Genomic DNA, 144,179 nt, shown 5'->3' with positions numbered 1-144,179 from the left:
CGCCTCCGACAATCGGCGAGGCGCCTGCCGCCCATAGTAATAGCGCCGGCAGCTTGAGACAAACAGGGCGAGAAGCTAACAAAGTACTCGTACTGTCTTAACGTCCACATATCACGCGATTTCCGCGAGGAGAGCGTGGATTATTCATATAGCGTGGCGTAGCAGCTACCGCAATCTTTCCGTTTATTCTTTGCATGTTTCGCTGTTACCACCAGGATAACACAGTTACCGAGCTTAGCTGTCTTCATTTTCTTTGGTGATATTTCCCTTTTTCCGCGGTCACACTAGTCGGACAATGGGTTTGGTGCACCAATATATATGATGTCAGAAGAACGCTACATTAAACTAAAGTTCATGTCACCTGTAGCAGGATCGTGTAATCACTTTGCTGTGTCTTCCTATCTCAGTTTTCCCGTTTCACTCTAAAGCAAATATACCGAAATTAAATATCTACCAAGACAAATTATTGTGAGTAACACGTACTGAAGCCCGCCCGTTTAGCCGTGTGGTCTAACGCACGGCTTTCCGAGCGGGAAGGAGCGGCTGGTCCCCGGCACGAATCCGCCCGGCGGATTTGTGTCGAGGTCCGGTGAGCCGGCCAGTCTGTGGATGGTTTTTAGGTGGTTTTCCATCTGCCTCGGCAAATGCGTGCTGGCTCCCCTTATTCCGCCTCAGCTACACTATGTCGGCGATTGCTGCGCAAACAAGTTCTCCACGTACGCGTACACCACCATTACTCTACCACGCAAACATAGGGGTTACACTCGTCTGGTATGAGACGTTCCGTGGGGGGTCCACCAGGGGCCGAACCGCACAATAACCCTGGGTTCGGTGTGGGGCGGCGGAGGTGTGAAGCTGACTGCGGTAGTCATCGTAGGGTTGCGGACCACTGAGGCTGCGGCGGGGATGGAGCCTCTCCGTCGTTTCTAGGTCCCCAATTAACATAATATAACATAACATGTACTGAAAATCCACTGAAACGGAGAATACTTATCAAAATTTCGCAGATCAGGTAACTAACTTGGTGAAATTTGTTGACAAAATAACCTTGACAAATGTTCAAATGTGTATGAATTCCTTAGGGACCAAACTGCTGAGGTCATCGGTCCCTAGATTTACACACTACTTAATCTGACTTAAAGTAACTTATGCTAAGAACAATACACACTCACCTATGCCCGAAGAAGGACTCGAAGATCCTGCGGAAAGGGCCGCGCAATCCGAGACACGCCGCCTCAAACCGTGCGACCACTCCGCGTGGCAAATATTTTACTTCGTATCCAGCTCAGAAACTTGTGGAATATTAACTATTGAAGATTACTTAGCACTGCTTCTGATCTAACCATAGACCAGGAAACGTGTTAGAACATTCTTGCTTACGAAATTAGGTAATGTCTTTTAGCTTTAATAACTCTATTATCTTGAATCAAGTATTGGCCTCTTATTTTTCTTGTACGTTTGTCACGCATTGTCGATGGGTAAGCATCGTTATTGACGGATGTGGCATGGTTCGTTTAAGGGACAGCCCGATACCCTTCCTCACAGCAAACCGTTGGCAGTGCAAGGAGTGCCAAGGGGTAGGTTCAGTTGCCTAGTGGGAAAGGGTTTTATTCCGCCGCGCGCACATTGGCCACTTTCCTTGTGGATTTGTCAGAACTGTGTCATATAACTATTTTTGGAGTGTAATGAAGGTGAATGTGTGTGTGTGTGTAGTGTGTTGTTCTCATTTTGTATTATGATGATGAGAGAAGGAGTAGGTTCAAACGCGGTGCCGGCACACAGCCTATCCTCTCGAACAGCACGAATGGGACAGCCAGGATTTGCGTCCGCACCTGACGGATGCACCACTGTCAACAGTGCCACATGCCTTCACGAGACACTCCAAACCGGTTTGAAATTTAACCCAGGAATTAGGCGAAAGGTGGGGTGATCTGAAACTTTACGCCACTACCTGTCCTCCCCTTGTCGTCCAAATGGATGAGTATTTCAGCCACCACCAGTATTCGAACTGGATTACCTCCGAGTCGAGGTCCAGCGCAAAGACCTACGTTACCGACCGCGCCTGCGGAGGTGAGCCGATAAAGTCTTCTTCTATCGTATCACCCAACTGCGCAACATCTTCGACAAGAGAAACGAAGTAGGGGACGAGTTACCAAACATACTGAATTGAGTTATTTATTGTTAAAAATTCATTATTTTGATCTTGAAGAAAACTGCGTTTTACTCCCCACTGTTATCAAGACGCGGGGCATGTCCTTCAGTAAACTACAGCCACAGGAACTGGTTGTACACGGGCGAATGCAGAGGTTTCTGAATTATTGTTGCGTAATTTCTAGTCATTTCACGACCTCCAAAGTAGCAGTGATATCACCATCAGTTCCTTTCGTGTGCCGTGTGATAAGAACCAATACACAGTTAAACGGTCGAGATATCAAACTTGTTTCCCTTTCTCTTTCGTCCTCATCAGCAACGCCGACATGATACTTTACTCAACACTCACCCATCACAGTCAGCTAGATCAAGAGCAGAAAGAATCGCAAGCTGCCCAACGGGAGCGAATATAGAAAGCCATTCCGTTTCATTGATATCCATCTGGCTGCACTGCCACGAGACAACACTCTGATGAAGACCGCTGCAATACGGTCGAAACTTCTATTTTAGTATCTTAATTATTTCATGAGACGCAATATCTCCAGAAAGGTTTTAAAATTCACGCCTGCTACGCAAGCCCATGCGTTTATAAAAATCTTATCAAATTAGGTGGCAGAATCCTGGGAGATATATTATGCAACATTTTTACACTACATCTATATTTAATACTTAAATATAGCGGTTTCATGCATTTACTTTCTTCAATGACTGTAGGCTTCAAATACATAATAGCATTAATAACCAGAGATGACTACGCCAGTGATTTGCTACCTGATGGCTTTAAATTTTTCCACGTCTATTATTCAAAACACATTATTCTTGTATTTTTTCGTCAGAATAGAAAAGGAAGTGGAAATAAGTATTTCCTCCCCTTATACGCTCTGATTACATTCATTCGGCTTTCAATGACCTCCATTTCACGTCAGTTTATTTACTTCCGCTAGATCCGCTGTTTAAATTTATCTATCTTCGACAGCGAAACAGACACACAAAGACACACACACACACACACAGCGAGAAGTGTTTCGTGACATCGGTTGGGCTTTACCTACGCCACAGAACAGATTTTACGAAAGTTACCGTCATAGTAGGTTTCGTTGGCTGCCTAAGAAATAGATGGCTGAAGATGGGACTTTCCGGAGAAAGAAGCTGTGTAACAGCCGGGAATTATACAGCTGCATTCGGCTTTCTGAGCATCTGGGTCACCGCAGCCTGTCACTGAGAGGGACTTATCTCGTATCGCATCTGGTGTTCCGGCCACGGCCGGCAGGCTGCGTCATCGGCTACGATACAATCGCCCGGCAACGACGTCACCCCAATCCTCCGGTTCTCGTTCATTTTCGTAACCGACACTTCCTGACTTTTTCTGTTAATTTGGACAGATTTATCGGCACGTTTACTTTATATCGCTTCCTGATTGTACTGTTTTGTCTACTGCTAGCTCTTCACTGTCCTTAATATTTCCACACTGCACGGCGGGGTCAGGGATTTTCTCTGCCTCGTGATGACTGGGTGTTGTGTGATGGCCTTAGGTTAGTTAGGTTTAAGTAGTTCTAAGTTCTAGGGGACTGATGACCATAGATGTTAAGTCCCATAGTGCTCAGAGCCATCCACACTGCACACGGAGTTAAAACGGTAAAACAATTTGTTTTCAGTTTTTGAGTCGCCTGTCTCAGTCACTTTTTGTGCAAACGAATGAATCATTCCTTTGGCAGGGTCACACAAAGTTGTTCGCTTCATCGGTGTCAAACATAAGCTGCTGCTCAGTCATCAGACGTCCATGATACCAGTATACTGTATCCTAAAAATACATATTTTTTCATAGGAAAACTTGTTAGCCGATATTGGTGTGTTTCCATCGTTATAATTCCCCCAAGTATATTACGACGCTTTTTCTTCAGTTAGATTGTTTCAGATTGATGTCGCCTTTTAGAGGCCATACTTTTATTACGATGTTACCGCATCGCTCGTGGAGAGATATTCGTCGCACTACACAGAGATATTTTTCCAGTGAGATGTCACTGAGTACAAAGTTGGAATTTGCTACAAAACATGTAATTCTTAGTGGATCCTCTTCAACTCGGGCCATTCTACAGAGGAGCGCCACGCGCTCGGTTTATCGGTTGTCTGTCTGCGGATCGCTCACGAAGGTATTCGAATTGCAAACCCCTTTTACGCCATTTTTTAAGGTAGCGTGTATCTTTTATGATTGGCTCTACGCGTCTGTCGGCTTCTTCAACTTGCCTGCTCTACTCGTTCGCGTATGTCATATACAGTGATCAAGCAAAACATTGTGTCTACTGCAGAGCGTGACGTTGGATGCCACCTGGTGGCGTTGCGGGCACGTGAAGAGGTAACAAAAGTATGTCAGAGGAGCAGACACGAACGGGGATAACCCGAGCGAAGATATGAGCTGTAAATGAGAAAATCCACTGAGATGAGCGACTTTAAAAGTTTATCATCATGCAGAGCCTGTGAACGAATATCTCGAAAGCGTCGAAGCTGGCCAAATGTTCACGTGCTACTGTCGTGAGCATCTACGGAAAGAGATAGAAGGATAGTGAAACTACCACCAGGCGCTAAGTGGTTGGACGTCGACGACTCTTCAGAGAACGTGGGGTTCGGAGGCTTGTCTGGTCTGTAAAGTAGGATACATGGTAATCTGTGGCATCTCTGCCGAAAGAGTACAATACTGGTGCACTCACAAGTATTTCGGAGTACAGAGTTCATTGTAAATTGTTCAAATTGAGCTCCGAGCTCCGCAGCAGTCTATGTGTTCACATGTTGACCCAACGATATCGTCAATTACGATTGCAGTGGGCACGGGATCATCGGGATTCGACCGTCGATCAATTGAAACGTGCCGGCTTTTCTGGTGAATCATGTTTTAGCTACAGTAGGTCGACTGTCGTCTCTATAAACGTCGTCATCGATGTGAATAGTAGCTCGAAATGTGCAGTGCGCCACGGACGCAGGCTGGTGGGTACGATATTATCCTATAGGATACAGCGTCTTGCTCTTGCATGGGGCCTGTTATAGTAATCGAAAACACGCAGACATTTGCGAACCACCGTCATCCCTTCACGCTTGATATCTTTTTCGCACTGATGTCATCTTTCAACAGTATAATAGTCCATGTCTCGGAGCCGGAACCGTGCGACAGTGGTTTGAGGAGCAGTTTAGTGAACTCACGTTGACGTATCGGCGACCAAATTCGCCTGATGTAGATCCTGTGGAACCCATCTGATTCGCTATCGGGTACCATCACCGCGTACTCAAATCAGCGGAGCTTTATTTACGCGAATTACATGACCTGTGCGTAGACATCTAATGTCACATAGCAGAATCAATCACATATTTCGTTCCAGAGACATACAGGTGGTCAAAATGTTTTGCTCATCAGTGAATAATATTTAAGAAACATACATGAAAGGGACATGCTTTTTAATTTTGGAAAAGGATTTACCTAGTTGGCAGCCTATTTGCTCGCCTTATTTCGCGTAGGATTCTCCAGCTTTTACTCTGACAAGAAATCCAATGTTGAATACTACTTTCGTCATTATATATGGCTGGTGTTGCGATCTGCGTCACCAAGATCTCTGGTACAACGATTTGTCTACGTAAACCGTTGCTTCAGTCTTGCTGCAGAGGCTGAGTTTATACCCTTCTTTTTGCGGGCACTTGATGATTAATAATAAGGAGCACATAAGGCCAGACTGAGTTGAATTCTGGCTGGGAATAAGACTAAGACAGTCAAACCACCACTGTTACTCAGATTTATAATACCAGTGACCCCCCCCCCCCATCCCTGTTGGTGAATCAAAACTCAACTGTTATCACCCCCAAATCCAGGTGAGCTTCACTGCTCAAATTAATCATCTTAAAGATTTCCCGTACTTCGACATTTCTCGTGATGACGTTTCCCTGTAATCTCTCACTCCTTTCACTTGTTCCATAGATTACGCCTTACATACCTCCTTCGTCTGAAAACATGCATTTTACTGATGGTTTCAATTGCATTATTTCATTTTATTTTTTGTGAAGTATTGCAGATTCAACAGGATGACAAGGAGAGGAAAACACGTTTTCAAAGCGATTTCTACGAAGTTATAAGTCATAGAAGAGGAAAAAGAAAAACGCCACAAACCAAGTCACAGACACTTGTCCATGTCAATGGGCGCTATATCAGCATGTGAGTGTTCGGACGTTGCGGAATGACTAGCTCTTGAGAAACAGGTTTGTCATACAGTGACATTTCGGCTAGCACCGAGCACACAGTCACGATAATAAAGCGAGCGTGACGTAGAAAAGGTTACACGAGCCACGGCCACGTGCTGCACCACAGCAGGGAAGGAGCCAGCATCTTGCCGGCATAACCCTGGAACGTTTAGCTTCGGCCATAGTGTTTGCTGCGTTCACGATTCGAGGCTGTCTGTGCGAGCTCTCCCGTTGACACACAAGCAGCGTCGTTGTCTTCCATTTGCTAGAAACCACAAACATGTCAGGTTGTAATAGCCCAGTGAATGCCGTCGCTGGCGTGATTAAGAAACGAAATTTAATTTTATTCATGTATTCTGTAATTCAAAACTGCTAAGGGCTGTTGATAAAATATCCCGCCTGAAAAAGTGAAGCTTCCAGAGGAGGAGGAAATGAAATCAAACTTCGTAGGCTGAGAGAATGGGTGATGCTACTTCAGTGATTACAAAATCGAGTCTAATGTACAAAGAACTTGGCAGAATGAGCCCAGTTATCTGAGACGTTGTACCACCTCTGGTCTGGATGCGTCTGCTGGTTCCGTTGGAAAGGTTGTCTTAAAGCCGCAGTATCCCCTCCTGAGGCAAGCTGGATAACAAGTGATATAAATGGTTCTTGTTAGGCTGGGGACGAAGTTGACGCCCCAGTTGGCCATACGTGTGTTCTACCGGGATCAGATCTGGGGATCTTCCTGGCCATGGAAGTACCTCTGTGTCACGGAAAAAATTTCACAGAGAAATTTGATAGAATTGGAAAATAACAGTCAACTTGTTGCACGATTAAAAGTTTCTTACCTGTTTACTATTTTTTCAACGAATATAAATTTGTCTTCTTCGTAAGGAAAACGGACACATAGAATCACATATTAGCATAAAGGAATGGTGAAGCCATAAGGGTCTTTCTTGTCTATCCTTATAGCTTCTACATCCAATATGTAATTTTGCGAGTCTATTGCCTTCTGAACAGAACAAAATTATACATTAAGCTCCAAAGAAACTGGTACAGGGATGCATATTCAAATACAGATATATTTAAACAGGCAGAACACAGCGCTGCGGTCGGCAACGCTTACAAAAGACGACAAGTGTCTGTCGCAGTTTTTAGATCGGTTACTGCTGCTGCAATGGCAGGTTGTCAAGATTTAAGTGAGTTTGAACGTGGTGCTACAGTCTGTGCACGAGCGACGGGACACAGCATCTCCGAGGTAGCGATGAAGTGGGGATTTTCCTATACGACCATTTCACGAGCGTACCGTGAATATCACGAATCCGGTAAAACATCAGATCTGTGACATTGCTGCGACTGAGAATAGTTCTTGCAAGAACGGGACCAACGACGACTGAAGAGAATCGTTCAACGTGACAGAGAACGGGACCAACGACGACTGAAGAGAATCGTTCAACGTGACAGAGAACGGGACCAACGACGACTGAAGAGAATCGTTCAACGTGACAGAGAACGGGACCAACGACGGCTGAAGAGAATCGTTCAACGTGACAGAGAACAGGACCAACGACGACTAAAGAGAATCGTTCAACGTGACAGAGAACGGGACCAACGACGACTGAAGAGAATCGTTCAACGTGACAGAGAACGGGACCAACGACGGCTGAAGAGAATCGTTCAACGTGACAGAGCGGGACCAACGACGACTGAAGAGAATCGTTCAACGTGACAGAAGTGCAACCCTTCCGTAAATTGCTACAGATTTCAATGCTGGGCCATCAACAAGTGTCAGCGTAAGGACCATTCAAGAAACATCATCGATATAGGCATTCGGAGCCGAAGGCCCACACGTGTACGCTTGACGACTGCACAACACAAAGCTTTACGCCTCACCTGGGCCCGTCAACACCGACATTGGACTGCTGATGACGGAAAACGTTGTTTCAAATTTTATCGAGCAGATGGACGTGTACGGGTATGGAGACATCCTCATGAATCCATTGATCCTGCATGTCAGCAGTTGACTGTTCAAGCAGGTGGAGGCTCTTTAATGGTGTAGGGTGTGTGTAGTTGGACTGATATGGGACCCTTGATACGTCTAGATATGACTCTGATAGACGACACATACGTAACCATCCTGTCTGATCACCTGCATCCATTCATGTCCATTGTGCCTTCCGACGAACTTGGGCAATTCCAGCAGGACAATGCGACACCCCATACGCCCAGAATTGCTACAGAGTGGCTCCAGGAAGGCTCTTGTGAATGAATCCCGCAAAAATCTGGGTATTGCGCTATTCGACCAGCCTGCTGAATGGAGATCCATAATGAGGCCCCTTCCAAGCTTTGTCGGATACTGTAAATGCTGGCTCACACGAATACGCGACATCCCTGTGTCCTTCACAGTGATCACCCAACATCTGTGCGGTTCACGCACCTTGTATACCTAAGCACTCCTGGCAACGATACTAAACCCGAACAATCTTGATGCACTGTGGTAACCATTCTGCGTGTCACAGAGAATTGCAACTCTAATCATTTGCATACACGTCGATCGTGTGTACGTGAACGAAGTTACATTGAAATACGATCAAGTCTTCTGCGTGCTTCAGTTGTTTTGTCTGGCTGTGTAATTTTTTATTTACGACCGGTTTTGATCTTCTGATCATCTTCAGGTATCGTTCTTACTGAGGCGTCACATAAAATAAAGGCCGTCCTGCTTCATTTTTTACTGTTACTTACCGGCAATAGTAAAATACATGTGGAATCAGTGCTGAAACGTACGAGCACAGTTAAAAAACCTTTGTATAATATCATAATCCGATTTAACCTTTTCATGTGGCGACACTCGACATACTAACGACTGCATAGCTCAACACTGTTTACTGGTTGATGCACGGATTCCAGAGGGTATGACCGAACACAATGACGCAGATTTGTTTCTACTATATTTGGTGCCACTGTGAGAACGCTGACACGTACGTTGTCATAACTGATTTTGAGATACCTGAAGATTATCAAGAGACCGTAACCGGTAGTAAATAAAGAATTATTTGAAATATGACTTTTTTTAAAAAAATCACGGGCTACAAGAAATATATTGCAATATTTTAGGATAATTCCTGCTTCGTTCTGTTCTGTAGTGATTACTGCATACGTAATCGACATGGCGGATAACCACCAACTGTATCGTTTCCGGATATAGTAGATAAAAAGACACTCTGGACTTGGGGAGTACTGAGAGAAATCTGAAGAACCGCTGCTACCCCTCCTTCAGGTAAATTACGCATGCCAACAGAACAATGTCCGGTATGGATCCTCATACTGGCGAGGTTGCACTGAGGCGCGGGCTTTGCGAGACTCCATGATCAACGACTGCTTGCGACCGCGTAATCCGTAAATAAGTCCAAATTCGTCGTGAGGAGAACGCGGAATGAAAGCCAATAACGAGAACAAGAAAGTCCAGACATTGTGCAAGGTCAAAAACCAATAAGCAGGACAGCGTGATTGATAGAGATGATGGGACGCACTGTACTAGGCCGAATCATGGCCGCCGTCTTGGTCTCGATGCAGTTAGGGTTCAGCCAATGTGACGTACCATGCACAACCATGGTGGCAGTCGTCATTAGCGATCTGTACCGCCTCAGAGGTGTGATTGATATTGGCCATTGCAACGGATATTAAAACTGAGGTTGGTTGGATAGTCAAAGCACCTATATCTACGTGTGTGAGGTCAGGTGGGAATGTAGGTAGGAATGTTCATTTTTAACGTTTTGTTGACGACTAGGTAATCTGAGGTCAAAATCAGGCAGAGGAAATAGGCAGACTCATTTTCAAAGGAAATTTCTCGAAATTCGCCTTAAGTGATTTTGAAAAACAATCGAAAGCAAAAAGAGGACGCGAGACCACCGTCTTCCCCATCGTATCCCCTCATTCGGTCCGAACAAACGGGTGCATAAGATGCGACAATAGGCTCTCCTGTCGTTCACCGTTGAGGTAAATATCAGGGATGCTACATTACTCCATGTGAACAGGTTCAACACAAGAATACTCCCACTAACTTCCTGTACGCTTAAGGCAAATGGGACGCGTCGCCTCGTGATGTTTCACTGTACTGGTAGCCTGGTATCGACATGTACACTATCTTGTAAGCTGCAAGAATATTCTTACCCAAGAAAAGGGTTGTCAGGAGACCTGCGAGTTCAGTTCGTGAAGGTCATGTAGGCCGTTGTTCAGGTGACTCGGTATTCTAACTCTGCCATCTGTACTGATGCATGGAATTTGTTTTGACGATAATGACTCATTCAGAATTAACTGTAACATTTATTCAGTGAACTCTAGAATGAATTACTCTTTGCATTTGGGTAATATATTCTTAAGCATTATACAGAAGAGTGTACACTATTCAGTAGGTTTCATTTTCTATAGGCATCCAACAAAATAGAAAAGAAAATAATGGCAAACCTCAAGTCGCAAATCTAGGTTGAAATCTGTCTTTATGGTACATTCGTTTTATTCTGTATGGGAGATCATCGCTGTAGTTGGGATCTTGTCTGTAATGTATCATTTATTCCAGTACTATCAGACAATTTTTTTATTCATTAGTTGTTCAGTTTGTTTTGTTTCTAATTTTTTTAATCAGTATTCTGTAAAGTGCGTAGCAATTTGTGCAAGGCTAAGTTGCTTTGTCTCCCGTAGTTCCACGAAACATGAAAAATAAACAAATAAAATGGCAGGTAACATAAAAATGAATGTGTAAAATCAATTATACTAGCATAAATTGTTGTACATGCGAAAACTGTTGTGCACTATTGTACGTGTTGCGCCCCTTATTCCGGAGCGTAGCGCTCGCGACTGACGCCAGGCCGTGTTTCTTTGGGCAGTTGTGGAGCCGGCGTCTTCGGCCCGCAGCATGCCGTCCTCCCCGGAGCTGCGCCTGGCAGGGTCGCCACCCGCGCCTGCGCGCTGCGCCACGTCGCCGCCGCCCCCGCCGCCCCTGCCGCTGCCTCTGCCGCCCCGCCGCCACAGCGCCTTCTCCCTCGTCTCGCCCAGAGACTTCCGGGGTGAGTGATTCAGCTTCTCACTTGTTCTTTCTTCTTGTCGTCTTCAGTGTGAAGACCAGCTCGATACAGTTTTCCACGCTAGTCACACCTGTCCATCTCCATTCTCTGTGTATGACTACAGCAACCCACACCCATTTAAACCAGGTTACTGTTCTGTACCTACGTACAATTTATACTTCCCATACTTCCCTCCACTCTCATCTTCAATGGCTCAGGTTGTGTCCTATCAGGCGAGTCCTTCCTTGTAACCGACTTTCATCAAAAAATTCAGAGAGGCTATCGTTTGTGACTGTTCGAAGCGTATATAATTGATAAAACTACACTGCTGACCATTAAATCGCAGCACCATAAAGGTGGCATATAAAAACGTCGTATTAGCAAGAAGTTTCTGCAACTTAGTTATGCAAATGAATTTCAGCGCAACCACTTTAAGTACAAATGAGTAAAGCCATCCACATTCAGTATCTGTATGAATGCGTGGTGTCTCTTCTTTTGGACATGTCCGAAGCGACAGACACCACACGGTATACGCAGCTGTGATACGTTTTATGTAAACTGAAGGTGAAGGGGGAGGACGGAAACGAAAGGAAAGGGAAGCGACTATTGATGTCAGCTGCATCGGGACACTACTCCGAATCAGCGGCGAGGAGCGAGAACCGGGATTCGTAGCCAGGATCTTCTGCTTACTGGGCAGTTGCGTTAACCTCTGCGCCACCCAGACACAAGGTTTATCACAACCGTGCGAACTACCTCTGCACGCCTCTCGGCAGACTCCCACTCCCACCTAGAGCTATTTACCTGCAGCCCCTGCCCATCTACTCCATGCTGGCTACTTTGAGATTCCTTCAGGATGTCAGAAGTGATTGTGCATCCGCACTGAAGAAGCTCTCCGTACAAAGACCTGAGCGCATCCAGAAAAGATAATATTATGCGTCTTATGGAACAGCGGCAGTGTGGTGTACTATGAATTGCTTCCCCAGCTGATACAATCCAAGAACAACGACCAGGAAGACTCCGTGAAGTAATGCTACACCCGCCCGCATTCTGCTAGACTGATAAAAAACACTATACAGGAGTTGAACTGGGAAGTCATACAGCACAACCCTTACACATCTTATCTTGAGCCTTCAGGTTACCGCTTTTATCGAACAACTTTCAAGAAACTTCCTTTCCGGATGAAAATGCGCTCCGAATATGCCTCGACTAGTTCTTCGCCTCAAAACCACGTGATTTTACAGTCGCAGAATGGAAAATTTACTCAAGTGCTGGCAGACTGTTGTAAATAGTGAAGGAGAATGTATTATTAATGACTATAGTCCCTGTTATATGTATCTATTTTGTGTATTAATCTTCTGGAAAAACGCTACGGACTTACGCACCAACCCAATAAAATTGCGTCATATTCTGTCGTTTCTGGTGCTGCAGCTCTAATTGCCAGCAGTGTATGACGATAATGAGTGAGAAGTTATTTGCTTTGTGAAATCGGATCGAGTAACTGACTGCAGAGTGCACGGTTGTGCAGAGTGAGTGCTGCGGCGTGGTGAGAGCTGGTGAGGTGAGCCCAGCTCGGTGTTGCAGGCGAGGGCGGCGCCATGTGCTGGCTGCCCGGGGGCGGCGCCGCTCACCCCGCGCTGCTGTGGGCGCAGCCGGCGCTGCTGCTGCAGTCCTTCTCGCCGCTGGTGGCGCCGCGGCACGCCGCCCAGCAGCCGCTGTCGCCGGAGAAGGCCAAGCTCGGTAAGCGCCACATCTCTACATCTGCATCTACAACTACACCCACTGGGTGATCAAAAAGTCAGTATAAATTTGAAAACTTAATAAACACATGCTTGGAATGACATGGGATTTTATTAGAACAAAAAAAAAAAGTTCACTAAATGTCCGACAGATGGCGCTGGACAGCAAAACGTCAGTGCTACCGTGAGGGTGAGAGGTACGCCGATATGTTACAGAATCGCATCATCCCCAGCCTGGCTGATAAACACCTGCTGGAACGCACGATGTTTATGCAGGACGGCGCTCCACCCCATATTGCTAGACGCGTGAAAGTTCTCTTGCGCGTGTCGTTTGGTGATGATCGTGTGCCCAACCGCCACTTTTGTCATGCTTGGCCTCCCAGATCCCCAGACCTCAGTCCGTGCGATTATTGGATTTGGGGTTACCTGAAGTCGCAAGTGTACCGTGATCGACCGACATCTCTAGGGATGCTGAAAGACAACATCCGACGCCAATGCCTCACCATAACTCCGGACATGCTTTACAGTGCTGTTCACAACATTATTCCTCGACTACAGCTGCTGTTGAGGAATGATGGTGGACATATTGAGCATTTCATGTAAAGAACATCATCTTTGCTTTGTCTTACTTTGTTATGCTAATCATTGCTATTCTGATCAGATGAAGCGCCATCTGTCGGACATTTTTGAACTTTTGTATTTTTTGGTTCTAGTAAAACCCCATGTCATTCCAAGCATGTGTGTCAATTTGTACCTCTCTATCTACATTATTCCGTGATTTATTCAGTTTTCAAATTTATACTGACTTTTTGATCACCCGGTACATAGATAATATGCAATCCGCTGTCCGGTGCCTCGCGGAGGTACCCTTTCGTGTTCCACTCTCAAATACGGCGAGAGGAAAATGACTGTCTGTATGCCTCCGTATGAAACTTAATTTCTCTTACCATCATCGTGGTCCTTCAGCGCAGTGCATGTTGGCGGCAGTTGAATCAATAGGCAGTCGGCTTCAAATCTTCTCAGTAGTGTTCTTCAAAAAGAACGTCGCCTCCCCTCCAGGGATTCCCATTTGAGTCCCCGAAGCATTTCCGTAACATTTACGCACTGTTCGAAACTACCAGTAACAAATCTAGCAGGCCGCATCTGAATTGCTTCGATGTCTTCCTTTAATCCGATTTAGTGGGGATCCCAAACACTCGAACAGTACTCAACAATTTCTCGCAGTAGAGTCCTACATGCTGTCTCCTATACAGATGAACCAACGTTCCTCAAATTCTCCCAATAAAGCGATGTCGACCATTCCCCTTGCTTGCCACAGTCCTCACATCCTCTTTCCATTTCATATCGCTTTTCTACGTTACGCGCAGATATTTGAACGAGTGGCTGTGTCAGGGATACACCACTAATGCTGTATTCGTACACTACAGATTTGTTTTTTCTACTCATCCGCATTAACATTATTTTCCCACATTTAGAGCTAGTTGTCATTCATCACTCCAACTAGAAATTTTGTGTAAATCATCTTGTACCTTCCTAAAGTCGCTCAACTTTGACACCTTACTGTAAACCGCAGCATCATCAGTAAACAACCGCCGACTGCTGCCCATCCTGTCCGCCAAATTGCGTATGTATGAATAGAACAACAGTCATCCTATCACATTTCCATGAGGCTCTCCTGACGATACCCTCGTCTCTGACAAACACTCGCGGTCTATTACTTCAGAAGTCCTCAAACCACTTATGTATCTGTGAACTTATCCCATATTCTCGTACTTTCGTTAACACCCTGCAGTGAGGCACCGTGTCAAATGCTTTCCGGAAATCTATAAATATGGCATCTGCCTGTTGTCCTTCATCCATAGTTCGCAGGATATTATGTGAGAAAAGGGCGAGCTTAGTTTCGCACGAGCGATGCCTTCTAAAAGCAAGGTGATTAGTCGACGTAAGCTTCGTAGTCACAAGAAAATTTACCATATTGGGACTGAGAATATGTTCATGAAGTCTGCGAGAAACCGAAGTTAGTGGTATTGATCTTTTTTATATGCCCTATACAGGAGTCACCTGCTGAGCGAGAGATTCCCGATAAATACAAGCTAGGTAAGGGGACGTAGAGCACTCTTTGTAAAACCGAACTGGGATTCCATCCGGACCTGGTGATTTATTTGCTTTCAAATCTTTCAGTTGTTTCGCTATGCCGGGATGCTTATTATTATGTCGTCCATACGGAGTCTGTTCGATGGTCAGATGACGGTATGTTTCTACGATCCTCCTGCGTGACGGATTTCTTGAACGCTAAATTAAAACTTCGGCTTCCGTTTTACTATCTTCAACTGCCGCACCAGACTGGTCAACAAGGGACTGAATGGAAGCCTTAGAGCCGCTTAGCAGCTTTACATATAACCAGAATTTTCTCTTGTTCTCTGGCAGATATTTTACTAACGTTTGATGCTAATAATATGCATAGATCTTTTCACAGACGCACGAATCTCTACTAGCGTTTACTTGTCGTCATTTGTGCGTTATCTTTTGAACCGATAGTGCTGACATACCAACAACCTAAACTCGTTACCGTTGTAACGTATAACACTATCGGCTTGCGCTTGGTACACCACTTATTGTGGACAGACCTCCACTAACTTTCGGTGTAACTACTAATAGGTCAGTCTAAAGTGTCCTTGGATTTTTTCAGCAACTCCACGGCTGACATTATCTCTTCATTGTACTCAAAACGTTTTTCAGACACAAACCTCTATTCTCGTCAATTAAGAGTGATCTGCCATATGCCAACGGCCTTGCCTCATTGAATACACTGGTTTCCGTCACATCACCGAAGTTAAGAAACTTTCGTTAATTCCATGCTGTATAAACGGAAGAATGGGACTGCAGCTGGTCGATGAATTTTCTTTCCCGGAGAGGCACCGCAAATTACCCAACAGCAGGTGGCGTACCCGGACGGTTAGCCATCCATGTACCAGCCACCCCTGACATTGCTCGACTTCCAGAAAACACATGGAATCATTTTATTACACTACACGTTTCGATGCGTCATCTAATGAAAAGATGTGTGAAGTGTCCACTTCTGTTGTGAAGATATCTACGGAAGCCAGTTTGATATTGTGGTTCCTTAGTAAGCACAAACGACGTTTCGATGCGTCATCTAATGAAAAGATGTGTGAAGTGTCCACATCTGTTGTGAAGATATCTACAGAAGCCAGTTTGATATTGTGGTTCATTAGTAAGCACAAACGACTGGATGCCCTACGTAGTTTCGAGTGTAGGGACCTGAAGATGGTGCCAATGAGACACCGAAACTGGTAGCGTAATAAAATTATTCCATAAATTTACAGTTGTTGGCTATCTGTTTTCCGGTGATTAAGCAACGTCGCACGTGACCGGTACTTCTGTGGCTACCCGTCCAGGTACGCCACCTGATGTTGGGTGCTTTCCTGTACCTTTCCGGTAAAGAACACGAGACCTGGTGGCGTAACGTTTGCCACCACAATCCATTGCGTCAAGGTCCTGGGTTCAATTCCAAACCTCTCCGCAGTTTCTCTTGGCTGGTACACCGGCAACGCTGACAGTGATTGCTAGCCTCCAGTCCGAATTCAGAAAATACGATGCACAAACAGCGAAAATACGATCGCGCATAGAACAAAGTTATCACGATTCTTTGCTTAGGTTAACACACGATAGTGGCGGCAGAAAGAGCGGTTGGCTACAAAGGTAAAATAAAATTGTGAAATCTTGAAGAGATCGGCCCGTGTCCGATGAAATGTGTACTAGGAAAGAAAAGAGAAAGTCTAGTGTGTTTGGGACCGGAGAACATGGAGATCTGTTGCTATCCATCTCTAATAGTTAACCAAAGGTAACCATGAATGTGTACTGAACATTTTCATTCGAGAACAGGGATCATGGGTTATACGGGTACATTCTGTTGCTGTAGAAATGAAACATTTATGTTTCCATGTCCGTGTTTTCTTCTATTATATATGAGAAATGTTCTCTGAAAGATATGTCAGAACCTGTTGTTACACAAATGTGTCAATACGTGGTAGTTAGAAGGTACAAAACCATGTGCCTACAGCGGATATTACTGAAGAAGGGTTTGTTGGAAATGACATTCCCTTCATGTAAGATTATTTGCTTTTCTCTTTATATGAAGTCAGCTTTTCCCATTTATTTTTCAACCAGTCAGGCAACAGACCTGCGTATTGATATCCAGGTTTTCTTTTCATCAGTAAGAGCAATTTCTTTAAATTCCCAGATATTGCTAACCACAGTATTCCCTACACATGAATAAGGCACCAGATTTTGTAATGAACGCATACCGACTTGATTTATACATTGCTTTGAATACTGATTAGTTTCAGGTACCGAGCGAGGTGGCGCAGTGGTTAGCACACTGGACGGTTCAATCCCGTCTCCAGCCATCCTGATTTAGGTTTTCCGTGATTTCCCTAAATCGTTTCAGGCAAATGCCGGGATGGTTCCTTTGAAAGGGCACGGCCGATTTCCTTCCCCATCCTTCCCTAACCCGAGCTTGTGCTCCGTCTCTAATGACCTCGTTGTCGACGTGACGTTAAAAAACACTAACCTAACCTAACCTAGTTTCAGGTCTAGAGTGGTGAATCACCGTCGCTTCCGCAGTACCCAATCAGTGCTTTTGCGCCGGTCTAAATAAACTTATTTTTCCATTTACTTTCGGTAAATATTCAATAAACCCCGCCCCCACATTCCACGAAGACACTTCAGCCACTTACTAGTGTAACATGTACCGTACACTTTCTGTTGACGGGCTTGTAGTCTGACATATCTGATACACCCATAATCGGCCGAGCTTGCAATACCATAATGTGCACTTCCCCTGTGTTTACGTGAGTAATTAAATGGTTTAAATGGCTCTGAGCACTATGGGACTTAACATTTGTGGTCATCAGTCCCCTAGAACTTAGAACTACTTAAACCTAACTAACCTAAGGACATCACACACATCCATGCCCGAGGCAGGATTCGAACCTGCGACCGTAGCAGTCGCGCGGTTCCGTTACGTGAGTAATTGAACTTTTTCGAACGTCCTTCACGGGGACTATAGTAAATAAAAGTGCGGCACTCTTGGGTCTGTCATCAACATTTCTGCACCGGAGCTGAGTCATTATAGACCATCAACTCTCGATGAATTTTCATGGCATTAACCAGTCCAGAACAAAGAACTTTATAACGACACACTATTCCCGTATATCAGTTAAAACAAAATACACATCACTGCTTTAAAAAGCCATAAACAATTCAGCAGATAAAGTAGGCACTTCCTTTGCGTTAAAAGTCAACATGAACCGACGAAAATTTTAATTATTATCAGGCCGAGTAACTTAACTTATCCCTCGTACGTCACCCCCCCCCCCTCCCAAAAAAACATTGGTTGTTCATGTTCCAGTAACGTACAGGCCGAAGAAAATGCTGCTACATGTTCTGAAAACATGTTAACTGGGCTTTTCTAAGGTTCAGACTTAAAATCGCAAACAACTTTGGGACGAACTCGAGAATTTGTTGATGGATAAATGCGCCCAAGGGAGTATTAATCATGTTTGCTTCAATATATCTAAACTGGAATGCCTTTTCTGGAGGTTACAAAATTTAATTGTTGCTAATGGTAACTTTTTTCCAAACATACTAGTTCCCCTTTACCGTCTACTCACTCGTATTGAAATACACGTGCTTCTCATTTTATCAAAGGGAAGATAGTTTCTCTCTGTCCTCTTTTCGTTTGTTGGTCTTGTGGTCTACAGTCCGAAGACTAGTCTGAAGCACCTGTCTACGCTAGGCTACTCCGAGCGAGCCTTTTGTCTCTGCATAACTACTGAAACGTACATCCATTTCAACATTCCTACTGCTTCGTCTCAATATACAAGTATGATTTCCCGCACTTCCCTCCAGTAACGAATTAAATATTCAAGGGCTGGACAAAAAACTGGTACTCTTGCGTTGGCGTGTGTGTGTGTGTGTGTGTGTGTGTGTGTGTGTGTGTGTGTGTGTGTGTGTGTGTGTGTGTACTACGTCCGAACTGAGTAGTCACAATAGTTTCCTGGTACTCGTGTGTGTGTGTGTGTGTGTGTGTGTGTGTGTACTACGTCGGAACTAAGTGAATTCGAACATAGCGAATTGTTGATACTCGTATGGTGAGTACTTCCGTAACCAATGGAGCCGAAGTGTTTGGTGTTTGAAAACGCACTACATCAAAGATTTATACCGGGTACGGGGTAAACGAAAAAAATAGCATCACCCACTAAGTCCCAAAGTAGGCGAAACTATGTGTTGAGTGATCGTGACAGGAGGTCATTAAAGAAAGTTATGATGAAAAATAAGAGGACAGCTGCCAAGTCACTGTACAGCTGCTACAACCAAAAAACACGAAGGGAGTTCCATAAGCTCAGAAAGGCAGGGTGAGCTGGAATTCCAAAACCACTTATCAATGACGCAAATTCCAGCAACAGGAAAACGTGGTGCCGAAGCCATAAAATCTAACGAAGACTCATCCAACCAAATGACATTGTTCCAATGTCATCTAGTTGGACGAGTCTTGTTGTACACGTTTTCAAATTTGTAATCGAGTTTGCGTCCCAAGAGTAAAACATGGCGGGAATTCGGTGATGATTTCATCAGTCATATCGCGGCATTCCATGAACTCTTTGGTTACTGTGTTAGGACGCAATTCTGCCAAGGATTATGTGTCCATTCTGGTTGATCGGGTCCTTTCTTTGGTACGTTTGCTCCCTGATGAAGATGCTGTGATCCAATACGATAGAATTCCTGTTCATACAGCCAGCGTGAACGCGGCGATGAATTACTAGCTAGTGGCTACCACAGTCATCAGATCCCAACATTACTGTGCCACTGTGCTCTACTTTGGAGAGAAGAGTGAGTGATCTCTATCCATCTTCATCAACATTACCTGTCCTTGCCAGAATTTTGCTAGAACAATAGTAGAAGATTCGTCTGAAAACCATACGGGACCAGTATTTACCCATGACGCGGGAGCTGTTCAGAATGCCTTCGGTTTTCCGACACCGTATTCGGCATGCTAATGTGTTGTGTTTTAGCTGTTCTCGTATTTCTGTCCAGCCTCTTTACCTTGATCCCTTCTTTTAGCCAAATTCTGGCGTATCTTCGATTTTGTTCAGTACTGCAGTCCGTCAGTCACCCCATTTAGCGATCTTCAAATTATACATTTTAAAATATTCTGTTCTGTTCATAGCGGCACTGTTTATCGCAAACCCCAGCCAAATATTCTCGTAGCCCTTAAATTTATAGTCACTGCCACAATACTTGTTTTTTTTATTTTTTATTTTTCAGGTAATATTTTCTTGGTGCAGTCAATCTACATTTGATATCACCTTTACTTCTGTCATCATTAGTTACCGAAATTCCCAAATACCGAAAATTATCTGCTTCTTCAAGAATGAACGTTTTCTAGTCTAATTGCACTGTTACATGACTTAATTCGACCACAGTAAACTACCATTTGCCCTTCAACTGAAAGAGAAATTGAGAAATCGGTTGCAATTTTATTTAAGAAACAGTTCCAGAACTCATCGATATAACTGCGGGGAAAATACATAATACAGTACATGAATCACTACGATTTAATTCTCCACGAACCAAGCTTGAAAAAATTTTCTCTGGAAGAGAGTGTTGGAATTGCACAAAATAAAGGATTACACTTTTAATGCTATTCAGCGCTCACCATGGCTTTCATATTTAAGTATCCTTTTATGAAGATCTAATTCACAAACTTCATTCCTTTGTAAATGAATGAGCATTTCTCTTCATTGAATCTACACTTATGTGTGATGAATGCATCATTTTGAAGTTGTACTTCGTAGGTTACATTCCTGCCGCTATAGCTATATTATAGATTTTTCTACTGAGCGTGGCTGCAAATCACAGTGAGGAGGAAGACATATCAATGCATTTATTTCTTTTCTGTTTTTTTTTTTTTTTTGCAATACATATCTGTTTTGGTTTGTTAGTAAGTCTCAGAATTTACATGTACAGAGTGGCCACATCTCAGTTCTTTTATTGGGGTTCCTTTGCCCCCGGCGCCTGCCATTCTCTGAGTGGACGGCATAGCTGTTAAGGATTCCGAAGGCGCAGATTTGCTGACTGCGCAGCACTGTTACGGCTTCGCCTCAGGCGGGTCTGTCGACGTTTCCAGGCTTCTGTCTCACGGCACCTCCCACCCCGAATCTGCATAACCAGCTAGAAGCGACGATCCCCTCACTCTACAAGCTTAAGGCCAAAATCTTACACGGGGGAACATCTAGTCGTCCTTTGCGCTATAAGGTTTTACCACCAAAGTAACTGAACATTAGTCTCTTTATGTGAAAGACAACAAGCTGCTCTTACGCAATAATAAAATACTCAAGTATTTTTATTTGGACTACCGTCTATTAGCCCACAAATGTCAGAAATGATTTCTCTGATACTACTTTTTCGGCAATTTTGGTAATTAAATTTGTTGCCAGAAGAAAACATGCTAGAGTTTCGCCAAGTTCCACAACAATATGTGCAGAAGCGGAGCAACAAGAACTACCGTCATCGTGCTCAAAATTTAGCAAAGTCTTTTGTACAATCTTCTCTGTACGTATGAAAGCAAACCAGGTACTATGCGTTTCGGTGGTTCACAGCATCATCTTCAGGTGAAGAATTGTTTATTTATACATCTTGTGACGCAGAAGAGTACGAATGTCTTTTCACGGTAACAGACCAACTGTAAGCAACTGCGTCTTCTGCCAGTGGTAAAAATTGTTGATTTAGGAAAGGCACTTTCGAAGTTAAAAACGTGAATTTTACTTAGAGGGGCAGTAGAGTAATAAAAAGTTTGCATGTTGCTGCCTGTTGTACACTGATCATCCAAAACATTATGGCGACTGACCACCGCAACGTTGTTGCCACCTGGTGGCGTTGAGGGCAAGTGACGTGGTAACAAAAGTACGTAAGCGGAGCAGACATGGACAGGGCACCACGCTAGCGAAAATATGGGTCGCAAATGGGGAAATCCATTGAGATAACCAATTTTAGAAAGGGCAGATTATTACTAAGCAGAGCCTGTGACCGAGAATTTTGAAAACGGGAAGTTGGTGGACTGTGCACCTGCTACTGTCGTCTCTCACTAGGCCGTTAATAATTGAACGTCCACGCCTCTTCACGGAACGTGGGGTTCGAAGGCTTGTCTGTACTTTAAAGTAGGATAGATGGTGATCTGTGGTCTCTCTGCCGAAAGGGTGCATTGCTGGTGCACGCATAGGTGTTTCAGAGCACACCGTTCGTCGTACACTGTTGAACATGGAGCTCCGCAGCAGACCACCCCTACATGATAACGTGTTGAACCTACGAAATCGTCAATTACGATTACAGTGGACACGTTACCATCGGGATTCGACAGTTGATCAATGGAAACGTTTCGGCTCTTCGGGTGAACCATATTTTTGCTACATTAGGTCGTCTCCATAAACGCCGTCATCAAACGAGCAGCGCGCTACGGACGCAGGCTGGTGGGAGCAGCATTCTGTAATGGAAGACATTTTTCTGCTTTTGCATGGGACCTGTGGTAATAACCGAAGACATGCTGATAGCTTCGAATCAACTGCATCCCTTCATCTTGATGTCTGTCCCGATGGCTATGTCGTCTTTCAGCATTATAACTGTATCTGTCTCGGAGCCAGAACCGTGCTACAGTGAGGAACATTATAGTGAGCTGACGTTGATGTCTTGGTCACCAAATGCGGCTGGTGTAAATCGTTTGGAACCCATCTGGGTCGCTATCGGGCGCCATCACCGCGTACGAAAACCAGCGGCCCGTTATTTACGCAAATTACACGACTTGTGCGTAGACATGTAATGCTACATGCCTTAAAAACCTACCAAAAACTGTCGGATGTCTGTTATGCAAAATCAGTGATGTATTTCGTTCCAAGAACAGGCAAACAAGCTTTCAAGTAGGTGGTCATAATGTCTTGACTCACCACTGTATGTCCTCTCCATGCAACGCACTTCATCTATATATTGTCGATACGTTGTAGTGAGAAATTAACAGTCAAATTGGCGATGTCCAGTAACTCTCAGGAGGTTGACAGAAAGTTCGGAACAGAGGTCGCACTGTTCGCCCAGGAAAACCAGAGCGCCAGAGGCAAAGGCTCCCAGGCTGACACCGTGTTCCCGGACTGCCTAAAGGCATTCAATATAGCATAAATATAAAGTAAATTAGAGGTCGCACTGTTCGCCCGGGAAAACCAGAGCGCCAGAGGCAAAGGCTCCCAGGCTGACACCGTGTTCCAGGACTGCCTAAAGGCATTCAATATAGCATAATTTTAAAGTAAGTTTTAGGAGAATCTCAATGGAATGGTGTTTGGCTGTTACGGTTTAAAATTTGTATTATTTATTTACTGGATAAGGGTGGAGACACTGAGTGGCTACTTGCATACGATGCTGTTTTCTGTAGGAAGACTGCAAATATAGAAGCCTGTAGCCCAATACAGGAAGAACTGCAGTAGTCAACAATTGGTCGAGTGAGTAGTAGCTGACCCTAAACGTAAATAAATATTACGTACAGCCCATAAACAGCAGAAGAAATCCGCTACTTTTCGATTACGTTATTGGCTACAAAGAGTTGGTAACAGTAATTATCATGAAAAATTTAGGAGGAATTATCCGAAAACGACCACATAGAGCTAACTGTAGAAAATACGATGCCAGACTGAGATATACTGGGAAAGTAGTAAGGAAATATACTTCATTCACGAAAGAGGTGGCTTACAAAATTCTTGTTCACAGATTCTTGAGTATTTTCATCTGTTTGGGAGCCCAGCAAACTGAATTTTAAAAAATAGAGAAGATCCAACAAAGAGCGGCACGATTCGTTACAGGGTCGTCAGCAAGCGGGAGAGTTGTTTTACAGGTGCTCTACGATTTACTGTGTCATACGCTACAAGAGAAGCGTTGTGCATCACTGAGAAGTTTATTGCAGAACTTACGATTGTTTACGTTCCGGAAAGAGACGGCAACATTCCTTCCTCCAGCATAGTCGCAATCTCGCCACGATAAGAAAACCAAAGAAATTATACCATTCATTTGTTTATAGAAGAGTTTCCATAGCAACAATCAACCTGAGCACGAGCTTGGTACCACCAATTTGTTTATAATACCCAAAACAACCTCTGGAAAACGATAAGACCACTATGTGGTTGCAAGGCGAACTTAGTATGTAGATTAATGACAGACGTACGGAGGAATTCAGTACTGAAATGCACAACTGTTGCTTTTACAGTCATATATTTTATTTTGCTAGTGTAGGTGAACCGCTAACATTGCCCCATTCCTCGTCTAGCTGTCATTCATTTTGTTTATATATGTGTATGTGCAGGAGCAATGACCACTGTGTCGGGTTGGCTTAGTGGACTTAAACCAATGCTCACTCGCAGCTATTGTCTGTAACTTCTTTGTGTCTTAATTCATTTTCTCATTCTGCTGCAAGTACAGAGCTTATGTGTAGGTCTTGCCACGTGCCATTTGTGTATGGGACAGGAATAGGGATAGGGCCAGGTAGGACCCTAATCATTGCCATTCGAAATTGAAATACACCAATCACAATGAAGATCCAAGCTTCTTCAGCTAGCAGAGATGGAAGTGTGCTTATACTGTCGGCGCGTGCTGCAGCAGCGGTGTGTTTTGTTGTCTGCGGCAGGCTGCGCCCTGGGCAGAGTGCCGCGACCAGGTGACGTCACGCTGGCGGTGACGGAGGTGAGCGGCGAGCCGGAGGAGGCGCCGCTGAACCTGTGCACCAAGCCGCGCGCGCTCACCATCTGGTCGCCAGGCAGCCAGTGTGAACGCGAGAGCGAGGGCGGCGCTAGGACCGCCCCGCCGCCCACCGCCGCACCCGCCGGCGTCACCCCCGCCGCCCCCACCACCGCCGCGGACACCGCCGCTGTGCCGCCACAGAGGCCGCCGCCCCACGAGAGGACGTTCCAGGTAAGCCTACTTCAATAATTACCTCTCCTTCTCGACAACTCTCTCACTGAATACTGCCGCCGAACACATCTTTTTCTGTATCGATTCCACTGCATCTCGTCAATAGTCTGCGTCGTTCAGGCAGAACTTGATCCTCCCCTTGGACAGTGTAGACAATCGAGAATCGTTTCGAGACAGCTGTGTGAGGTCATCGTTCAATGACAATAAGCGAAGACAGCACGTGAATCAACCGTCATACTTAGAAAACCCACGTCTTTTTTTATGTAACGACGTACCTACAACGAAATTTGTGTGCAGTAGTATAATATGCATTAATGTCCACACTGAAACTGAAAAACTGTTTAGAAAATATTTAAAATAACAAGTTAGCGTAAAAAAGCTAAGAAAGCTATTAACAGCTCTGACTTCGACAGAGGTTCATTTATTACAGACTGTATGCCCGTTTTTTTGCAGCATCACAGTTTCACCATGAACATTAACACACTACATTGACATAATACTTTTTTCCTGAAGTCATCAAATGTAGTACCAATAGCTTCATTTCCTACATGTTTACTGTGGTGTGCGTACTGTAAGACCTTCGGTACACACACCATCAGATTATTTGACCTGTCGCTCTAACGAAGTAGGCGAGTGTCAGCAATATGTCTCGTGGTCTTATCGTGGCGTGTTTATCTTCTGCCGTTAGGTCAGACGATAGAAATGCCACTTGCACGCTTAGAGTAGCAGACTGACGGTGACCAACTTTAAACAGAACTTGATTAATTTATCACACATTTACTAAAATAATAAAAAATATAGACATTACGTAACTTGATTCTGGATGCTGTTTACAACTGACAATCTGAAGTTCCTTTGGTCTTGGTACGTTAATCTTACTCTCACATATCTCTGATACTTGACAAAGTGTCTATTCATATATCTTCATGGCTACGTACAGGAATATGGTAGTCTTATTAGGCGCAGACTGAAACTTGACTATAGACTGGTACAGACAGGTGCAGATAAATGCAGACTAATGCAGACTGATGCAGACTATGCAGACTGACTAATCGGAGGTCTGTACACTCGTTATAATACCACGCGCGTTCAGGTATCACTACGCGAGTGTGATCCGCGAGGAGAAAAGGTTCTACGTTAGCAGCAATCTCATTGGCTGCGTTACATATTAATACGCGTATCGGCGGAAGCAGAATTTGATCCGTCTCTAAGACAGCGCCATCTCGTAGTGCAGAGACGGACGAGCGCTGCGCCTGCGCTGCTGTGCTTAGCGGGGCGCGCTCTATTGGGAAAGTTGTGTACGCGCTGACTACGCGGAACTATGTACACAACATTTACACATTTTGTTACTTAGTCAATAAGCAGTTACTATGATTGACTATACCAATGTACACATGTATTCGCTCAGTGCCAGTTGCCGAAAACATTATTTTCACATTTTGAATTTTACTTAAACAGTAGACACGTAAACGTGGCTCAGAAGCATGAAACGCAGTAGAACTGAAGAGAAAGAACTTAAAAAGGTACCACTTTCAAAGTAAATTATGGTTGAAAGAAAGATATTGAGGGTGGGGGGGAGTGTAAGATGGACGGATAAGAAGCTGTTGGCAAGGTGTAAACCCCTCGCGGAATAGATACACACTGAGGTGACAAAGTTCGAATGGTTCAAATGCTCTAAGCACTATGGGACTTAACTGCTGAGGTCATGAGTCCCCTAGACTTAGAACTACTTAAACCTAACTAACCTAAGGACATCACACACATCCATGCCCGAGACAGGATTCAAACCTGAGACCGTAGCAGCAGCGCTGTTATGGACTGGAGCGCTTAGAACCGCTCGTGCACAGCGGCCGGCGACAAAGTTCATGGGATAGCGATGTGCACGTATATAGATGGCGGTGGTGTCGCGTACACGAGGTATAAAAGAGCAGTTCATTAGCTAACCCGTCATTTGTTATTAGGTGATTTATGTGAAAAGGTTTCCGACGTGAATATGACTGTACGACGGGAATTGACAAGACGTTGAACGCGGAATGGTAGTTAGAGCTAGATTCATGGGACATTTCATTTCGTAAATCGTTGGAGAATTCTACATTTCGGAATCCACAGTGTCAAAAGTCTGCCGAGAATACCAATTTCAGGCATTACCTCTCACCATGGACAATACAACGGTCGGCGGCCTTCACTTAACGACTGAGAGCATCGCATTTACGTAGAGTTGTCAGTGCTAACTGACCAGCAACACTGAGTGAAATAACCGCCGAAATCAGTGTGGGACAAACGACCGTATCCGTTAGGACTGTTCGGCTAAATTTGGTGTTAATGGGCTATGGAAGCAGACGACGGACGCGAGTGCCAACAGTCTGTTGCTACCCGTGGCTCTATATGTATGAGCAGCCCATTGTGGCTCGCCTTCCATATATTCCTTTTTAAATTTTTGTGACTAAAGTCTTTATTGCTTCATATTTATCTTATACCTAACATGCCAATTCGAATATTTAATTTCTGATGAAGAACTCATAGAAGTGTCGAAACCTGGTCAAAAGGCTTAAATTTTGTGACTGAGGGCTGTAATTGCATTAAAAAAACTGTATTAATATTCTACATCTTTAGTCTTCATTCCTACATATCAACAATCCTCTGCTATTAGAGTGCTCCGAATTATTGCGCGTACCATGCGAGCGTGCGTGAGAAGCAGCGTGCTTTACTTGAATTTCGAATTCGAAGAGTTCACCACTCATGAGCACTGCACCACCCCATTCTCCATACAGTCCCGACTTTGCGCCATCGATTTTTATCTGTTTTCACAACTTAAAAATGGTTCAAATGGCTCTGAGCACTATGGGACTTAACATCTATGGTCATCAGTCCCCTAGAACTTAGAACTACTTAAACCTAACTAACCTAAGGACATCACACAACACCCAGTCATCACGAGGCAGAGAAAATCCCTAACCCCGCCGGGAATCGAACCCGGGAACCCGGGCGTGCGAAGCGCACAACTTAAAGATCTCCTTCGAGGACGTCGCTTTGAAAGTGATGAACCGGTGCAAGCAGCGGTGAGGTTGTGGCTCTATCAACGAAGTCAAACATTCTCCAATGATGCTATCGAGAAACAGGTCTCTCGTTGTGAGAAATGTGTTCCTCACCAGGGTGACTGTGTTGAGAAATAAATTTGTAGACATGAAAAATAGAGATGCAGAATGTTAATAATATTTGTCCTATTTAAAAATCTTTAAGAGTTTTCACATACAGAATTCGGAGACATAACTTTCCAGCACGCTAGCTATCATACTATACTTTTTCCCTGCATGATGTGCTTGCGGCCTATGACTGCCAACAGAAATCAGCCACAGGTCCTAATTAATATACCACGTAATCTGCAGTATAAGGATTCCAATCTACACCTTCACTGAGCTTTATATCTAGTGCAGATAAATTTCAACAATAAATGGAAGAAATTAACTAAGTTTACTTGTTAGGCTTACACAGTAAGTCTACAGTCCGTATGTATTACCAAACTGAATTATGGCAGTGAGATGTGGACTTTGTGGTAAAATCATCCAAAAGCAAAGGGCCGCTCCACGAACAATTGGAAGACAGATGTTCAGAATTACATGTAGAGGCAGGAAGATAATGAAATGAAGTATATAACAGCGGAAGATCTAATTATGACGAAAGGAGGACCTTGCCGAGATAGTGACCTGAGAGCTCACCGATACAGACAGCCGTACCCTAGTGCGACCACATTGGAGGGGTATCTGTGGAAATATCAGGCAAATGTGTGGTTCACGTAGAGGAACAGCAGCCTATTCAGTAGTTGCAGGCTAACTGAATGGTCTGTCCTTATAACATCAGGCAACATCGTCTTGCTGCGAGGGGTATTCAAAAAGCAATGCAGCACTTTTTCCTGAAAACAGGTTGGTTTCACTCAGAATTTCAATGTACCATATTATTGCCTACTATTTTTGCTACAAAACCCTATTTTCAACATAACCTCCGTTCGATGTGACGGCCTTTCGCCACCTTACTGGGAGGGTCTGTATGCCCACATGGTACCGCTCTACTGGTCGACGTCGAAGCCAACGTCTAGCTGCATCAGTAACCTCCCCATAATTCACGTACTGCATCGCGTGGAAAGCAATTACGAACATATGATTCTTCGATGTTCTTTATGGTCTTCTGTTAGGCACCGATAAACCCAGCGAGCACATACTTTTGAGTACCCCCAACTGGTGGACGAGCGTGTCGGCACTACCAACAGAGATGTCCAGTTGATCAGCAATATGTCTGATTGTGGTCCTTCGATCACCTCGAACGAGAGTGTCCGCACGTTCCAAAGCTGCAGAAGTCACAGCTGTGTGTCGCCGGCTGGCATGCAGGAGATCGGATATATCTGCGCGATCTTGAAGACGGCAGCCTAAATAATTAAAATGGCCAACGGGTTCTAAAATTCTGTCGTCCAAAAAAATCTTTGGTCTTACTTTATGTTTGCCCTGGAATGCCATGGTTATTGATTCTGAGGTAGTGATTTTAAAGTTAACTTTCTTTAAGATATTATGTAGCTCTTTGAAGATTATCTTTAATGCTTTACATAATCGCTCACTCATTAGCATATGCCAGCACTCTTGTCTTAGTCCCTGATTAGTAGCTACAGTTCCCCCACTGTAATTAAATAAACTGAGTCTGAAGCAAGTGCCATCACACACGTTTTACACAAATTATGTGTTGAGGTTAGTCACGTTTAGGCACTATTCCATAGTTCCTGTCTGGCTACGTTATCAAAGGCGTTCTCCAGATCTACACACTCCACATAGGTTGGCAAATTGTATTGCCTTCATTTCTTTACCAGCTGTTTCACAGTAAGTTTCTTGTCAATACAAGCTGTCCCTTTTCGAACAACAGTTTTAAGATTGGCGAAGAAATTTCTTTAGTGGTTTCAAAAACATGTGAAAAGACCGAGAAAACTACATAATGGAAGGTGGATAGGAGAAATTAGACAAACATCAAAACAAACGTGGATACGTACAGTCTTAAGCCCTATCGTACACAGGAGTCTGCAGGACGCCTGATTCAGCAGTGGTTGGCAAAAGGCTATTGGTGACAATGATGATAACCCTTTCGAGAGACACAGTTATAATCCTAGGGATCAAGTACGGAGAATGGTTATATACAACCCGCACAAAAGAGTGTCTCTAAATATTGAAGTACAGGGGTTCAACGAAAATATGGAAATACCACAAACGCAATACATTACCTTACCCAGAGTGGTGTAGGTAAACCGTTGGCACTCAAATTGGCTTCCACTCTTCTTGAAATAGAAAAATACATGTCTTGTTTGGTTTTCTGTGGATTTTTTATACAGTTCTTCCTGCAATATAGTGGCAAACTCAGGTACCGATGATGGAGGTTCATAGCGATCACATACTCTGCTCTCCATAGCAGACGACAAAGGCTCAATGATATTGAAATCTTGGCGACTGTGGTGGCCGGGGAAAAAGCGACAATTTATCATCGTGCTCACAAACCCAGTCCTGGACGACGCGAGAAGTGTGAATAGGGATTTTGCGTCTTGAAACACAGCATCACCATTGCGATGGACCTCATCAACCAGAATGGTCACATGATCCTTGGCACAAACCGACCTTGCAGAGTGATCAAGGAGTCCATGGAATACCACGATATGGCTGCCCAAATCATGACCCCTGCATGTTTCACACTTGGGACTTACACCCGGCCAGAAGCTGGAAGCTATGTGAAACAAGACGCATCCGACCTAATGGCATTCTTGCATGTTTTATGGATTTGGCTCGACGTTTTTCTGTAACGGGCTTTTGCCTAACTGACGAGGGTTTTAGAATTTCAGCTCGCCTTGCAGTTCCTGCTACCCTCGTGTTGTTTTAGTATTGACAGGATTTTTGAGTCCGACACTCAGTTCTGCAGTGACTTCGGCTTCTGTCGTCCGCTTATTTTTCATCACAATCCTCTTCAGTGTCCGTCTGTCACGATCACTCAACACACACTTCTGTCTGCGTTTTGATTTAGCGGATGATGTTTTTTCCGTTCTCCCTGTATACTGTATAAATCTTTGACGAGGTACCGTTCGTGATCAGATGCAACTGCTCCATTTGCAGGCTTGGCATGCATCTCCATTTCTGTTCAAACATGCGTTTCTCGCGGTGTTTCCATATCTCTTAGTAGAGTGCTGTAATGTTCTGCAGATTCCTCTCTTTGTCGCCCCTACCGCTTAGGCCGCGCAGTGCAACACCATTGCTACGCGGGTAACATCCACGTGTCGCCTCAATGTAGTAACTAGAGGGAGCACTGACTGCTAATACACTGCCTTGGCCATCACAATCTGGGCCTGGCGTTACCATAATCCACATTTATACTACAAAGCAATCTTTGAAATTTATAGTTTTTTTTCAACAAACACAATTTTTCCGACAATCGTTTTGCAGATCTGGCGGCCATATCAGAGTGGGGAAAAGCCTAATCTGGTGCAGTAGAACATCAAAATGTTCAAAGAAAACTTCGAATCAGTGGTAGTTCTCTGTCTTGCCGAATGAAACAGTCTACATTTTGTAAGCGATGCATGTCATACTATTCTTTGTTCTTAGCAAACTAATCTGCAAAATAACGTACGGCTGCTGCTAAGAAAACCATGAATAATAAACCATAAATAAGATAATATTGCGTGTTATGTTGTCAACTAAAGCGTTATGTAGCGTTGCGCTGATGTGACAATTTGTGTTGTTTTAGAAATTTTAACAGTCTTATTTCAGACTAAAAGTATCAGGCAGACGATCTGCAAGCACAATGATCACTAACTTTTATTGTGATCCTTCCCCACACAAATCTTAAAGAAAGAAAGAAAGCTGCTAACGTTATCATTTCGCACATCATAGAAGGAGGACTCAGAAGATCATTAGCAATGGATCTTGATAGTCCCTCTTTGCGTTGAACGATGCAGCATCACAATACAGAGGCCAAGGAAATTTTGTTCTGATTTTAATTATTCGTATAAAAATATTTCCTAATAAAAAGTAACCGGAGACCTTAATTTTGCCAGCAACATGATGGCCTCCATTAATAAGACGAGACTTTTATGTTATTATACGAAGATTTTAGATATATTTTAGCAGGGAACTGAAAGTGTCTGTCGTAATATTGTCCTTTAACCATATACTGTAAAAACAATGGCTACTAAAAGCGTAAGCATCAAGTTGGTATCGTATGCCAAATTAATTGTGTTAACTTCAGCACATATTATTACAAATGCGTTACAAATTTGTAAAAATTACGTTTTTACTCTTCATCTGTAAAAGTTAGAAAATAACGGCTGCTTGAACAACATTCCATGCAAAACGATTGTATTTATACGCACATATGTAACATTTGTATAGTGTGATCCTCGAAACTAAGCATTATGTACTGTTCCCTGGGTCTTTCTGAGTGGGGCAGGAACCAATGGTTAGTTCCGTAAGAATTATATAGTTCTCAAAAGCGAGGCCTGTCCAGAAAGTAAGTAAGGTTATGGGGAAAAAATAAAATAAAACATAATAAAATACTCATAAAAACATTTTTTCAAACCAAAATTAATCTTTTTGCAAGAAAGAGCGTTTCTTAAACTATTTTTCTACTTCATAACTGGCACTATTGTTCAGACATTTGTCATAGCGGGAAACCGACTTCTCTGTGTACTCTACATATAAAGATGCTGCCAGTGAAGACAGCCAATGCCGAACATTGTTTTTTGTGTCGTCATGGCTGTCAAAAGGCATTACTTCAAAGTCAAGTACCAATAGCAGTCAGAAGGTGAGAGATCGGGGTTGTACGGTGGATGATCGAACTGTTCCCAGTCGAATTGCTGAATAAGGTTTCGAGCGACATTAGCAGCATGGAGACTTGCGTTGTCATGAAGCAATACAGTACCTTGATGACCATTCCACCCCTTTTGTTTTAAATTGCACGCTGGAGTTTTCTCAGTGTTTCACAGAATCGTATGGCATTGACTGTTTCACCTCTGACAAGGGACTCATCAAGCAGATTGCCCTGTCTGTTCCAAAACACAGTGCACATGATTTTTTGTAATGACAACGTTGTTCTAAATTTTCGTTTTTTGGGAGATTGTTATTGCATTCGCTCTATAGACTGTTATTTTGATTCTTAAGTGACATGGCAAACCCAGGTTTCATCAACGGTCACAGTTCTGTTTAAGAATTCTTCTCCCTCACCACTGCATCGGGCAAGAAATGTCAAAGCACTGACATGTTGCTTTGTTATGTGGGCATCCATAAGCATTTTCGAGACCATGGGAACCCAGTTTGCCAGCCGGTGTGGCCGAGTGGTTCTAGGCGCTTTAGTTTGGAACCGCGCGACCGCTATGGTCGCAGGCTCGAATCCTGCCTCGGGCGTGGATGTGTGTGATGTCCTTAGGTTAGTTAGGTTTAAGTAGTTCTACGTTCTAGGGGACTGATGACCTCAGATGTTAAGTCCCATAGTGCTCAGAGCCATTTGAACCATTTTTGAACCCAGTTTGCGAAAATTTAAGCGATCTGTGACAACCTCATCCAAAACAGTTTTTGAATTTTGTGAAAACTCATCACAAAGCATTCTTATGGAGAACCGTCTGCTTTTACAATTTGTCTCATTCACTTTCTCAACCAAACCATCATTGTTAACAGAAGGCCACCAACACCATGCTTCATTATGGATATTGGTTCGACCATCATTGAATTGTACCACCCACTTTCTCACCATTCCATCAAACATTGTATTTTCACCAAAAATATCCACAAGTTGACGATGAATTTTAGCTGGTTTAACATTCTTTACGTTCTAACAACCGTGTTACAGATCTGACTTCATAGCCGGCCGGAGTGGCCGAGTGGTTCTAGGCGCCACAGTCTGGAACCGCACGACCGCTACGGTCTCAGGTTCGAATCCTGCCTCGGGCATGGATGTGTGTGATGTCCTTAGGTTAGTTAGGTTTAAGTAGTTCTAAGTTCTAGGGGACTGATGACCTCAGCAGTTAAGTCCCATAGTGCTCAGAGCCATTTGAACCATTTTTTTTTTTTAACTGACTTCATAGCTGACGGGCTGGAAGATTGTCTTAAACATTTTGATGATCACTAACAAACGTAAACACAACACATTCAATATTGAGTATATTCAGCCCAGTTGTCAATCGTGCGATTATTGCCACAACTTGTTTCCGGACAACATTATCCCATTTTCAAGTGCGAAAAACAGGGTAACCAGATAAACCAATCATCCTTATACCGACAGACGTATAAGGATTACACAAGTCCAGAGTGAAATGAAATGAAATGTCGTGTGGCTAGGGCCTCTCGTCGGGTAGACCGTTCGCCTGGTACAGATCTTTCGAGTTGACGCCACTTGTTATAAACTACCTTAAAAAAATTATGCTATTAGGCCTCGTCACAACTTAAAAACAAGCTCCATACGTGCATTATCAACTCAAACCATAAAACATAAATCATCACAAGCCGGTGCATCCACTGTTCCTGAGGTACAGTTGCAAACTGAAAGCCGCTACCATCACCTACCAACGATGATATTTACTTAAAGCCTAACGCTCAGCACCAACGATACTACTGTCTGGCATAGAATCTTTAAGAAACAGCTCTCTGTTCCTGGCCCATTCAATCTTAAAACTACCTCCACGCTGCAGTTTGAACGTAAATATCATACGTAAATGCCATGTCACTAGATAAAATATGTTGGTCCCTGCTTCTTAAGGAGGATATCGCTAAAGTGTGCGCAGGAATGCCCTTTAGACACATTCATCATCTCATTTAAAACGCCGACACACTTCTCTTTTAAAGCACAATGTCTCTACCTCCTCTAAAAGTGACAGCAACCACTCTTTTTCTTCAAAGTGCAATACCCTCATGGTTTCCGTTGTATCCACCAAATAATGTTGCTCTTTCTTGGGATGCTTTGCTACACGTAACAAGTCAGTCTCTCTCTTATTATGCTCTTTCAATCAAATTCCGTTCCGTCTGCCCCATATCTTGTTTCACATCATATTTTACCTAGTGGCTTAGGATTTACGAGCGCTGTTTCCGTCCAGATTGCATCGTAGAGGTAGTTTTAAGTTAGAATAGGCTAGGAACAGAGAGGCATTTCTCAAATATTTTATGACAGACAGTAGTATCGTTGATACTAAGCATTAAGTTTAAGTAAATATCATCCTAGGCAGGTGATAGTAGCAGCTTTCAGTTTGCGACTGTACCTCAGGAAAGGTGGATGCACCGGCTTGTGATGCTTTACGTTTTATGATCTGAATTGACAAGGAACGTGTGCAGCTTGTTTTCAAGTTGTGACGAGGTCTAACGGCATAAAAATTGTGGTGTCACCGCTAGACACCACACTTGCTAGGTGGTAGCTTTAAATCGGCCGCGGTCCATTAGTACATGTCGGACCCGCGTGTCGCCACTGTGTGATCGCAGACCGAGCGCCACCACATGGCAGGTCTAGAGAGACGTACGAGCACTCGCCCCAGTTGTACGACGACTTTGCTACCGACTACACTGACGAAGCCTTTCGCTCATTTGCCGAGCAGATAGAATAGCCTTCAGCTAAGTTAATGGCTACGACCTAGCAAGGCGCCATTAACCATTTGTAACGTTGCATGTACCTCCAGATAGAGTCTCACTTGTATCATCCAGAATGCTGTATACCAAAGGACAATATAAAAGTTAAGTGTTCTAGTAGCTACGTTCTTTTCTTTATCACATTCATTACGACTCCTGTTCCAGACTTAACGCCAGACGGCGTGAGTTGACGCGTGCCCTTTCGGCTACTTCACTGTGGACTGGCTGCCTTAACAGTCCACTACAAAAATATTTTTAAGGTAGATTATAACTCAAGGCGTCTATAATCCTTATATGTCTGTCGGTATAAGGAGGATTGTTTATCGTATCTGGTTTCCTTGTTTTTCACATTTGAAAATGGGATAATGTTGTCTCGAAACATGTTGTGGCAATAATCACACGACTGATAACTGGGCTGAATATCTGCAATATTGTTTGAATAATAGTTACGTGATGGCCCCACATCATTTATACTACACAATACAGTTATAATGGCGTCAGCGGAAAGACAGTGAACCAGAGAGACGAGTGCGAATGTGCGGAACTGCGACGCTAGTGCTACGATTGCGCTAGAACGAAACGGCACTTGCTTTCTGTACGCGCCTCATATCATTCCACAAACAACACATAGACTCTTGCGCAATGAACACCTCCACCTATATAAAATGGATAATATTTATTAAGTTCTACAAAAGAATTTAAAACATACAAGGGAATTATTATTTGTTCTGTAACATAAATACACTACGAGGAGTGATGTTGATATTCTATTACTTTTTGTGTCATTGCTGCGTTTCTTTTTTATCCTACTAAACACTTTCTTTCCGGTTGAATCCAATAACGAAGGTATAGAGAACAAAAGAAAACTTCGCACTATTTCATTTATCTCGTGGTAATTTAATCTTGTGGTGCAGTTGTTCACTGCAGTGAACAACTGTTAATGTCACTTCTTTGGTGTTTTTAATCAGTACTGAGGCTCCAAATGCAGGGCCTCGCGTGCATTTGAAACCTCAGGACTGATTATAAACACCAAAGAACTGACGCTAACAATCGTCCATTGCAGTCGATATAGTGAGCCAAATAATGGCAGACATTCTATTGATAGATGTCAATAAATTCAGGTCACGTGGGAAAAGTATTGCACATGCACCAGGCGTGAAAGCGCAACAAACAATGAAGAAATATGCAAGAGTTAACCCGATTTCTCTTACTTGGGAGAGGTACAGTTGATTGTTATGCTAAAAGATTCGTCATTGGATCCATAGATTACCGACTAAATGAGACATAGCTACATAACAGATTTGTTTTGAGCAACACCATTTGTCTTCACATCAATGGCTGCGACAATACGTTTAATTACCATTACATTAAACAATAGGCGTCTCAACAGCATAAAGAGGAGTTGCGTTATCATAAGTGAAAGCGCGTTAACGCACGTGTGCTGCCTGGAAAGTAAATGGAAATTAAATCTGCCTCTAGGTAAACAGCGTTGGCAGAAAACATATCCGTTAATGCTAAAGTACAAGATCCGATCAAAACGTCTCCGTTTATGGGCGTTGCTGCAGCGTATATGCGACGTATCGCGACTCCGCTCCGGGAATATAATCACCGACGTGTAGGCAAGGGAACAATGTGACCTTCGTGTCTTTCCGAAGCGTGTGAGGTAAATGCGGAAACGTGAGTTACCCCGCCGTTATTACTAAATGCTTCGAGCAGGACCAATGTTCTCTTATTATTTTCTAGGCTGCTGAAGGAGGAACGGCAGTAGGCATCCATAGAATAATGAAGATTGTGTATGGGGCGACATATCTGTCGAAAACCATCGTTGTGGGACGGTGCGACAAGTTCTCTACTGGTCGCGATTCGACACCAGACGCCGATCGATCTGGGAGGTAGGCCTCATCCATTACAGACAATAACAAGCGGAAGGCACTCTGGCACCATCCTTATACACCTGATCTCTTCCAATGGCATTATCACTCCTTTGGTCCCTTAAAAAACGCCTTTAAGGATCGAAGCTCGGTGTTTTACCAAACGGGTATCTTCAACCTGGCGCATCTATAGGACGATTTCTCAGTGTTCATATCGATTCTGCCTGGACTGTACGGCCTTCGAAGGGGAACTTTGTGATCGCCCCTTATACTCGTAGCTGCAAGTAGCGATAATTTTTAACACTTTTTTGTTGGTATACCTAAGTACATTCCAGCGAAATAAAATACAGCGCAGTTCTGTGGTGATGTTACAAACCGTCAGGGATGAAGGTGAAGGGTAAATGTATCAACTTGAGGTGAAGGATTCTGGTCCAGAAACGGACGAGTTGAAAGTTGTATGCGAAAATCGTTCTGATACTTCCGACAATGGAAAACATCTACCGCGACTGTTGTTGCTAAGATTTTAGAGCATGCAACTTTCAGAGGGGGTAGTATGGACCAAAGTAAGAAAAAAATATCTAGTAAATATGGACACTTATCATATTTGATACTATGAAACACAGCTCTTCTATTGAAAGCTATTTGGTTTTCAAATTTTTGGAGGAGGTAGCATCGACTAATACAAGGAAAAAGTCTCAAGGAAACGTAGGTTTTAAAATGCATACCAGAGGAGCTATGAGCACTTGTTCAGTAGAAGTATTGTGTTTCACTGTAGCGGACATGATCAAGTGCCCAGAACTCTTAATGTCTGCATTTTAGAGCCTACGTTTAATAGATATTTTGTTCTTGTTTTGGCAAATTCAAAAAAAGGCTCAGAGCACTATGGGACTCAACATCTGAGGTCATCAGTCCCCTAGAACTTAGAATTCCTTAAACCTAACTAACCTAAGGACATCACACACATCCATGCCCGAGGCAGGATTCGAACCTGCGACCGTAGCGGTTGCACGGCGCCACACTAAAGCGTCTAGAACCGCTCGGCCACTGTGGCTGGCCATGGTTTGGCCCATACTACAACCTCTTAAAGGTGCTTACCTATAATCTTACGGTACGTATATTCTCTTCTCCGCCATCCCTGTGTTCTTAATCAATTCGTAGTAAGTAAAGCACTCTCCGAGCTTCGAAAGTTCCGCAATCCACAGTGTCAATCGTAGTTTGTTAAAAATGATTTTTTTTCTGCCGGAATGTAAACACTATATTACATTTTTTTAACTCTCAACAATTAGCTGGTCGTAATGTGATAGATTATCTTGTCAGTCTGAGAATAATTTAAAACTTTCAGTAAGTCACTGTAGTGTTCAAGGCAATCGTAAAATGCGTTTTAGACAGGTACGTGCCGAGTAAAACTGTGAGGGACGGGAAAAACCCACCGTGGTTCATCAACAAAGTTAGGAAACTGCTGCGAAAGCAAAGAGAGCTTCACTCCAAGTTTAAACGCAGCCAAAACCTCTCAGACAAACAGAAGCTAAGCGATGTCAAAGTTAGCGTAAGGAGGGCTATGCGAGAAGCGTTCAGTGAATTCGAAAGTAAAATTCTATGTACAGACTTGACAGAAAATCCTAGGAAGTTCTGGTCTTACGTTAAATCAGTAAGTGGCTCGAAACAGCATATCCAGACACTCCGGGATGATGATGGCATTGAAACAGAGGATGACACGCGTAAAGCTGAAATACTAAACACCTTTTTCCAAAGCTGTTTCACAGAGGAAGACCGCACTGCAGTTCCTTCTCTAAATCCTCGCACAAACGAAAAAATGGCTGACATCGAAATAAGTGTCCAAGGAATAGAAAAGCAACTGGAATCACTCAACAGAGGAAAGTCCACTGGACCTGACGGGATACAAATTCGATTCTACACAGAGTATGCGAAAGAACTTGCCCCCCTTCTAACAGCCGTGTACCGCAAGTCTCTAGAGGAACGGAAGGTTCCAAATGATTGGAAAAGAGCACAGGTAGTCCCAGTCTTCAAGAAGGGTCGTCGAGCAGATGCGCAAAACTATAGACCTATATCTCTGACGTCGATCTGTTGTAGAATTTTAGAACATGTTTTTTGCTCGAGTATCATGTCGTTTTTGGAAACCCAGAATCTACTATGTAGGAATCAACATGGATTCCGGAAACAGCGATCGTGTGAGACCCAACTCGCGTTATTTGTTCATGAGACCCAGAAAATATTAGATACAGGCTCCCAGGTAGATGCTATTTTTCTTGACTTCCGGAAGGCGTTCGATACAGTTCCGCACTGTCGCCTGATAAACAAAGTAAGAGCCTACGGAATATCAGACCAGCTGTGTGGCTGGATTGAAGATTTTTTAGCAAACAGAACACAGCATGTTGTTATCAATGGAGAGACGTCTACAGACTTTAAGGTAACCTCTGGCGTGCCACAGGGGAGTGTTATGGGACCATTGCTTTTCACAATATATATAAATGACCTAGTAGATAGTGTCGGAAGTTCCATGCGGCTTTTCGCGGATGATGCTGTAGTATACAGAGAAGTTGCAGCGTTAGAAAATTGTAGCGAAATGCAGGAGGATCTGCAGCGGATAGGCACTTGGTGCAGGGAGTGGCAACTGTCCCTTAACATAGACAAATGTAATGTATTGCGAATACATAGAAAGAAGGATCCTTTATTGTATGATTATATGATAGCGGAACAAACACTGGTAGCAGTTACTTCTGTAAAATATCTGGGAGTATGCGTGCGGAGCGATTTGAAGTGGAATGATCATATAAAATTAATTGTTGGTAAGGCGGGTACCAGGTTGAGATTCATTGGGAGAGTGCTTAGAAAATGTAGTCCATCAACAAAGGAGGTGGCTTACAAAACACTCGTTCGACCTATACTTGAGTATTGCTCATCAGTGTGGGATCCGTACCAGATCGGGTTGACGGAGGAGATAGAGAAGAACCAAAGAAGAGCGGCGCGTTTCGTCACAGGGTTATTTGGTAACCGTGATAGCGTTACGGAGATGTTTAGCAAACTCAAGTGGCAGACTCTGCAAGAGAGGCGCTCTGCATCGCGGTGTAGCTTGCTCGCCAGGTTTCGAGAGGGTGCGTTTCTGGATGAGGTATCGAGTATATTGTTCCCCCTACTTATACCTCCCGAGGAGATCACGAATGTAAAATTAGAGAGATTAGAGCGCGCACGGAGGCTTTCAGACAGTCGTTCTTCCCGCGAACCATACGCGACTGGAACAGGAAAGGGAGGTAATGACAGTGGCACGTAAAGTGCCCTCCGCCACACACCGTTGGGTGGCTTGCGGAGTATGAATGTAGATGTAGATGTAGATGTAGATTCAGCAGCGAAAAGTAAGGAATACCTCTCAAGCTGTGACGCAGAAGTTTTAAATTTCCGTCGGGGACAAATCGGCAAAAGTAACGTAGGTAATAATTCTGTTACGTGGAACGCAGAATACAGTAAATCGATAATACGCCTATGAAGCTCTGGCGTAAGTTCTAAAGGATTTCTTCAGCTAAAAATTATTTCTAGTTTGAAACACTAGCTCAAGGTTTTTTAAAAAACTTAGATAATATCATCATGTCTCATTTTGGGGCGAAAAGTTACATTGAGGTTAAACATGGTACAACTATAAAGCCGAGGAGAATGAAGAGGAAGTTTTCTGTGTATTTTGAAAATGGCATGGATGAGAATATGCAATGAGATTCCTTTTTGTCGACTGAACACTGGAATGACTTTCTAACGACAAATTTCTTATCCTTTATATCACATTCTATCGCCAATTATTTTTCTCACGAAACAGCAAAACTCGTCTACTAATGTCACTGGCTCATTTTCTAAAGCAGTTGCATCAGCATTCTTGTATTTAATAATTTTTTCATAATGTGGGGCCACAGTCGCAGTATATTCCTTTAAAGTCAGTACCACCATTAGAAGACTATTTTTTATTTGCAGTGTTACATTTACACGATCATGATTTCGGCTTTAAAGTGCCATTATCAAGTGTTTTAATGTTATACAGTGCCTAAAATGGCATACTGTCTTATTTAAAATACACTATTAGACACATTGTCTAAGGGTCAATATTCCTGGTAAAAGCCTAATTCTTTGTTTTATCACTGAGATAGTATACTCAGTAGGAGATTAAAAGGAAAGCCATTGTTTATTAGGAGCGTGGAAGACAGGTGATCGAGACATCTGACAGCAGCAGACACGTGCAGCAGACAGATAAAACACTTTATGCTATTGATATGGGTTTTTCAGAAAATCTATAGACTTGAGGTGGTCTGTAAACTTTGACAACAGTGAGAGCAATGTTTACGAAACAGCGCCTGGCTGGCGTCTATTCACCCGTGTGTAGCAGAACTATCAGCGGTGGCGGAGGTCGCGATCCTCGGGCATTGTCTGCAGACGGAAGCGCCGATCTGCGCCGGCGATAGCTCTGCTTTCCGCAAAGCGACGCCGCCGACAATACCGTGCTCGCCTCGGCTTCCCGTGTCGTGGCTCGACAACGATCTCTCGCCGGCATCTCGTTAGCTTTGAATTGAAAACTCCTCCGTCGGCAAAGCCGATATTTCCGGGGTTTACTTATCGTTACCGAGAGTCGGCATGCAGGCCGTGAGAGCGGAAGTGGGTTCGGCTGTTCAGCCCAGCGGCCGGGGTGACACATGATTGGGCGTGAGGTAACCGAGTCGTGGGAGCGACGACACCTGCTGGCCGCCGGGTATGAAATCAAGGCGGCGGACTTGCGACACGGCTCCCATTACGCGGTGGCAGCAAAAGTACAGGTTATTTTATACCTCACGACGTCACACGTAGCGGCGTTTACGAAATCCTGCCAGGTAATCACTTCTCCCTGGTTTCTAGCTACCCACGCGATTTCTCACACGAAATAGTTTTCTGCTCTAGTTCTGATCCCAGATAGGGTCAATCAGATTTTACGAAACCACCCATATATACACTCCTGGAAATTGAAATAAGAACACCGTGAATTCATTGTCCCAGGAAGGGGAAACTTTATTGACACATTCCTGGGGTCAGATACATCACATGATCACACTGACAGAACCACAGGCACATAGACACAGGCAACAGAGAATGCACAATGTCGGCACTAGTACAGTGTATATCCACCTTTCGCAGCAATGCAGGCTGCTATTCTCTCATGGAGACGATCGTAGAGATGCTGGATGTAGTCCTGTGGAACGGCTTGCCATGCCATTTCCACCTGGCGCCTCAGTTGGACCAGCGTTCGTGCTGGACGTGCAGACCGCGTGAGACGACGCTTCATCCAGTCCCAAACATGCTCAATGGGGGACAGATCCGGGGATCTTGCTGGCCAGGGTAGTTGACTTACACCTTCTAGAGCACGTTGGGTGGCACGGGATACATGCGGACGTGCATTGTCCTGTTGGAACAGCAAGTTCCCTTGCCGGTCTAGGAATGGTAGAACGATGGGTTCGATGACGGTTTGGATGTACCGTGCACTATTCAGTGTCCCCTCGACGATCACCAGTGGTGTACGGCCAGTGTAGGAGATCGCTCCCCACACCATGATGCCGGGTGTTGGCCCTGTGAGCCTCGGTCGTATGCAGTCCTGATTGTGGCGCTCACCTGCACGGCGCCAAACACGCATACGACCATCATTGGCACCAAGGCAGAAGCGACTCTCATCGCTGAAGACGACACGTCTCCATTCGTCCCTCCATTCACGCCTGTCGCGACACCACTGGAGGCGGGCTGCACGATGTTGGGGCGTGAGCGGAAGACGGCCTAACGGTGTGCGGGACCGTAGCCCAGCTTCATGGAGACGGTTGCGAATGGTCCTCGCCGATACCCCAGGAGCAACAGTGTCCCTAATTTGCTGGGAAGTGGCGGTGCGGTCCCCTACGGCACTGCGTAGGATCCTACGGTCTTGGCGTGCATCCGTGCGTCGCTGCGGTCCGGTCCCAGGTCGACGGGCACGTGCACCTTCCGCCGACCACTGGCGACAACATCGATGTACTGTGGAGACCTCACGCCCCACGTGTTGAGCAATTCGGCGGTACGTCCACCCGGCCTCCCGCATGCCCACTATACGCCCTCGCTCAAAGTCCGTCAACTGCACATACGGTTCACGTCCACGCTGTCGCGGCATGCTACCAGTGTTAAAGACTGCGATGGAGCTCCGTATGCCACGGCAAACTGGCTGACACTGACGGCGGCGGTGCACAAATGCTGCGCAGCTAGCGCCATTCGACGGCCAACACCGCGGTTCCTGGTGTGTCCGCTGTGCCGTGCGTGTGATCATTGCTTGTACAGCCCTCTCGCAGTGTCCGGAGCAAGTATGGTGGGTCTGACACACCGGTGTCAATGTGTTCTTTTTTCCATTTCCAGGAGTGTATATAAGTGTGTTAAGGGTATAAGTGCAGTTATTATGATAATCCGTACCTTAATATGTACATACTTCAGCCTATTAGTTGCCGGGTTTTCTCTGTGTATAACAGTTTTCCCGATGTGTGGTCCATCGTGACGGAGGAAAACAGATGGCGCCATGGATGGCCCATGGCTCTGCCATAGGTCAAATTGGTAGTAACTTCATTTTTTGAATAGGTGCTACCATTTTATTACATATTCGCTTTGTGATGGATGGTGCTGTAATATTCCAACACTTATAACATGCCTCACCCATTTAGATGAACAGTTGATGACGATGTAGTTTTTTTTAAATTAAAACACAAAAAGTAGTTACGTTTGGACTTTATTTTTCTTGTTCCAATGTGATACTCTTACTTTTGTGACCTTATCATAAATTATGGAAACGCATGCTGTTACGGCGGGAGCAATGGTAATAACCTCATTAATGTAATAAATGCTCAAAATGATGTCCTTCAACTTCAAAGCATTTGGCAATACGCCTAACGAAATTCCTCTCGATAGCGAGTAGATCACCTTGAGTAATTGTCGCATGTGCATTGACAATGCTCTGGTGCATGTTTTCAGGCGTTGTCGGTTTATCACGATAGCAAATATCTTTCCCCAAAGAAAGAGGTCCGGATATGTGAGGTCTCGTTAATAACCAGACAAATAAAAAGGAAACTTAATCAGTTTTCACAAACATCTTTTCAGAGGAGGGTTAGCATTCTGATCCGCTACAAGTGTAGCAACCACCAACTTCGAAGCACACATTGTACTTACGAATGATGTTGTTTTTAACATGATGCACTACGACCTCTTGTAATTCGGGTGTTCAGGGTATCTTTGGAGCACCATAGTCAAACCTGCTGACCGTGGAGTTACCCCTTTCTCGAAGCCGCTTCGTAACTGTGGCCAAAAGGATACGCGATGGAGTTGGACATCGTGGATTACGATCCTGACGGAGGCTACGAGAAGCTCTTCCATTACCGTGAGCTTCACCATACGGAAAGATACTGTCGTTCAATTCTTTAAACGTGTTCTCAGTCATGTTGCTCCAACACTCAGGACACATGAATGAGGCTCGAGCCAGGTCAGACAGGTAGGACATACTTAAAATGACATCAACCGAACTGATTTAAGCACCTCCCACCGTGACCACCCTGTTGCATACCAACCTAGCAAACTTGTTTTCAGAACGCTGTAGCACGGAAACGGTACGTTCCTAGACATAGATTCCAGGTCAAAATATTATCTACTCAGTCCCCTCTACAAATAAGTTTGTAAAGAAAGTTTTAGAGCACCCTTTATAAGGGGAGCATAAACGAATGCGGAATCTTTCTAATGACGACATAGGCCGAAAAAGGTGATATAAGCGACTTCGACAAAGGGCTGATTGTTATAGTACGGTCCCTGGGAAAGAGCATCTCGCAAACAGCGAAGCTGATTAGCTGCTCGCGTGTTACTGTCGTGCGCATCCATCGAAAACACAGTGAATTCATAAGTGCATGACGAGGTGTTGGACTCTCCGTCTCATTACAGTATGTGGAGGCCGGAGATTGATCGCTCTGTAAAGCAGGACAGGCAACGATTTGCGTTAGAGCGCAATGCTGTTCACTGCAAATTGTTCAATATGGGTCTCCCGTACGTGTTCCCACGTTGACGCAACACAATCGTCAGTTTGGATTATAATAGGCACATGTGAACCGTGAACTAAAAGAAACGTGTCGCCTGGTCAGATAAATGACGTCATCCAGACGATTAGCTACTAGAAATACGTACTCCACCATCGACACAGGCAGGTTAGAGCTGTATTATACCACGACCGACATTCATCTGAGTTCCCATGGGCTCTATGTTAGTAATCGAAGGAACCATGATAGCTGTGGACCACATGAACATTATTTATCTCATGAGTCGTTTAATGCTTGATGTCTTCCCCGACTACGATAGCATCCTCCAAAAGGATAACTAACCGTCTCAAAAGACTAGAATCGTGCAGCAGTGATTTTAGGAGCATCGTAGTGAAGTCACTTTGATATGTTAGCCTCCAAATTCGCTTGATCTGAACTCGATGGGACACACTGGGACGTAATCGGGCGCCACCTCAGCATCAGTAACCATCAGCCCGTAATTTGCAGGAACTGTGAGACCTGTGCAGAGAAATCTGATGGCGCATACTTCCGAAAACCTACTAAGGACTTATCCAATCCATGTTGCGAAGAATCGGTGCTGTTTTTCCTTCCTAACATGGACCAATGCGCTGTTAATCAGGTGATGTAATTCCTGGTAAACTTTCCGCGTTACATGCGGATAGAATCCCAAACTTTCGATGAATCGCTCCACCATCGTCATCAGGGGCTCTGTCTGACTGTCACAAAACTGGTGAGGCCTCCACTTTATGCTCAAAGGACGACATCCGATTAGTAGAACTGCATCATGATGACATCACGGAAACGGCGCGTACTGAGGTAACAACTTCTATGTCCATAGACTAATTTGCCACACACTATCCAGCGCCGCTTGCAGCACCATCACTCGCATTGGGTAGTAAACTACGAAAAGTTCTCCTCTGTGCTCTTTATTAAGTGCACGCTTTCATGTATTTCTAAGTGAATACCAGATGTCTCTTCTGAATTTCTTATCACAGAGTCTAACTTCCACTACTTCTCTAATTATAGAGTCCCAGCAGAAGTCGAAGCATGACCCAGAATACTTATATTGTGAGACACACAAACTGTGCTTAGCCACCGCATATTTTTCAAAACTCCTGTACTGTAAGTGAGGCTGATGTCCAGTACGGTTATCGGCAACAGTCCCTGTAGACTGACCCACGTAACTGCTGCTACACTCACAAGGAGCGTTACAAATCCCTGGCACTCGGCCGAAACTGTCTTTAGCAGGTCGCGACAAGTCCTTAATTTTCTTTGGATGGCAAAACACCGTTCTGATTCCTTGCTTATTTAGAATTACACTTACCCTACCGGTTGTTGCACCGAGTAATGGAACTGCGCTGTGTGCTGGTCCTCCTGGCTTTGTTGGATGATATCGCGTCTTGGTTTTCTCGACAGCGTTGGCCTAATGTATCACACTGAAGACTCGTTCGTTTTGAACACCATCATCACATGCTTCTTCTTGGAGCCGAGGTGTTCCTTGTCCTAAATGGTCCTGATTTTATGACCCGCGGTGTTCAACATAGTCCACTTCTGAGCTGCATGGTGAAAGGACTTATACTGTTGGAGAAAGATGAAGAATTAGTAGTTTTAGCGGGTGACAGGGGGAGTGCTATGGTTAACCTAAAAAAAAAAATGATTATCGAAACAAAGTGCGTCTATTATTGGAGGATTTCAGTCACCAGGTTCTTAAACGAGGTTTGACATCGGAAGACAGGAAAACTGTTAAAGATCTCTGGTCATCATGACGAACTTTTGTATAATTGAGGCCAAGAACACCTAGGTCACTCTGCATATATGATCTTCCTAAAACAAGAAAGGATGGCATACCACTAAGAGCGATGTGTTATCAGCCTTCCTACATACACGGGGCAAAGTATTTATCTAAATTATTGGCGCCTATAGTTGGCCACTACAGGTAACATATTACAAACTCTCAAAGGTTTGAGAGTTTGATCGTAGAGGTGAGGACAGCCCCAATAAAACCACGCTCAGCCTCGACGTGTTCTCTCTGTTGTCCAAAGTACCAGTAGAAGAAACGTTAACTCCATTGGCCTCTCATTTCTGTCTTGAAATTTTAAAATTATTCCGAAGCATCCTGATGGCTACGTATTAGGACAAGACTGTAGAAAAAGCCATGGGGTCACCAGTATCATCAGCTAAATTCTTCATGGAGGAGTTTGAAGAAGCACCGAATGCCACCTCCACCATCCATCCAGCTTCTTCAGATACAACGGTGATACAATCTGGCCGTATGGCAATAAGGTGCTGTTCACTGACAATAACGACAGTACGCATCCATACATAAGATTTACGGTTGAGACAGAGAAGGATGGAAAGCTGTAACACTCAGATGTGTTGCTTGAACGGGGAATAGATGGACAACTTGGCCATTCTGTGTACCTAAAACCGACTCACACAGACGTAATCTCAATGGGCCCAGCTTTCATTATCCAGCACAGAAGAGAACAATTTAATTCAGAGAGCCAGGACTATTTCGGACAATGGCCATCTCCGCTCGGAGACGAATCTTCAGACGACAGTGTTCAGAAGGAACGGGTATTGAATCCGTGACATTAAGTCACTGCTCTCGAGAAAATCAAAATGCGATATCCTTCGACAAAGCCACGAGGACCAATACATAGGGCAGTTCTGTTCTGCCGTGCAATAACCAGGAAGGTATGTGTAATCCTAAACGGGCAAGCGATCAGACTGGTGTTTCGTCCTCTTAGGAAAAGTAGCGAAATGTCGCGACCCCTTAAAGTCAGTTTCGACCGAGTGACAGGGATTTATAATATTCCTTGTGAGAGAAGCAGATGACACGTGATTCAGTCTACACGAACTGTTGCCGATAGCCGCGCTGGACAGCGTCACCTAAGGTGCAGGAGTTCTGAAAAGTTCAGCTTGTATGTCTGAGCACACAAGAATTCTGTTCCACGCTTCGAGCTATTGGGACTCTGCGATTAAATAAGCAGTGGAGATTAGCCGCTATGATAAATACCTCAATGGACACAATCGTCATGCACTTTGAAATACACGGAATCGTGCACTTAATAAAGAGGGTACAGGAGAACTTCTTGTAGTTTACTACCCAATACGAGTGATGGCATACGTAGCTACGCTGGATAGAGTGTGCCAACATAATCCATGGACATAGAAGGTGTCATCTGAGTAAGCGCTATTTTCTTGATGTCATCATTACGTAATGCAGCCAATCACCTGCCGCCTCTGAGCATAAAAGTGGGATGCTCGTCAGTTTCGCTACAGTCAGACGATGATGGAGATAATAACTAAAAGCTTGGGCTTTTATCCGAATGTGATGCATCACTTTTACAGAGAACTTTTTATCCAAGAGCTCCTTCGCGAAAGGCTTCGTAGCTACACGATCATAACGTTTCGTCACATCAGTGTATAGGCTCCCAGAATGAGATTTTCACTCTGCAGCGGAGTGTGCGCTGACATGAAACTTCCTGGCAGATTAAAACTGTGTGCCCGACCGAGACTCGAACTCGGGAGCTTTGCCTTTCGTGGGCAAGTGCTCTACCAACTGAGCTACCCAAGCACGACTCACGCCCCGTCCTCACAGCTTTACTTCTGCCAGTATCTCGTCTCCTACCTTCCAAACTTTACAGAAGCTGTCCTGATGTCGGTTTGTGTAGCACTTAGGGCTACGGCGGGGACGAAGCCTCTCCGTCGTTTCTAGGTCCCCAGTTCAATATAATATTTGCTTTTAGCATTTTCAGTTCATCAGCGAGATTTCATATGTCCTCAAACGTTCGTCGTTCAATGGGGTAGTCTGTTTTCGATGTGCATCTTACGGAATCAAGTTATCAGTATGCATCCGAATTGTAGGCGTGTTGAATACATCACACTCTCGTTTACTTAAATGATAATAGGATTTTCTAATGTGCCAATAATTCTTCAATGTGCAGTTCCATCTTATGTGGTGGTCTTGCATGGTATGTGGAACACGCACGGAAAACTACAGTCTTCTCTGTATCCATGACTATGATTCGTGATATAAATTCAATTGAAGCATATATAGTTTATTTACCGTCCTTTGTCACTGATAAATTCAAATTTAAGGATATAACTATTTAGTTGGCATTGCATGGATTTTTTACTCTGCGCAGGAGTCGAGTATGAATTCTTATCCATCCTCTGCCTTCACCAGGAATGTTTATTAATGCGAGGCACAATTGCAATCAATATACACTTTTTTTCCGAACTACAAACAGCGGAAACCTCTGAGTACTCTTTGCATGTTTTTCAGGCTAGAAAGTAAGTGACAGGGTCGAGATCCCTAGTCTCAAACATTCATTTATGCGCATAATTCTTTCCGTTGTGCAAAGTAAGCAATAAGTACTCTTGAATATGTCTTTAAAAATGGTCAGATTACGTTATAGATCCTTTCTTTGGTCAAAGCATCGTGTAAAAAGGAGCATTTATTCAGGGCATACTAATAAGGACATACTTTCATATACTCAGAATAAAATACACAGAGTAGTTGGCTTACAATCGACACATGCGCAGCAGCTAATTCGCTTTAACAAACTCTACTTGTTGAGAGCAATAACATCTGTGATATTAGCTTTCCAAAGTCTAGCCAATTGCAAGAACGAGTGGGTAATTTATTGGGCAATGTATAGAAGAGCAGATCCGTCCACTGCAGTAGCGAACTGTCTCATGGTATAAACGCTGCTACGTACGCAGCTACGTGTATTGCGAGTATTTTTGACAGCGGTCGCTGTGCAGTGTACCGAGGCCTCCCCGCCCGTCGTCGCTTTGCTATCTCTGGAGCCGTGCTGCGGCTGCTGCGCTGGCCACATCAGTTAAGCCCCGGCCGGCTCCCGCCGCCGTGTCGCGTACCGCTGCGGCGCGCCAGCCGCCGCCCACGTGGCCGCCGTCGATGTCAGGACGGGACGCGGCGCGAATATCCGATGAGGCACGCCGGCGGGATAACAGGCTGCGTTCCTCTTCAATAAGTCAGCGCTTCCTTTTTCTGCATAATTAATTCCGTTGTCGGTTTATCGTGGTGACACCGGTTTTCAAAACAGAGCAAGGTGTTTGCCATAAAATTAAGCCGTGAATACTTTGCCTCCAGTGGTTTCATCCATTCTGACTCTATATGACATAACGTCTACTGTTTTCGTCGAATGAAAAATGATTCCTTGACCCACGTTCTGATTTCCTTTTCTCCTTGGCAACCTTCTTAATCGGCTCATTATGTGTACATCCGACAACTGTAGAAGAACTAGAGTCGCTCGAACAACCCCTTATCTTAAATCTGGGAAACTTCGATCATAACCACAGACAGAAGAAAACCGTCCCAAAAAACTTTCTCCATTTCCGGCAGCAGTTTGCTCAAATAGACTACCGGTACTCACGGTGTAGTGTTGGCAGAAGAGCCAATACCGTGTTACGAGAGGAGGCCGAAATGCACGCGTTTTAGCTCAAGCAGGCTGGCGTGAGGAGGGAAGAACTATACTAACGTGAGGTCTTGAACATGACAAGGAATTAGAATTCAGAAAGCGGACATAATTAGTTTGATACTTAACTTTAATCCATTAATGATGAACGTCGCTCTTGACGGTACATGATTCACAATATTATCTGTTCAGAATAGTAACTGAATATGGTGCCTTGCTAGGTCGTAGCAAATGACGTAACTATGCTAAACTGTCGTCTCTGCAAATGAGAGCGTATGTAGACAGTGAACCATCGCTAACAAAGTCGGTTGTACAACTGGGGCGAGTGCTAGGGTGTCTCTCTAGACTAGACCTGCCGTGTGGCGGCGCTCGGTCTGCAATCACTGATAGTGGCGACACGTGGGTCCGACGTATACTAACGCACCGCGGCCGATTTAAAGGCTACCACCTAGCAAGTGTGGTGTCTGGCGGTGACACCACATACGGTACGTTGGTTTCATTGCTTTTCTTTTTCTTTTACTTCCGTTAGCGAAACTATCTAATTATGGGGTACCTCACTGTATTTCCGCGCCTGCAGTCCTAAAGAAGGACTAAATAAGTACACAAACAACGCTATTCAGGCGATCCCCTGTATTACAGCAAATGTGAGTGGCACTGGGAGCTGTTCTCAAACAGCCAACTAATTGGCACAAGCAGGAAATGTTGAAAAAAAAACAAAAAACGCTGCAGCTGCTGTAAATCCTTTATTAAAGGCGCGACCGATATCGTAATTTTAAATTATATCGTCAGGTGCAAATGTGAATAAAAAGAAGGAAGAGACCGTAAACAATTTTTTTCGCAAAGACCGTATGACAGTGACAAAAAGTGTCTGGAAGACTGAGTTCTTACATTAAGTGCTTAGGCCATTCTTACAGTCCGATCCCAACCCTTTCTTTAAAATGTGGGAAATTTTGCAAAAAGCGATTTCATGGATTAAAAAACGCGGGATGAAACTGGAACCTATGAACAAATGGGATGAAGGATAAGATTATAAAACGCTCTGCAAAGAGGGAAGGAGGGAGGGGGGACAGAGGGGAGGAACAAAGTACAGAGTAAGCAGTGCCTCAGCTGAAGCCGCGCCGGGGCGGAACGCTGCCACTGCCATACATGGACGGATTGGATTTCAAAACATAGCTGCCCTCAAATTTGCACCTGATTATATAATTTAAAATTACCAAACGAGTCGTGCCTTTAATAAAGGAGTTACAACAGCTATAGTGGTTTTTATTCAACATGCAAAAGGTTGGCTGTTGATGCCTATCCAGTAAACTGTTATGTTCAAGACAAGCAGGGATGCCGAACACAAAAGTGACAAACAAATCCCCATGCGACCACGCAGAAAGAGCAGCCACTTTTGTAGTCAAACTGACCCTCGTATGACGACTCGGTACGTTACAGGTATGCTGACGCTGCATCAGAACCAGGAGATTCCATCAGAGACCAGTTACCACGGTAATACCTCTCTGCCAACAATCCCCAACGCCCAAGCACGAACTGCCGCTACTGGCACAAATTCGCCAGTAGCCCTACTACCCGACCAGATCACCGCAGAGGTTTTTTCCCCTATGGCACTTTCCGTGACACTTTTCTCCCTCTTTGGCCTGAAAACCACTACCCTTCAATCGCTTTCTGTCAACTATCTCCTCTATGGGACTGTATTATTGGACGATCGCACCCAGACGTACGGACAGGAAAATACCACAGGCCCGCATCCTGTGACTCCTAGGTTCGAATAGTAACACTTTTGCAGAGTTCGTAATAGAAGAACGGTTTTTGATGGTCACCGTACTAGTGCGAGTGAGGAGGGGCTTGTGTGCTATACATCCGGCAACACTCTATGACGCCGAACACAACTTTATGCTCTTACTCGCACACACACAGACAATGCATCAGATATATGTGTGTGGGAAGAGATATACTCGACAATCCAATTCCTTCTTCACGTTCAGGGAGCGGAAATACAGTGAGGTACCCAGTATTAGATATGTTTCGCTAAAGGAAGTAAAATAAAAAGAAAAGCAGTGAAACCAACACACCGTGAGTACCGGTAGTCTGTTTGAGTAAACTGCTGGCGAAAATGGGAACAACTTGTGCACATGGGGGACAGGCATCGACTATTGCGGATTGTTAACAACCTATACATCCCACCGCCGCCCCACACCGAACCCAGGGTTACTGTGCTGTTCGGCCCCCAGTGGGCCCTCTCGGGAACGTCTCATTCCAGACGTGTGGAACCGCAATGTTTGCGTGGTAGAGGAATTATAGTGTACGCGTACGTGGAGACAATTTTTGAGCAACAATCGCCGACATAATGTAACTGAGGAGGAATAAGGGGAACCAGCTCGCATTCGCCGAGGCATATGGAAAACTGCCTTAAAAACCATCCACAGACTGGCCGGCCCACGGGACCTCGACACTGAACAGCCGGGCGGATTCGTGCCGGGGACTGGCACGCCTTCCCGCTAGGGAAGTAGTGCGTTAGACCGCACGGACAGCGGAGCGGGCTTAAGCAAATATTACGTCAAGCTGCCAAATCTCATCACACTTTCTTAACTCGTTGCACGAGAATGACAATTAGAAAGCAACTTCAAGGGGGGCTACTTCATCAGTCGTCCATAGCAGAAACGTGGAAGCAACAGAGTCGTTCGTAGAAGACCGCCCGAAAACGCTCACAGGAATGGAAAAGAGCGTTTTGTGCACTTCAAACGGGGCACAACGCCGACGCCATGTAGCAGCGCTGGCTCACTATTCGCTCGCAGCGCCACTCGCCAAAGAACTTCTCGTCGAACGTACCTTTACTCAACTAGTCAAAGACTGATCGATCATTTGGCGTACAAAACATCCTTGCAGTATCCTTGCGATTCAGATTATGGAGAAGAAAGGATAAATTTGAAAGTTACAATTATGACACGCGATGAATGCCAGACTGTTTCGTTGCAAGCTGTTTATTGTCCTGCAGAAACTCTATCTCACATAGGACATTATTCTGAAGTGCATTGACCTCGCATCTTGATTGATGGGTCGCCACCAATGCCGGTCTATGCCTACGTGGGTATTGACATGGAGATGGCATCAAAGTATATATAAGCATCTGAGTCATAATATTTCCCTAAAATTCGTATAAAATTGAAGCATGATGATGTAAAAATAAAATAAAAAATTTGAACAGGTGGGACAAGGCCATCAAAATTTCCTAACGTGTTGTCACCTAAAACCAGTCTCCTTCTCGCCAAAGATTGTGTCGACGTACATGCATTTTCGTGTTCAAACACACGGTGCCCAAAGAGCTTCTGTGTCTCGGTGCAGAGATACATGCCTGAGGCTTTGGCACCAGCGATCCTCTCGGTAACTCCCCTTCATGGTAACCAGGCAATGAAAGTTGACACAAATACTTTAGAAAAATATAATTAACGCATAGCACGTTGAAATGGACACACTGCAAGTTGTTAACGGTTTATTAATGTTCAGTACGACACACAAGCATCGATGTTAAACACTTCCTCCCATAAACCTATCATGGGGGTAAAAGTTCGTACAAAGACTTAGCGAAAATCGTTCTTTGCGCGTACCGTTCGCGAATGGAAGAAGAAATGGGAGAAACTGTGCACGTACTCCCTTCTACCATATGTCGTACTGTAGCTAGCAGTGCAGTCGTGCCGACATCGAAAAGTAAAAGGGAAATGAATTCTGGCACCATGTTACATAAGAAGATCCAATATGCAGGCGCAGCTCTTGCCCGAAACAAGTTTTCCACGGCTGATATGTTGACGATGGTATAGAAGAAACGAAATTACTGTAGGTGTGAGAACAAAGGAAACCAACCGACACTGATGAATGAAGGCCTATAATCCAGACGGCCACATTTAGCACTTGAACAAACACAGCGGTTATGGTTTGACTTATGTCATCCTCGGTATGGCTCACTGCGGGCAAATTGCCTGTTGTTAAGACAGACGAAGGAAGATTAAGGTTTAACGCCCGTTGGGCGACAAGGTCATTAAAGTGAATGACAGAGCTCATATTAGACAAGAATGGGGCAGAAATTCAGCAGTGGCCTTGTCTATAGAACTACCGCGGCAGCAATCTGAATCTGGATGGCCAGACCGAGATTAGAAACTTGCTCCCCCAGTACGTGGATGCAAAGCTTTAAGCGCTTCGCTATTTCCCTCGCTAACAGTAGACATCGTTGTGATTACTGTGAGCAGATATAATTTTACTTTTTTGTACTAACAACGGAGATGGCGCCCTGGAAGGGAAACTGTAACTTTCACCTGAACTTGAATTGACTCACACCAAGTTTCAGGCTGTTATCAATGCCAACAATTGATCGAAACATGCATCGCGCCTTGACACAAGACGGGTGAGGAGAGTATTATGCTGTGCGGTGCACTTACCTGGGTTTCCATGGAATCTGTGGTGCTTACAATCGAAGGCTCCATGTCAGTTGTGGACTACGTGACCATTATTGCGGACCACCTTCGTCCTTTCGTATTAGATGTCTTCCCTGACGGTGATGGAATCTTCCAGTAAGATAAAACGTGCGTGTAGCTAGGGCCTCAAAACATGTAGACTGATCACTTGGTGCAATTTTAATTGACACCACTTCGGCGACTTACAGAGAGATTACTGCTCGTGTCACAGACCAGAATCGTGCTACATAATCTCTCCTGATAAGACATCAACACTTGTTCTATACTTTATCTTACAGGTCCGTCTTGATCACACGAAGTTTTACACTTCACTATTACCGGTTTCGGCTACAGCCATCTTCAGATCATAAAATATTCTGAAGTAGTATCAACGTCAAACCAAACATACAGGTACATAGTAAGTGCGCACTTAATATGTACCTACATATTTAGTTTGACTTTGATACTACATCAGCATAGTTTATGATCTTAAGATGGCAGTAACCGAAACCGGTAATAGTGAAGTGAAAAACTTTGTGTGATCAAGATGGACCTGTAAAATAAAATGCCAAGAAAATATGATCACGGACTCATTTCCAGACTTTATATCTTCAATTGACATGCTGTATATACCATTACCGACTGACAACGTCTGCACACAGCCGTATTACATTTTATTTTCCAATAAAAGGAGAGCAGACCAGGTTTCAGAACAACAATCACATCTTCAGGGGCATAGAATATTCTTATGAGTCAGCAGAGGTAATACAGAAAGTCCCAAGTACATGGCATGTAAGCAGAAAATTCGTATTTTTGAGCATGTTGAGCTCTACAGCTGACAAATCTAACTGATTAATGGAAACGTTTACAGCTGTATAATTAGACATTTACTGTGCTACGACCGGTTTCGTTCTTACAACGTCTTCAGATTGCTTTAGCACAACTCGGCAACCTGGAGATTTTCTAAGAAGGAAACTGGTCGTAGCACTGTGAAATATGTAATTTTACAGTTGAGGTGGTCATTAATCATCTCAAAATTCGTCTCATATATTCCAAGGCCGCTTGGAAAAACCACTTGCAGAACGGGTCAACGGTCGAGACATAAGCTCGCCACTGAAATGCCTTCACGTATTGCACTTAAACGTCGGCTATAGTGCTCAGCGTGGTCAAGAATATGAATTTTCCGTTCATACGCCTTGTACTGGGAATCACTATATTACTCTACTTGATTCGTATAGATATTCATTGCACCTGAAGATGTAACTATTTTCCTTGAAGCTGGTTGTACTCTCCTTTTATTGGAAACCAAAATTTAATACAAATGTACGGTAATGTTATGTGATTTGAGGAGCGTAGTAGTTAACATACGCCACCAAATCCGAATCCGATGGTGCATGTCTGGGACTCTAACAGGCGCTAACTCCACGCCCACATTCCACCTTACGGCAACTGTGTGACCTGTGCTAGACATCTGCTTCTGCACACCTATGGAAACCCATCAAGTACCAGGTGGTTATAATTAAAGTGCAGCAATTCGCAGAGGTCGAAAACGATTAGTTATTAGTTCCAGTTTGGGCCCTCAGGTGTAAATCTGACACTTTGAATGAGAGAAAGCCGTATAGAAACGTTTGCATATGTAATGGATTAGGAGCTAGACGTGGGTAGAATAGGTCAAACAAATGAGAAAGGTGTAATTTTCAGTTTATTATTAACCGGCGCTTTGTTTGTTCAACATGAGCACCGTAGACGTCGACGAGATGCTGTAGAGCGCCACATTGGCATCTGGTGGCTAAAATGGGAACTAACTTTTTTTCAGCATAAATCGGTTCCGCATTAACGCATTACCATATTTACCAAGTTTCGCTGCCATACGATAATTACAGCTCACACTTCATCCGTGTAGCTGCACTTTAATTACGACCACCCTGTACTTGTCGAACACCTGGCACGCCGAATCCATGCTTTATTTCGTTTCAAATGAAGACTTCTTTCAAACGTCGTGCGCCATGTTTTTTTGTGTTAGCAGAAGAGCCAACACCGTGTTACGAATGGAGGCCGAAATGCACGCGTTTTAGCTCATGCAGGCTGGTGTGATGAGGGAAGAACTATACTGACGTGAGGTCTGGAACATGACAAGGAATGAGAATTCAGAAAGCGGACGTAATTAGTTTGATACTTCACTTTAATCCATTAATGATGAACGTCGCTCTTGACGGTACATGATTCACAATATTATCTGTTCAGAATACATTCTTGAAGTAATTATAGTAACTGAATATGGCGCCATGCTAGGTCGTAGCAAATGACGTAGCTGAAGGCTATGCTAAACTGTCGTCTCGGCAAATGAGAGCGTATGTAGACAGTGAACCATCGCTAGCAAAGTCGGCTGTACAACTGGGGCGAGTGCTAGGGAGTCTCTCTAGACTAGACCTGCCGTGTGGCGGCGCTCGGTTTGCAATCACTGATAGTGGCGACACGCGGGTCCGACGTATACTAACGGACCGCGACCGATTTAAAGGCTACCACCTAGCAAGTGTAGTGTCTCGCGGTGACACCACATTTTTCTTCATCCCTGTCTATACCCAAAAATGTCCTCCAACTCTAATGAAACGTCGACGGGATATTTCAGACACGGTTTTAGCATTTGTATCGAATTGCGATAATCGCTTTTACAAGTTTGTCAATGAAGTGTGTGAGATGGACCTGCACAAAAAGTGTGTCGTAAACTAGTAACTGTTATGGCTTTCTCAGACGTGTTGATCCCCTACAGAGCCGTCACTCTGCCAGAGACTGGCAGTGTCCAGATTATAGCGCGCCACTTCCTTCCGGCAGCGTGAGCTGTGTGTGTGTGTGTGTGTGTGTGTGTGTGTACCAGGTCGGCGGCAGACTCCAGCTGCCGGTATTTACGCAGGGTGTTGTGAATTCCTTGAGACGCAGGTGCGCAGTGCGTAAACCAAAGAGGCCAGCCCACAATAGGCGCTCATTAGCGCACGCACCGCCGACGGCCGGAAGACTATGTCCCTAGCCCCTCCCCATTCGCACACGACGGCAGTGTACACAGTTGCTGCTTGATGGAAAAGTCCCAGAACGGATTGGGAAATTTATAACTCAAGCTGCCTGAACAAGATCAATATTTATTCTGTATGTACTAATGGCCAAAATAGAAACACGAATAAAATACGAGATAATAATGCATGTTGAACATTTCTCTCTAAACCAAACAACACTGAAAATCATTTTCAGGCTTAATCATCTACAAAGTGTTGTATTACTTGCGCTCTAGATTTGATTTTTAATTCACAATGCTGCATATAGCATCGTATATGCGGGATAGAGTGTTGTACCTAGAAGATTTTTTTTCGGTAGTTCAGTCTAGTAACTGATTTTAATTTTAGAATAACGGGAAGGAAAGCGCGCTAAGGCCGACATAAGCAATTTTCGCCATTTTCTAAACTTTTTGTTATTGTTAGACATGAGGCTGCGTTTTTCGTGGCATTTGTAAACATTTCGCGTTCCACACATTCAAGTGCTGTAGAATGTATTAAGGCTATTTAGAAACTGTTGCTAATTCTTCAGGTCCGGAATTTCGTGTTACGAAAAATGCTATATATTTTTGTTGGAACTATTTATCAATCACATGGACAGTTAAGCCATATTTCGTCGGTCGTGCACCATCTTCTGTCCTGAAACAAAAGAAGGTCTTTTCCCGTGAGACATACGATACCAGCAAATGAATTTAGTTTCTCTTCTTTTTTTTTTTTTGTCTTAACAGTTATACTCATTTTAGAGAATGGAAATATGGAAATTCGTGTTAGTTTTCAATAGCTTCTATTTCAAAAAGTATGAGGTCGTGGTGAAAAGTAATGCTTCCGAATTTTTTATTCTGTTCTGAGTACTGGTCGAGGTATTACATGTCATGCATAATACTCGGTAGGCTTTCTCGCTTCACTGACTCAAGTTGCAACACTCTGCCGCTAGAGGGCTCCGAATTGTAGCATGTAAGATGGCGGTGTGTGACGTAACAATGTCGGTGCTTGTGATACAGCGTGCCACATGAAACAGAGGAGATTGGATATCTGTCAACAATTTCTCTTGAGTTTTGAGCGTGAGGATGATGGGTTCCTTAACAACACTGTGCAGCTGATGACGGGTGGGTTCCACCATTTTGACCCCTGAGACGATGAATAGAGGTCCACCGCAAAGAATCTCCGACGCCGAGAAAGTTCAAAACTGTGTTCTGGGATGTTCAAGGTGTGTTGCACTTGAAATTCATGCCTAAGGCACGATCGTAAGCTCTGCAAGGTTCTGCGAGACCCTCAGAAAGTTGAAAGCACGAATTCGAACAGTTCGTCCACACACAGAGCACCCTCTCCTTCACCATGATAACGACAGCGCTGTGACATCTGCAACAATCCGAGTCCATGCGTCTACTGTCACAGATCGTCCACCTTACAGTCCCGATTTGGTCCCATCCGATTTTCGTCTGTTTCCAAAACTTGAAGAACACCTTCGAGGACTTCACTTTGATAGTGCTGAAGTGGTGCAAGCAGAGGTGAAGGTTTAGCTCCGTCAACAAAGTCGAACATTCGTTTCTGACGGTGTCAAGAAATTGGTGTCTCGTTGAGTGTTGTTTTATTTAAAAATTTTCAAGAGTTCCCACATAAAAATTTCGGAGGCATTACTTTTCAGGAAGTCCTTGTATTTAACTTGTGTCTGATAATACTTCTACTTAATTAGATTTCACTTACAGATTATTGATGTCTACTAGAATAATAATTTAACACTTAGACTGTTAAATACGGTATTGACAAGACTTTTCTCGATTAGAAAGATTTTTAAATTTCAATCGAATATTTGTTCCTAGAGACATCACCATGTTGTACCTTGGAATATGTTTTTACATTTGGAAAAAACTAAACGTTCAGGAGCAATTTTTGTAATTTCGGAAAAAGAATGCAGCTTAAATGCAATCATTTAAAAATGGAATAAGAAAATATTATGTAACGTCCCCTTAGAAAAACTTATCAATTAATATGCTGGTTAACCCCTTACGTTATTTGAACATACTCAGAATTTCGCTCTTTACTTATTCTGATCAACACTAAACTGACACACAATATTTTTAGCGCAACGCAATCTGACTTTCAAAAATCCCTACAATGGCCCTGACTAACAATAACCTATACCTTTCACAAATCACTTACCTCACAAAAATCTTCGTTACTCCAACTACTGCAATACAGCGAGCGCCACTACTGCCAGCTAAATAAAAGATTCAAACTACTGAAGGCACTAACTACTGATAGGCATAGTTAGCAAATGAAAGATTTTGATAGAGAACAAACAAGGTATTTATCTTAATAGTGTTCAAAAGTCATAATATATATAGCAGTTCATGACATCCAGTCTTACAAATGTACTGTCTCTGACGGACACACGTCCAGATCATCCGCTCTCAAAATTCCGCCATCTCTCTCCCCACATCCACCACTGCTGGCGGCTCACCTCCAACTGCGCAACGCTACGCGCTGTTAACAGCCAACTGCCCAACACTACAATAGCCAACAACAATGCGAACCAGCCACAGACTGCACGCAGCACAGCCAGTGATTTTCGTACAGAGCGCTACGTGGCGGTGGCATTACCAATATAAGAACCTAAACAGCCTACTTACAATATATTAACCTTCCACTAAAGGACTGACTATATGCGAAGGTCTGAGACGTTTACCAAGGTACACACTCTCCCCTACTGCGGAAAAGCAGGGTAGCCGTGCGGTCTAGGGGGCCTTGCCACGGTTCGCTCGGCTCCCTCCGTCGGAGGTTCGAGTGCCTCCCTCGGGCATGAGTGGTGTGTTGTCCTTAGCGCAAGTTAGTTTAACTTAGATTAGGTAGTGTGTAAGTCTACGGACCGATGACCTCAACAGCTTGGTCCCATAGGTACTAACCACCACTACGGAAATGGAATCACACACTTAATGACAAGTGATGCGGAAAGAAGGTAGCTAGAAGAATAACGCAATAATCGGTCGTGGAGTTTTCGGAGGTATTCAGAAAATCAGTAAACCACTGCGTTACAATCATCTACATCTACATCTACATGGATACTCTGCAAATCACATTTAAGTGCCTACCAGAGGGTTCATCGAACCACCTTCACAATTTTCTATTATTACAATCTCGTATAGCGAGCGGAAAGAACGAACACCTATATCTTTCCGTACGAGCTCTGATTTCCCTTATTTTATCGCGGTGATCGTTCCTCCCTATGCAGGGAGGTGTCAACAAAATATTTTCGCATTGGGAGGAGAAAGTTAGTGATTGGAATTTCGTGAGAAAATTCCGTCGCAGAAAAAAATGCCTTTCTTTTAATGATGTCCAGCCCAAATCCTGTATCATTTCTGTGACACTCTCTCCCATATTTCGCGACAATACAAAAAGTGCTGCTCTTCTTTGAACTTTTTAGATGAACTCCGTCAGTCCTATCTGGTAAGGATCCCACACCGCGCAGCAGCATCCTAAAAGAGGACGGACAAGCGTAGTGTAGGCAGTCTCCTTAGTAGGTCTGTTACATTTTCTAGCTGTCCTGCCAATAAAACGCAGTCTTTGTTTAGCCTTCCCCACAACATTTTCTATGTGTTCCTTCCAATTTAAGTTGTTCGTAATTGAAATACCTAGGTTCTTAAAAGTTTAACGAATTCCTTTTAGCACTCATGTGGATGACCTCACACTTTTCGTCATTTAGGGTCAACTGCCAATTTTCGCACCATTCAGATATCTTTTCTAAATCGTTTTGCAGTTTGTTTTGGTCTTCTGAGGACTTTATTAGTCGATAAACGACAGCGTCATCTACAAACAACCGAAGACGGCTGCTCAGATTGTCTCGAAAATCGTTAATATAGATAAGGAACAGCAAAGGGCCTTTAAGACTACCTTGGGGAACGCCATAAATCACTTGTTTTACTCGATGACTTTCCGTCGATTACTACGAACTGTGACCTCTCAAACAGCAAATCACAAATCCAGTCACATAACTGAGACGATATTCCATAAGCACGCAATTTTACTACAAGCCGTTTGTGTGGTACAGTGTCAAAAACCTTCCGGAAATCCAGAAATACGGAATCGATCTGAAACCCCTTGTCATTAGATGTGGTACTCAGCCCTACTGTAATTAATCACCCCCAACGTGACACTTCGTTTGGTGAGTGATACACGAAAAAGACGACATCAAACTCCATTCCAAAGGTACACTAGCTCGAGATCCAAATACGGTTGCAGCCTCGAAGGAAAGCCACCTTTCGGACATAGTCCGACTTCTCTTGTACTTGAGGTGGTACCTCGTTTTTACGATCTTGTTCTGTCTGTGGACGAACATGATCTGTGTATTGAAAACATCACTGAAGACTTAAATGATAATGGGTGTTCATGAAGTCACACTAACATTTCAAAAATTCGTAACTTGTAAATAATGGGAGGTAGGGCGTAGTGATTTGTTGTAGAATATTTTCAAGCTCTCAAAGTTCTTTTTTTTTATGCCAGAATTTCAGTGTCACCCATTCGTTGCTCATAGAACATTAAGGCGGTATTCGACATCTGCCCACGTATGGGTCGTCATTGTATCATCAACAGTTTTGATTGCTTTATTGATTCGTGCACGAAAGGTAGCAGTATCATTGAATGACACGATCCTTGACGCAACGTCACAAAAAGAAGTCGTAATCGCGTGACATTGGGAGAGCTCATGGCCCATGCGATGGGACCATTACGACACTGCTTGTCTCTCTAAAGTTTTTGAACCACCCCATTATGCTTAGTTTTGTCTGTGGTGCCCTTCTGTACTGAATTCGATAACTGCACTGCAACGTCATCACAGATTTTGATTCTGCATACCAGGTGACTCGTTGCGCCTTCTCCTGATCTGTCGCTATTTCGATGCACTCCGTGTCAAATCTGCAGCAGTGAATGAAGGAAAAAAGTCTGAATGCTTCTCAACGTTTCGCAACAAACGACGATGTTCCAACTTTAATAGTTTCCAAGTTATGAGTTTTTTGGAATCATAGTTCTACTTTTGGATGCCATGTGTTTTGCGATATGAACTGGATGCTTGAGACTTTTGTCCGGTGATCGTTTCCATGAAGAAAACTGCTTCTGACATTTTATTACATAGGTTCACATGTCGTCAACACAAGTTTTCTGTTGTCACCGTAACAGGGCAAACAGATTAAAATATTACGGATGTGATCTACTGCTTCTTGCAAACCGTCTTGTCACGTGTCTATTTGCAGCTAAAAATACGCGGCCAACACTATTGTTGCACAACTGTGACTTCGGTAGCACAAAGTAAATACAAGTACGGTGCGCAACATCTTCCACCATCTACTTTAACTGAGGACAGCAATATCATCAGCAAATCTTTGATCTTGAGTTTTAAGCCCACTCTGGAATGTTTCTTCCATTTCCATCATTGCTTTTATATGTATGGATTAAACAGTAGGGGCGAAAGAGTGCACCCCCGTCTTACACTATTTTTAATCCGTGCGCTTCATTATTGTCTCCCAGTCGTATTGTTACCTCTTGGTTCTTATACATATTGTATGTTATCCATCTTTCCCTATAATTTACTGCTGTTTGTTTCGAGCAGTCTTGATTTTTCTTGAGTCTTGCTTCCATTATCAGCCGCCTCCAGCAACCTTAAAGTCCTTATTAATAATGTTACCAGGCGCCACTAGGTGATAATCTGTGGGATGATGTGGATTTTGGGCCACGACACGGCTGTAATGTCAGGTGAAGATGAACAGCAAAGCACTGCCTCCCCTTTCCCTCTAGGCCACATAGTGACGTAAATTTCTTCGACCTTCGGGATCTGAACCGGCTACCTCCGAGATAAAAACAATATCTGTAACGTGTGATAGCGTTGTAGGCTACGGAGACGACAGAATGATTACAAGTCCCCGCTCAGAGATTATAGCTTCAATTACTATGTCATTCGCCTCTGTCTCTTTCTCTCTCTCTTTCTCTCTCTCTCTCTCTCTCCCTCTCTCCCCTTTGTCTCTATCGAGCGATGTGACGCAGTGGTTGGCGGAATACTGGACCCGCATTCGGGAGGGCTACGGTTCAAACCTGCCTCCGGCCATCCTGACTTAGGTTTCCCGTGATTTTTCTAAATCGCGTTGGGCAAATTCCCGGATGGTTCCTTTGAAAGGGCACGGCCGACTTCCTTCCCCATCCTTCCCTGATATGATGGAACCGATGACCTGCTGTTTGGTCCCCTCCCCCAAATCAACCGACCAATCTCTCTCTGTCTCTCTGTCCCCCTCCCCCTCCCCCCTCTCTCTCTTTAGTATCGTTTGGCCCGTCGTACGGAATTATCTAGAAAATTTACTTTATTTTAATCTTGTGGCCGGATGTTCTTCCCGCCGTCACAACCGTCAAAGGAATGTGGAAAAGCGCCTAGAAACGACACTAAGTGTGGACGGTGTACCAGATTAACAGAGCAGTAGTCGTCAAACCACCACTCGAATTCGATCCAGCTCTGTCTCATCTCCCTGTCTCGTCCTCCGTAGTTTCACTGTCACATACATAATTACTGACATTTTTAACTGTCAAAAAGTGACAAAATCATTCTCGGAACATTACTGTTATTCTATAAACACTGAAATATCTGCATAAATTTAAGAAAATTTAGGCCCTCAGTAAGAGTGAAGTATTTTCATGCCAGTGCTGACGTGGCGGATATCGGCGGGGCGCTGATTACGGCAGCTTGGTGTACAGTAGCAGGCAGGGTATCGCAGACGACAAGAGACGGGCCGGGCGGCAGGAAATGTGCTCCATCACGCCGCAGCTGAAGGGGGAACACTTGCGCCGCTGTGCAAGCAGTGTTGTGCAAACCAGACCCGCAGCACACAAGAGCGGAACCTCCCGCGCACCTGCGCGCCGCCACGACACCAACCAAACGAACTGCCGGTCATCCTGCGTCTGCTGCCACTCTTCATCTCGAAAAATAGTGCTAGCAGCTAGAGTCACGCTCACAAGAGAATATACGCTTTCTTTCATAAATATTGTTACCTATTGCCTCCACAGCCGCGGCTCTGGATACAGACTCATGAAGGCCTCACTTCCCACCTCCTCCACCCCCCCCCCCCACCCCCTAACGTCTCGCTGACAATACGTAAGCTCACTCAGCGAGAAGCAGTGCAAGAAGACTGGGGATACTGGACGGAGTGACAGGAGCCAAGCGAAGCGCTGGCATGGTATCGAACTTAGGAAAGAGAGCATGGACCGCCATCGGTCGGCTAATCGTTACATATTTAATGAGAGACTGCCGAGTGAGGTGGCGCAGTGATTAGCACAATGAACTCGCATTCAGGAGAACGACAGCACAAGTCCCTGCCAGCCCATCCAAATTTAGGTCCTCCGTGATTTCCCTAAATCATTTAAGGCAATCGCCGGGATCGTTCATTGCAAAGGGCACGGTCGATTTCCTTCCCCATCCTTCCACAATCTGAACTTGTGCTCGGTCTGTAATGATCTTACTGTCGACAGGTCGTTAGATTCTACTCTTTCACTCCTTCCAGCCTTCTGGCATCCGGTTTCAGCTAGGGTTTCTGGAATTTCGTTTGGTAGTGAGGCAAATACAGCAGCTATCTCCCTAAATATCTCTTAACTTATTTCCGTATGGGAGATATCCCCTTCTTCTCCTCCGTCACCACTCTTTCTCAGTTTCACAGTACAAAATAACATAGAAGATACGAAAGAAAACATAAAATTTTGGCTGGAAACAGCACCCTCTGAGGAGAACGAAATTTTCTAAAACAAAAAGACCTACTGGTAACAATCTATGGACGTAAGCGGTTGACTAAATCCCTTAATGTCGGCCATGCTAGTCCTGCGAGTCTCCCAAATGCATCGGTTTAAATTTGCCTATTGTTTCGCTAAAATCTTCTCGTCAGTTCGGTTATGAGCTTCAGCAATCAATGACTTACATCATCGTTAGAGGCAAATTATTGACTGCTTGTACTTGATGGCATCCCATGTAGACAAAGAGCAGAAAGCCCCTGGAACGACACGGACTTAGATTACGTAACTTGAATAACTATGGAAAATCCACCGTGGGACCAACCAGACGCCTCGGTGACGAGTGCCCATGTATTCGACCCACTGTCCCCCTACCAGCCCTCCCCCTGCGCCTCATGCGCGCCTGTTGCGTCTCAGTGCCCCCATCCTCTCTGCGACTTGTAAGTATCATCTGTTATACAAATTATAAGTGAAAACATTATGAGCAGTACCCAACGAAAGACTGCATGCAACCTGTAGATGTATTCGGAAAGTCGGAAACATAAGGGTTGAAAATGAGGAAATCCAGTGTCTTAAGCGACTCTGACAAACGGCAGGTTGTTATGGTCCGGAATCTGGGAACAAGCATCTCGAAATCGGCGAAGTTGGTCGTCTGTTGGCGTGCTACTGTCCTGAGCAACTACGGAAAGTGTTTCAAGGACGGTGAAACCACAAGTAGGTGACCAGGTGTTGGACGTCAATGCCTCATCACAGAACTTCTTCGTGAACAATGGAAATATACTCATGGATAACACTGAGTTTTCTTGGTGCCTACATCAACGAAATTCACATCCGTTTTCGGAAAATAAATGAGATGCGTCTGCTAGAATTATTGTGGATTCCGATATATTCAATAATCCAAAGAAAGCCTTTATTCACAATAACTTCCTTCCGGTACGCCTAATTTCTATCTTCCATTTTCCTGGGCCGGTCCACAATGACATGCATTTGGGCATGGACATTGATGTGTGTATTAATAGCAATGTGTACTTGTACCTTACCTTGATAACATATTGGGGACAAAGAGTTTTATGGGGCTTGAAACATGAACGCAGTATTATGAAACAGAACCCATAAAACTAATTGTGCCACAGGACTAATTGTAGTGTTCTTGAAAACCTTATATTGACATTGTCGACGAATGTATACAAATCTGAAATGCTAGCCAGACATGTGTATAATTGTATTACAACAGCTAACAAGATACTTCAGTTCATAGTCGCCAGTTCCATTGTCTCCGAAATCTTTTGAAAAGAATCCTCTCCCTCAAGAACTCACGGCAGATTTAAGCTGTATCAAAAGTGAGCCGGGCGGAGTGGCCGAGCGGTTCTAGGCGCTAAAGTATGGAACCGCGCGACCGCTACGGTCGCAGGATCGAATCCTGCCTCGGGCATGGATGTGTGTGATGTCCTGATGTTAGTTAGGTTCAGGCAGTTCTAAGTTCTAGGGGACTGATGACCTCAGAAGTTAAGTCCCAAAGTGTTCAGAGCCATTTGAACCATCAGTGTTGTAATAGTATTTCGGAGAAAAGAGAGCATATACGTTGCTCAGAGCGTTCGCAGTGAAGCTTTCGGTGACAATCAATGACCAAAGACGTTACAGTAACAAATATCGGCCTTGATGTTTGTACACTATATTAGACGCAATGTGTGTCGCTAACTTTGGGTGCGTCCGTCTTTTTGCCGACAGTGCAAGCAGTGCGGGAAGTCGTTCAAACGGTCGTCGACGCTGTCGACGCACCTGCTGATCCACTCGGACACGCGGCCCTACCCCTGCCAGTTCTGCGGGAAGCGTTTCCACCAGAAGTCCGACATGAAGAAGCACACCTACATACACACAGGTGAGTCTCCTCTGCAAGCTGCTGCGCACGCGACTTCTGCAAGACTCTTCTCCCAGCAAATACAGATATGTTGTGGTGTGCGTACTGTAAGACCTTCGGTACACACACCATCAGATTATTTGACTTGTCGCTCTAACGAAGTAGGCGAGTGTCAGCAATATGTCTCGTGGTCTTATCGTGGCGTGTTTATCTTCTGCCGTTAGGTCAGACGATAGAAATGCCACTTGCACGCTTAGAGTAGCAGATTGACGGTGACCAGCTTTAAACAGAACTTGATTAATTTTCACACACATTTATTAAAATTGTAACATGCATAAACCTTACTTAACTTGATTCTGGATGCTATTTACAATTGACAATCTGAAGTTCCTTTGGTCTTGGTACGTTAATCTTATTCTCACATTTCTCTGATACTTGACAAAGTGTCTATTCATTTATCTTCATGGCTATGTACAGGAATATGGTAATCTTATTAGGCGCAGACTGAAACTTGACTGTAGACTGGTACAGACAAATGGAGACTGGTACAGACAGGTGCAGATAAATGCAGACGAATGCAGACTGACTAATCGGAGGTCTGTACACTCCTTATAATACCTCGAGCGTTCAGGTATCACTGCGCGAGTGTGATCCGCGAGGAGAAAAGGTTCTACGTTAGCAGCAATCTCATTGGCTGCGAGACATATTAATACGAGGATCGGCGGAAGCAGAATTTGGTCATCTCTAAGACAGCGCCATCTCGTAGTCCGAGCGTTGCGCCTGCGCTGTTGTGCTTAGCGGGGCGCGCTCTAGTGGTAAAGTTGTGTACGCGCTGACTACGCGGAACTGCGCTGACTACGCGGAACTATGTGCACAACATATGTCAAGTGTTACGAGACGGCCGACCGCAGCAGAAATCTACTTGATGTAGTAACGATTCAGTTCAAAGTAATGTATATTCTTACCGCATAGTGTCTGCCGTAACAAGCTTAAGGAGTGGCTAAAAAAAAGCAAATGTAAAACGATGAACAGGGCGAAGTAGCCACAGTGACAGAGCAGTTATGGAACGTGATTGTAAAGTATTAAAACTGAACACGTCACTTGTGTGAAAAGAAACCAATTTAGGACACTGTGTAGAAGTGAGTAAGACACTAATATCTTCTGCAAATAAGAAGTTGTCACATACTCACAATATTTCGCAGACGATATGCGTAAATGTGCTTACAGCAACGTACTAGCCCTACAATAACTTAATTTTTGCCGCACGTAACTATAAGTCTAGGTTAGCCAATGAAGTCAAAGTAAGGCCCTTACTCAGGAAATGACAGTTGACAGCAGATGAGGGAATCCCAGTCAACTGATCAGCCAGAATGTCCACTTTTGGCACGTATAACAGCGGCGAGGTGTCGGGGCTTGGAAGCAATAAGGCCTTGGTAGGTCGTTAGAGGGACGTGGCACCACATCTGCACGCAGAGGTCACATAATTCCTGTAAATTCCGGGAGGAGGCGATGAGTTCTGACGCCACGTTCAATGACATCCCAGACGTGATCGATCGGGTTCAGATCTGGCGAGTTGGCGGGCCAGCACACCAGCTGGAACTCGAGACTGTGTTCCTCGAACCACTCCATCACACTCCTCGCCTTGTGGCATGCTGCATTATGTTGGTGAAAAATGTCACTGCCGTCGGGAAACATGATCATCGTGAATGGGTGTACGTGGTCTGCAACCAGTGTACGGTACTCCTTGACCGTCATGGTGCCTTGCACGAGTTGCAGTGGATCCATGGATACTTACGTGGATGTTTCCCAGAGCCGCAGCCGCCGGACTGTATCCGTCCCGCAGTACAGCTGTCAAAGAGCTGTTCCCCTGGAAGACGACGGATTCGCGCCCTCCCATCGGCATGATGAAGAACGTATCGGGATTCATCAGACAATGCAACGGTCTGCCACTGCACCGACATCCAGTGCCGATGGTCACGTGCCCATTTCAGTTGTAGTAGCCGACGTCATGGTGTTAACGTTGATACATGCATGGGTCGTCTGTTGGAAAGGCCCATCGTTGGGAATGTTTGGTGCACTGCGTGTTCAGACACCCTTGTCCTCTGCCCAACATTAAAGTGCGATGTTAGTTTCGCCATCTTTCGCCGCCAGTCCTGTTTTACCAGTCTGCCCAGCCTACAATTCCGACATCTGTGATGAGGGGTGGCCTCCCAACCCCACATCTGTACATGGTTTCACTTGATTTAGCCACGTGTCGAGGACGCTCACCGCAGGACTCCTCGATATGTTGTGCAGTTTCCGAAATTCTCACGCCCAGCCTCCGGGCCATCACAATCTGCCCCCGGTCAAACTCAGATAGATCACGTGCCTTCCCCATTCTTCATACGGACCCCACAATCACTGATATTACACGCACCGTACGTGTGTGTGACTAGCGGTCATTCTTCGCCGAGTGATGCTGCTATCGGTTGGACAGTTTATATCGATAGTAGGTCAGTGGTCGTAATGTTCTGGCTGACGGTGTATATGTGTGTCATGCACATCATTGCGATGAGTGCTTAAACACTGTAATATTGTTATGGTTGAAAGGAAGGGAGAGGGATAAGGATAGAGTCAGCACATAATCTGCTGTCATATATCTCACTCATGAGAACGATGAAAGGCTTGGAACTGCATTCAAGGCATGGGCACCAAGTATGGTGACCAAGAACAGAACGCAACTAACTCTCTCCTCTTGCCGGACAAGAACAAATATTGATAAAGCAAATTTCATCAACCACCTGTATTCGAATGCTTAGCAGATTCGGTTTTAAAAGTTTCAAGACTGTGAATGATAAATAGTTGTCATGAACGGGGGAACAACTTTACATGTTTTACGAAAAACTCCTCATAATTTAAAAAGTAAGTCATTTACTTAGATTAGATGATAATTCGAACACACCACGCTGAGAATAAATAGTGTCAAAGTTACGGTACCAGATGTGTACTGCCAAACAAACGCGTCGGTCAGGTTTTAGCGATCACATGCCATGCTTTTTCTGGCGTAAACTCGGCGTCGTTGTTGCTATGGTCGAAATTTCAGTTTTATTTGTTTATAAGTGCTTTCGGGAGGGAATTCGTCTCTTAAGTAAGAAGGATCAGACTCGGTGAGGTGTCGAACGAAAATTGTCTTTCATTCCAAAAACTCTCGTTCTACACACGTGTGATTTTAAGAGCTTTTTCTCTCATTTCAGGTTCTCGATGGTGGAGAAGGAAACCAAAATGGGTAATGACAGTTTAGTGAAGTGATCGTATTTCCGTTTCATTTCATTTCTGCTGATTTCCAGTAGCCGGCCGAGGTAGTCTAGCGGTTCTAGGCGCTCAGTCCGGAACCGCGCGACTGCTACGATCTCAGGTTCGAATCCTGCCTCGGGCATGGATGTGTGTGATGTCCTTAGGTTAGTTAGGTTTAAGTAGTTCTAAGTTCTAGGGGACTGATGACCACATATGTTAAGTCCCATAGTGCTCAGAGCCATTTGAACCATTTTTTTTTTTTTTTTTTTTTTTTTTTTTTTTTTTTTTTTTTGGAATAGCTAGACTCTCTGTGACAACAAATCGAGATGCATAACTTAACTCAGACACGCTTCGAACAGTTTGTTTACCACCTCCCAGCAGTGAAAACAACTATCATTTCAATACCAAAAACTATCCCTAACGTGATGTTGCGTTACGTAGAAAAAGAGTGGTGTTCTGGAAGGAATTCGTTTCACTATAATCTTTTATGGAATCTAATGCCTTATCTATGGTATAGCGATAAGAATCTTAGGTTTTCGTTGCACTGTAGCAGTGTATGAATCCTAGTCCTTCTATGCTCCATGTAAATAACGTGATGTCACACTGTGAAATCTTCCTGAATAGCTCTCACACCTACTTCGTTGTATAGGTAGGCTGTACCCTGAAGATCTACCGTAGCTCATTCGAGCCTCGCTTATGTGTGAGAATGGCTTTAATCGCTGTCGCACTCTATAAAAATCTTCTGTGATCCAGTTGAAGTATTTCAGAAACTCGTACATAATATTTGTTGTCTATTTGATGAATAAGCTTCTATTGTTATTTCCAAAAATGCGGTAACACATCTCTATTTTCATTTCCATTCGTATTCGTAAAAACATGTATATTACACTTACATACCATGCAGTCAGCACAATCACTCCACTGAGAATCTGCAGACCACACAGTCATACAGACTAAATGTGTGCCACATTCCAACAAAATCCCTCGCTGTTCGTCGTCTGCATGCAGCATTAGCAATACAAAAATAGTATCGCACGCTAAATCAAGCACTAAGGTTGGTACACAGCTATATCTGGGCCCTTTCGCTCAGGTCCCCACCGGAGAGGGGAACTGGACGTTACAGTGTGGAAGCTGAATTAGTGATGACGTCTCTCTTACGACCTGTCATCATATACCGATTACATTCATTTATACTCTAGACCTTATCTTGCAATTACGAAATACAAATTTCTTGACTTAGTTTCTTTTGTGTCTTCTAGTAGCAATGGAACGGCACCGGCGTAATTATCTTACCGTACCATTTCCCATTCTATTGTGTTAAACAGCTTCTACGCTTGAGTAATCTGGGGTGCACGGAGCACATAAAGTTACATTAACAATGTCGATAAACGACTGCCACTGTTTTCCAAAGGGGGATTTTATATTTTCTCGGAAATATTTAGCAGCTCTGCAGTCGCCCTAACATTGCGAGTACGCACGAGGGGGTTTGCATATACGAGTCTCTTTGAAATGAATATCTTAAAGCGACAAGTCTTTCATAAGTTTTAGCGCAGTATTTAAATTCTAGCTATAATATTAAAAAGTAGAATGTGAAACCCGAGAGCACGTGGACTGAATGCTGATGCAGAATTTAATTCTTCTACAAAAACGGTACAAATTACAAGGGGGGAAAATAGTGAAACAAATGAAGCGCTTTTTATGCATGCAAGTCGATTGATCTGCGCGTTTGTGATAAATCGAAGCACTCGTTAGAAATTTTTAATACGAAATGAAAAAGATTATTAAATGCGGCATTTATTCTTTTTTAATAAATCAATTCAAGAAAGCGGGACACAGCAAAATACTGTCGTTCGTTGTGGAGAAAGTTAAAATTTCACGACCGTCTTTGCGGCTTTAAAACAGCTGGAAGCAATTGCTGTCTCGCTACAAGGAGAACGGCACTTGCATGCGCGAAGCACATCGATCAGTGTCGCTTCTCGGCGTGCGATCAGTTCCCTTCTTAAAAAACACGGTTTCTGGTGTTTCAGTTAATATTCCATTACATTTCTGGCATGCAGCCACAGAAATTCCATCCCTTCAACATATTTCGGCCATCTTCCGTGTACGCTGAGAGACAGAGGTTACAGCAGTCGCATCCATTATTTTAAACACGAGAGCCGCGTTACTGCGCTTGCGCCCACAGAATACTCAACCGGCAGAAATGTTATTCGGCAGCGAATAGCTATGTACACGTACGAGCTGAATCTATGGTTACGCGGTCAGTGCAAAGTGAGTTCTCGATACATACATGAGTAGGAGGTGCAATGTAGCGACATAGTTGCGAGTTGATGAAAGCGCCGGATTCCATGCTTCGTCAAAGCTAAAACCACTATCTCTATCAATTAAATCCTTCGATAAACGAACTTCCACTGCTTCCTTCATCACAGAGCACTGTCACACCCGATTTACTGGGCTGTAATAATCGAATGTACCTTCGCCTTGCACGCATCTCTACAACTGAACAATTTATCACCATAATACAAACGTAATCATATCATGTTGCACAAAAATGTCTTTGTTATTCGACGCATTAAAAAGTTTCAGGTTTTTTTACAGTAATTAGCATTTCTTTCTTTTATAGGCTGTAGATGAAGCATAGTCAGTACCAGGAGTTGATTGTCATCTTCTTCGTCTTCGCATGTTGCCAAAGTTTTCTGTATATTTGGCATATGTCAAGATTCTCCAGTGTTCTGTGCCAGATGTACGAAAGGCCAAATTCGCAGTAATTTTGTAAATCTAGCGCGTGCAAAGCATCAAGTCACCCTTGACGGGATATAAAAGTTCTATTGTCTTATTCTTCTGCCTTTATCCCGCGGTTTGGCAGGGTTGGCAATGTTACAATCGGATTTGGCAAGGTTAATGTTAAGGCGTGGCAGGATGCCCTTCCTGCCGCCACCCCGTGCCACCCAGCACGGAACTAGTGTATCCCAGTTGTCTGCGACTAGTGTAATACATGGAATAGTGTGAACATGTTCAGATGTCTGCGAGGCGTGTGACTGAGGCGGGACGTGGGGACCATCCCAGTTTTCACCTAGAAGTGTGTGTAAAACAGCCTAAAAACTACATCCACTCTGGCCAGCACACCGACCCACGTCGTTAATCCGCCGGGTGGCGCATTAGCACTCTCGGTGAACCTGGCAGACCTGTTATTGTTTTCTCTGGAAGGCTAAAGCTCATTTTGACTTCATACTTTATTTATGATGACAGATTTACCACATTTGGCGGGAAAGCCATGAGTTTAAAAATTTGCCTCAGGTTTTATCTGTGATGCCTTGTGTATATGTAATGGATTGTGGTCATTTGTTTGAATGTTTTCTTCATTTTATGAGCGCTGCGTTCATTATTTCGACTGAATAGCGTCAAGTACTATTTCGATAGTAGGCCTATTAGAACCAGATGAATGTACTGCAGCTCCGTTTTAATCTTAAAGAGAAAACGTAGATTAATTTGTGTATTAGATTTCATTTAGTTTTAGCATCAAATTATTAACTGAAAAATTTGAGAAAATGTTCATGAATTTCATTTGTGGTGACAAGGGTGTAAAAATCTCCTGTATGGAACTTAGTAGCCATAGAATTTCTGATGACATTTTTGTCAAGAAAAAGTAAAGAAGGAAGGAAAGAAGGGCACACTATAAACAACTTCCGAATTTACAACTCTGCATATGAATGGTTCGTGTTATTTGTTACATTGGTGAAGAACACCTTCATGTTATTAGGCTCAGAAACATTAAGGAGAAAATGTCATTCGGAGAATATTCATCTAGTTAACAATAACATTTCCTTGAATGAAACTTCTCATTCCGTTTATCAGTTCGGTACGCAAACGTTCTTCAGTGAAAAAGAAGGGAGATTAAAGTACAACAACGATTAACAGAAAGTAGCGTGTTCAGTTTCACTTAAAGGATTAGCACCAGGAATGGAGAATAGAGATGACAGCCAGTCACTGTCGAGTGCAGTGGTAAGCTAGCAAGAGCAAAGTCAGAGAAAATTAGGGGATAAATTGCAGTAGCCGTGTTACAAAACTAATCCCATTGTTCATCTAAAGTTATTTCAGAAAATATGAAAATAAGGAAGACCAGACGGTCTTCAGAAGACAATTCACTCCTAATACGTGACTGATACATTAATTTCATTGGACAGAAGAGCTAAATCAAGATTGGCCTGCGTTAACGAATACGCTAAAACAAGACATTTAAGTAAAAAGACAATGGGAAAGAATATAATTGCTGGCTGTTGTGGCCGAGCGGTTCTAGTCGCTTCAGTCCGGAACCGTGCTGCTGCTACGGTCGTAGGTTCGAATCCTGTCTCCGAATGGATGTGTGTGATGACCTTAGGTTAGTTAGGTTTAAGTAGTTCTAAGTTCTAAGTTCTAGGGGACTGATGACCTCAGACGTTAAGTCCCATAGTGCCTAGAACCATTTGAACCATTTGAAAGAATATAATTAAACAAACAGGTTAGGGACAGCTAGCTGACGGAGGAAGCTTTTTATTTCAAAGTTACCTTCAGACTGTATGTTGTAGTCACAGAGTAACCTGTCGTATTGGAATTGTCAGCGCAGTGTCATATACTACCGATAATTTTGAAATAAAAACAGTAACGACAATGGTTTGTTTTTATATATTTCTTAAAAATTTATACGCTTTTTTCTCATATAAATTTGCCTGATATTAAACTGTTCAGGCGTTAAGTTATTTTTTTGGGGTTTCCATCCGATATGCTTGCATGTTCCTTAGATACAATGATAAGACACAATCGACCTACGGCGCCTCTTTTAACCTTCAAGCAAATTACGTTTAGTGTGCTGCATGGTGTTTGTTATCGACTATAAAAACAATATATGCAACACGCCCTTCAGGGCTATGTTTTGTGTACGTTATTTGTTGGCTATTACCGAAACACGGGGAGCAGTTTACAGTACAGAACATTAAAAAAGGTTTTCAAATATTAGAGGGAACCGGTAATTTGGCATCTCCGTAACAGGCCGCAGTAGGAACAACATCCTGAATAAAACACGTGGACCAGCTTCTCCGATTATTTACTTTCCACGATTTCGATTCGTAAGTCAAGCAATACTCCGGCGGCCGGAGCGTGCCGCGTGGCGGCATTAACTTTCCCCTCCAAACTGACAAAACGATCGGATTAATACCGGGATTTGGCGGCAAACGCTATATTCTTTTTAACCCGGCCGGCGGCGGTAAAACAAGTACCTCAGAAAGGTGGAATCAGCTCGTCAGCAGGCGGTCCCAGAGGGCGAGGCTCGCCGCCGCGGCGCTCTATATTATACATGGTCGCGGTGGGCGTGGCCGGAATTACGGCCGCCGGCTGCAGCGCCTCCCACGACCGCGAGGAATTATTCAGCCGCCACCCCCGCCCCCTACTCACAAAAACTTTTGCGCCGGTGCGCGGACTCCAACGAGCGGCGCGGGTATGACGATTTAATAAAGACCCTGCCCTGATGAGGTACCGAACACTGCGGACCCGCTCGCAATACTGCGCATGCGCTGCGCTTTGCCGTCGTAGAGGTGAAGTGCGCTATGCCTCCGTCGACTTCGCAGACACAACTGATAATAGCTTTAGTGTTCAGCGCCGCAGCATTCTCAGATACGCTCGGACTGAAACGAGCGTTGCTGTAGCTAACCGTGTGAGCTACTTACAATGTTTTACTTGTCACCTCGAAAACATTAACTGCGACCACGAAACATGGTTTTACCGTATTGGCCCGAAAATAAACTGCCACCCCATATAAGCAACGCCCCTAAATTTCGAGGAAAACAAAATAGGATGTAGCACAAATATAAGCCGCTCACTGGTTCAGAGAAGAAAAATTACCAAAAATGTTATGGTACTAATATGTAAGACGGAGTTATGTACGTAAACATTTGTTGTAACATTTGATATGAGACATTGGCAACATATTTTGTGTTATTTACTCTCAACACTATCAGTACCCGTATTTGGTTCATGACTCCTATCACTTTCTTCATTCCCTTCCCACAGCACGTCGTCCTCACTGTCATCCAGCTCATTCGATATGCAGAATTTCTTGAACCTCTCATTCATAATAATAATGGCGTGTGACGAGGGCCTCTCGTCGGGTAGACCGCTCATTGACAGTCTCTGATAATACTGAGGTCCATGGAGCAAGAATCGACTCGTACAAAAATGTGACTGGTGGCTTCTTAATATTACCATACTGGTATAAGGATATGTTCTTCTTCCAGAAGCAATTTGAATACATTTTTCGGGGGTTGTGCTTGAACTATTTGTTTATCGCCATATCTAGTACCTGTAGTTTCGAAGTCATTCCTTCAGGTATTATGATAAGGCATGTCTTCTGTGCAGCAAGTTTATGTTTTACTTCAGCAGTTATATGCCCCTTAAAAGCATCGAAAACTAACATGGCTCCCTTAGCTAAAAGTGCCCCAGATCTGCGATTCCAGACAGACTGAAGACAACCAGTCAACCGTCAATTGCGTTGTCTCCCAACCATCTTCTTGGCAACGAATCAATAAGTGCATAGATTTATTTATTTATTTATTTATTTATTTTGCATGATTCTTCGCTTCAGAATCACATAAGGAGATAACTTTCCCCCATCGGCTGTAACATCTAACATCGCAGTTACTCAATTTTTTCATTTCTGATTCCTCTTAATGAGATGCTTTGTGGTCCTTTCATGTCTGCTGTCGTATTGGTCGGCTTAATAAAAATATTGGCGTTTCGTCAGCATTGACTATCTGGTATGAGTGGCACTTTCGCATATGCATGACGTATCGCTGGAAGTTGACCAGCTTCTCCTCGAAATCCGCTGCCATCCTCTGTGCTGGTGTAGTACTTCGGAGAGCAAGGCCATTTCTCCATATAAACCGACGATGTCACGCAGTTCTCGTTTAAGACTCTTGCGATTTCCAGTCCCTTTATTTGGACAATAATTTCTCCTGAGGTAGGCATCGCATCTGTCGTCTTATCTTGCACACAGGAAAGAACCCTAGCTTCAAGTTTCGGATACTTGCCACATTTCAGTTGCCTGAACGATTTTCTCGTTGAAACTCGCTTCATCCATTTTTTTCTAATGAAGCAACCCAACGTCTCACGATAGATTCGTCCAATCCATATTTTCTTCCGGCCTCTTTGTTCGTTGTGGTTTGGTAGAACGCACCATTGTAACTCTGAAGTTTGCATTGTAACTACGCCAAATTCCTTGGCTTGATGACTCTTTTGCTCTAAATGGTCGTTCATATCGTCATCAATCAGGCTTTCTTACCAGTATCCAACTGAAAATGAATTATATGCTAACGAAACAATACTGGTAGATCTAGAAAATGTTAACGTCAATAAAACACCGGTAAAAGTTTGCTTGTCGCCAGTATAGGCTAGTGACGTTAGTTGCATTGTTCGAAATTTGCTTAAATTTTGTACAGCTATTCTTTGTAAAAAGAAAAGGTAGCGGATATAAGACACTTTTCCACGATGAAATCTGGATAACAAGTGCGGCTGGTTTTAGGAACAACACGGTAGTAATATACTACGTATTCACCCTTCAATACCCAACGATCGATGATTTATGGGAGACATTGGTTGTAGAAATCCGCGATTTGACAATTCAGAAAACGTTCCACCACGAAAATTACCTCGTCATTCTGTAAATGCCTGCCGCGTAATGGTTTCTTCATTCGTGGGAAGTGGAAGGAGTTTCTGCTGCCATGTCAGAATAACACGTGGATAGGCAAATTTTGATAACCCAATGAAGCACCCTGAGTGACTGACTCGTGCAGAATGAATTGTACAGGAAAAAAACCGACCTCTTCGAAAGTTTCCCGTGAAATTCTTCTCGGTAGCCTCCGATAATGTCTCTAGGAGATTTGGGGGGGGGGGGGGGGGGATGCTCCGCCGACGGATTCCCCTTAAGTAGATAATCTTTTAGCAGCACAGCATCACACCATGTCTGTTCCAAAAAACACCGAGCGTCATCTAGCGCGATGATGGTGGGGTCTTCGCTTCTTTTCGGCACTGGTGGATCCATATAGTACATGAAAATCCATCAAAAATATCATGACACTCTTATGTAATACGGAATTGTCTCCTAGATGTGACGAGAGTCTGATGGGCCAGCACGAAAGGAGGCTGGGCGAATACTGTGTTGTCAGTAGAGAAGCAGTTAACACCAGAGTAGATAGGTCAGGAGAGCCCAGCGACTACGAACATGGACCAGTCAGTAGAAGTCACCCGAGTGAGTTAGGAGCTTTTCAAACTTTGTAAGGCCTCTCAAATCGACCGCTGGTAATGTGATTATGAAGTAGAAACGCAAAGTACTAACAACTAAACCAAGACCAGGCACTCCTCATGTACTGGCGGACAGGGAACGTCGAGCATTCCGGAGGTTGGACGCAAAAAATCGGATGAAATCAGCGGAAGGAATCCCCCATGAGTTCCATAGTGCAACGTAGAGCCCAGCGTATGGAGCTAAAATTACAATAGTCTAACAGCTCCTTATAAGCCACGTTTTCTAGACAATGCTAATCTAAGCTTCAGGTGATGTACGAGTGACGTCACTTGCCAATGGATGACACCAGTCGTCATGTGTAGTGCCAACAGTGAAGTACAGAGAAGGTGGTGTGACGCCATTTGACTGCTTTTTCGTGTTTATGGTGCGGTCTGTTAGTGCTGAAGGATGTGAGCAAATTTCACAGCGTCTTGTACTGCGTACAGTAGAGGAACAGTGCAGAGACGGTGATTCTATCAGCAGGACAATTCACCCAGTCGTAAAGCAACATCTGTCAACAAAGGTTTGTGGCCTGCCCAGAACCCCGATCTGTACCTCATTCAACACTTTTAGGATGAATCAGAATGTCGAGTTGCTCCAGACCCCAGCTTCCAACATCAGCTCTTGAGACAGAACGGGCTACCATTCACCCACAGGCATTTAGCTATCTCATTGAAAGCATTCGCAGCCTAGTTCAAGCAGTTATGAAGGCGAAGGATGAACACACCCCATATTCATGTCAACTAGTAGACGTCGGGATACTTTTGATCAGATAGAGTACGAGGGACATTCAATGCAACACATTTCTTTCTGATAGCAGGTAAGTTTTATTCAGGATTGAAATACACTATACTATTCCGCACTCTTTTGACTACAAAACCATGTTTCTCAACATAATCTCCGTTCAGTTCGACGGCCTTTCCCCGCCTTACTGAGAGGGCCTGTATGCTAGTATGGTACGACTCTACCGGTCGACGTCGGAGGCAACGTCTTACTGCGTCATTTACATCCCCGTCACCCACGTGCTGCTTCCCACGCAGTGCATTCTCATTCGGCCAAACAGACAGAAGCTGGAAGGAGCGAGATCCCTGCTGCAGGGTGGAGGAGTTTTGTGAGCTCGTCTCGTGCGCACAAACTTGCGTGAGGTCTTGCTTTGTCGTGGAGAAGGCGAAGTTAGTTTGTAATTTTCTGGCGACGAACACGCTGAAATCGTTTCTCCATTTTCGTGAGTTTAGTGCAGTATTCCTCAGAACTGATCGTTGCACCACGAGGGAGAATATCAAAAAGAACAACCGCCTCGCAGTCCTAGAAGAACGTCGCCATGACAACAGGTTGATGTTGCGGCTTTGAACTTTTTCTTCGGAGGAGCTGCGGTGTGGCGCCACTCAATGGATTGCCGTTTTCTTCGCAGTCCCAAGTGATGAACCAATGTTTCATCGCCTGTGGCAATGTTCGACAAAAAATTGTCGCGAGCAGCCTCGTAAAGTGCAAGCAGTTCCACACAGATAGTCCTACGTTACCCTTTACGGTCTTGTGTTAGGCGACGAGGAGCAAAGCGGGTACACACATTTGAGTACCTCAACTCGTGAACCAGTGTCAGCACTACCAACAGGGACATCTACGGTGCATTATTTTCTTCAACAATTCTTTATTGAACATAATGAGAATTACACAAACGAAAGAATGGTGTTTTACCTACACACCCTACTTTTCCACGTAATCTCCATCCCTTTCTTTGAGCCGGCCATTGTGGCCGAGCGGTTCTAGGCGCTTCAGTTCGGAACCGCGTTACTGCTACGGTCGCAGGTTCGAATCCTGCCTCAGGCATGGATGTGTGTGATGTCCTTAGGTTATTTAGGTTTAAGTAGTTCTAAGTGTAGTGGAGTGATGACCTCAGATGTTAAGTCCCACAGTGCTCAGAGCCATTTGAACCATTGTCTTTCTTTGGCCTTCCTCCAGCGCGAAACAATGGCGCGTACGCTCTGTCGGTACCAAACCTTGTCCTGGTGGCGAAGCCAGTGCTTCACTGTGTGAATTACCTCCTCATCGTCCTCAAAATGTCTTGCGCGAATGGCATCATTTAATGGCCTAAAGAAGTAGAAGTCCGAGGGGGCTAGATCAGATGTGACAGCCGTGGATGATCTCCCCGACCGCTGCAAATCGTGGAGCTCCGCCGAATCACCTTCTGATGACCTCACCCTCTGTTCACAGCGACTAACTGTACCTCTGTCAACAGCAGATGTCCATAGACTTTGTACAAGCTTTTCTGAATATTCCCCACAGTTTCTTTCTCTGCAGTGAAAATTTCATTGACGGCACGTTTCTTGTAACGTACATCACCTACAGACGCCACTTTGAAACTGTGCTGCAGCTACGCTATCTGTCGGAAGTGACGGATACTTGGCGCACTTCCTCAGGAGACTTCAAATAATACATACGTAACGTTTCGAATTCGTAGCATTGTTTTCCGCTGAGAAAAGAAAATGGGGTGCCTTGCTTTCTGGGCAACCCTCGTTGTTGTGCAGCGAGGTGTTTGAATGGGATCCGTCAGTCATATAGAATGAGAGTGTCCGCACGTTCCAAAATTACAGGAGTCTCAGCTGCGTGCGGCCGGCCGCCATGCAGCAGATCGAACAGGTTTGCGTGACGTTATTGCAATGATGACAGACGCGTCGCCCAACGACTCACCGTGCGTTTGTTCACTGCCAGGTCTCCGAAGACATTCTACAAGCGCCTACGGACATCTGCGACGCTATGGTTTTGGGTCAAAAGAAACTCTATGACAGCTCTTTAATTGGGTCGCACCTCCGTTACAGACCCCATTTTGAAGGCTACGTATAGCGCTGCCACCTATCGGAACTTCATGAAGACACAGGGGCTGAAGCGGGAATATTCTACGATATCCCACAAAAAATTTCTCATTTACACGCGGAATTGTCGGATAAAGAAAATGTGTTGCATTACTTATTGAACACACGTAGTATTTCCACAGCTTGTTTTGCTCCTTCGTCTTCAGATCATACTGCCAGCACTTGTCATCGGTGATTAGGTGGCTGGACGAGCCTTTTGTATGGGTGGGAGTAGTCGTGGAACTCAGCAGTCGGCGACCTTTATCGTGTTCAGAACGCTCTCCCCCCAAGTTGGAGAAAAGCACGCAGCTTGCGAAGGCTAATACACACTCACGAAGTGCACTCACATGGCGGAGTGGAAAGCAGCGCTCGCTTCTCTAATAGCGGCCTTTGCAATCGCTGGGCAGCCGTGGCAGTTCATTTATTAAAGGCCGTCTCAGTTCTCTGCGATGCTACGATTAATTTATGCGACTGAGCAGTAGCCTTCTTGCTCTCCTACTAAATTGATTCGGACCTACTGCCCGCGAAAGGAGTATATTTGGACGCATCTATAGCCGCGGGCTCGTTCCCTTTGCTCGATGCCCTCTTCTCCTCATCCTGCCAGCCTTCTCCCGCTTCGTCCGCTACCTCCAAGCGTCTTACCGGACTCTAATCAATCGCTTCTGCAGTCAGAGAGAGAAATTACCGACGCCGCGCCTGTCTGGGATGAATTTTTCATGTCCCTGACTTCGCTTTTGCCGTTCATTGCCTGAGTTCCTGTGACGAATCGTCTTGTTCTGAAGTACGGGGCTGCCTTATTGATGGCGCCCGAGTGCGAGTTGCGCATCGCGCCGTTTCGGACACGGAGGTCCGGATATGGCGCACGAGTACGTCCACGCCGCGTCGGTCAATTTGTCTTTGTCGCCTACGCGGCGAGGAGCGCTACCGGACGCTTCTGCGCTGCAAAGGATAATTAAGCAAAACAACTTAAGCGGCTGACAGGAAAATTCCTTGGCAGGCACAGATAAGAGCTGTGCTGTTGTTAAAATACAATGGAGCAACGTTTTCTTATTGCTTCTGTCTTTGGTTAGAAACCATGTGAAGTGTGTCGTCTTTCTTCGAAGGATTCCCATTTCGAATAACAAAAGTTTGAATGGAACTTACGTCAGATCTAGCGATCTCCCTGTAAGATCCAGAGGCCAGATTATTGTACTCCATCCAATCATAATATTTATTCTTCGATATACGAAAGTTGTCCAGAATGTAAGTTCCGATCGGTCGCGAAACGGAAACCACAGTGAAAATCCGACGAAGCTTTGCACAGATGTGTTGGGTAGCACCTCTAGTACGCACGTCGATCGCGTCACATTGCATTTGGCAGTTATGAGCGCACAGTGAGATGACTAGAAAATAGTGCTTTCCGCCAAGCATGGGTTCCTGCCGAGAGATTTCGTCTGATTTTATGCAACGCCTTATAACGTAGCTGTCATACATTTCCTTTTTCATGACAGTTCTCGGCCACACACTGCAGGTGAAATGAAGATACTCCTGCAGCGTTGTCGATCGATAGTGTTTGATCACCCACTATACAGCCCAAACTTGGCTCTCCCTAATTTTTGTCTCTGTTCCCATAAACCGCTGGCTATGAAGACAACACTGTGGCACAGCCAACGGGCTGCAGACCAGGCTAAACAATTGGCGGAAAGCACAGGCGGTGCTTTCTTTGAAGAAGGTATTGGAAAGTTTGTACAACGTTACAACAGATGTCTAAGTCGAAGCAGCGACTATGTAGAGAAGTAGTTGGATGGTGTCGGTAAATGTTACAAATAAAACATTTCTGATTTTCACTGTGGTTTTCATTACGCGACCGACAGGAACTTACTTTCTGGACAGCCCTCGCACACAATTGAAATAGTTGAACGAAAAGAAATATAATGACGTTACAGATACTTAAAATTATGATTCGTGTCGCAGTAATTATACAACATGTGAGACACTTCCAGGGGACTGTTTTAAGTTACATTACTGCGTTCAGAATCTAGCACAGTCAACAATGATAGGATGGAAGTGTGCACCCGGTTTTACGAACTAACAGCTGATTATAATTTTTTTCTGAAGCAGAACTTTTTATATTAACTCATTTTAATCTTGGAAGAGTGCCTCCTCATTAGGGTAATATGAACTTTCAGATAACATGCCAGATCACTTAAATTTTGCGCAAAGGTCTTAAGAAGATTTCACCCGCGGAGAGCAGCGGTAGAACCAACAGAATACCATGAAAATGCTGTCTAAGTGCTGTGGGCGAGCGGTTCTAGGCGCTTCAGTCTGGAACCGCGTGACCACTACGGTCGCAGGTTCGAGTCCTGCCTCGTTAGGTTTAAGTAGTTCTGAGTTCTAGGGGACTGGTGACCTCAGAAGTTAAGTCCCATAGTGCTCTTTTGTTTCTTCTTCTTTTTTTCCGGTCCAAGTCACCTCGACGTTTCTCTCTTGCATCTTTTGAAATCTACCATTTACAAACAACACTTGCTGTAGACAATAGAGACTACAAGTGTGATTATGATATGTGATCTTATACTAATAGCTGTTGGTACGTTTTATTTTTCTGCTATATGCATTGCATAAACTTTTAGTTGCAGAAATAATTAATATTTTGCTTCGCATGTCTCTTTGTTGGTACGTGTTGTTTTTCTGCTATTTGCATTGCATAAACTTTTAATTGCAGAAATAATTAACATTTTACCTCGCCTCTCTCTTTGTCCGTCTCTATAGTTGAGTAGTAATTATGTCTGACTACTACATCAGCGCAAGGGTAAACTCAACCTTGTGCGACCAGTTTTAAGAGCTATTTGAACAAAAAACCGTTGTTCCGCTCCGGAAAAGCTGTATTAACGGTCGAGCGAGCGATATGCGGGACGGGTGACACAGCAGTCGATCAAAGTTTAGTTTTTAGTTACGGTCTTCACTTCAGTCTGAGGAAAACAAAATTTTAATTTGGATGTATTTTATACTATTAATTTTACATCTGCTACTCCGCAAGTGACCTTCCGTTGTGTGGCGGAGGGTAGCTCTGACTGAAAGTCATGCACCTGGAGGTGGCATGTAAGAAAAAACTGTCATTTCTGGTCGCATTTGGTAGATATCTTATGTTGATAGATACCTTACGTATTAATTCAAAAATTGGTTCAAATGGCTCTGACCTCTATGGGACTTAACTTCTGAGGTCATCAGTCCCCTAGAACATAGAACTACTTAAATCTAACTAACCTACGGACATCACACACATCCATGCCCGAGGCAGGATTCGAACCTGCGACCGTAGCGGTCGCGCAGTTCCAGACTGTAGCGCCTAGAACCGCTCGGTCACCCCGGCCGGCACGTATTAATTCTTCGGGATTTACCACAAATGGTTTCACACCTGCCGGTATTTGGTGCGTGACGAATAGAAGTTTATACAACAAAGCAATTCTTAGGTTTACGACTTCTTTAAGTAATTGTTTTGCTTCATTTGCATCTGAGCAATTAGTTCATGAGTCACTATTCAGACATTAATTGCTTACATCTTCTTCAGCACTGTTATTTTCCTTTTCTTCTTTTTCCTGATTTCTATACAGTATCTACATGGCCTCGGCATTTTAATTTTGCGGATTTGGCGCCTTCGCAGAACCCCCCACCCCCTCTCCCGGGATGAAATTTGTATAACTCAAGCGTATGCGTCTAGTGTTATCGCGTGCGACGTTTTACTGTATGTTTTGTATCCCGCCTGGATAGGCGGTGCGTGGGTTGCTGCTGTGAACAGCTTCTGTAATATAGGACGAGAGTGAAGGAAGCGAGTAGGATCAGGAGAGGTGAAGCACTTCGGCACTGCATGTAACTTTAACACTTTTAATAGAGTCAAAAACACAAGTAAATATCAAATGCATACATAACTTTGCCTTGGATGAGCACATAGGTGTGAAGCCGTAGTCCATGTCTATTCCTGTGAAGTTAGGATGACTGTTCTGCATAATCTCAAAACTAAAAAATACTCGTTGCTGTCCAAACTTTAAGTGAACGTAACTAACACAAAGTCTCAATAGCAAGCTAGCCCACTCGGTAGTAGAAGCGATATTTGCAGGCCGTCTGCTCTTGATGAAATGGGCCGAAATCAAGACGGCACTCCCTGAGCTCCACAGCGTCGGCTAGAGGGCGCTGTGTTCGGAGTAGTTAGTCTTCTTCTCGTAGTGCCAACTTACGAGAGCGTGCACCTACGACGAGGCATCGTAACTATCGACGCCGCAGTGTGTTTGCGTATTGTCTAACTGAGGCGGGACGTGGTGGGAATCAGCCCAGTGTTCACTTAGGTGGATGCGGGAAACAGCCTAAAAACGTTTTTACCGACACGCCAGCGTCTCTCGTTATTTCCCGAATTGCGGAAACGGCGCGCTACAGCGCACAGCCATCCGGGCTGGTGTATCTGTGGACATTATTGTAAAGTAGTAACGTAAATGAGCACGTCAAGCGATAAGTACACTACTCAAAGGAACTAATTTTGTTGTACAAATACGTATTTTCAAGATTAATAATTAGGTTACTCAGGCTTGTTATTTTTTTCTGCTGCCATACGACATCTGTATAAAACTTAATTAGATTAGACTGTGGCGGGATATGGCTCCAAAGCTACGCGAAATTTGTTTACATACTAACCGAGTAGTAGTAATTTTTGTTATGTAAGCTAACAAACATTAACACATATCACGCTAAGAAACGACACCATTTTAATTACATTAGCATAAATCGAGTTTTCCGGAGGAGTGACGTCCATGCGGGTAAACTTACATGGGTAACACCATAAGGGGACGCTGGACTTTATATTTAACACCAGGACCGCTTTCCGGGTGGTGCTGGTGAAGGGCATCCATATCTACTCCTTCCTATCTTCTTTTTGTTCTCTTCTTAAAATCTGCCATAAATTTATCGTTTCCTTTTTCCAAACTCATGTATTTTTCCTTAAAAATCCTTCCGAAGAGGCCTCGGAAGATCCAATGGACCACCGTGGCATCCTCAGCCTATAGGCGTCACTAGATGCGGATGAGGAGGGGAATGTGGTCAGCACACCACTCTCCTGGCCGCTGTTTTCGTGACCGGAGCCCCTGCTCCTCAGGCAAGTACCTCCTCAAATGGCCTCCCCAGCGCTGAGTGTAGCCCGCTTGCCAGCAGCGTTCGGCTTACCCGCAAGTCACCCATCCAAGTAGTAGCCAAGACCGACGGTAATTAACTTCGGTGAACTGACGGCAACCGGTATTTCAACTGGGACACGGCCATTGTTCAAGTATAATTGCTGTAAGTAAATAAAAAGCAATATCAAAGAGCATCGCCAGCCCGGTTGGCCGTGCGGTCTAGGGCACGGCTTTCCGGGCGGGAAGGAGCGCCTGGTCCCCGGCACCAATCAAAATGGTTCAAATGGCTCTGAGCCCTATAGGACTTAACATCGGAGGTCATCAGTCCCCTAGAACTTAGAACTACTTAAACCTAACTAACCTAAGGACATCACACACATCCATGCCCGAGGCAGGATTCGAATCTGCGACCGTGGCAGTCGCGCGGTTCCGGTTTGAAGCGCCTAGAACCGCTCGGCCACCGCGGCCGGCCGGCACGAATCCGCCCGGCGGACTTGTGTCGTGGTCCGGTGAGCCGGCCAGTCCTTGGATGGTTTTTAGGCGGTTTTCCATCTGCCTCGGGGAATGCGGGCTGGTTCCCCTTATCCCGCCTAAGCTACACTATCCCGGCGATTGCTGCGCAAACAAGTTCTCCACGGACGCGAACACCACCATTACTCTACCACGCAAACATAGGGGTTACATTCGTCTGGTGTGAGACGTTCCCTGGGGGGGGGGGGGGGGGTCCATCGAGAGGGGTGAAGTGGACTGTGGTTGCCGTCGTGAGGTTGTGGACCACTGCGGCGGGGGCGGAGCCTCTCCGTCGTTTCTAGGCCCCCAGTTACCTTACAATACAATACAATATCAAACAGCAGACAAAAGACCTCCGCACATGGTGCTTCATGAGCAACAGTGCACGCAGAGTCAACTGCGTAGCACAGCTCTGCTGCGCCGTGGGAGCCATGGGTACTGGCTAAGAAGTCTGTGTGGAGCACTGCGGTGTGCATGGAGCTGTGAGATGGCAGGCCCTAGTAGTCATAATGCAGCTTGGAAAAAAATAAAATTTAAAAAAATTCAGGCGGAACTCGTTTAGCCTGGTAGTTGAATGTAATTCAGCAACTGATCACGTGTCGCGTCTTATTCAACGACTACTTGTTTCTGAGCGGAAGGCACGCGAACAGCTTCGGAATGAGTTATCGAAGTCGTATCTCTCACAGAAGCCTCCACCTCTCGGTCACTGCCCACTGCGGTTTGTCTGAACGTTCTTCGCGCAGAGACATTCCAATCTTTTTCCAGCGCATTTGTTTCCTTCCCTCTCTGCCGCATTTCTCGTATGTGTGTGTCTCGGAGACACGTGTCTGCCCACAGCAGACCGGTCCGCCGTGTCTGCTGGGCGGATTGGCAGGTGCAGCTCGCCTCGCCTCGCCTCTCATGACTTTCTCCCTACGCGCGTTTCTCTTCCCTTATCTCGGCCATCGCTTAATGATATGGGCCATTATCTACGACACACGCGCCGCTTCATATACATATGATTATTACTTTAAAATAACTGAGCAAGCGCAGCCATCAGATAGAGCACGGCAGCTGCTGTGTAGCCGCTCGCGAACCCGGCAGCCGGCACTGGCGATTCTCATACGCAAAACGACAGTCATTATCCTAACTTCACCGTCTGCCGTTAGTCTTCGAGCCGATATTTCAGCGTTTAACTAATGCATTCTCTCTCGCTGATCTTCGTTTCGTCGACCATTATACTCTTCTTTGCCGTATTTCCTTTGCGTCAAGATCGCCATCACCATACAGTCGCCAAAAGGTATTCGCGTATCCTGCGCATTGATGATTATCGTATCATGCCAAAACATTAATACGTCACGTATATACCATACTGGCCTATTTTCTGGTGAAGAACTCAGGCTAAATTTTGGATCACGTAATCACAATTATTTGCACTTTTGTGTTAAGCCTTCTAACTTTAGACCTACCGTACTTTGCGCTAATCTACTCCTGGTTTAAGTTCCATCTCTACAGTGTGTCATCAAGTGAGGGCACGACATACTGTTGATGACTAACCGTCTGTTGAAACAGTAATTAAGCCTTGGTGCTATTCGAGAGGAATAGGCTATGTAGCGGCATCGGTACCCTTTCCTGTTTATCACTATATAAAATTAACGAGATATTACGCCCATTACAGTCACCTACACTCGACAGATATACCAAAGACAAAATCACCGTACAACACATGAAAAGGTGCCGCTGTGAACTGAGGAAACAAACCCTTTTTGAGTAGACACCCGAGCAATATCTCGGAGTCTTGTAGCCAGTGATTCGATACAATTCCGCCTTTAGTATCACTATTTGATGTTATGATTCGCACATGTCAGTAAAATACCCAGCAACCTTATACACTCGTAATGTCTTCTGCCCAACAAACACAAATCTGTGACACTTCCTCCTCTTACATACACTACTGCCCATTAAAACTACTACATCAAGAAGAAATGCAGATCATAAACGGGTATTCATTGGACCAATATATTATACTAGAACTGATATGTGATTACATTTTCACGCAATTTGGGTGCATAGATCCTGAGAAATCTGTACCCAGAACAACCACCTCTGGCCGTAATAACGGCCTTGATACGCCTACGCATTGAGTCACAGAGCTTGGATGGCGTGTACAGGTACAGCTGTCCATGCAGCTTCAACACGATACCACAGTTCATCAAGAGTAGTGACTGGCGTATTCTGACGAGCCAGTTGCTCGGCCACCATTGACCAGTCGTTTTCAGTTGGTGAGAGATCTGGAGAATGTGCTGGCCAGGACAGTAGTCGAACATTTTCTGTATCCAGAAACACCCGTATAGGACCTACAACATGCGGTCGCGCATTATCCTGCTGAAATGTAGGGTTTCGCAGGGATCGAATGAAGGGTAGAGCCACGGGTCGTAACACACCTGAAATGTAGCGTCCACTGTTCAAAGTGCCGTCAATGCGAACAAGAGGTGACCGAGACGTGTAACCAATGGCACCCCATACCATCACGCTGTGTGATACGCCAGTATGGCGATGACGAATACACGCTTCCAATGTGCATTCACCGCGATCTCGCCAAACACGGATGCGACCATCATGATGCTGTAAACAGAACCTGGATTCATCTGGAAAAATGACGTTTTGCCATTCGTGCACCCTGGTTCGTTGTTGAGAGTACCATCGCAGGCGCTCCTGTCTGTTCAAAAATGGTTCAAATGGCTCTGAGCACTATGGGACTCAACTGCTGAGGTCATTAGTCCCCTAGAACTTAGAACTAGTTAAACCTAACTAACCTAAGGACATCACACACATCCATGCCCGAGGCAGGATTCGAACCTGCGACCGTAGCGGTCTCGCGGTTCCAGACTGCAGCGCCAGAACCGCGCGGCCACTTCGGCCGGCGCTCCTGTCTGTGATGCAGCGTCAAGGGTAACCGCAGCCATGGTCTCCGAGCTGATAGTCCATGCTGCTGCAAACGTCGTCGAACTGTTCGTGCGGATGGGTGTTGTCTTGCAAAATTCCCTATCTGTTGACTCAGGAATCGAGACGTGGCTGCACGATTCGTTACAGCTATGCGGATAAGATGCCCGTCATCTCGACTGCTAGTGATACGAGGCCGTTGGGATCCAGCACGGCGTTCCCTATTACTCTCCTGAACCCACCGATTCCATATTCTGCTAACAGTCATTGGATCTCGACCAACGCGAGCAGCAATGTCGCGATACGATAAACCGCAATCGCGATAGGCTACAATCCGACCTTTATCAAAGTCGGAAACGCGATGGTACGCATTTCTTCTCCTTACAAGAGGCATCACAACGACGTTTGACCAGGCAACGCCGATCAACTGCTGTTTGTGTATGAGAAATCGGTTGGAAACATTCCTCATGTCAGCACGTTGTAAGTGTCGCCACCGGCGCCAACATTGTGTAAATGCTCTGAAAAGCTAACCATTTACATATCGCAGCATCTTCTTCCTTTCGGTTAAATTTCGCGTCTGTAGCACGTCATCTTCGTGGTGGAGCAATTTTAATGGCCAGTAGTGTATACGCTATACGACCATAACTACACTCTTCGCCTTTATGACGGCTTGAACTCTGCTGGTAACTCTTTCAATGAGGTGTCAGAATGTCATGGAAGAATGGCAGACCATTCTTCCTCAAGAACAGAAACCAGAGAAGATTGTGATGTTGGACGCTGGGGTATGGAGCGAGGTCAATGTTGTAACTCATTCCAGAAGTGTTCCATTGGGTTCAGGTTGGGACTGTGGGCAGGCCAATCCATTTCAGGAATTTCATTATTCACAGACCACTGTCTGTCAGGTGCTGCTTTATGACATCGTGCATTGTCATGTTGATACAATCATCGTACTGTATGCAGTACTCAGTGCTGTAAAATGTCTAAGCTATGTGAGAAAAGCAATAAGACTGACTTTATATCTATAAAAGTTTTGTATGTTTTTCTTAAACAGCAATATTATCCTCTTCGGCAGCTATATACGGGTGGAGTCGTTCCCAGTCTTGGGAGCAGCGCTGAAAGGCAGGTTGGTCCCTTAACATCTCGGTCCCGTTCTTTTGAATGTTCTCTAGAGTCCCAGAATGAAGTCCTTTTAAGACATTTTTCAATCTCGGGAAAAAAAATGACACAGGGCCACAGATTAGGTGAATGGGGGGGGGGGGGGCTGTAGAACATCAGAAATGCCTTTTGGGTTCAGAAATTCCTTGATGGAAATAGCTGTGTGGCCTCCAACCATGTCGGGATTTTGACCATCTATCGCGCCATTTGGGCAGAATGTGGCACGATACCATCAGGAGAACATCCAACAGCTCAGTCAATGAATGCCAAGCGGAAGAACTGTTTGTATAAGGGGCAGAGGTGGACCAACGTGTTATTGACTTGCGCAATTTGTGAAGCTTCTCTTAAATAAACCATTCGCATTTTCTGAAATTGCAATAATTCGTTTGTCTGTAGATGTACATCACTTTTTTTTTGTCTTAGAAGAGTGTATTTGGGTGACGCCTCTAGTTAGTTAGTTGGTTGGTTGAGTCGGGGGAGGGGACCAAACAGAAAGCTCATCGGTCCCATCAGATTTGACAAGGATGCGGAAGGAAGTCGGCAGTGCCCTATCAAAGGAAACATCCCTGCATTTTCCTGGAGCGATTTAGGGAACTCACGAAAACCTAAATCAGGATGGCCGGACGCGGGTTCGAACCGTCGTCCTCCCTAATGCGAGTCCAGTGTGCTGATCACTGCGCCACCTCGCTCGGTATCTCCAGTATTTGAACACAGCGTTACAGAAAATTCAGTAAAAATCTTGATACCTGATTCGTAATAACTCCGCCAGCGATTTCAGCATTTCGCCACTGGCGGACGCGGTGGATTGGAAGTCTTCAGTTCCGTATCGCGCATTTCTCGCTCCTATTTTCTCCTGTAGACATGTCGGCGATGACAGGTATTACACGCGCGGGCTGAGATCGATCACAGCAGTAGCGTAACACTATCATCAGGCCACTGTCACAATCGATACTACGTCAGTGGTCGAGTAATTAGACAAATGTGAGTTCTGTGTTCAGCGAGATACGCAAGGCGAGCACTGTGCTCCGAGTCGACCGCAGACAATCGACTGCGACCGCCGCCATCTGATGCCCTGTGCAACAGATTGCCAGCTGGCTGCCTTCTCACGGGCATAATGCATGAGGGCAGGCGGTGACAATGTGAGCAGCGCGTGTCTCTCGTACGTGAAGATCAGGCTGACAAAGTTGCAAACGCCTGCCGAAGTTTGAGCGCAGCTTTTTTCGAATACTTCTGGTAATAGCCTGAAAAGGGTTCATTCGTTATGCTTAAATACATTGTGATGAATGGCTTAATTCTATCTCCACCACGATTGGCCGTCTTTCTAAATAGTGCGTAGATCATGTATTTACAACCCATTTCCGTGGTCAAAATCGCTGAGGCAAGCCAGTGTGCTAACTCAGATCATTGCGTATCCAATTCCGATACTGGTCATTACTGTGATTTTCATCACCAGTTTATAGCCGAAAATAAGAGGAAAGATGGTAATATATATATTTCGCATCATCAGATTATCCGCAAATATCATGCGATGAAATTTAAACCTGTACACAGTGTCTCGACTAGTGAGGTTATGTGGCTTCTTAATAATGAACTGTCGTTAGAATATGAGTTTTAAGCTCAGATACCATCTTGATGTTGTTTGGTAGGAGTAGGCAATTTATTGGCACGGATTGTCACCCTTCCCTTCTTTTTTGTTTCCATACTTACTAGCAATAATATAAATACAATAATACACAGCAAGAGCACTCATCATAGTCAATCCTACATCGTCTTCACATACATCACGCACAAAACTGTCTAAAAAAATCAGAGCTTCATCTCAATACTTCAGTACATCCTACGAACACCCAGGAAATCAGGAGAAAATCTTCAGTTTCGAACGACCGGCTAGGCAAATGTTTTGATTACACAAAGATCACGTCTTGCACAATTTCGCTTCTACACAAACTGCCACACTCTCTTCTACTAATTAACTGTACAAAGTTCCGTATTCTCTTTTTCGCTTGTTACTTACGCCATACGTTCTTTATGTTTTCATTGAGCATAACTGGTGAGAAAGCAGCCTACCTGCTCCACTTGTAGCTTTATCAAGTCTTCCTCAATTTCAGTCAGTTCAGTTACAAGCGAAAGTTACAAGTTTGTTGCATTTAGACTGCTGCTCTTTACTCATGTTAGGAAAGTTTGCTTCAATATTCCTATTGATTTTTCAGCATACATGCTAAGCGAAAGTCGATGTGAATTTTCCTGCACATATTTTAACATGCGCCTGCTTTTCCTGATTTTCTGTGTTATTCTCCCTTCTTCGTCCAAACAATATATCGTAAATTACCCGACTAGCTCTGTTATTTATTATCATTCTCCACAGCATGTTTAACACTTTCAAAAAATGGTTCAACTGGCTCTGAGCACTATGGGACTTAACATCTATGGTCATCAGTCCCCTAGAACTTAGAACTACTTAAACCTAACTAACCTAAGGACAGCACACAACACCCAGCCATCACGAGGCAGAGAAAATCCCTGACCCCGCCGGGAATCGAACCCGGGAACCCGGGCGTGGGAAGCGAGAACGCTACCGCACGACCACGAGATGCGGGCTTAACACTTTCCTCTGTCGCATATTGTCAGGTCCTTTAACGTCCGCCCCCGGTAGCTGAATGGCCAGCGTGACGGATTGTCAATCCTCTGGGCCCGGGTTTGATTCCCGGCTGGGTCGGGGAATTTTCTTCGCCCAGGGACTGGGTTTTGTGCTCTCCTTATCATCATCCTATCATCTTCATCGACTGCAGGTGGCCTAAGTGGTGTCAAATTGAAAGACCGGCACCCGGCAAACGGCCTGCCCGACTGGGGGCCCTAGCCATACTATTAAATGAAAAGGTCTTTTAAGTCCACAAATGCTTTAGAGATATGTTAGTATCTGTTATTGTCGGTGGATGATTGTATGCTGCCTCACACAGTTCATTAATGAGGAAATCTACAGCTGTGCGACAATGTATATGTGACAGCTAAATTACAATTCCGGTTACCCACGTGTTTTCTGATCGTTGGTGTTTGGGTATTATACCGGACTCATATTCGGAAAGAGCGGCATTTAAATCCCCTATTGGTCATCCTGAATTAGATTTCCTGTGATCTTTCCTTCAGCGAGATCATTCCACATCTCTTGCAAGGTCAAAGTCAATTGGGCATTCAACACCATCATCAGTGTTGTACCCAGAGGGTGTCCCGTCATCTCGTATCTCCTCTTTCGTCTCAATCTTCTCCCACAAACTAGTTCTTCCAGAGCATCTGATAGCGAGCACTCCCGTCTCAACGAATGTCCCATCTGTTTCTTCTTCCTTTCTCTTATAAACTGCAACAGTCTTCTCCTATCACCTAACATTCCCAAACACCAATCGCATTTACTCTTTTTAGCTAGCTTATCCTCTCCTTCTCCACCTCATCCGCATCTCACATGCTAGCCTTTTTTCACGTTCTCTTATCAATGTCCTTGCTCCTGATCCATAGAGTGCAATACTTAGGATAAAGAGTTGTCAAACCTTCTCCTCAGATCTGTCTCTAGTCTGTCACATAATCTCCTCTTTATGTTGAACGCCTACTTCGTTACAGCATTGCGAGTCTTTAGCTCCTGATGATGGTTCAAATGGCTCTGAGCACTATGGGACTTAACATCTGAGGTCATCAGTCCCCTAGAACTTAGAACTATTTATTTATTTTCATGCCAAGTTCCGTAGGACCAAATTGAGGAGCAAATCTCCAAGGTCATGGAACGTGTCAGTACATGAACTTACAACATGAAAGTAATAACTGATAAAAATAAATGTTCATGAGCCTGAAAGAAAATCAGTCCATAAGTTTAAGCAAACGCTATCAGCAATACAATGAGAATCATCTTAATTTTTCAAGGAACTCCTCGACGGAATGGAAGGAGTGACCCATGAGGAATCTCTTCAGTTTCGATTTGAAAGCGCGTGGATTACTGCTAAGATTTTTGAATTCGAGTGGCAGCTTATTGAAAATGGATGCAGCAGTATACTGCACACCTTTTTGCACAGGAGTTAAGGAAGTCCAATCCAAATGGAGGTTTGATTTCTGCCGAGTATTAACCGAGTGAAAGCTGCTTATTGTTGGAAATAAACTAATATTGGTAACAAGAAACGACAATAAGGAATATACATATTGAGAGGCCAATGTCAAAATACCCAGACTCGTGAACAGAGGTCGACAAGAGATTCATGAACTCACACCACTTATTGCCCGAACCGCCCTTTTCAGAGCCAAAAATTTCCTTCTAGAATGGGAAGAGTTACCCCAAAACATAATACCATACGACATAAGTGAATGAAAATAAGCAAAATAGACTAATTTACGTGTCGAAGTATCATTCACTTTCGATACCGTTCGAATAGTGAACCTAACTAACCTAAGGACATCACACACATCCATGCTCGTGGCAGGATTCGAACCTGCGACCGTTGCGGCTCCTGATGACATCTCAAGTCTTCAGTGATGGCACTTCCAAGATATTTAAATGCTTTTATGTGGCTAACAGTAACTTGTCCTATCTTAATATTTGCCATTCTCCTTGCTGCGCCGATCATCATGTTCTTTGTCTTTGCTGTATTGATTCCTATACCACATTCCACACGAGATTCATCCAGATTTTTTAGCATTATGTTTACAGTTCTTCCACTTTCTGCTACGGGTACCACATCCTCAGCAAATTTTATATGTTCTATTCTCTTCCTACCAAAACATACCTCTCTTTTCCCATCTGAGCCTTTCGTAATAATCGATTCAAGGTATAAGTTGATCAAATAAGGTAACAACGTTGTCTAACGCTCTTTGCACTAGCGGCAACGGTCTCTTTACACTTTATTTTTACCTCCTTAGGATTTCGCAAAGGTTGCTTTACATTAACGTTTCGAAATTTTATATTTGGCGACAACTGCCCCGAAAGCGTCTGCTCTGTGTATTATTCCGCATTATTCCTAGTTTCACTGCTGCTTTTGAACATATTTTGACTTCTGCCGCCCACCTAGTTGCCTATGAAACTGACTCTAGCGTTATTCCATCTTTCCTGGATAGTTCCACTCTAAGCCACACCACCGCTGCAAACACGGACTTATTTGTATTTATGCCTCTCAATTTGCCCTGACACAGCCGCCGTATGCATTGACCCCATAAAACATTCGGTGACCGTACACAGTTCAACATTCCGGTTAAACAGCAGAGATGCTAACTTGTGTCTTGTCTCACATTTAAGTAAATGTCCTCAATGCGTGGTACTTACCATGATTCTCCTGTTCCAACTCCTTTTCATGTACATCGAACAGTATTATGATATATCCGATGACAACGGAAACAAATATGAAATGCGAGAAAGGCATCTTGGAGCGGCGGCAGTGTCCAGCGACAGAGTGCAATTTCCGGTCGTACAATTAAGTCATTGTTGTGGTTCCCTCAATCTGTGCGTTCGGCAGGTGCCCCGATTGCTATCGGCCGCGGTAGAGTAGCAGCGGCAGTAATTGCCCGCTGTAAGCCGGCGCCTACGAGTCTGCCCCAACCTCCACCCCCCACCCCCCTCTTCCGTAGCGCCGGACACTCGGGAAACGCGCAGGCCACGCTGATGAGCTGGGGACGCCAGCCGCGATGAATTCTTTATGGCAGGCGAGCCATTAAATTGAGCCCTAATGGCCAGCGAGCAGCGCGCGTGAGAAAAATCTACGCCAGCGCGCGGTGACACGCGCGTATGTGGCTGCGTGCACGGGGGTCCGCTCTGGCCGCGTCGCGTCTCAGTAGAGCTTCCGGACAGCAGCCTAGGTTGACGTGGCTTCTGCTGTACAGAATGTTCCACTGGCTTCCGTAATCCAAGATGACGCAGAAATACCCATAACTGAAAATATAAGTCTCGAACGTGTTGCAAGGGAGACATACTGTTGGCCAGACACACAAAAAATACAGTTGCTTTTCGACCTTGTATGCAATCTGGTCAGAAGTATTCGGACACCCGTATGCAGTGGGGATATGACCACTAGATGTCACAAGAGGTCCACCTGACAATGTTATTTGAAGCGGGGAGTGTTGTGTTTTCAGTAGAGAAGCAGTAACACCAGAATCGATCGATCAGGAAAGCTCAGTGACTTCGACCACGGACTAGTCAACTGATGTCACCTGATTAACAAACCCATCACGAACATTTCAAACCTTCTAAAGCTGCCAAAATCGACTGCTGGCGGTGTGATAGTAAAGTGGGAAAGCGAAAGAACGACCACAGCTCACCAAGACAAGGCAGACATCTTGTCCTGACGGACGGGGACCGCTGATCATTGTGGAGGGTGGTTGTAAAAAATCGCATCAAATCAGCGGACGTAATCACTCGTGAGTTCCAAATGCTACCAGTGGTCTAGCTAGCCCAGTGACTGTGCGTAGGATGTTAAGAAGAATGTGGTACAGAGCTCCAGCAGCTTCTCACAAGCCACACATTGCTGTAAACAGTGCTAACCGAAGCTTGAGTTGGTCAAAGGGCGACGTCAGTGGGCAGGGGATGGCTGGAAACGCTGTCATGCGCTTCTCCGTGCCGTTACTGGGCGCTACATGTGCTCGTGTTTGGTACATACAACTTTATAACGTGGGCTGCCACAGCTACATGTGCTCGTGTTTGGTACATACAACTTTATAACGTGGGCTGCCACAGCCACTGAAATTCATGGTAAGCTTAACTTAACCGCAAACGCTGTTAATTGAAGTTGTATTCAAACGACCCTTTTCGCAACGTTAGAGTAGCAATTTCAGGTGATAAGCAGTATCAGATTAACAGACGGAGACGTCCCCAAAGATCGTAGTCACAGAATCCAACCCCATGAAGAGGGGAAATAGTAAAAAATAGTGACCGGAAAGCCGGCCGGAGTGGCCGTGCGGTTCTAGGCGCTTACAGTCTGGAGCCGAGCGACCGCTCCGGTCGCAGGTTCGAATCCTGCCTCGGGCATGGATGTGTGTGATGTCCTTAGGTTAGTTAGGTTTAATTAGTTCTATGTTCTAGGCGACTGATGACCTCAAAAGTTAAGTCGCATAGTGCTCAGAGCCCAATGACCGTAAGAGCATTTGGGGTGAATGGTGTAGGGGATGAGAAACAACAGTCGGAAACAGAAAATGAACGTATCAGGTAGTAGGAGACCCCATTTGAAATGACAACCCTATAGTTGAAACTTCCTGGCAGATTAAAACTTTGTGCCGGACCGAGACTCGAACTCGGGACCTTTGCCTTTCGCGGGCAAGTGCTCTACCAACTGAGCTACCCAAGAAGAAGTAACGCTGTGAGGACGGGGCGTGAGTCGTGCTTGGGTATCTCAGTTGGTAGAGCACTTGCCCGCGAAAGGCAAAGGTCCCGAGTTCGAGTCTCGGTCCGGCACACAGTTTTAATCTGTCAGGAACTTTCATATCAGCGCACACTCCGCTGCAGAGTGAAAATCTCATTCTGGAACCCTATAGTTGATTGTCGTGAGGGTAAAACACTGGAGGCGGTCAGCTTTACCAGCTACAGTGTTGCCATTAGAAATGGGTTTCCTACTATTTGCTATGTTCATTCTCGGTTCCGACAAGTTTGTTTTTGTGCTTCATCCCCTGTAAAATTCGCCCCAATGCTCGTCCGGTTATTTGTTACTTCCTGTCTTCACGGGGTTCGATTATGTGTCTATGATCGTTGGGCGGCGTCTTTGTCTGCTAATCTATCTAACAATACTTACCGTCTGAAGATGATGCTTTAGCGCAGCGAAACTGGTCGTGTGAACAAATCATCAATTAACAGCTGTTTGCGCTTTTGTTCACGTTCAGTTTACCACGTTTGATAGTAATGGTTAACAGTGCTTATGAGATGTCACCCATCTGATTACGATTTCAGAATACTCTGGAAGATGGTCTCTTAATATTCAAACTGGTAAAAAGTAATACACCGGTGTGCAACCAAGCTTTCTCGACAAGTTTTACGTACTTTGAATCACCGATTCCTCAAAATAATGAGAATTTTTTGTGTTTCTGGTTTCTGTTCCTTGTGGCTTTGCAATGACTGGAAATGAAACACTGAAAGAAGGAGGCGATCTTAAGGGAAAGTTGTGAGTAGAGTTCCAGGAAAAAGAAGTGCATTCGTGAAGGAATCACTAGTCTAACAAATTCTATTTACTTCTCCCGTGTTCAGAGTCTTTATAAAGCAGACGTAAGCGCAGACGCGATGTTACAGTTCACAAGGGTAAGCACAGTTCATACAGAAGTCCAGCAGAGATTCGAGCCGTTTTTAAAACGAAACCTTGTGACAAACCTAGACAATGGATATTCGAAGTAGATTCTATACGCGAATGAAGTAGGATACTGAGTAGCTAAGACTGGTACAGAATAAGCTCCGCTATACAGTAAACACGAGCTTGTGGACTATGTGTTTAGCCACTAGCGGACATATGTATTGAAGACCGAATAGCCAGCTCAAGTACTGTATATAAAATTCTCTCAGCAGCCGCACTGAGCAGCACTGATGGAGACCTAAGACGTTGTTCTGTTCAGTTAATGCTTTTACCAGTAATGCTGTATGCCGGGTTTCTGAGCAACACCATCACCTCCTCCGACGTCTGCCTCGTGCAAGTCGCTCGTATCCCTAGGCGAAAATTCCAGCAGTAGTAATCTGCTCCCATAAATTACATTTTCCTGGAGACAGATGATCTTAACTTAATCCTCGATAAGGATAGAAGCTGAAGTAACGAATTAAAAATTGGGGTAAGGCTGGGACTTGAACCGACGTCTCATTTTGTTCTCTATTGTTCATTAAATTTAGCTTCTCCGTTGATCTGTTCACTCAGTTTTTTGTTACAGAGGGTAGTTAACCATCTGACCGAAAACGCTGAGCTACCGTGCCTGCACTTATTAGACAGATGTGCTAATCACTACACCAGTGAGGTGTTGTGGCGTATGCACCTGCACGGAATACCCTAGTCCAATGCCGTCCCTAACACAAACTTCAGTTCACACCTCAGCTTCTATTCTCATCGAAGATAAGGTTGAGACTCAGTGTGTCTTCAGGAAAATCTGATTCTATCAGATGAATAGATCACCTATGGTTGAGATACGCAGAGGATTCCCCCATTACGTACAAAGTTGAGGTGCTATTCCAATATCAGAGAACCTCAGCAATACTGACGATTTAAGTAGGGGAAACTCGGCTGACGGCCTAAGGTAGCCTGTGCAGATGTCTGGGCTACAATACCACAGTGTTGTAATGGGCAGGAGACCCGGGTTCAAGTCCCGGCCTAGCCACAAATTTTAATTCAGTACTTAACCTTCTATTTTTATCGAAGAAGTTTGAAGAAAGTTAACCAGACTAAATTCTGTTTTAGGAGAGACTTACACATCTTTGATATTTAAGGCACAATTCTTGTTGTATCTGAATAAAAAATAATCTCTAATTGGCCACTCGGGGGTTTGCAATGCTCGACAAATATTTCCATAAGAGCACTTGAATCATCCGTAATGAGATAACGAGCTTTATTCTTCCACAGAATGTTCCATTTGCATCACAGAATAAAAGCGCCAAGAAAAATAGTTAAGCGAAAGTCTGATCAAGAAAAACAGAAGCGAGGTACATTTGGAGGTGTCGTTAAGGGCGCAGTAATTACAAACTTGCTCCCGATTACGGCGCATCGTCGGCCGCCTGCCTACAGCTACAGCTATTACGTGAGCAGGGCAGCCATGGCCTTCGGACAGGGCCGGTAATTATCAAGTGTAATGGTAATGTTCTCCAACAGCGTCACCAAAACGCGTTTGTTCGCCACCTGTCCTCGAGATAATTCTCCCAGTACGTTTAACAGTGAAGAGCGTTCAACGCCTGTTGGGAAAGAAAGGCGTTTTAAGCGCCATTAATAGTCAATGAGCTGTCCTTTATGGAGTACGTAGGATTTCGAGCGTTCATGAAATAATCTCAATCTATAAGGGGCTATTTAAGAGTCAGTAATTACATCTGCGCCACGGGCCAGAAGCGACCATCAGCGTACTGCATAGGACGACACGCAGTCACTAGCGGACACCTGGAAGCCACTCCGGGCATGTACTCAAAGGCCATTTGCATGATGTGAACACCTAAACGCATGAACTACGCAGCTGAAGCTTCTGGTTGTAGTTTTTCATCTTAAGATATGTTACCTGACCGATATCAAATTAATCATTATGCGAGCTTCCTCCCCTAACCGCCGCGATGAGCGAGTGGTTAAAACATCCGACTCATATTCGCGGAGTGGTCTTCACATCTCCGTATGGCCTCTGTTTTAAGATTTACGTGATTTCCCTAATCGCTTTGCGTAAAAGCCTAACACCTTCTCGATTAAGACGGAGTAGGATATCAGCCTGACGATTTACGTAGAACGCAGCCAGGAATTCGCCTCAAGGGATTTCCTAACAAGGCCAAAGAATCCTTTGTCAGGCCAAGGTGAAACAAGTTTTGCGTCATCCTCAAAAGATAAGAATAAAGTAATAAAGAATGTAATGTCCAGTTGACTTGAAGGTTATCAGAAATCGTTGATAGTGTGGAAGCAATCTCTGATGGTGTAGAAGTAATCTCTGATGGAGTGGGAGTGATCTTGGTATATGCCTGCATTAATCTGCGAGCATTACAGAAATCATAATTAAGGATGACCCAATGGGTATATGAGCTCTATTTCCGAGTATGAGTGCAACGTGTTTACCAGCGTGACACCCGTCGTAAAACAAGTGTAATCGAAAGTAAACTATATCTAACAAATATACAGGGGATAGGCAAAATAATGTGAACACCTGTACTTACTTGGGAATGGTTTATTAATAAGGCGTTGGACCCACATTTGCCTGCGATAATTCTTGGAATACTGGCATATAACGATTGTATATTCTCCAGCAGAATGTTATGCCACTCTTCGATAAGATCCTCTTCTAACTTCTGTAGTGACGAGGGAGGCGGAAATCCGCTCCGGAGTCTGTGCTCCATTACTGCCCACAGAGGCTCGATAATGTTAAAGTCTGGGGACTGTGCTGACCAGGGATTCTACTGTCCTGGCTGTGTGAATGTGTTCGTTATCGTCCTGAAATATGGCATCATGGAGTACACCTTATCACCTAAAATATTCAAATAATCGTTGACTGTAAAACGGCCTTTGAGAGTAATGATGAAACCAGCAGAATTCCATGCTTAACCGTTGGAATTAAGTAGTCAGGATTGTAGGCTTCTATTGGCCGTTTTCCAGACGTTAACCCGGTGCGATGTTGGAAATAACGAAAACGTTTACTCGTCGGATCATATGGCGTGTTTCCACTGATCAGCCGTCCGGGAATTATGCTCCTGACAGCATGTTTTACACTTCTTTGTCTTGGTTGTCGTCACTAATGGTTCGGTGTAGCAGCTCGTTCATGAAGTTCTCGGCGGGCAGTGTCGATAGCTACGGGATTTCAAAGACGTCTATTGATCTCTACAGTCACTTTAACCGCCGTTGTTGTGTGTCAGCGTACGACGATCTCTGTCATTTAGTTTTGATTTGCGCCCACTATTACGCTTACAAGATGTCTTTCCATGTTTTGTATAGGGTGTCATGACTATTGAAACAGTAGCTATTGAAACATTCAGTAAGTTGGCTGTCTCGGTTACTGATGCTCCAGGTGATCGGGCCCCCACAATCTGCCCTCTTTAGAACTCTGTGAGGTGTTTCATTGCACGTCGACCTCGGTCTCTGAATGCAAATACGAAGTGTGCACTACTCGTAAACAACCTGCACTGTTGCCTAATCCGCAGTGAACACGCACAGTCCAGCGCGGCACGTGCCTTACCTGCGTTGTTGACCGCTAAACACAACCATCCCATAACTACCACTGTTCACATTATTTTGCCTATCCCCTGTATAGGATAGCAAGCACAGCGATTTCTTCAGTATTACAGAATCATTTCCAAATCCGACATACGTTCAGCCTGTAAGGATCTCGGCGTAGATAGGATGTTTAACAGCCCTTCATTCCATTCCCCTTCTCTCTGGAAAACGATCCCAAATAAATCGTAATATGGGAAGGTGTAAACAATGCGTATACTCACAGTCAATTGGTGGCAGTCTGTAGAGAGTGTGCACCGTTACGAAAACGTAGTCTTGCAAGACAACAGTGCTCATCTCCATACGAAACGAAAAACCACGGCTGCCATCGCTGAAATGGGTTTCCCAGTGGTGCCACATCCACCGTATTCTCCTGATTTGGCCCCTTCTGAGTATTCAGGGTATGAAGAGACCTCTGTGTGGACATCATTTCGCAGACTTCCAGGAACTGCGAGCAGCTGCCCTGCGGTGGGGGCGACACACTCCAAAGTGGGCCAGGTCAGGAGAATAGGACGGCTTTGCAGTACCTCGAACTCCATTTCAGTGATGGTTCCCGACTCTTGTGGGAAGGAGCGTTGTCATGCCACAAGAGCACATTTTCGTGACGGTACACACTCGCAACACGCTCCCACCAATCACCTGTGGATATCCACATTGATTACATCCTTCTTCCACAGAAATCACGTCGATCAGCGCTGACCTTGGTGATCACACTCCATGTTTTCCACTCACGTAATGAAACCAGACGGTAAAATGGGCGGTACTACACAGTGATTACGCTTCTAGTGACTGCCCAGCCACCAGTGGTTAGACCAAAGCATTACTTACTGGATGGTTAGAATTAAAGTACAACTGCTCACAGAGATCAAGTGTGGGCTGTAATTATAGTATGGCAAGGAAACGTGGTAGATATTCCAATGCGTTAATGCGGAACTTACTTAGCCTCGAAAAAAATTAGTTCTAAATTTGGCCACCGGGTGTAAATCTGGCGCTGTAAATGTAAGAAAGACGGTTAGAATTTTTCCATACGTAATGGATTAGGAACGGGACGTGGGCGGAAAAAAATTAGAAAGGCAAAATTTTGATTTTATTATTAATTACCGCTTACACAATTTGTTCAATATGAGCATCGGAGACGTCGACGAGTTGCTACATCTGTAAGACAACGCTGTCAACAGTTGTTCTCAGTTGTTCCGGTGGAACTGAGCAACGGATTCCTGTACATTCGCCTTCAGACCAAGAAGACATCGAACGTATCCCTGGTAAATCCCCAGAGTAAAAATCACATGGATTCAAATCAAGTGATCTTGCAGGCCATGCAAAATTTAAATGGCTCCAAGCAACATCTGAGGTCAGCTGTCCCGTAGACTACTTAAACCTAACTAACCTAAGCACATCACATACATCCATGCCCGAGGCAGGATTCGAACCTGCGACCGAAGCAGCAGCGCCTAGAACCTCTCGGCCACAGCGGCCGGCGCAGGCCATGCATCTGGAAAACCTCTGGAGATAAGACGCTCGTGGAAGGTTGTTAAGCAGGTCTTTCATTGGGCGAGCGACATGAAGTGTTGCCCCATCTTGCATGAAAACAGTGGTTTCCAAGCAGTTGTGCTCTTCCAGGAAACGCATATTACTACTATAAGGTCTCGATAACGTGCAGACGTCACAGCATACCTGGCAGACCCTCTGGGTATATTCTCTTCAGAGAAGAACGGACCGAGAATGAAGGTGCTTGTGAATCCGCACCACACAGTCACATATAAAGAGCGCAATGGCTCTTCTTGCGCATACACGCGGTTTAACAGCGCCCCAGTTCGCCAGTTCTGTGTATTCACTGCACCCTGTAGAGTAAAATGTGCCACGTCACTCCATAGAATATTGCCTGGTCACTTGTCATCAACTTCGATCCGAGCCAGAAATCGAAGAGCAAATTCAGGACGTTAGTGCAGGTCATGAAGTTTCAGTTGCTCTACCGTCTGGATCTTGTAGGGGCACCAGTATAATATAGAACGCGAAACTTTCCGTACTGTTGACCATGGGATGGACAGTTCTCGTACCACTACACGAGCATTAGCACTGCCTGGGGGACGTGCTACGTGGTCAGTTGCAGCAACAGCAACCTCGCCAATAACTTCCACTGGAATACGACGCCTTCCTCTTCCAGGGGTCGCAGCGCGCTCACCCATATTTTCTCATTTCATTATATGTTCTTTGAACCATTTAATGATGACGGGTCTACACCTCAGACCTTTCAGTCGGCGAGAATAAAGCACCGTAATTGCTGCAGTTCACACACAATAGTTTCTCTAACGGTGCACGGTCTCTCTCCTCGATAGCCATACTGTTCACTCACTTTATGGCTTGTCAAATAACAGCGTGGATGTCGTACCGTCATACAAACAGTGTATAGCGCCAGATTTACAGAATTGGAGGTAATTTTCTTCCAGCACAAATCGGTTCCGTATTAACGCATTGGAATACCACGTAAGTTTCGCAGCTATATGATAATTATAGCCCATACTGGCCCTGCCTGAGTAGCTGCATTTTAAGTACAACCACCCGTTACTGCCGGCCGGTGTGGCAGAGCGGTTTGAGGCGCTACAGTCTGGAACCACGCGACCGCTACGGTCGCAGGTTCGAATCCTCCTCGGGCATGGATGTGTGTAATGTCCTTAGGTTAGTTAGGTTTAAAAAGTTCAAAGTTCTAGGGGACTGATGACCTCAAATGTTAACTCTCATAGTGCTCAGAGCCATTTGAACCACCCGTTACTTGCAACTCCTAATGTTGGGTCAAATGGCGCACCGTAAGTGATGGGGAAATTTAAAGCACAAATCAATATGAAACGCCCCTCGTATTACGCGTGAGGAGAAAAAATAATCTCGTTTCCCCAGACGCTTTTCCTTTTCCTTCCTTTCCTTGCTGAAAACACTCGGTGTATCATAATTAATACTGAAAACTGAAACAGGTAAAAGTATACATTAAGAGAAGCAAAAACATTCCGGTAACATGGGTTAGTAAAAGAGCTTGTTTGCAAAGAAATTGCATATGTGTGGTTACGTGTCTCCACTGACTGCTCTGTGAAACATTGTCCTAGTTTGTGCAAATGTATTTTAAATGAAACTTTTCGATTAAGTCTGTACGTAATTCCATTCTAAGACGGCGAGGTCCTTCGATATGAAGAAAAACCTCCAATTTCCTGTCAAAGATATCATTGCAGCCTGCACCTAAATCGGTTTAAGGAAAAAACTGAAAAGCTAAATCTCATACGGAGATTCGAACCGTGTTGCTTTCAAATGCGCGTCTTGTACCTTAAACGACTCTGCCGTCTCGGTCGATAATTTCATTCGAGGCCGCCTGAAACAGATTCGAGTGAGTGCTGCGTAATGAAGAAAAAGGGTTTAAGTAAAGGAAGATTCCATTTTACTTCAATTTTGTTGATGATTACGATCTCGTTTCCGAGTAACGGGACCTAACAAGAGCGACGCACACCCCGCCGTAGACGGGTTCTCACTTTCACGGTCTGGCAGTAGCGCGCCGCTCGCGTTTGCGCCCGCGTGCTGCCCTCACAACCAAAGTCTGCGTCACAAAGCAATCTTGGATAATTTGTTTTCTCTGCAAACATCGCACAACGTAGCTTTCCGTGTTGTTCAAGAGTGCCGGCGCCAACAAAACCTTGCACTACTGTGTTGTGCCGCAGAACCCGCCACACACACATACACACCGGCTTTCTTTACGGCCCGGAAGGGGCCAGCTAGGGAGAGCAGTAATTCTGCCAAAGGTATCACGGGCCCGTGCTTGCTAGCCGGCCTGACAGCTGAGGCGCGGCAAAACAGGCAGCCCGTGCAGCGTCAACACGGCGCCCCGAAGCCGCCGCGGTGGCGGCGGGTAAATATTTGGGCCCAGCCGGGCGGCCACTGACGGCTTGGCTCGCCCCATTACGTTTATTGCGTCCTCTTATCGAAGTAATCAGTACTCACGCAATTGCTCGCGCCGGCGAATTAACAACTTGTTTCCTGCACGGGGCTGCAGGGTTTCTCGTGTCCCTCGAGAGATTTGTCGCAGCTACTAAAATGACTCGGGGGAACCGAATTCGTGTATATTTTATGTCTCCCAGTAAACAAGCTGTACCTCGGCGAAGCGAGGTGTTTGCCTGGGGGAACAACGGAACATTTTTCAACTACAAGGTTTGGACTAAGTTATATGAATCCATACCGTACTTAATACGGTACTGCTATGGACGGCCTAAATTATTAAATACGAGTAAAAGGTTACCATAGTTCCAACCAGATAACATCTACCAGAAAACTATGAATTACTTAACAGGTTTCGCGCGAGCTGTAAAGAACATTGAAACTAGCCACATGCTTCGCATAACTGTAGCAACGTTTTCCAAGAATTTTATGTGGTTAAAGAAATCAGTTTGCGTTCCGGAGAAATGTGATACGACATTGACCCTACGACTTATCTTGGCCGACAGGTCGAAGAAAGACAAACCTACGCTACAAACTATTTGTACATTGAGAGGAAGCTTTTGACACTGTTGACTGGACGGCACCCTTCAAAATTCTAAAGGTAGTACGGATATAGCACAGCTAGCGAAAGCTTATTTACAACTTGTACACAAACCAGACTGCAGACATGGAAGTCGAAGAACGTAATACACAGGCAGTACTTGCGAATGAGACAGGTTTGAAGCTTATCGCCCACGTTGGTCAATCTGTAAATTGAGGAAACAGTAACAAGCATGAAGGAGACATTTGGGAAAGGAGTTAATGAACAGGGAGAGGAACTAAATTTTTTGACGTTTCCCTCTGACACTGTATATGTGTCAGAAATGCCAAAGGGCTTGGAATAGACACTGTCTAAGAAAGAGGTTATACTCTGAACAACAACAATAATAAAATAAGCGAAATGGATTGCAGTTGCATTAAATAAGGAGTAACTGAGGGAGTTGCATTATAAAATGAGGCAGCAAAAGTAGTACCAGGTGAGTTTTAGTATTTGGGCAATAAGATAATGATGATGGACGAAATAGGGAGGATATAAAAATCTGGCTGGCAATAGCAGAAAAATTATTTCTAAATGAGGATAAATTTGTTAACATCGAATATAAATTTGTGTTAAAAATCTTTTTTGGATGTATTTGTCACAGTAGTCTTGTCTGGAAGTGTAATATGGATGATGGGCATATCAGGAAAGAAGGAAATGGAAGCTTCTGAATGTGCTGTTATAAAATAATGCTGAAGTTTAAATAGGTCGATCGAATTAGGAGGCACTGAATCGAACTGAGGAAAAAAAATTGTGGTTGAACTTGACTAAAAGAAGAAATAAGCTGATGGGGCACATTCTGGACATTACGAAATCATCATTTAAGTAATGAAAGAAAGGTTTTTTTTTGGGGGGGGGGGGGGGGAAGGGAGGGAGATTGTTGAGTGAGAACAGGTTGAATACAGTGAGCAGCTACAAGCGGGGTAAGCTGCGGTAGTTATGCACAGATGATATTACGTGTACTAATAGATTAGCGTGAAAAGCTGCATCAAAACAATCTTCAGATTAAAGAATACAACAACAAAATATCATTTTGAATTATTATTTATTTAAGATTTATTGTATATTAGGAACACTGTATTCATGCATGAAATATTATTTCATATTTGAAAACAATAATTCGCTATACTTTTGTACTTAAGCGAGAATTATGATCGCGTATTACATACTCGCCACCATAGCCGAGATTATAGCGCACGCCTGTGCGGTGTCGCGGGGAGTTACGCCAGTTCGAGTCCTGATGATGGATGAAAATTTCACTGCCAGAGTTTGGCCGACAAGGGGTGGAGAGGGGGTGGTGTAAAGTTCCTGATGATCATTCTTTACTCCAGCGTCCTGGGTTAAAAACCAAACCGGTCTGGAGTGTCTCATGAAGTGTGGACAAGTGGCACTATTAATGGTGATACGTCCGTCGGCTGGGGATGTTAAGCTCGGCAGCAACCTAGTGTCTTTCGAGAGAAATAGGCAGAAGGTCTGACCCTCCCCGTTATCTCATCATCATCATATAGCGTAAACATAACATTACATTACTCGCGCATTCATTACACTCACATACACTCTACAAATAAACATACAACATAACTTTCGCAAATCCGCAGAAAAGGGGCAGAGGAAGAACACAGTTTCCTTTAGGCGGCTGAATCCTCCCCTTAGGATGGGATTTTCGAGCAACAATGCCACATGAAATTTATTTTAATTTACAACGTAGCCTACAAGGGAAACAGTTATCTTGCAAGCCACTGATGTTGCAAACGTTTTGAATATTAAGAACTACCGTTGCTTTCACATCACTTCTACTGAGTATAATTCTTTGCTCAAGTTGTCGTTCTCCTTGTCCGCCTCATCCTCGAACGTGCACCTCACTAAACTAATATTCGTTTTGTAAATAAAAACCGCGTTTTTCTTGTTGCAATGTTTTTTTCCGTTTTCTTTTTTCCAGACGCGCTTCGCCTTTTTACTTTGAGGCATCTTCAACGGAATCTAAAATGATACAGATTTGTTTTGATATGCGATATTTGTAGATTGCAAAATATTTCATGCTTGTTTCTACGGAAATAAGTGATTACTTACTGTTATTCGAGTTTTGGCTGGCATCTGTGCTTCCTCTCATCTGGTCACATGCTACCATTTCACCTACGGAACATAAGCACATAGGAAAGATCATAAAGTAAAAAACATTAGCTAGGACTTCAAATCAATTTTCGGTTAAATCTCTACAACTAGCGTCAGACAAATAATAGTACTCCACTGCAATTAGCGCAAAGAACATGAAAGTTGTGAGGAAGAAAGTTCGTAATGTGAATATGTGCTTACATTTCGTAAGTGGAACTACAGTGCGATCTAAACTCAAATAGCCCTTGTTTACGTAAAAAAAGAGACATGAACAAATACCGCATACCAAAACAAATCTGTATCATTCTAGATTCAACTGAAGACGAGTAAAACGGCGAAACGCTTCTGGAAAAAAATAAAATACATTACAGCCAGAAAATGTGGTTGTTACTTGCAATGCTAATATTTCCGTGCTTGGTGCGCGTGGTGGCTACGCTAACAGAATTGTCACTAAGCTAAATAAACTGATTTTTTGGAACACCGACACTCTTGTGCTGTTGAAACTATGAGATCCTTTGTCGAAAAGCGAGAGTGCGGGAGTAGCTGACCCTCGAGTCCTGCCGGCGTCGTTGCCCTCGCGTAATCTCGGACAGGCAGCGAATCTGGTTTGGAGCGCGCGATGCGGGTGGGTAATGAGGCGTGAGCGTAGGCGCCGACACCTGGGGCTGGCGGCCGAGCTGAGCTGTCCAGGGCGCGGACCTTGAGGCTCGCGCGGCGCGGCGCCCGCATGGCAGGGCGAGGGCCGCGGACAGACGGGCCAGCTGCCGCGCCACCAGGGACCTCGACCTTACCACCTGCCGCCGCCGCCGCCGCCGCCGCCGCCGCAGCAACTGCAATCCCTGCCACTCCCTCACCGCACTCTCCCGGCTCACGGCTGCGCTTAGGTTGTCACAACACGCTAGCTGCTTTTCTTATACGATCATTACTGACTAACTGTTGTTGTTGTGGTCTTCAGTCCGAAGGCTAATTATTCGGGAGGACGACGGTTGAATCCCGAGTCCGACCATCTTCATTTAGGTTTTCCGTGATTTCCCTAAAATCGCTCCAGGCTAATGCCGGGATGGTCCCTTTGAAAGGGCACGGCCGACTTCCTTTCCCGTCCTTCCCTAATCCGATGAGACCGATGACCTCGCTGTCTGGTCTCCTCCCCCAAACAACCGCCCCCCCCCCCCCCCAATCCCGAAGGCTAATTCGATGCATCTGTCCACGCTAATCTATCATGCGCAGGCCTCTTCATCTACAAATAACTACTACAACCCACATCCTTTTGAACTTGCTTTCTGCATTCACCTCTTCGTCTCCCTCTACAATTTTTACCCTCCACACTTTAGGAGACTACGGCATCCCTCAGCATTTCAGAACGTAATTCATAGTTCGTACGCTGATAACAGCACCGAGACAGGCGATGGTACAGCAACCAGGAGAATAACACAAGGAGTCAGAAAGGGTGTCCTTTATCGTCGCACAACTTAACTTATGAACTCAAAATAAATAAATAAAATCGATGCGCCACGAGTAAATTATCTGAATGGGAAGAAAACGATAGATGAGGTGTGCATCTTATGTAGAATAAAGTGTACCTACTAAGGTTTTCTGTTTTTTAGTTCAGAATTCACATTTCTTACAAAACCTCAAAAAGTGTTTGCAATTAAGTCCGCCATAATTTCTACATCTTAGTTTTATAGAAACACACATATATTCTCCAAATTCCAGCTTCTTATCTATTTTTCTTGCGGCCTGTAAACATTAGGAATAATAGCGGCAATTGTGGAAACTACTTATAGATTTTTAGTCAGACTATTTCATACGTCTACATCATTCTCCAGTATTGTATGAACCAATTATAAAAACTGTAGCACTATTTAATTTCTGTTTTACGCAGTTTGCGAAATGCTTAAGGCGCTCTCTGTTGGACTTTGAGGCTTGGAAGACAGAGTAGGGCAAGTCCCTCTCCCTCCCTCTAGATCGTGGCTGTTACTATGCAGCAAACGTGCTTCCTTCCACACAGACGGTCTAGAGGCTACCGCCTTTAGTGGTGTCCTCACTACACACCCTTACGACTTTTACTCTGTCGCTATAACCACCTCCTATACAGAGAGGGACTTTCCACCAGTTTTTCACTTCCTAACAGTACATTAGTACCTATCAGTCCTTACGCATGAATTTTGTAGGTGCCTTTTTATGAATCTTAAAATGTCAGTTTTGTACCTTACATTGTTGTTTGTTGACACATCTTGGATTTAAAGTTTATTATTTTTCAGAACCCTCGTCTCTACTTACTTCATTTACGGGCGCTAATAGCACGGACGTTTGATGCTATCAGACAGTAATTATCATCATCCTATGCATGAATCAATAATTAGCACCAACACCTTCTCATACATATGATGAGGTGACAAAAGTCTTGTCGGACCTCTTTTTGCCCTGTGTAGTGCAGCAACTCGACAAAGCATGGAACAATGAACAACGCTGCCTCTACAGCAGCTGCCCGTAATTGTGAAAGTGTGGCTGGTGCAGTATTTTGTGCACGAACTCCCTTCTGGATTATATCCCGTAAAAGTTCGATGGGATTCACGTTAGGCGATCTGACTGGACAAATAATTCTTCCGAACTGTCCAGAATGTTCTTCAAACCAATCGCGAACAATTCTGACCCGGTGACATAGCGCATTGTCATCCATAAAAATTCCATCATTGTTTGGCAACATTAAGGTCATGAACGGCTGCAAATGTTCTCCAAGCAGCCGAACATAACCATTTCCAGATAATGATCGATTCATTTGGACCAAAGGACTCAGTACATTCCATATAGACACAGCTCATATGGAGCCACCGTCAGCCTATACTGTGCTTTGTTGAAAACTTATTGCTGTGGTTATTTCGCTCAGTGTTGCTTGTCTGTTAGCACTGACAACGCTACCAAAAGCCGCTGCTCTCGGTCGTTAAGTGATGGCCATTGGCCACTGCGCTGTCAGTGGTGAGAGGTAATGCCCGAAATTTTGTGTTCTCGGCGCACTCTTTACACTGTGGATCACGAAATATTGGATTCCCTCATGATTTCCAAATTCGAATGTCCCATGCCTCTAGCTTTAACTATCATTCTACTGTTAATTCGGGTCGTGGGGCCAAAATCACATCGAAAACCTTTTCACATGAATCACTTGAGTACAAATGACAGCTCCGCCAATACACAGCCTTAGTGAACGTGATTCTACTGCCATCTCTGTATGTACATGTCTCTGTGTACAGCACACACAAAAGTATTCCTCCCTTCCGTGAAGGACGAAAAAAATATATACAAATTTGACAAGACGTTAATAATAAAACAGTAATATTAACGGCACAATGGGTCGATGTTATAAGTTCAACGACAACTGGATAGCATGTGGAGACAATTTGTTACAGTGAAGAGCCAAAAGAACTGTTACACCTGCCTAACATCGTATAGGGCCCGCGTGAGCACGTAGAAGTGCTGCAATACGACGTGGCAGGAACTCGACTAATGTCTGGAGTAGTGTTGGAGGGAACTGACACCATGAATCCTGCAGGGCTGTCTATAAATCTGAAAGAGTACGGGGGGGTGGAGATCTCTTCTGAACAGTACGTTGCAAGGCACCGCAGATACGCTCAATAATGTTCATGTCTGGGGATTCTGGTGTCCAGTGGATGTAATTAAACTCATAAGAATGTTCCTGGAGCCACTCTGTAGCAATTCTGGACGTGTGGGGTGTCGCACTGTCCTGCTGGAATTGTCCGACTCCGTCGGAATGCACAATGGGCATGAATGGATACAGGTCATCAGACAGGATGCTTATATACGTGTCAAGTGTCCGAGTCGTCTCTAGACGTATCAGGGGTCCCATATCACTCGAAGTACACACGGCCCACGCCGTTATAGAGCCTCCACCAGCTTGAACAGTCCCCTGCAGAGTACATGGGTTCGTGAGTGTGTCTCCATACCAGAACACGTCCATCCGCTCGATACAATTTTAAGCGACACTCGTCCGGCCAGGCAACATGTTTCCAGACATCACCAGTCCAATGTCGGTGCTGACGGGCCCAGGCGAGGCGTAAATCTTTGTTGCACTTCTGTCACGTTGAACGATTGTCTTCAGTCGTCGTTGGTCCCGTTCTTGCAGGACCATTTTCCAGCAGCAGCGGTGTCGGAGATTTGATATTTTACCGGGTAACTGATATTCACGGTACACTTACGAAATGATGGTTCGGGAAAATCCCCACTTCATTGCTACCTCTGAGATGCTGTGTCCAATCGTCCTTGCGCCTGCTATAACACCAAACTCATTCAAGCCTTGATAACCTGCCATTGAAGCAGCAGTAACCGATCTAACAACTGCGCCGCTGCAGAATATATTGGAGCATCTAGGATTGCCCAGTCTGAAAATAGAAGCTCAAGCCATGCGGCTACGCTTTCAATAATAAAAATTGACATTAAAACAATAGCTTTTTGGTTGTCTTGTTTTTTTCTTCTTTTAAATGATTTTAAAAGACATTTGCTGGATGATAATAATTTTTTATTTTTTATTTTATTTATTTTATTTTTTATTTTTTTATTTTTTTATTTTTTTATTTTTTTCCATTCGCTCACACTTTCACACGATATATACATTGTACTGACTCATACATATTACAGTTAACACATTGTCACACTCATTCATTCACCATTTTTTTATAAAATAATAAAATAATTAAATAAATAATAGATAAATAAACTGCGCCAGACGCTTGTTGTCTTTTATAGGCGTTGCCGACCGCAGCGCCGTGTTCTGCCTTTTTACATATCTGTGTATTTGATTACGCATGCCTGTACCAGTTTCTTTGGCGCTTCAGTGTATATTCAAATTTCACTCTTTCTTGCAAATCAGATATCCGGCTGCCCAGCAACCTCTTGAGGTGGCTGCCATGTCCTCGAGTTCTGTTACTTGCTCTTTCCTGCTTTCTCTGCGTTGCCGGCTGAAGAAGCCCCGCCACTGTTGTTTCTCACGGTGCTCCCCCGCCTCTGTTGCAGGGGAGAAGCCGCACAAGTGCGTCGTGTGCGGCAAGGCGTTCAGCCAATCGTCGAACCTCATCACGCACATGCGCAAGCACACCGGCTACAAGCCCTTCTCGTGCGGCCTGTGCGAGAAGGCGTTCCAGCGCAAGGTCGACCTCCGCCGGCACCGCGAGAGCCAGCACCCCAGCGCGCCGCTCACCTGAGGCCGCGGCGGCTGCCAGCCTCAGCTCGAGCTTTCGGTGCTGTTCTCGGTCACACGTCCAAGTGCAGAACTCTTATCGAAGAGGATGGAGCTCACCTTCCAAAATTTGAGCCTGTAATCCCTCTTGACTCGGCAGCTACACCGATAACAATTCAGAGGTGAACGCACCCGTGACAGACGGCTCGGTCACATCAGAGACATCCTGTGATAATGCACAAGCTGACCATCATACCAAATAACTGTGTTGCAAGAGCTGTATAGGCAACTGGTGCAAAGAAGGAGAAGGAATTTTGTGGTGTAGCCATCATGAGTGACAACAGTGGGCATTTCCTTTCCTTTAATTTCATATTACCAGAACTAGTCTGTAAAGACAACTAATTTTGTGTTATCTCATATGTTTATGAGCTTTTGCTCTTGAAGCGTTTGGTCGGTGTCAGAATTGTTGAACACTCGTCACTGTTAGTGTACGTCCTACAGAAATGTTAAGGTAACAAGTGGTCGTCACTCGAGCCACACATGACAGGCATTGAGTCACACTTCCCGTCGGGCTTTTAGTTACCGGAAATCAGCGACATAATACGTTGAAGACTTAATAAATTTATAATATGAGGCTTCAAGAGTATGTCACTACACAAGGAAACGACATTATACAAAGCGAGTCGTGAATGAGGAAAAATATTGCATGGACAGCATGCTGCTAAGAACAACAAGTACAGAATCTTATTTTTGTTTCTCCTAGAGTTACTGTTTACATAACAAAGAAAGAAGTTAACCATTTAAGAAGATTCTTCACACCCTCAAGATATGAACAAATTATTCTCTCACGATGTGTCACATCACGCACCGAGGTTCTGATCTGTATCATCCAACGTTAGGAAGATGAGGGGAAAAAACTCGTTTCGTCGTACAGTACGATCAAACACGTGAAAACCTGTGAGCCATGCGTTGCCAGCAGTGGCAATAACTATTGTCTCGTGTCTCGTGAAGTTTCTGCTGTAAACGGAAAGAGCGGCAGACTACATTACAATCAAGTGTTGAAATACAAAAAAATTTAAAAATTCCCATCGTATATCGTGTGCTGAGAAGCATTATCATTTAACGACATAGGAGCACTAGAAAAAGACTGCTGTTAATAGCTCAGTGTGTGACTGAGTACGGAATATTTTTCTTCACTTGTGACGTAATCGGTGCAGTGCTTTATAAAAGTGCCCTGAGTGTGACGATGATGTTACAGCACATACGTCACTAAACTGCACGTTCATGGGAACAAATCTCTCTTAATTTTCTCGGTTCCGTTGAGGATGGGCTGCTGGATCTGCAACTGAAAAGTCTTGAAATGTGGAAATGTCTTTCTTTACAGCAGCTACTTCTTTTTCTGTTTTTTAGTGCACAACCCTTATCATTTTAAAGTGCATACGCTGATGTATATGTTCACTAAAACCGAAAGAGTACGTTGAAAACTCAACCACAGATAGGCTTCAGAGACACCTCCATTGGGATGTTGGGCGAATCATCTGCTCCTACAACGTACTTCAGCTTGATTTACCCTACTCTAATAATAATGTCCAGGCTGGAAACAAATTCTTCTAATGCAAAGATAGCAGCACAGCTTCACACACATTGTATTATGTCTCTGTAATATTCGAGCTGCAGTTACTTTTTCTTTTTCATATAACTGTCATGAAAAAGAAATTTCTAATTATTCAAGGAAAAAATTAAAGTTATCACTTTGCCACCTTTCACATTTTCAAGAACCATGTAAATAATATTACAATATTACGTCCAACAATGTAGTCCCACATGGTACAGAGTACCACCTCTAAAATACCCCAAAAACAACACTGTAGCCATTAAAAGAATACTGGCCATCTACCACGTCATGCTGTATTGAGACGATATGTTTCCGTAATTTATACATCAATTATCAACGCGAAAGGATGTTTCATCAAAACAGCATTACATTACAGTAAGATGAAAACATTATATGGCACAGTCATTTCTACGTGGAGACAGTATCTCTACAACAACATGGCACTCAGGTTTGTTTTGTACAAACATAACCACTTTCAAACATTCCTTCATTGGGTCAATGGATATTTATTCTTGTACTGCTTCCGTGATTTTCATTAGATGCATATACAACAAAATTAACATGTAAACCACGATAAACGTAGAACAACTCATAAAATTAAAACTATATACATAACGATAGAATCTAAGTCAAAATGACAAGAAGTTCTCTGAAGTGGTTGTAGATTAATAAAATAATGTTCTTCCAACGTATAAAACTAACAGCAGGTATCCGAAAAATATTTTATGGGCTCCGAGAAGTAAGTACTGACGTGAACACTACTACTAAACAATGTTATTCGCTGAAATGATAGTACGACCTCAACAATAATACTACTTAGGGATGGTTGGTAAATAGTACGGTGAAGAAAGAGGAAAAATCGCCAAAGATGTCTCTTGTTGCTGTCTCTTTCCTAGTTAGCTGAAAGAGTCGGTTGTTTTTGTGGCACCGGCCGGAGTGGCCGTGCGGTTCTAGGCGCTACAGTCTGGAACCGAGTGACCGCTACGGTCGCAGGTTCGAATCCTGCCTCGGGCATGGATGTGTGTGATGTCCTTAGGTTAGTTAGGTTTAATTAGTTCTAAGTTCTAGGCGACTGATGACCTCAGAAGTTAAGTCGCATAGTGCTCAGAGCCATTTGAACCATTTTGTTTTTGTGGCCTTATTCTATACTGCAACTCAACCCAAAGATTTTTTGATGTTTTATACTTAATTAGGTTAGATTCATCGTTTGTGATGATCGCATCCGTCCACTGTATGACTTCCGTCCTGTAAAAAAAAGTGTAAACAATACCAAAGTATCTGGGCCACTCTATTGGGACCAAAAATAAAAATATGCGACGTTGATTAGTGTAGGCATAGCTTCTTAAAGCGTTGTAGCCGGATATCATTCAGCTGAAGCAATAACATAGCATAAAAATGCTATTCTAAAATATATTTCGTATATTTCCCCTCAGATCAGAATAGTCATTCGATGTACACACAATTATTTTAATATTGTGTGTCTTTTAGAACACTGTTTCAAATTGAAGCAGTTGCTCATTCCAAGAACTGTTCTTTATTGTTCTAATTACATACATTTTATTTGTATGCTTTATGTTGGTTTTCTAATTCGACGAATGACAAGTATCTTCGTCACAGTTTGCTAGTTTGGGTCCTATATAAGTGACTGCTATATAGGAATGTTATAAAAGAAAGAGGTTCATGAAAGTTACTAACTGATGGGCTTTGTAATTAAACGTGGTGCTCTTAGGAAGGCAGTTTGTCAGAGTGAAATATTCTTCCTAATTCTAGTCTTTAAATTGTGAATTGTTGATAAACACAAAAGTGCTTAGTCATACCGACGTAAAACATTTAAAATGTTTCAAATAGTTGCCTGGCCGGACTGCTATGTGCCTGCCAGGTTTATAAATCATGTATACGATGCCCGCAAAACAATTATTCTATCTGGGAATGACATACCCAAGTTGACTCTCTTCTTTGTCTTTACTGAGCGAGTGCAAAATATATTTTATGTAAAAAGCGTTTTGTTCGAATAATGTACAGATGCACTGTATATAATACTACACAAGCACCTTTAATTGTAGGATGAGTACCTTCAGCATACCTCTGATGTAGGATTCGGGCTGAAGTTCCCATCTCGCTTGAAGACCTGCAGTTCTGATAAAATACTACACAAGCGTGATGGGAATTTCGGGCACTTCCATAGCTCAGCGTTTAAACACAGGTTGCAGCAATACAGATGCCATACGGCAATCGCAATTCAGTTCTCTTTTTTCATAAATAAAACCTGTCTCATGACTAATGTACCGTCCTACAAAAAAATTTACCATGTTCTTATGTTTAAGGAAAACCAAGTCATTGCTAAGACTTTCATAACAGCTAGCAACCAAAGAATCTTTGTATTTAGTTGTGACATTCGGATTTACTTGTTTTTGGAAAATTTTTGTGTACAGTAGAATTTTTATTCATCATTCCTTACAAAATTAAGTACAGCGACTACTGATAATGTTTGCATATCTCTTATACAAGTTGTGACCAATAAAATTCCTATTTACAATAACTGTGTTCTTCAGTAGAAGATTTTTTTCTCCATTTCCTCGTTGCTCCTTCCCTCCTTCTGCCCCGCCATAACCAAACCAGCAATCTTGGAAGAAAAGGAAAATGAAAATCATGATAATAAGAGAACACGTTTGTACTCAGTGAATTACTGCAGCTAATTCTACAGAACTAGAAAGATTCCTTCTTAATGGCGTGAATCAACGAAGCTTATTTAAAATTGTTCGCTCACGATGCATTAGCTTACGATAAACATAGTCAAGTACTATGTCATTCCCATCTTTGCTTATTACGTAATGGTACATAGCTCAGCACGGTTTATGTAAATCAGAAATAAACGTGCAAGCGACTGTACTTCAGTGGTATTGCGAACAGACTAAAGTTCACAGTTTATGCAGAATATGACTAACACCAGACATCGTTCCCAGACTGATCACTTATATCGGTGTACTTGTGAGAGGTATCATGGTTGAATTACTGTTAGGGAATTCTGAAGTCCTTGAATCTACGCCACACTTTATGTAGAAGTTCTCGTACATACAAAAAAAAAGCCAAAAGTATTCATTTGTAATATAAGTTGTGTTCAATTATATCGATAAAATAGAATGTACTGTGAAATGTGACATGAAATGGAACAAAAGGAAAACTTCAGGCGTACAAAATCGTACAAACATACAGATACAATAAAACAGACTGTAGAACTATATTCACAGAATCAAAAAGCGGATTCAGTACGTTTTTGACCAACAGGAATTTCTATTCTGCCTAACTCTCCAAAGGAAAAAAATCAAACAATGAAAAATTCAGGATGAAATCTAGCAATATTATGAAAAGGATAGTTGATATTCACAATATAGCGGAGATGCTGTGTCGCAGACAGGCACAACAAATGTCTGGAAGTGAGCTTTCGGGCAAGAAGATCTTTGTCGGAAATAGACAAAACACACACACACACACACACACACACACACACACTGTGTGTGTGTTTTCTGCATTTTACTTTCGACAAAGGTCTTGTTGGCCGAAAGCTCACTTCCAGACATTTGTTGAACACTACTGCCCATTAAAATTGCTAAACCACAAAGATGACGTGCTACAGACGCGAAATTTAACCGACAGGAAGACGATGCTGTGATATGCATTCACACTAGGTTGGCGCCGGTGGCGACACCTACAACGTGCTGACATGAGGAAAGTTTCCAACTGATTTCTCATACACAAACAGCAGTTGACCGGCGTTGCCTGGTGAAACGTTGTTGTGATGCCTCGTGTAACGAGGAGAAATGTGTACCATCACGTTTCCGACTTTGATAAAGGTCGGATTGTAGCCTATCGCGATTGCCGTTTATCGTATTGCGACATTGGTGCTCGCGTTGGTCGAGATCCAATGACTGTTGGCAGAATATGGAATCGGTGGGTTCAGGAGGGTAATACGGAACGCCGTGCTGGATCCCAACGGCCTTGTATCAATAGTCTGCACGAACAGTTCGCGACGTTTGCAGTAGCATGGACTATCAACTCGGAGACCATGGCTGCGGTTACCCTTGACGCTGCATCACAGACAGGAGCGCCTGCGATGGTGTACTCAACGACGAACCAGGGGTGCACAAAACATCATTTTTTCGGATGAATCCAGGTTCTGTTTACAGCATCATGATGGACGCATCCGTGTTTGGCGACATTGGAAGCGTGTATTCGTCATCGCCATACTGGCGTATTGCCCGGCGTGATTGTATGGGGTGCCATTGGTTACACGTCTCGGTCACCTCTTGTTCGCCTTGACGGCACTTTGAACAGTGGACGTTACATTTCAGATGTGTTCGACCCGTGACTCTACCCTTCATTCGATCCCTGCGAAACCCTACATTTCAGCAGGATAATACACGACCGCATGTTGCAGGTCCGGTACGGGCCTTTCTGGATACAGAAAATGTTCGACTGCTGCCCTGGCCAGCACATTCTCTAGATCTCTCACCAACTGTAAACGTCTGGTCAATGGTGGCCGAGCAACTGGCTCGTCACAATACGCCAGTCACTACTCTTGATGAACTGTGGTATCGTGTTGAAGCTGCATGGGCAGCTGTACCTGTACACGCCATCCAAGCTCTGTTTGACTCAATGCCCAGGCTTATCAAGGCCGTTATTACGGCCAGAGGTGGTTGTTCTTGGTACTGGTTTCTCAGGATCTATGCACCCAAATTGCGTGAAAATGTAATCACATGAAAGTTCTAGTATAATTTATTTGTCCAGTTAATACCCGTCTATCATCAGCATTTCTTCTTGGTGTAGCAATTTTAATGGCCAGTAGTGTAGCTATCTGCGACTCAATATTTCCGCTATATGGTGAAACCGAACAGAAAAGTTATGTGAATGAGACCGACTCAATTTAAACCAAAGCGTTATGCAATGGATTCAACTGCGTCACTGTTCTGTGACAGCTACATCGTTCTGCTGTAAAAACCTTAACGTTAGATGAAATCCATACGTACGTATCACAAATACTATACTAAATTTTAGAAAGATGACGAGATTACGGAACTAGAAGTGGTAGAAATTTGAAAAGACGGTGATCTTTGGGAAAAGCTATATCAAGAAGTAGCACCTTCTTTTCATAAATGAGTATTCAACAAAAGCATGGTTGTACTGGGAACCCAACTAAGATGGGAATCACAAAAGAAACACGTGTGGTCGTTTACTGATGGCTCACACCAGTCTGACACACACGCGTTCACCGATCTATTTGAACAATTATTTAAACTGACCGCACACACAGCTAGACACACAGTAATATGAAACAAGTGTTACAGATGGAAGAATGCAAATGAAAATGTTACCACAGCAAGTAAAGCTCCCTGTATCATATAAGTTTTTACACACGACTGCTTCAAGACAAACATCGAACGAAACTCCTCAGACTTAGGCGCTGTTCGTAACATCATGATCACTAGTGCCTAGAAAACAAAAGGTTACAAAACATGCACTTGAGGATAGGTGATGGTTTTAAATAAAACTGGATTACTTTGAAGCAGTGCAGCGCCAAAAATGGCGCGTTAGAGAAACTAACTCAGTGAAAGTACACATGATATGAAATGGCGTGAGTTAAAATGAAATAAATGGCAATCAAATTTCTGCAAATGAATTCACTGCGACCCAAGTGCAAAATGGCTTGGCAAAATTGAGTATTTCAGTCTGCGTAAGCACGACAGCCTTTCTAGGGGCCGCTAAGGGGGTACTGCATCCTGCACCATGCAACCAGCTGAATCGGAGATAAACGCCAGAACGTCTCTGGCCAGAGCGTTCAACCCTGTAATCGAGGAGTAACTTCTCTGACGTCATTTCATGTGACGCACAGCGGAGCAAGGAAATGCTTACCCAAATGACTGGTGTTACCAACCTCCTCTTGACTCCATCGAAGGAAGCAGCAACCTTCGCAGTGTCAGAGAGTGCGAGAGATCCATAGAGGCTCACTGCCTGACCAAAAGTGAAGTAACCAGAAGGGGAGGATGAAACAAAATTAAACTTCACGGGTGGAGAGGATATGTGATGTTATTTCAGTGATTGAAAAAAACAGGTAAAATTAACATAGCAGTACGAGTCACCCTCTTTGGCGTGAACTCGTGCACCTGATTTAGTTGGGAATGGTGTCGTAAAGTCATTGTATCCTCTCCTGAAGCAAGCTGGGACGCAGATGATGAACTGGACATTAACATCCCGAATGCTGGCACTGGGACGGACTTGTGTCCGGGCTGATGCCACACGTGTTCCACAGTGGACAGATCTATGGATCTTGCTGGAGAGATGGGGGTACATCAGCATCTCGCAGACTCTTCATAGTGACGCGTTCCATGTGTGGAGGGGTATTGTTCTGGCGAAAAATGCCTTTACTATACTGTTACATGAGACGCAACACATGAGGACACCGGATGGCCAAGACGTACCGCAGTGCTGTCAGAGTACCCTCAAGCACTACCAGCCGCGACTTGAAGTCATGCCCGATGACTCTCCATGCCATGATGACAGGGGTAATACTGCTGAGCCTCTCCAAAACGATGACTGGGTGTTTGTGTTCTCCTCATCATTTCATCCTCATTCATAAACGTGGCGAGACTAGACTGAGTAAAGATTGAGAATTTGTACGGGTGCTGATAACCTCGCAGTTGAGCACCCCACAGACCAAACATCATCATCATCATCTCCCCATATCATCGACAATAGCCATCGGGGATAGCGCAGAACCGTGATTCACTGAGGGATATAATGCGACACCATTCACCAGCATTCCATTGAAATCCCTGGACTAGCAGGACAGAGTGGGTGAGGTTATATTTGTGGAAAGGGGCCAAAATAAGTTGCTGTCAGTTACACTCAACATATAAATCTTATTAGTTAAAACACACAATAACATAAGCAAGAATTAAAAACTCTCAAGTTTTTAACGAAAGAGCTCCTTTGATTTAATTTAAACTGGCTGAAAGCCACATACGAAAATCCAAGGCCCAAGGCTTAAGCAAGGAATTGAGGTACAGGAGTTCTTCTGGAAGTTTTACTTCTTTCAAAAAATTTTTTTACTTCAATAAAAATAGGATGGAGGCCACACATTAAGCAATAACAGTGTTATAGCTTAAGGTCAAAACAAAGATTTTCAATGTTAATTCTAAATAGGCTGAAACCCGGCTGAAAGCTGCATCAACCTAACAATTTAATGGCTTAAAGCCTAGGAAGAAGGGCTTTCAATTTAACAGGCTGAGGGCCTTAGCTTAAAACATTTCATGCAAATTCGGCTGAAGGCCTCATACCAAAACAATAAGAATGTAATGACTTAACGGCAAGAGCAAGATTTGGAATTTTCAGTTTAAGAGAGTTTACAACTTGGCTGAAAGCCACACCATGGAGGAAACAATATCACGGCTTAAGGCCTAAAGAGAAAAAATCTTACAATTTTAATAAGCTAAAACTCGGTTGAAGACCACACAGAGTACTTAAGACTAAAAGGAAATAACTTCGTAAAATACAAGGAGCGGCGCTCGGAATGTTTCAAGGATCGGCCTGGAAAGTAACACTAACGCACGTTTAGATAAGACAAACAGCCAGACCGACAACCTCTTAATCGGAAGGCAACCCAACCGAAGGCCAGCCGACAAACCGACCAACAAATCAGTTCTGCTCCACCTAACTAGCAAAACGACAACAAGACGTGAATAGCACAACATTCTGGATACTGGCACCCAATCCAGCCAAGTCGGAATAAACGCCCAGAACTACCAACACACCTCAGCTGTCGAACTACACACCGTGCTGGACAGCAACAGCACGACGAAGAAAATACACTGCCAAAAACTACGTCAACGCCCAGGGCAGCTAATCGAAACATTAACTGCCACAAGGCAGAAGATACCACTGGTGCACTTCATTAATGAAGGAGTGAACTAAATTAAGTTAAACCCCATCTAAGAAAACGGTTGCAATTCTAGCCGACTACAATGCACGCACGTTGTTGCTCGCACGAATCTCGCAGAGTTCTAGGGGACTGACGACCTCAGATGTTAATCCCATAGTGCTCAGAGCCAGTCTCGCAGAAAGCAACAATGGCTCTAAGCACTATGGGACTTAAGATCTGAGGTCGTCAGTCCCCTAGACTTACAAGGGAACCTCCCCATCGCACCCCCCTCAGATTTACTTATAAGTTGGCACAGTGGATAGGCCTTGAAAAACTGAACGCAGATCAATCGAGAAAACAGGAAGAAGTTATGTGCAACTATGAAAAAAAGGCTAAATATACAAACTGAGTAGTCCATGCGTAAGATAGGCAACATTAAGGAACCGTGAGCTCAGGAGCACCGTGGTCCCGTGGTTAGCGTGAGCAGCTGCGGAACGAGAGGTCCTTGGTTCAAGTCTCCCCTCGCATGAGAATTTTACTTTCTCTATTTTCGCAAAGTTATGATCTGTCCGTTCGTTCATTGACGTCTCTGTTCACTGTAAGAAGTTTAGTGTATGTGTTTTGCGACCGCACCGCAAAACCGTGCGATTAGTAGACGAAAGGACGTGCCTCTCCAATGGCAACCGAAAACATTTGATCACAAGGTCATAGATCAACTGATTCCTCCAAAGGAAAACACGTCTGATATATTATATACGACACTGGTGACGGCATGTGTGTCACATGACAGGAATATGTTGTCGACCCACCTAACTTGGCGAATGGGTAAAAAGATTCTTCTACCTTGCCCGATTTAGGTTTTCTTGTTTAGGTGTAGCGTCCCCATACTACGGCGCAGTTACTTCGCATCGGAGGGACGGATAGTAATTGTCTGAAAATAAAAAATTAAAATTTTCACACGAGGAAAGACTTAACCAAGGACCTCTCGTTCCATAGCTGTTCACGCTAACCACGGGACCACGGTGCTTCTGAGCTCACGGTTCCTTAATGTTGCCTATCTTGCACATGGACTACTCAGTTTCTATATTTTCCCTTTTTTCATAGTTGCACATACCTTCTTCCTGTTTTCTCGATTGATCTGTGTTCAGTTTTTCAAGGCCTATCCACTGTACCAACTTATAACTAAATCTGAGGGGGGTGCGATGGGGAGGTTCCCTTGTTAGAACTACTTAAACCTAACTAACCTAAGAACATCACAGACATCTATGCCCGAGGCAGGATTCGAACCTGCAACCGTAGCAGCAGCGCGGTTCCGGACTGAAGCGCCTAGATCCACTCGGCCACAGCGGCCGTCGGACAGTGCATGTGTATCGCCAGCAATCGGGCGAGTACCGGCTGTCCGCGCCTCACCGGCGCTCCGTCCCCGACTTCACTGCTGCTGCGTCCCGACCTCCTGGTCCGTCTCCAACTTTACTTTTAAACACACGACGATCCGGAAATACTCACAGTCGTTCCAGAGATGGTACGACAGTGCGCTTATCGATAAGCGCTGCTGCTGCCACTCACGAGCAAGTAAGGCTGAAGCTAGTGACACCAGTAAATGGAATAAGAAAACGAGGCGGCAGTTACCGCAAAAGAAGATGACAAACAATAAATTATATGAACACGGGCCGCGCACGGCTCATCCATGTTAACCAGTTGCAGCAATTCGCCAAACGCAGCCGTTTATGTTGCGGTATTAGCGGCAATCTATGCTTGCTGCTGCTAATCTCCGACCAGTGATGCAGGATTACATACAGCGTTGCAGGTTCTCGTATTGCAGGCGCATGTGAGCCTGGTGGACGATACTGCGATTCTCCCTTGCGGTGGTCAGACGTTGTCGAACGGAACCAACAATGAGTATGCTTGCCCTCAGGATTCCATGCAGACCGACATCGGACCACTGTCACATCCGAATGTCCCACAAATCTGGACATTGCGCGATTCGACCAGCTGGCCAAATGGAGACTCACAATAACATCGCTTTTAAACTCTGTCATGTACTGATACCGCTGTCTCAGAGGAATATGCGATATCTCCTTGTTCTTCACAGTAATCACTCAGCATCTGCCGCCGTACGTTCCTCTTAAATTTAAAAAACGCAAACACGACAGCACCAATGTACTCAGGTAACTGTTCTAAGTGTTACAGAGAAATGCAGCTCAAATCATTTACACAACCACTTATGGAGTGTACGTATACGAAGCTGCATTGACATGGGATCATGTCTTCCAGGTGCTTCAACATTTTTTAGGCAGTGCAGATATGCATACAGATGCACAATAGTCCGTCATATCTAGGCAGAAAGGCAGAGGTGTGTTTATATCAACAGCGATTATTCGTACGTAAACATCGCGCAGTTCATGATAACTTAAATTTGCAGAAGATACAGCCACTTTTCAACGTATAATGCAAGAAATTGAAATAGGAGGTCAGCCTCCCTACTAGGTGCCAGTCATTCAACACAAAACTCTGACTGGAGGACAGGGGCTTCACAATAATTTTTTCGTCGTACTTCAGGTACCGTCGCACATTTACGTAAGGTGATTTCGGGAAATCTAAACCTAGATGGTTTAGAATACAGGTCCATTTTGTATATGCTCTGCGCTCACTTGCTCGGTAGTTTCCGCATTAGAGAGAGCCAATGAAATCTTTCGATATATTTGGAGGACTTCAAGAACCTGTTGATCACAGAGGAAAATACCGAAGGAGCTCGCACAGTGGCTAACGCCATGGGCTTTTATTAGTCAGGGACACGTTTCAAATCCGCGTACATGGATTCTGATTTATCTTTTCATTTTTTTACCTCCATCAATTCAGGTGAAAATGTCGTTCCTTCTTTAAAGACATTTGTGCTTTTCCCATCCTTTCCATTTCGAGTCAAGTACACTAATAATTTGCAAGTTGTCTGTCAGCTGAACACAGGCTTATGGAGGTATTCAGGAAACTGGAAGAAATCGCTGGGAGTAAAATGACATCCTTTTCACGATCGTCTACTGGATGTGTTCAAATAACAGATATTCTAGATATATTATACAAATCTCTAACACAGTTAAATAATATTCGAGTATTCCTTCTTATTAACAACGTAAAGACGAGAGTGCACTGCAAAGCATTCGTGCCAGTCACAGTAATTCACACGATATACAGCGGCATAAGTAAAGATAATAGGCTGTTCCCTGGATTCGTTGCTGTACTGATTTCTTATCCTCTTCAACACTGAAGGCAAGGTAAGTTCATTTTGTGCGTTGTGAATGTCTCGCATACATTTTCATTCGTGGTCGACGATACCAATTCATTGTTTGGCAGCGAAATACTGTGTTCTGTAGGTCAAAAACAAATGTCTTTGCTGCTATGGCCACACTCTAGATCAACATGCTATGCCCATCGTCAGGCCCCAGAAAGTAGATCTCTCTGCCATGGAATTGTAGGTTATGCCAGAAAGACAGGAAAATCGAGAAAAAGGAGGTGAAGATTTGTCTCCTTCAAGAAGAGTTAGAAAAAGTAATATTTCAATTACCACAGCGGAAGGGAAAAAAGAAAAGTGGTACTGTGAAAAGACTGAAAGCAAAGGGCGAACTGTTTTGCTAGCAAATTTGAAATTCAGTTGATCAACAGATGTCGCTTACAACCAGAAGGAAGAGTCTCATAGATGTGTAGAAAAATGTAGGATGCAGCAGGACAATGCTAACAACCTTAGAGTTAAGTCAACTGCAACACAGAGCAGGAAAAGAAGAGTTCTGGTGCTAGATACCTATCGTGGAAGGGTGTAGGCCAACAGCTGAAGTGAAATTAGGTGCAATGTACAAGGCCAAAAGTTTTGACAAATCAAGTGATAGTATTTGTCAGGTAACAGAAAACTTTGGACAAATGTATAAGTATTTCGACAAAGAATACCAGGTATTCACACTTGGGGAAAGTAAAAACAGCCTGGCTAAAAACGAAAAACTCATTATTAGGCGTACCCTGTACAAAATAGGAGCAGTTACTGTGCACACATTTGTGGGTTTTGTGGAGATTTTGTGGAGCCATGATCAGTCGTGCGTTAACTTTTCTGTGTAGATAGATGATGCAAAATCTCATACAGACACTGTTCCAGTAGTTGCTATAGGAAGATGGCGATGCATATCTCATGGTCAACATTTGAATCGGAGGGACAATGAGAACTAAGCAGATCCATCAGAAGAAACCATAAGGTGGGCCACCAGTACACAGAGACAAATCGCTGCGGTTATTGGGCTAAGGTGGAACACTGACATTATATCAGATTCAGACAGAAAGGACTAAATGGCTTTAAACTGACACGGAAAAAAGTGAAATCAACATGCGTCATTACAATATTAGAGGGAGGGGTACAAATAAAATATATGAGTTGTTAATTTGTTTTCAAGATCTTAGTAGTTGGAAAGAAATTGATGTCATCTGTCTGTCTGAACACCATATCACCACGAAGACAGTAAATCTTAATGTAAGTTATAATTTGCATAAAAGCACTGTGAGACAAAGCGGCCATTGAATGCACTTAAACACTTTGAGATGTCTTGACTACAATTTTATTATTCCAAAAAGTCTTTCGCTTTCTGATATTATCTCATTACTATCAAAAGAAAATGTAAGTTTGCACTTGCTTGCTAAGAAATGTTGACAGGAAACTATGTATCCATTTGGAAACCAAGCATCAGCCTTTGATGATGACATAATAAACACATAAGGCGTACTGGAATAATAAAATTGTGATGAAGACATCTAAAAGTGTTTAAAGCAAGTGATTATACGTTAGCTGCATATTCATGTAGATCCAGGCGGATTAACGAGGAGTTGTGTTGTTCATAAAAAGAACAATATAAATAAAAAACTGTAGAAATAAGAAAATTCTGTGTAGTTCAGGATACAGGAACATGTACTTGTGAGTTATTACTGGGAAATATAACATTTGTGGTTGTTACAGTATGCAAGTCTCCAATGGATAATTGGGAAATTTTCATAAAAAAGTTGATAGATTATTGTACTCTCTGTCAGTTGGAAGGCAGGGACTTTAAATTTTTGGTGATTTTGATGTAAATTTAGTGAAACAATTTGACAGTGAAAGTGATCCAGAGGTGCTTTTAGCCACTTATAATTTGTTATCAGTGATAAATTTCCCTACCCCAGTCACTCAAGATAGTAGTACTCTTACAGGTAATGTATTCATCCAACACGCAGAAAAAAAGAGATACATGCCTTTCTGGTGGTAAACGGAATGTCCGATCACGATGGACAGTTGGTCACATTATCTAACTTAGCTCCATGTACAGTTCGGAAAAACTAAGAAAACGGTAAGGCTGAATAATGCCTAAACTACTAAAGATTTTAAAGAAAGCTTAAAAGTGAGTATAATGCTAACTTTATCCATCTTAAAATAGTTTCGCTAAAAGGACGATTAAATACAATAATGGCAAGTCATGAAAGGAACCATGAATCACTACAGATATCAGAGTTTCTCCACAACATATGGAGGATTCGTCTAAAATAGCCATAACAAGTAATGACCCAAAAACACTTTCTTGTTGTAAATGGTCCTGTAATATATTGAGAAAAGTAAATAAAATCCTGGATTTTGGTCTTGTCACAAATTGACATCAGATAAAAAAAAATCAATATAAATTTTTTTCAAAGAGAGACAGGGAAAGACGCCATAAGAATTGACATTATTTCTGTTAAAGAGAGTGAGAGCATTATAAAATAAAGTTCATGTACAAGAGTTATTTTTAATAACTACAATACTTTTTAGAAATAGGTGAGAAAATTGGTGCAAATAGTTCAGAAGAGAAATGCAGAGGACATTCGGTGAATTAAAAACTGATCTCACATCGCTTTCTCAAATAAGGAAAATCATCAAGACTCAAAATAGTAAAAGTTCATACGGTGTGGACAATATCTCCTATAAGACGCAAAAAGTTGTGCTCCTATCATATATAATGTGCACAGACACTTATATAATGCTTCATTAATTTTGTGTTTTCTCAGGTTGACTGAAATAGGTATGCCATAGTTTGGGGGTGTCTACAGATATAAATATGACCGTAACTATTGCACAGTGTCATTTGTTATACACTTTTATAAAATGTTTGAGAAGATAATGTACATCAACTGTGTAGTAATGAGATACTTAGTCTCCCACAGTTATTTTAAATGGGAGATTCTACTAGTCCATCTACACTTCTGGAAATGGAAATAAGAACACATTGACACCGGTGTGTCAGACCCACCATACTTGCTCCGGACACTGTGAGAGGGCTGTACAAGCAATGATCACACGCACGGCACAGCGGACACACCAGGAACCGCGGTGTTGGCCGTCGAATGGCGCTAGCTGCGCAGCATTTGTGCCCCGCCGCCGTCAGTGTCAGCCAGTTTGCCGTGGCATACGGAGCTCCATCGCAGTCTTTAACACTGGTAGCATGCCGCGACAGCGTGGACGTGAACCGTATGTGCAGTTGACGGACTTTGAGCGAGGGCGTATAGTGGGCGTGCGGGAGGCCGGGTGGACGTACCGCCGAATTGCTCAACACGTGGGGCGTGAGGTCTCCACAGTACATCGATGTTGTCGCCAGTGGTCGGCGGAAGGTGCACGTGCCCGTCGACCTGGGACCGGACCGCAGCGACGCACGGATGCACGCCAAGACCGTAGGATCCTACGCAGTGCCGTAGGGGACCGCACCGCCACTTCCCAGCAAATTAGGGACACTGTTGCTCCTGGGGTATCGGCGAGGACCATTCGCAACCGTCTCCATGAAGCTGGGCTACGGTCCCGCACACCGTTAGGCCGTCTTCCGCTCACGCCCCAACATCGTGCAGCCCGCCTCCAGTGGTGTCGCGACAGGCGTGAATGGAGGGACGAATGGAGACGTGTCATCTTCAGCGATGAGAGTCGCTTCTGCCTTGGTGCCAATGATGGTCGTATGCGTGTTTGGCGCCGTGCAGGTGAGCGCCACAATCAGGACTGCATACGACCGAGGCACACAGGGCCAACACCCGGCATCATGGTGTGGGGAGCGATCTCCTACACTGGCCGTACACCACTGGTGATCGTCGAGGGGACACTGAATAGTGCACGGTACATCCAAACCGTCATCGAACCCATCGTTCTACCATTCCTAGACCGGCAAGGGAACTTGCTGTTCCAACAGGACAATGCACGTCCGCATGTATCCCGTGCCACCCAACGTGCTCTAGAAGGTGTAAGTCAACTACCCTGGCCAGCAAGATCTCCGGATCTGTCCCCCATTGAGCATGTTTGGGACTGGATGAAGCGTCGTCTCACGCGGTCTGCACGTCCAGCACGAACGCTGGTCCAACTGAGGCGCCAGGTGAAAATGGCATGGCAAGCCGTTCCACAGGACTACATCCAGCATCTCTACGATCGTCTCCATGGGAGAATAGCAGCCTGCATTGCTGCGAAAGGTGGATATACACTGTACTAGTGCCGACATTGTGCATGCTCTGTTGCCTGTGTCTATGTGCCTGTGGTTCTGTCAGTGTGATCATGTGATGTATCTGACCCCAGGAATGTGTCAATAAAGTTTCCCCTTCCTGGGACAATGAATTCACGGTGTTCTTATTTCAATTTCCAGGAGTGTATTTATACATTTACTGAGAACATTATGAAGTCTCTCAATGATAAAATACCTCCAGCTGGGATCTTCGGTGGCTTATCGAAGGCATTTGATAGTGTCAATCATAATATTGCATTGGGGAAGCTACATTTTTATGGAATACATTGTTCAGCGAATGCCTGGTTTAGTTCTTATTTAAGAAGGACATTGCAGACAATTACCTTGTGCTGTTCGAATATACAAAGAGGGACACTACATCATCTGTGTCGGGAAAAATTACAATGTGCGTCCCACGAAACTCGATTATTAGCCCAATAACTTTCGTGCTTTATTTGAATAATCTGTCATTCTGTTTGAATCAGGGGGTTGAACTGGTCCTGTTTGCAGATAATACAAGCATTATTACGAAGAAGCCGAGAAAACAAGACATCAACAGAGAAAATAGTAAACGACATTACTGTGAAAGTTAGTGAATGATTGTGCGCAAACGTTGAAAAAAAACGCGATTCATCATATTTTCTCCTGTCGAAAATATCTCACCTTCCAATAACCCAGTATGCCAACATGAAATAATAAACAGGGCAGAAAACTGCCAGTGTGTGGGTGTTGACGAAAACTTAAACTGAAAACAACATATAGTAGTAATGCTAACACGTTTAGGTTAGGCAACTTTTGCCATAGGAATAATGGCGAAATTTGGGGATGTAGAAATCGGTAAGCCAACATTCGTTGTTTCATTGTCTTAAGGGTCTATACTCTGAAGTAACTCCTCGCTTGGGCAAAAAGTATTCATTGCACAAAAGAAAGTAATCAGAATTATCTGCAGGCTTCACACATGTGCAGCTTGCGGGTATCTCTTTCGGCAGCTTGGAATACTGACATTTATTGGCTGATGAAATTCGTTGACAGCAATGCATCTAAGTTTACTAGAAGAAAAAAAGTTCTGTATTACTCTTTAATGAATCTAACTTCGGCACAGAAAGGGATAAAATGTGCAGCTGTAAAACTCTGTGACAATTTACTCACGGAAATAAAACTTCCGACATACAGTAGAAAGATTTTTAAACGTAGTTTAAAGAGCTCTACCCTTAACAACTTCTTCTACACCACAAAGTCTTTCTGTAACATAGAGAAATTCTTGAGTAGAGGTAATTAGTCGTTAAAAAATAAAAGCAGCCTTTAAATGGCCAGCACGCGGTCATATAAATATCATTTCTATGTGTTTTATTAAGTTACATATAAGTGTTCTGTGTCTGTTCTGTTGACACCTTCAACATCACAACCTTCATCGTGAATCTGATGTATGGAACAAGTATGGAGTCAACATAGTAAGTTGGCCTGACGTGGATCCGTGACGGAACGGCGCAAAGGAACTCTCATATCTGAATGGGCCCATGATCACGGTGTTAATAAAGTGCCGTCCGGGGTGGACGAGCGGTTCTAGGCACTACAGTATGGAACCGCGCGACCGCTACGGTTGCAGGTTCGAATCCTGCCACGGGCATGGATGTTTGTGATGTACTTAGGTTAGTTAGGTTTAAGTAGTTCTAAGTTCTAGGGGACTGATGACCTCAGAAGTTAAGTCCCATAGTGCTCAGAGCCATGTGAACCATTTTTTTGTTAATGAAGTAGCCGATTTGTTGGTGTATCAACGCGTTCGGTCCAAATTGTATAGAGGGTGGATCACCTAAAACTTGCACTGCAAATACTGCGAAATGGAAAGTGCTATTTACCTGTGGTTTTCACAGAATGGATTGATAGTCAAGGGCTCGTAATTTTAGCCAGTTAACAGATTGTAATAATACTTAGAAAATGTAATTTTTATGTAAACATACACTTTTTTTAAATGGAACAGTGTTTATTGACATTAATAGACTAAAAGTAGGATAAATTAGAATGTCAGTCGTGTTTGTTGCAGGATTCTAGCGCGGGTAGTTTACGAGTTATCGGCCGGCCGAAGTGGCCGTGCGGTTAAAGGCGCTGCAGTCTGGAACCGCAAGACCGCTACGGTCGCAGGTTCGAATCCTGCCTCGGGCATGGATGTTTGTGATGTCCTTAGGTTAGTTAGGTTTAACTAGTTCTAAGCTCTAGGGGACTAATGACCTCAGCAGTTGAGTCCCATAGTGCTCAGAGCCGTTTTTTACGAGTTATCGTATTTTGAAAAGTTCCAGTGAAGTTCCAATGTCGACATTTCTTTAGATTCTGACCAGAAACGAGACAACTGACCATCAAAGGTTACGTTCAAAATGATCCACCGACAGCGGCAATATACGCTTCCAGTCTGGTACGAAACGACTGCTGCAAACGTGCTAGAGTTTCAGCAGAGATGTCCGAGCAGTCTGCAGTATTACGTCGTTGCATATAACCGGATGTACTTGGCATGTCCTCGTAGACAGTGTCTTTCCGCTTTAAACACAAGCAAAAGTCTACGGGCGTCAAAACTGGGGAGTGGGCCAGCAAAAGTACAGGTCCTCTTCGTCCAATACAACTACCTGGAAACAATCCGTGAAGACATGCTGTCGAACTTCGTGCATTACGGGCTGAACAGCCATCGTTTTGGTACCATAGTTCCTCCTAGTTTGCAGAAGAACATCTCCTAACATCCGAGAAAAATGGCCTGTTAGGAGGCTGCGATACATGTGTACGTTCAACGTTCCGACTGTGAATATCTGGCCTATGAGCTCATGGCTCACTACCCCACAACACACTTTTACACTCCATGAACGCTGCTGACGTTCCACTTGACGAAGCCAACGGGGATTATCAACAGGCCAATAGTCCATGTTTCGCCGTTTTACCTGACCACCATTGGTAAATGTGGTTTCATCAATAAACAAGATACACGATACATCTGAAGTATCCTGCCTTAACGCCGTTGTACACTATTCTCATGATCGTCTCCATGCAGCTCTTGTTGGAGTGATGTGTTAAACGCATGGAAATTAGTCCATGGACAACGCGTAGGACACTTGTCTGAATCATGCCACTTCCTCGTGCGATTGCGCGCAACAGTAACAGCAGCAAGAACATTAATTTCCCCCATCTTCTGTCGTCACTTGCTTCTTCCTGTTACGTTGTCTAGGTGTTACGCTACCACTTTGACGTAACTGGTTGAAGGTGATAAATAATTGCTGAGATAGTTGGCATCTATTGGGATATCTTGCCGCATACGCCGTACAAGAATGAACTTTGTTCTTCCTCCATTCTCCATACGACATGAGCATGTCGGATTCTTCTTCATTGGTAAATCCCATGTTCGGCTCATCTGATTTACTGCTTTGACTGTCATACACTAACTGACTCGACCTGTTGTAGAATTTTAGAACATGTTTTTTGCTCGCTTATCATGTCGTATCTGGAAACCCAGAATCTACTCTGTAGGAATAAACATGGATTCCGGAAACAGCGATCGTGTGAGACCCATCTCGCTTTATTTGTTCATGAGACCCAGAAAATATTAGATATAGGCTCCCAGGTAGATGTCATTTTCCTTGACTTCCGGAAGGCGTTCGGTACAGTTCCGCACTGTCGCCTGATAAACAAAGTAAGAGCCTAGGAATATCAGACCAGCTGTGTGGCTGGATTGAAGAATTTTTAGCAAACAGAACACAGCATGTTGTTCTCAATGGAGAGACGTCTACAGACGTTAAAGTAACCTCTGGCGTGCCACATGGGAGTATTATGGGACCACTGCTTTTCACAATATATATAAATGACCTAGTAGATTGTGTCGGAAGTTCCATGCGGCTTTTCGCGGATGATGCTGTAGTATACAGAGAAGTGGCAGCATTAGAAAATTGTAGCGAAATGCAGGAAGATCTGCAGCGGATAGGCACTTGGTGCAGGGAGTGGCAACTGACCCTTAACATAGACAAATGTAATGTATTGTGAATACATAGAAAGAAGGATCCTTTATTGTATGATTATACGATAGCGGAACAAACACTGGTAGCAGTTACTTCTGTAAAATATCTGGGAGTATGCGTGCGGAACGATTTGAAGTGGAATGATCATATAAAATTAAATGTTGGTAAAGCGGGTACCAGGTTGAGATTCATTGGGAGAGTCCTTAGAAGATATAGTCCATCAACAAGGGATGTGGCTTACAAAACACTCGTTCGACCTATACTTGAGTATTGCTCATCAGTGTGGGATCCGTACCAGGTCGGGTTGACGGAGGAGATAGAGAAGATCCAAAGAAGAGCTTGCTGTCCAGGTTTCGACAGGGTGCGTTTCTGGATAAGGTATCGAATATATTGCTTCCCCCTACTTATACCTCCCGAGGAGATGACGAATGTAAAATTAGAGAGATTCGAGCGCGCACGGTGGCTTTCCGGCAGTCATCACAGGGTTATTTGGTAAGCGTGATAGCGTTGCGGAGATGTTTAGCAAACTCAAGTGGCAGACTCTGCAAGAGAGGCGCTCTGCATCGCGGTGCAGCTTGCTGTCCAGGTTTCGAGAGGGTGCGTTTCTGGATGAGGTATCGAATATATTGCTTCCCCCTACTTATACCTCCCGAGGACATCACGAATGTAAAATTAGAGAGATTCGAGCGCGCACGGTGGCTTTCCGGCAGTCGTTCTTCCCGCGAACCATACGCAACTGGAACAGGAAAGGAAGGTAATGACAGTGGCACGTAAAGTGCCCTCCGCCACATACCGTTGGGTGGCTTGCGGAGTATAAATGTAGATGCAGATGTAGACTAGCAAGTCTTAATACACTCAAGGAACACACGAGCACACTGTAAGCAAACATAACAACATCGCACGCAGTATGAACGTCACAAACAAGTGTCGGTGTGGACATTTTTCAAAATTCGATATCTCGTAAACGACTCGCACTAGAATCCTGCAAAAAACACCACTGACATTCTAATTTACCCTACTTTTAGTCTATTAATGTCAGTAAACGTCGTTACATTTAAAAAAGTGTATGTTTGCATAAAAGATACATTTTCTAAGTCTTATTACAATCTGTTTATTGGCTAAGAACGAACTCCGGATAAACAATTCATTCTGCGAAAACCGCGCTTCAGTAGCATTGTCCATTTCGAAATATCTGCTGTTCACATTTTAGGTCGTTCACCCTGCGTAAGGAATGGTGTTCCAAATGTTAATCTACAGCTACTGGAGAAGAGTCAGTGACAGCTGCTTTCAAAACTGACCGGAATTGCTGATGTCAATGAATCCAAGTCCATCTTAATCAGTTTCCGAAATAATAATGTGAAAAGAACAGCATACAGTGGACATTTGGAGTCGGATATCTCGTAGAAAGCCATTGCTCACAACGGCACGTGTAACTGCATATCTTCGGTGGGGAAAACAACACTGATAGTGGACAGCGGCAACTAGAGGTGTTAGTCACTTCATGGAAGGCGCCGAGTGTACTGACGACTCAGGGACACGTTTATGCCAACTAGCTCCTCAGATGAGGAGGAGATTGAGGAAACGTATCATGAGATAAAAGAAATTATTCAGGTACTTAAGGGAGACGAAAATTTAATACTGATAGCGGACTGGAATTCGATAGTAGGAAAAGGAAGAGAAGGAAAATAGTAGGTGAATATTGAATAGGGGAAAGGAATGAAAGAAGAAGCCGCCTGGTAGAAGTGTGCAAAGAGCATAATTTAGTCATTTGTATCATTTGGTTTAAGAATCGTAAAACAAGGTTGTTTACGTGGAAGAGATCTAGAGACACCGGAAGATTTCAGATTGATTATATAATGGTAAGACAGAGATTTCGGAACCAGATTTTAAATTGTAAGATATTTCCAGGGACAGATGCGGACTCTGACCACATTGGTTATGAACTGTATATTAAAACTGAAAAAATGCAAAAAACAATAAAACTGAAGAAACTGTAAAAAAGATAAGAAATTAAGGAAATGGGACCTGGATAAATTGAAAGAACCAGAGGTTATTGAGAGTTTCAGAGAGAGCATTAGAGAACAATTGACGTGAAGAGGGGAAAGGAATACAGTAAATACGAATGGGTAGCGTTGAGAAATGGAATGGTGAAGGCAAGCCTCGTAGAAATCATGGGATATCCTGAATTTTACTGATGAAAGAAAAAAATGTATAGAAATGCAGTAAATGAAGCAGGCGAAAGGGAGAACAAGCGTCTAAGAAATGAGACTGAGAGGAAGTGCAAAATGGCTAAACAGGAATGACTAGAGGATAAATTAAGGATTTAGAAGCATATATGACTAGGGGAAAGGTAGATACTAACTACAGGAAAATTAGGCATTTGGAAAAAAGAGAACCACCTGCATGAATATCAACAGCTCAGATGGAAAACCAGTCCTAACCAAAGAAGGGAAATCTGAAAGGTGAAGGAGTATATAGAGGGTCTATAAGACGGAGATGTACTTGAGGGCAATGTTACGCAAATGGGTGAGGACGTAGATTAAGATGAGATGGGAGTTATGATACTGCGAGAAGAATTTGACAGAGCACTGAAAGGGCTAAGATGAAAGAAGGCCCCAAGGAGTAGACGACATTCAGTCGGAATTTCTGATAGATGGCATTGGAACAAAACTCTTCCATCTCGTGTGCAAGATGTACGAAACAGGTGAAATACCCTCAGACTTCGAGAAGAATATAATAATTCCAATTTCAAAGAAAGCAGGAACTGACTGGTGTGAATATTACCAAACTATAAGTTTAATAAGTCATGATACCAAAATACTAACACGGATTCTTTACACAAGAATGCAAAAGCCGACCTTGGGGAAGATCAGTCCGGATTCCGTAGAAATGTAAGAACACGTGGGGCAGTACTGTCCCTACGATTTATCCTAGAAGATAGGCTAAGGAAAGGCAAACCTATGTTCATCGAATTTGTAGAGTGACAGAAAGCTTTTGACAATGTTGACCGGAACACTCTATTTGACAATTTGAAAGTATCAGGGTTAAAATACAGGAAGACTATTAATGACTTGTACGGAAACCAGACGGCAGTTATAAGAGGTGAGGGCATGAAAGAGATGCAATTATTGAGAAGGGTGTGTGACAGCGGTATAGCCTATCCCTGATGTTATTCAATCTGTACACTAAGAAAGGAGTAAAGGAAACCACTGGAGTAGAAACTAAAGTTCAGGGAAAGGAGGTAATTGAGTCAAAGAGAGCCAAGGACTTGGAAATGCAGTTGATCGGAATTGACAGTGTCTGGAAAGGCTGTTGTAAGATGAACATCAAGGAAATCAAAAAATAGATAATTGAATGTAGTCGAATTAAGTCAGGCGAAGCTGAGGGAATTAGATTAGGAAACGAGACACTTAAAGTAGTAGATGAGTTTTGCTATTTGATCAACAAAGTAACTGATGATGGCTACGGCAGAAAGGATATAAAATATTGACTGGCAATGATAAGAAAAGCCTTTCTGAAGAAAGTAAATTCGTTAACATCGAGTGTATATTTAAGTTTCGGAAGTCTTTTATGAGAATATTTGTATGGAATGTAGCCGTGTATGAAAGTGGAATATGGACGATAAAGAACTTAGAAAAGAAGGGAATAGACGCTTTTGAAATGTGGTGCATCAGAATAATGTAGAAGATAGGTTGTGTATATCACGTAACTAATGAGGTGGTACTGAATAGAATTGCGGAGAAAAGAAATTTGCGGAACAACCTGACTAGAAGAAACGATTGGTTGATAGGACACATTCTGAGACATCAAAGGATGACCAAATAGTACTGGAGGGAATGTGGGGGCTAAAAATCATAGAGAGAGCCCAAAAAATGTATACAGTAAGCAGATAGTAATATTTATTTGGAAATGAAGAGGCTTGCACAGGATAGAGTTGCATGGAAAGTTGCATCAAACCGGTCTTCGGATTGAAGACCACACCAACAACATCATGGTGGAACCACGGCTCATCCATAGAAATCAACCGAAGCGCAAAAGCACAAAAAGAGCTGTATTAGCTTTAAAACGATTCATATGTCGATGAGAACTTCGTTTTTGCATGTGTTGAGTGACGTTCAAGAAATGCGAATTACTCTATCTGATCGAATGTATCCCGCCACTCCTATGATATTCGAAGCTGACCACTAGATGCCACTTAAGGCGGACCCGAGAACATAAAATGTGGCAGGCAGTATTGTGTGTTCAGTAGAGAAGCAGTGACAGAATGGATCGGTCATGAAAGCTGAGAGACTTCAGATGTGGGCTGGTTCTTGGATGTCACCTGATTAATTCAGCCGTCAGGGACATTTCAATTCTTCTAAAGTTGCCCACCAGGCAGGCAGGCCTCAGTTACTGACGGACAGGATGGTGGTAAAAATCGTGCGAAATCAGCGAAAGGAACCTGCCGTGAGTTCCAAAGTGCTACCAGTTGTCCAGCTAGCACAATGATTGTGCGTAGGAATTTAAAAAGAATGGAGTACAATGACCGAGCAGCACCTCATTTGGCACACGTTTCTCGACCACATTCTACAGAATTTTTTACTTTGCACGGTAGAGGAACAATTCTGTGAGATGATTGATTCTAACGGCACTACAATTCATCCTGCCACAAAGCAGCATCTGTGAAGCAATGGTTTCAGGAGAATAATATTCCTGAAATTGATTGACCTGCCCAGAGTCCCGAGCGGAACCCAATGGAACACCTCTGGGATGAGTTAGAATGTCGACTGCTCCCCAGACCCTAGCGTCCATCATCAATATCTCTCTAATTTGGGCTCATGAGGAAGAATGGGCTGTTATTCCTCCACAGACATTCAGACACCTCATTGAAAGTGTCGCCAGCAGAACTCGAGCCGTCATAAAAGCGAAGAGTGGGGACACCCTACATTAATGTCCGCTAAAACGTATGTGGGTACTTTTTCTGAGACGGTGTATATCTTACCCATGCTTTCTGAAAGGTAATTCTTGGATTTAAATGTAGTATACACTTCTTTATGATATGCTTAGGGAGTCGGGCATTTGATACACTATTAGTCACCGTACTATAGCGTGCACTTTCTCGATGTTGCCGCGTGTGGCTTCTGTTTTAAGAAACTATTCACACAGCTTACCTTACTGCGCAACACGTATCAACAAAACAAAACCAAAATTCCATTGATATCAACCCTACGCTACGCTGTGCACATCAAACTATGGCCTTCCGTTTAGCACAACTTTGCTGAAGAACATCTTCTGCAGAAATTATGAGGGAAGTGACGCAAGCAAGGATGCAGGCTATTGGTGAGAGAGCTCTGTGTGAGAAGCGACCAGTTCCGCAATACATATTAACTCTCTTGCGTAACAGTCACGTCTCACAGCGAAGAAAATATTTTTAGATTATCACCGGAAACATAAAGTACGTACGATATAAATTTGCAACGACAATGTGGTAAATTACGGCCTTCGTTGCACCAGAGTTCTGAAAAGCTCATGGTGACCACGGACGCGCACCGAGAACGGAGACCTGGAGGGATAATTACAGAGCGGCGATGTTCCGCGGTGGTCGTCAGCGTAAAGAGGAATAACTCGGCTAATGATAGAGCGTGGTCTGCCACGTTCCTGACTCGGTGCTCAAAGGATGTTTCACTTCCACTAAGGGTTTAAACAGAGCTGGCTCTCCAGCCGAGTAAATATCCATTGCTGTACTCAACTAAATTATGATTGGCAAGTGAAAGTAACTTTATATCAATCTGCGAAGTAGCCGATGCGTATACGAACACACTTTTGTGGGGAAATACAAAGTGACAGGGACCGGCAACGTGTTCACAATACCAGCCCTCTTCAGGCACATTTGTCCATCTCTAGAATGAAATTCAGAGACGTCCATACCCTACCAACAACGGTACATTTTTAGGTATTAATGTGATTTGGCCAGTTATTTGTAGACGTCGGAGAGGCTGTTCGTCGTATGTCCTGTGGAAACAGCTATCTTTAACGCTGTCATTATTGAAATGATAATTAAATCGACACCCTAGCTGCAAACAGGCGTTGTTAACATCATTGGGGACATGTTGAAAATGTGTGCGCCGACCGAGACTCGAACCCGGGATCTCGTGCTTATATGACAGACGCTCTATCCATCTGAGCCACCGAGGGCACAGAGGATCGTGCGCCTGCAGGGACTTATCCCTTGCACGCTCCCCGTGAGACTCACATTCACAACATGTCCACACCACTACATTCCTATTGCGCCTAATATATGTTTGCCCATCACAGTCATTATCTGTTCTTTCGGGAACAGATACTATCTTCATATATAGTTAAAATATGGCTACCCGGCCATTGACCTTCTTGTACGAACGCACACACTATGCCCCAACTCGTACGGGACTTTGTAGATTAATTTGCCACGTGTAATGAGTGTGATGGGCAAACATCTATTAGGCGTACTACGAAGGTAGTGGTGTGGACATGTTGGGAATGTAGGTCTCACGGGGAGCGTGCAAGGGATAAGTCCCTGCATGCGCACTGTACTCTGTGCCCTCGGTAGCTCAGCGTGTTCGGTCACAGAGCTGGTTGGCCTCTGCAATAAAAAACTGAGTGAAAGGATCAATAATGAACTTGAACGGATGTCATGTGTCTGCAACGACCAAGCACAACGATCAACAACGAAAAAAAAAAAAAAAGCAATGAAAGTAAGAGGTGGATAGAGCGTTTGCCTTGTTAGAAAGAGATCCCGGGTTCAAGTCCCAGTCAGGGCACACATTTTCAACATGTCCCCAATGATGTTAACAACGCCTGTTTGCAGTTAGGGTGTCGATTTAATTATCATTTCACTCTAGAGAAGCTGCGCGGTCATCAATGGTATCTGTTCCTTCGGGGACAGATACTACCTTCATATTTAGCTGTCATAATTACTTCTGATCGCATTGCCATTCAACACACTTTGTGTAGTGACACGACAATGGAAGCAGAATGTATCACATC

The 144,179-nt window shown here is 44.1% G+C and overlaps 1 protein-coding gene across 1 annotated transcript; it reads left to right on the top strand.

Moving 5' to 3' along the window:
• The first annotated feature begins 24,823 nt into the window (after nucleotides 1-24,823).
• LOC126263356 (zinc finger protein Gfi-1b-like) lies at nucleotides 24,824-120,271 on the top strand. The gene is made up of 4 exons (XM_049960446.1): nucleotides 24,824-25,057; nucleotides 25,109-25,171; nucleotides 68,153-68,303; nucleotides 115,985-120,271. The coding sequence occupies exons 1-4, from the start codon at nucleotides 24,824-24,826 to the stop codon at nucleotides 116,170-116,172; spliced, it is 636 nt and encodes a 211-aa protein (XP_049816403.1). The 3' UTR covers nucleotides 116,173-120,271.
• Nucleotides 120,272-144,179: the final 23,908 nt, after the last annotated feature.

Source organism: Schistocerca nitens, chromosome 6 (assembly GCF_023898315.1).
Source record: "Schistocerca nitens isolate TAMUIC-IGC-003100 chromosome 6, iqSchNite1.1, whole genome shotgun sequence".
Classification (NCBI taxonomy): Eukaryota; Metazoa; Arthropoda; class Insecta; order Orthoptera; family Acrididae; genus Schistocerca; species Schistocerca nitens.
The sequence above is the reverse complement of the archived record's forward strand: the minus strand, read 5'-3'. Positions and strand labels throughout refer to the sequence as shown.

Excerpts from the sequence above, each read along its gene's own strand:
- LOC126263356 (XM_049960446.1), top strand. The coding sequence starts at position 24,824 with ATGGAAGTGTGCTTATACTGTCGGCGCGTGCTGCAGCAGCGGTGTGTT. Across the intron at positions 25,058-25,108 it reads GCGAGGGCGGCGCTAGGACC|ACCGCCGCGGACACCGCCGC; the intron begins GCCCCGCCGCCC and ends GCCGCCCCCACC. Across the intron at positions 68,304-115,984 it reads GCACACCTACATACACACAG|GGGAGAAGCCGCACAAGTGC; the intron begins GTGAGTCTCCTC and ends CCTCTGTTGCAG.